Source organism: Chelon labrosus (genome assembly GCF_963514085.1).
Source record: "Chelon labrosus genome assembly, chromosome: 22".
In the NCBI taxonomy this organism is placed as follows: Eukaryota; Metazoa; Chordata; class Actinopteri; order Mugiliformes; family Mugilidae; genus Chelon; species Chelon labrosus.
In genome coordinates, this window is record NC_140355.1 from 14,906,781 (window position 1) to 15,023,275 (window position 116,495).

At 43.2% G+C, this 116,495-nt stretch overlaps 5 protein-coding genes across 7 annotated transcripts; 4 read left to right on the plus strand and 1 right to left on the minus strand.

Moving 5' to 3' along the window:
• Positions 1-20,250: 20,250 nt before the first annotated feature.
• tmem250 (transmembrane protein 250) lies at positions 20,251-22,646 on the plus strand. Its single transcript, XM_084571985.1, has 2 exons — positions 20,251-20,441; positions 20,678-22,646. Exon 2 carries the CDS (start codon positions 20,872-20,874, stop codon positions 21,289-21,291), a length of 420 nt encoding a protein of 139 aa, XP_084428111.1. The 5' UTR covers positions 20,251-20,441; positions 20,678-20,871; the 3' UTR covers positions 21,292-22,646.
• A 3,920-nt stretch (positions 22,647-26,566) lies between these two features.
• Positions 26,567-57,122, plus strand: nacc2 (NACC family member 2). Its single transcript, XM_084572045.1, has 7 exons — positions 26,567-26,786; positions 45,995-46,170; positions 46,260-47,024; positions 48,434-48,610; positions 50,742-50,847; positions 51,074-51,171; positions 51,258-57,122. Exons 2-7 carry the CDS (start codon positions 46,059-46,061, stop codon positions 51,785-51,787), a joined length of 1,788 nt encoding a protein of 595 aa, XP_084428171.1. The 5' UTR covers positions 26,567-26,786; positions 45,995-46,058; the 3' UTR covers positions 51,788-57,122.
• Positions 57,123-57,540: 418 nt separating this feature from the next.
• On the plus strand, positions 57,541-85,146 carry nup214 (nucleoporin 214). Of its 2 annotated transcripts, none has more exons than XM_084572093.1 (36): positions 57,541-57,775; positions 58,452-58,647; positions 58,756-58,910; positions 59,390-59,588; positions 59,677-59,747; positions 59,836-59,899; positions 60,171-60,274; positions 60,801-60,907; positions 61,049-61,115; positions 61,556-61,679; positions 65,132-65,290; positions 65,633-66,173; positions 66,265-66,386; positions 66,488-66,576; positions 66,979-67,062; positions 67,501-67,650; positions 67,912-68,070; positions 68,161-68,264; positions 68,349-68,528; positions 68,625-68,713; positions 68,811-68,897; positions 69,077-69,385; positions 70,243-70,410; positions 70,745-70,856; positions 71,981-72,044; positions 72,613-72,679; positions 72,831-72,909; positions 73,363-73,415; positions 73,527-75,173; positions 75,637-75,704; positions 75,810-75,993; positions 76,088-76,240; positions 79,396-79,567; positions 81,152-81,297; positions 81,840-81,873; positions 84,492-85,146. In XM_084572093.1, the coding sequence occupies exons 1-36, from the start codon at positions 57,734-57,736 to the stop codon at positions 84,526-84,528; spliced, it is 6,186 nt and encodes a 2,061-aa protein (XP_084428219.1). In that variant the 5' UTR covers positions 57,541-57,733; the 3' UTR covers positions 84,529-85,146. The 2 variants fall into 2 exon arrangements, with proteins under 2 accessions (XP_084428219.1, XP_084428220.1); XM_084572094.1 differs by having other exon boundaries at positions 68,814-68,897.
• An 8,154-nt stretch (positions 85,147-93,300) lies between these two features.
• Positions 93,301-105,383, minus strand: fam78ab (family with sequence similarity 78 member Ab). Of its 2 annotated transcripts, XM_084572097.1 has the most exons (3): positions 104,468-105,383; positions 103,402-103,705; positions 93,302-99,472 (listed from the first exon to the last, which is right to left on the minus strand). In XM_084572097.1, the coding sequence occupies exons 2-3, from the start codon at positions 103,662-103,664 to the stop codon at positions 98,947-98,949; spliced, it is 789 nt and encodes a 262-aa protein (XP_084428223.1). In that variant the 5' UTR covers positions 103,665-103,705; positions 104,468-105,383; the 3' UTR covers positions 93,302-98,946. The 2 variants fall into 2 exon arrangements, with proteins under 2 accessions (XP_084428222.1, XP_084428223.1); XM_084572096.1 differs by having other exon boundaries at positions 93,301-99,472; positions 103,402-105,383.
• Positions 105,384-106,006: 623 nt separating this feature from the next.
• On the plus strand, positions 106,007-113,817 carry LOC311507665 (inactive phospholipid phosphatase 7-like). Its single transcript, XM_084572098.1, has 2 exons — positions 106,007-106,853; positions 112,278-113,817. The coding sequence occupies exons 1-2, from the start codon at positions 106,352-106,354 to the stop codon at positions 112,664-112,666; spliced, it is 891 nt and encodes a 296-aa protein (XP_084428224.1). The 5' UTR covers positions 106,007-106,351; the 3' UTR covers positions 112,667-113,817.
• Positions 113,818-116,495: the final 2,678 nt, after the last annotated feature.

A 116,495-nucleotide genomic window follows, 5' to 3' on the forward strand; every position in this document is an offset into this window, starting at 1 on the left:
TTTTACGTAATGAAATTACATAGAGTCATATGTTACATCGTAGACGAGAGTTATGGGTACGTTTTACATAAAATTCACATCGGGGGCTTTGTCCGGGATGCATGTGTGCATACGGATTTACATTTTAGAGGGTATTAAATAAATGAGCGGGGTGCAGTAAAATAGGAAGGGGGGAAGAAAAAAAAAATGAAAAAGCGGCCCAATTTCCTGTTCTATCATCTCAAATCCAGGCAGCCATAAATAACACAAACACTCACACACACACACTTTCTGTCACTTAAGTAAACACACACACATAAATGTACACCTGTGCAGAAAACAAAATATATATTTTGTTGATTTATTGCACTATTTCCCCCCTAATTTAATCCCATCAACGTGAGTTCGTGACTGCAGAACTAGTTTCCTAACCGAACCTGCTCCTTTCGCCACTATCCTCATCCATCCCGAGCTGCGATCACCGGGGGGCACAGAGCTGCCGCCTCCGGGCCAGGCTAGGCCACTCTTAATCCAACATGGCTCGCCCAGATTCCAACAAGTAAATCTCATATTTCTAAACACTGGATTATGCTTTTCTTTTATTACTGCTGGAGCTGAAGGAGAGTCGCTGGGGCGGGGGGTAAGGCCGAACTGATGGGATTACCAGAAAAGCCTGCGGACTTAAATATAAAGGGAGGAATAATAAAAATAATGATGGAAAAAAAAAGCTACATGTATGTGTTCATTAAGATGATGGCTGGATGGAAAACCTGAGTAAAAGTAGGTCCAAAAATACTGATAAAAGTTAAAAGTAGGTCCTGACATGATAATAATCCTGAGATAAGCTGAAAAGCAGTTGAACGGCGACACAGAAGACTCAAACACAATTGATTGCAGGGTGCAGAACTTGCACACACCGCGCCGTGTAGGCTCTCCAACAAAGAAATGTGCATGTCGGCTGGACATGCAAAGCAGAAATAAGAGGCCTACACGCCGACGGTCCAGTCAGATGTGGCGCAGATTCTATGATACCACAGATAACCTTGTCAGTGTGCGGCCCTTTGCGTCTCCTACATGTGTATATTTTCCCTGCGTTCACACCTTTATGAGTATAATAACACTATCACGCCTCACTGCGCAGAGGAGCTGAGAGGGACGGCGGGGTGGACCGCAACGTGCACGGCTGCAGGGACAGGCGGATACGGGGTGAAAATGACCTTGCAGGGAATAACAACAGCAACCCTTAATGTGTTGCATTACAAGATATGTGATAAAACACTTTTATGAGGAGGGCTGTAAACGCCGCGGTCTCATCACACGCGGTTGCCCATTCAGCGGCCCATTTTGTGTATGTGTGTGGGATCGGGGAGGGGTTGGTGTCCAGTGTCCAGATCCTGTGATCCCAAGTACGGGGGGAGGGAGGGAGGGAGGGTCAGCCGCGCTGACTAATTGTCTTTGTTGCAACCTTGATCCTGGCTGACTCTAAATACAAACACGTGTGCACCGTACGCATCGCGCGGTCTCCTGTTGAGACGTTTTATCATACTGAGGGATTTTTCTTTTCCAAGTTGGCTTGAGGAGATCTCTGTCTTGTTTCTCTTGTCAGTGCTGTGCATACTGGGCTGATAGAGGAAACGCATATTGTAAAATGATTTAAACTCCGCACTGCCCCCTAATGGAAAAGTCGTGGTACAACAGCACCCTGACCTCAGGTAAGACAGGTATGGCGTCACAAAAATTCAGAAGAATCTGAAGAATATTGTGATTATTTTATAACATGGATCAACAAAAATCTAGCAATTTAAATCAATGCCAAATTTAAATTGAAAAAAAAATAATAATAAAAAGAACCACTTCAGCCCATAATGTTCTGTCCTCTCTGTGCCAAGAAATAGTAAAAAGTATAATACTAAGTACAATATATTTTTTTCCCATTTTTTAAATAACTTAAAGATTAATTGGTTATCAAAAACTTGCAAGTTATATTTTTTATTATTATTTCATCTCTAATCTAAAATGCAGCATTATATATTTAGTGTGTTAAATATAAACTCTTGTAAACTCTTGTATTTCTTTGATATCTTGATCACTGAGTTTGATGAATAAGAGGATTTGAGGTGTATAAAGATTGACAGGCATTTAACGTCTCTTACTTAAGTTTAATTTGCTTTATCCTAATCAGACTGATCCCTTTTGAGGGCAATGTTACTGGTTTGTTATCATCTTGACTTGAATTAACAGCTGGATCACCTTCTAATATCTGGTTTCTTATAGACGACAAACAATTGCACCCGCATTAAGCTCCATTGAGAACTTTCCATCCTATTTATTTCCCCTTTATGCAACATGTTGTGGCTTGTCATTTCCTTTATATTTCCAATCGCCCGAAACGTCCACACTGCTCTTTCTGCGCTCTCTTTGTCCGTCTCCCTCCATCAGTCTTTGTATTTTTGTCACCCGCCTTTCTTTTTCAGCATTCAACTTCTTTCCCGCTTGTGGACCCTGACACTCCTTCCGGCCCTCGTATCCAGGCAGTGTAGATGTTAGGCCAGGACTTATCGATCAGGCTATAAATTATCCATGCATCACCTCTCCTCTCCTCTCCTCTCCTCGTCGCGTGTCTCGCGAGCCGTCTGAGACCTTATAGAGAGAAGAAGAGAGGGGTGGGAATGGGGGAGTAGGAGCGGGGAGGGAGAGAGAGTCTCCAGCAAATTGTTAATTAAATACGAATCAATCCTCTGCCATTTATCAGGCCGCGCGTCCACCTCACCTTTAAGAGGGGGGAGTTGAGGAAAGTGGAGGGAGAGGGGGACGGGGAAAATCAATAAGGCGGACTGAGGGGAGGGATAAGTGTTTAATCCACCAATCAAACTATATCACGGCCATTATAGGGAGACAACTGGACATTATGGGGTGAACAAGGTGGGTTCACAATGTTGTAGCATGTTTTTATTCAGCATTGTTTCAACCGAAAGGAAGTCATTCTGATTTCAGTTAAAACAAATAAAATTATCTGATAAGATATACACCGATCAGGCATAACATTATGACCACTCTCTTCAATATTGTGTAAGTCTCCCTTGTGCCTCCAAAACAGTTGTGACTCATCAGATAATGGACATGGGCCTTCTGAAGTAGTCCTGTGGTGTCTGATAACGGAATGTTGGGGGGGGGGGGGGGGGGGGGTTCTTTGGGTCCCATGGGTTGAGGGGAGGGCCTCTGTGAATCAGGCTTGTGCCAGTGCATCCCACAGATACTTGATCAGTTTGGGATCTAGGGGATTTGGAGGCCAGGCCAACACCTTGTGCTGTTCTTCATGTTTTTTTGAGTTGTTCCTAAACCGTTTTTGTGTGTGTGCCTTCGTCAGGCTGCATCCTGCTGGGGATGGCTGCTGCCATCAAGGAGTGTCATTGATATGGGGCGGGGGTGCCTGGTCTGGCCTAGGTGGATGCTACATGTCTTAGTAACATCCACACCAATGCCAGGTCCAGACGTTTCCCAGCAGAACACTGAGGGTCAATGTTATTTACTCAGTGGTTTTAATGTTGTGGCTGATCGGTGTAGATACCTTTTCTGAATGGCTCCAAAGGTTGCAGCACCACTAAGCAAGAGGCACCACTAACCAAACAATACCATGAAGACCAAGGTGTTCTCCAAACAAGTCAAGGACAAAGTTGTTGAGAAGTATAAACCAGGGATGGGTTCGCCGTCAAATCCATCACCATCAAAACCATGGAAAGAACATGGTACCACCTGTCAATAAAGGGCTGCCCACCAAAACTCACGGACCAGGCCAGGAGGGCATTAATCAGAGAAGCAGCACAGAGACAAAAGGTAATCCTGAAGGAGCAGCAGATTTCTGTCCATTGGACCACAATAAGCCCTACAAGTGTGCTAAAAGCATATGGGAGACTCCCCAAATGTATGGAGGATGGTGCTCTGGTCAGACGAGACTGAAATTGAACTTTTCAGCCACCAAGGAAAAGCTATGTCTGGTGCAAACCAAACACATCATATCACCCCAAGACCACCATCCCCATAGTGAAACATGGTGGTGGCAGCATCATGCTGTGGGGATGTTTTTCAGCAGCAGGGACTGGGAAACTGGTCAGAATACAGGGATATTCTTAAGCTAAACCTGTTTAAGTCATTCGAGACTGGGGCAGAGGTTCACCTTCCAGCTGGACAATGACCCCCAAGCATACTGCTAAAACAACACTCAAGAGGTTTAAGGCGAAACATTTAAATATGTTGGAATGGCTTAGTCAAAGCTCAAACTTCAATCCAATTGAGAATCTGTGGTTGGTTAGACTTGAAGATTGCGGGTCCCATCCAACATGAAGGAGCTGGGGCAGTTTTGCCTTGAGGAATGGGTAAAAATCCCAGTGGCTAGACGTGGCAAGCTCATAGAGACCTATCCAAAGTGACTTGCAGCTATAATTGCAGCAAAAGGTGGCTCTACAATGTGCTGACTTTAGGGGGGTTGATAGCTATGCAGGTTGAAGTTTTCTGTTATTTTGTCCTATTTGTTGTTTGCGCAAGGCATTGTATAACCCCAAAACCAAACAGCCATGCAGGGGCACAATACTGAAACATCAGTCTTGCACCTCCAAAACCAAATTCATCAGACCACTTGCCGATGCAGTGCTCAATACAAACCCTTTGTCATACTTACTGCGTGACTGCTATTTTATAAAAACCACAGGCAGCTCTCACGTCTACTCTCCTAAGAACCCTGGGAGCTTAACAATCATCCAACATCTGTCTTGTTCCCAGAGAAAGGCAGAGGCCCAGATGTCAGAGGGATTGGTCTTATGGGAGTAGGCTTCTTGGCCCCTTTACTGGGCAGCCCAGTTAGTGAACTAGGATTAGAGTTAAGACATATTCAAGCCGGGGCTCCAACCTCAGATTTAGAGTTTGTAGCTGTAAGAAAACTCTGCTTTTCTTTAATTCTACATATCTTTGATTAAAAAAATAAGTGATACATCGCAGTAGAAAGGCACTTGGTTATGCTTTGACACCTTTTTACCCATTTGTTAATGATGCAGTCAGAGAATATGGTTCTAGAACAACATCCACACCTCACCTTTCTGCATAATATTTAAAAGTCAAACTTAATATAATCAAAATGTACCAGGTAAAGACCTGCCACGGTGAGAAATGACAAACAAAAGTGATTGTAGCTGCACAGATGTATTGGCTGTCCTTCAAATATTACTCTTGGCCTCTAGCCTCATTGGTGCTCATCCCAAAAATAAAAAATAAAGTCCACTTTTAATGTATATGCTTGTTAGTGTGGATATTTCTGTGTTTGTAATACTTTCCATTTTGTCCGTTTTTGCTCGTGTGTCTTCCTGGGTGGGCGGCAAAGCCCGTTCCAGGCAGCTGGATTGTCCTCTATTAGTGTTGCTTCTGTTTCGCAGCCGTAATCCTCTCCACTGGAGCCCTGCCTCACTCCTAATCTGAGGCACAATCTCTCCTGCAGATGGTTCTCTCCTTAAGCACTGCAAAAGAAGTGAGCTCATCCCAATCTCTCCTCTTATTCCCCTGTTATCTCTCGGCTCTCTCATCCCTTTCTCCCAGCATTACTCTCTCATTTCTCATTCCCGGACGCTTGGTCTTCCTCAGAACCGTAAAAGTTTAGAGACCCTTTCAAATATGCCACGTGACCGTGTGAGAGTGTCGGTGATGGACACATGAAATATAAGATTAATGCTTTCTTTTACTGCAAATTCAGTCCAATTTTTGTAGATTTTGCAATAATTTCATCTTGTTCCTAGTTGAGTCTACACTATACTCATAAGAGTAACCATGTTACCATGTTCCAAGATCATATACGCATAATACGTATTTGATGTTTATTGATGGTTTGCACAATCTGACCAATATTTATTGCTCCGTTTGTTCATTTCTTATTATAGGGAAAATTTGGTCAACCTGTAATTGTGGAAAAATACATCCAAAAATGTAAAACAGCATTAAATTTGCAAAATCAGGACTTAAACTTGAATAAATACCGGCATAAGCTTTTCAATCTTTTTTTTCTACTAGTTTACTTTTTCACAAATGTGTCGCATTTCAAATCCATGTGAAGCAACTGGCCAAAAAAAATGTTATTTTTGAAAAGCATACACGCGAGATATCTGTCCAGCATGGCCTTTTTAAACTGTACGGCTCTTTTACCAAACTTTCACATCATCCCACTTAATTAGAGTATCGGCCTCCCTCTCCCTGGAGGACTTTTACTTTTTTTCTTTCATTCCTCCCCCGAGCGGCTACAGTAATAGCCCACAATTGATAGTCCACTCTGATAGGTCGTTTTCTCTAAATGCTGTGCCAGGAAGGCCGAGGCAAAGGAAGGGATAAAGGATGAGGGGCGCAGAACAATAATCCGGGGCAGGTTTCTATGGCAACAAGGAAATGAAAGCCAGGTACACAATGCGAGCGGAAAGCCGGGAGGTCGGTGCCGTGATCAGGTGCTGTCAGAATAGCAGGGAGCGGGAAGTAAAGGTTTGGCTGTGGGGAAATGGATTGCAGGGCGTGATTCACTACTGCAGAGGGAGGGAGAAGCCCGAAGAGAGCCGAAAGAGGTGGGGGAGCGAGGAGGTGGGGGGGGGGGGGGGGGGGGGGGTGTAGTGTGTAGTGGAGATGAGAGTTGCGGCACCATTTTTCACAGGAGACAAAAACATTTGCTGGGATATCAATTTGGAGCCGCGAAGCAGTCTTCCCCTCCTGCCCCATCATCCATCATCTTTTCGCACTAACCACCACTTGGGCACTCCACCCCACCCCCCTCCTCCTCCTCCACCGCCACCACTCTGCAACCACCCACGCACATGCTCACTTAAACAGCTTTACCCTCCGTTTTCCCTCCCACGCTCATAGTCGCACACAGAGCACATGAGCACTTTCTGCAACTTCATGCAGGTCCACACATGCACACACACAGAGGACGCGATGCAAAGCCTATCTGAAAAAGGACATAAAGGCGTGACCCATAGGTGCGCCATGTGAAAAGAAAATGCAAAGCAGAGTTGAAACGCAGCACCTCGCGTGGCTGGGGTTGAGAAGGCGGGGCTGAGCGGCTGCCACAGCGGCCGTCTTTCCTAGTCTTCTCCCATTAGCACCAGTAGGGGAGACCCCACCCTCCGGCTGCCCCCTTATTGGCACCTTTGCCTGCACCCCATCACTCATCTCCCAGCCATCATCCATCACCCATCGCGATCAATAGGAGGCCACGCATTCATCAGTCCCTGGGTGCTGATGGGAAAGAGGAGGGTCGGAGGGTGGGGTGGGGGGCTGGGGGGTTGGCGGAGCAAGGGAGCACATAGTACAGAGGAGAGGCAAGAATATCTGAAAGTGAAAAAGGCTGAGTAAAAACACAGAAATGGAGGGGGAGGAGCCATGCAGGAGGAAATCTGAGAATAGGACCTGCACCGAGAAGGAAAGCGACAGAGGCTAGGGAGGCAAGATGACGGCAGAATTTGAACTGCTGGTGTCACCAGGAGGAAAAGTAATACGTTTTTAGGGACAAGATATGAAAATATATAGAGGTGCATTAAAATGTAATAAAAAATGGAGTCTTGGGGAAAGATGAAAGCCATTATTGTGGTAATGCAGGCTTGTCACATTCCCAGATGACAGTGATGAAGCCATTATAATGATAAGTGGTACTTATTCTGTGCATCTCTTCGCAACACGAAGAGTGGCATGAAAAGGATAAATCTTTAAGGGCAAAGAGAGAAATATAACGGAGGGAAAGTTTAATGCGCACAATTATGCACAACAAGCACGCAACGTAATGGTGCAATGTCACTGTCAGTCATTCAGCGGTTGTCAGTTTCCGGCAAGGCTCTGCACTTTGCGCTGACAGCCCATAAGTTGTGGCGGCGGCGCACATACACACAAACACACACACACACGTGTTGGCTCAGCCCTCCACTCCCACCTCGACCGAAGGTGGACCGGAATAGATCGCACTTTAAGATGATGGATGCTCCCTCTGCCCAGAAAGGTTAGGGACGGGGCGATAAGTTACTGAGCACCACATTCGGGCCGAATCGTAGAGATGGCCAACAAATATACAGTAATTGTGACTGCTTGACAGCCGGGACGTGAACCTCGGTGAAAACTGAACCGTAGCATGACGTACTTTGTTGGCCAATGTGCGAAAAACAAAAAAATATCAAACATCTGAACCAGATTCTTGGTAGAAGTCGGGACTCTCCCTTCGGGGCCAGGTAAGATTGTGTGTCTGATCCGACCGTTAACCACTCAGCGCCATTTAAGCATCGACAAGGGAACAGAGGAAGGGGGCAGAGAGAGCGGAGGGTTAGGTGACATGTCCAGAGGCCGCACCACCAACCACCTGAAGTCATCCCGTCCCCAGGTCCCCTTCTGTGCGTATGTGTCAGATGTCACTCTCAGGTTTCGAACCCCAGGTCCCCATCTGCCGGATGCTCTCATTGGATTATTCAGGAGAGGCTAAACGCTCTTTGTACCGAGCTGACGGAGACAAAACCCCACCTGGGCAGGATAAGCCACCACAAGCTCTGCAGCAAGTGTGCGCTTGTAGCATGAAAACATGGTTGCATGGTAGGAATTTTTAATGATCTTCATCAGTACGGAAGCGTGGATTCTTTTTATTTTTTTTAAAAAGAGAAAAATTGCAGCTTTTGACAACATTTTCCAGTGAAATCTGACGGTTTCTTCACCTTTAAACAGCCTTACTATTTAGTATTTTCCAGCAAAAGAACCAAATCTTTCTGACATGACATTTATTAGAATAGGTGTCCGAAAACTTGACTCCAATTGATTGCTGATTTTCCCTAACTGTTGAATGAGCACAATGGTTTGCTAACAAGTTTAGCGTTAAAATGTAAAAGATCAAGTCCCGTCAGTGGCTACATTTATGCGGACAATGTTTCTTCAGTCCAACTGAAATCATTCCGATTGGAAAAACCATAACCGTTTCCATGGACTCTAATTGAAATGACCTGTTATGGTAGACTGGTTCACTTGTCCAAAAACATTAATCAGCATTGAACGTCTTCAGCAAAGTGGAGCGTCGGATCTGCCACAAATATAACATAAGGAAGTTAACTTTTTTTGGCAACACTCAATAAAAGAACATGACAGAGACAGGCCCACGTTTTAAATGGTGCAGTTCACATTCATTCTGGCTTTGTTCGTCTAGTTCATCAAGACTAGCTTGAATTTTGCTTCCTTCATGGTTTTGTCCCTCCTGGAAACTCGTCCCTTCGTCTGACGTTTACCCCATGAGGCAAACATGCACTGAAAGACTCGCAGAAATCGGATCAAGCATTTACTTGTTTACAGGCAACAATACTTTTCGATCGAACTGAATAGCAAAAGGTTTACACCTCCCCTATCAATCCAACGGAGTGGGATTGGGCTATTATTCTGACTATTAGTGGAGTAGTAGTGTCCATGTAAACGTTGCCGGGGCTATGTTCACAACTGGGTTCAGCTGCCCTCAAGTGGACAAAAAAATGTTATTCCAGGATACACGTAAGTCTAAATCTATAGCCATTGTGGTCCAAAAGAGAAGGAAACAGTCTGTTAGATATAGCCAGGAAAACCATTTTTGTTCAAACACAAAGTTTAATGTTACCTGCCCCTCCCTCCCTCTCTCTCAGTGGTGTGACCTCCAACACCTTACAGGCTATGTGCTGCTCTGCCTTAAATATTTCATCATGAGCCCATCCATTGTCTTCAGTTCACACACATGCACGTGCGCACACAACCGACGAGGACCAATGCGCGCAGATATAAATACTCGGCCGCGCGTGTGCGTCTCTGCATGTGTCCTTGTGTAAATGGAGACCTGCTGCATATAATAGATGTCTGTGTTTAATATTGGAGGAGTTTGAGGTAACCGCAAACCTGGGGTCACCGTGTGTGAAGCTGGACACCTGATCTGCGGCGCCACTGAACACAGCTATTGTTAAAAAAATAAAATAAAATAAAAAATGCAGCCTTGAGGATTGATATCCTTAACCTGATTTTTGTTTCATTGATACCGTTTATGTATGTTTTTCTATTTACAGCAAGCAGCCACAGCTCTTTAAGGGAGACATACCAGTGGGGAAAAAGCAAAAAGGAGAACTACGCAAAGGAATGAAACGCAAACGCATTTTTTCCAATAAGAGACAGGCTGTGACGTAGATTTGCGGGCATCCCATAAACACTAACCGACACTGGTAATCTCCCGTCAGCGAGGAAAGAAATATGAGGGGAAACGGCGGTCAATCAGATGCTTAGAGCCCCCTGCTGACATCTGGAGTAGAAGGTGGAGAGGAGCAACGTAGGGGAAATGTGTGGACAGCTAAGAAGAAAGCAAGCACTTGCAGGCAGGTGTAGGGATTTGTTAAGTACGGAGAGCTTAAGTCCCGACCTCCCACTGGCGTCGGTGTAGATGAGCAGCTACTAAACGTTGAAAGCTGAGAACTTAAAGCTGCTATGATCAATACTAACTTGTTAATTAATAAGAATCACAATAATATAAAAATATCCATAAATATATCCATTGATATACATACATACATACATATATATATATATATATTTTTTTTTTAAGTATAGTTTAAATCTCAATGTCCACGGCATTAGGCCTTTTCTACTTTACTGCTATTAAGTTGTCAAAATCACCGTTTTTTACAACCTGGACCTTATTTCTGGCATAAAATACTTTCATTTACTCACCCATATAACTCTGGTGTCATTTGGACAGACCCCGGATGATGATAACAGGTAACTCTGGACTCAACGGGGAATAGCACTAGCGTATCATAACAAAATATTGGTGAAATGAACAAGTTTTGCGGCAGATAATGCGTTATTTAGAGGCTGCCTTTCGGTGCCCCATTCACTCCCACTATATGAATATAAGCGGCACTCCGCTGGATCGAAATATCTTCCGAACGACTCCAAATGACACCAAAGTTATATGGGTGAGTAAATGATTGTATGTTATGCCAGAAATAAGGTTCACATTGTAAAAAACGGTAATTCCCCTTTAAAGTACCTGTGGACATGCCAGCTTGTTTAGCTCACTTCAGCTAAATCTAGGACTTGTAGGAAGTGTTAAAGGGTAATTTCCTACGGGCCTACTCCCAAAAGACTAACCGCACAACAGCTTTTTCAATAGCCCAGGTCAGTCCGCATTGACTGCCCACTGGTGCACTAACCCGCAATGACATGCAGTTCATCATGAAGTAATTTTTTTTTTTGTATCTTCTGCCTCAATTTCCTTTTATTGAACGCTTTCAAACATATCACTGCTCTGTTAAGTTGCTGCCTAGATCTAAATTCTTTGTGCGGACAAATCAGCTGTTTTTGTGAAGAAGGCCGCTAGAGACATGTGTGTTTATTCCGTAGTTAGCAGAGCTTAGCAATTCAATTCAATTCAATTCAATTAGCAAAGTTAACTGCCTTCGTAGTGTAGCTCAGGGTGAGGAATATCCACAGCGAGAAAATGTGCATGAGAAAAACAAGTGCATTATTTCTCTCCTTTATTATTATTTCACAACTGCCTTGGTTGTAACAATGGACCAAGGTGAGGTCACTTGCTTTCCTTACCCTTAACTCTTTGACCCTGGCGTCATGTCACAAGGAAAAGGTAGAGGCATTTCTTCCTAGTGGCTCAAGCGGATCTGGATCTGGCAGGTTAAAGGAAGAGTGGTATCCGAGCTGGGGTACTTTTGTACTTGCTGTATCATTAATGGGGCACGGATAAAGATACGCAGATCTCCTGGCACTTTGCTACAGATTAGACGACAGGCCTGGAAAACCGATGCGTTTATCTTGTGTTTTCTATCTAGGCCACGTTTGGGTTCAACTCACATCTAGGTCTGGCTTTTTTAATTCTTGTAAGCGATACCAGAGTGAGTGACGAGATACAGTATGCTGCTTTTAAAAAAAAAAGAGAGAGAAGGGAAATAGTTTTAAGAAAGGAATCTTGCAACGGTTTGACGAATCCAACACAAACACAGTTCAGATGTCACCTCCCATGCCCTCATAATTTACCACTGTGGAACAATTTGCCGCATAAATCTTCCTGCATTAAAATGTTCGCATGGGCTGGTCAAGAGGGTTGACAGGGCAGTGCAGCCCAAACGTAAATCAGCATAAGTGATCGGATAGATTTTTCTGCGTTAATGTATCGTATAACTCAGGCGGAGGGCGGGAGAGCAAGTGCGTCCAGCATCCAGGCCTCTGTTTGCCAAGCCAATGTGGTCAGGTCATCAAATCGACAATGTGATTGACCCATCAATTGACCCCTCCTGACCTTTCAGGCCAATCAGGCTAATGGTGGCTAGTGGCTGGAGCTTTACTCCACTAGTATGCTTTCAGTTGCACGGCTTATTTGTGACCCCGCGTACACAATCACACGTGCAAACGCGGACCGACATCCAGTCCAATCGCACACCCGAGGTTTCTAACCCATCTCAATTTGTCTGTATTGGCACGCCATTAAACGAAGCAGTCTCGTTAGCGTTGACCTTTCTCTCTTTGCGCGCTTGTTAAAATCAACAGGCCTCGGAGCACTTCACTTTATGATACAATAACACAAAAAGACTGCCAGACTCCAACCAATTTGGAATCAAGAGAAGTATTTTTGACAACTCCCAGGCTTGCGTAAAATGTGCACGCATTACACGTGGGACCACTTGATATAAATCATAAAAATGCAGAATCACCATATTCCATGCAAGCTACCTCCTGTGGATCGATAAGTCTCAGCAGGCTGCATCTCCATAAATCAATTATGTAGTAAAATTCTTGGAGTGTGTATATCTGTGGGTGTAGACTGGAAGTGGGGGCTGTATTGATCCTATCCAGTATGTGGTCACTATATCATGTTTCCAATTATTTGATGTAATGATAGTGTATGGATTCTTAATTGACAAGAGGGTTTACATCAAGGGTGTCATTCTAAACACTGTGTGGTGGACACTGAGATAAAAAATGGTGACAGTTCTTAGACCAGCCTGCAGCTGTAGATTGTTGGCCTGCACCAAGGTTGAATGCAACTGGATCTTCTTTGCCATGCCTTCTTATCGCATGCCTCTTTTAGTTTTGGACATTTTTTTATTTATTTTTTTTGCTGACCACTTTACTCTCAGCAGCATTTGAGGATGGTTGCCAGCAAACTGCAGTGCACACAAATCAAGTCACAGTGTCGCGTCATATAAACACGTCATGGGAAGAAGTGGTGGGCAAGGTGCAGTAGCAGAAATATGTCAATAATCAATTATGATTAAAACGGGCATGTTGATCAGAGGACCAATCACATATTGTTACCAGAAATTCCAGTATGTGGCAGTAGTAGCCAGACTGCATGTTTGACGTCTGTTTGAGTCATTAGAAAAGACGAGTAGGAATGTTTTGGAGTCCTTAAACAGACAAAATTTTGAGCATCATTCATTTGCCAAAAAAAGCACAATAAGCAAAGTTAAAGATGAATTTGACAGATACACCAATCAGCCACAACATTATAACCACCTTCCTAATATTGTGTAGGTCTCCCTTGTGCCTCCAAAACAGTTGTGACTCATCAGAGAATGGACATGGGCCTTCTGAGGGTGTCCTGTGGTGTCTGGCAACAGAATGTTGTTAGTGGGGGACCTTTGGGTCCTAAGGGTTGAGGGGAGGGGCCCTCTGTGGATCATCCCACTTGATCCCAAACTCATCCCCTAGTTTGGGATCTAGGGAATGTGGAGGCCAGGTCAACATCTTGTGCTGTTTTTCATGTTTTTTTTTAGTTGTTCCTAAACTGTTTTTGTGTGTGTGTCAGGATTTATCCTGCTGGGGATGGCTGCTGCCATCAAGGAGTGTCATTGCTATGGGGTGGGGGTGCCTGGTCTGGTCTCGGGAGGTGGTACTTGTCTAAGTAACATCCACACAAATGACACGTCCAAAGGTTCCCCAGCAGAACATTGAATTGTCACAAGATGGTCAATGTTATTCAATTATCCTGTCAGTGGTTTTAATGTTGTGGCTGATTGGTGTATTTTTCCATTTATAGGATGTAGAAGTCAACCAACATAAGTCAAAGTTCCATGCCCTAACTTCATAGTAAAAGGAAACAATGACTTTGCTAGAAGAGCAAGTAAAGATCCTATAGCAGTTAATTTGCGATCCTTTTCATAGATGTACAGTAAAAATGGCAATAAATAAGATTGTCTAAATGGTGGCACGTGTTGTTTGCCAACATCAAATGAGGCTTTTGTTTTATTTATTTGTAATGGATTGGTAGTATTTCGCATTTTTAGATGTATCATGGTGTGCATAACCCTCCACAGCATTTTGAAGTCCCTGTTAATTACATTTACAAGATATTTAGTCCCCTGGCTCCAGAATTGCTGACTATTGGAGGGAGAGTGGAGGCGAGACATTTGGGAAAATTTGTCGTGCCAACAGTTTTTATGTATAGTTATTTCCTCCATTGTACCTACACTTGTTGACTGTACGTTTTTGAGGGATCACAATACTGAGTTTTAATGCTGGCTATATCTACAGGTTTTCAACATATTTCTGTGAGATTCTGTGAGTTTTGACTGTCTATCCTTGTAACATGCAGGGGCGCGCTTGACAAAGGGTCAAAGTTGTGCCCCACTCGGTTATGCCATCCAGGAAAAGAACAGTAAATAAAATTCAAGTATTAAATCCCAATGATAGAATTTGCGAGTTGCGCGGCGCCGTTCTAGAAATCCTGCTCAAAACTAAAAAAAAAAGCTTGCGGCTTAACCTGCTGAACTGTACAACATGAAGTTCAAAACCTGCTGAACTGTACAACCAGAAGTTCAAACTACTCTATCTCCAGGGTAACCCCCCCCCCCCCCCAATCTCATCCTTGCATCGATTCATTCTCCCTCTCTGTATAATATGAGCCTGAAATAAATTGCACATCTTTTCCAAACAGAGCAATTTCTCTGCCATCTGTTCGCCAGTGTAAATCAGGGCTTGTTGATGCAAACCTCCTCCTTCCTCAAACTCCCCCCAGCGAGGACTGAAGCGAGCCTAATCCCAGAGTCTCCACTATCCTCTAAATCAGCCCTGCATATTAATGGCTCTATGCATCACCGCTAAACTAGAAATAGCTCTATATGCAAAACATGCAAAAACCGAGGCCTGGGTCCCATTGGCGGCTTGCGATGAGCAAGAAGAAAAACAGATTTTTAATTGATGTGTGTGCTGGGAAACTGGTGCTCAAATTGAAATACTTAGTAGTTAGAGCAGTGGCTGAGCAGCTAAAATGCTATGCTGTGCACAAACTCTTTTGCCAGTGCATGAGGGATTGCCGCATTCTGACTGTTGCAGTCTCTAACATCCTTTCTGATTTTGATATTAATATGTGTTCTAGGTTAAAGTCCGTCCAAGACACCCTTTCCTCCACTCCTCCAAGCTTCACAACCCTCCAGTTCGCCCATGCAGATGTTTCCACGTCAGTCGATAATCCAGCCTAGCCCCCTTATGCCAAGGATTAACACTAGCCGGGGCCCAATCCAGCCACATGTGGCTAGGGACTGGACAGACTAACAGACATGGACCCAGACCAGAGGGAAAGCTCAATCGCACCTAGGAGCAGGAACAGTAACTTGAACTTTTCCCCAAGCTTCTCAAGTAATATTCAAACCACTACTGACACAAATTTACAAAGTTTGGCCGAGCGTTTCAAATTTAGAGGTGGCACAAAACAACAAGGCTAACTTTGAGATACTTCAAAGGGACATCTGGCTGGTTAAATACTTGGAATATAGTGCAACAGGAGCAGGTTTTAATGACAACAGATGGCTTGACAGGATTACGAAACACTCGCGTGCCCTCAAAAAGGCGCATGCACAAGCGAAGATGAAACGGCAAGAAGAAGAGAAAAAAAAAAATCACTGGAGTGGACTGAAAGTGTTTGAACGGGCCCGAGGCCATTTCCTTAATAATTCATCTTTATATAGCAGCAGAGAAACTTGGAAGCAACCGACTGCCTGCATCATGTTTTATTTTAATTAGTATAATTGGGTACTTAATTTGATCTCCGACGCTTGGCATCCCCTGCGCCCCTAACCGTCCCCGAAAAATGGTTCGTGTGAGGCAATTTTCTCATGTTTTATTTTTATTTATTTGGCTTTTTTTTTTTCCCCCCCAAGAGTTGATTTCTCAACAGAAAAACAGAACCGACCAAAGGACATGCTCAAAAAAAAAAAAAAAAAAATTAAACAAAAGCACACACTCCTCAGAAGCCAATAAAAATTAGCAGAAACTCCTATTACTAAAAAATGAAATTAATATTATAAGAACACCGCACTGGGTGCATGTATACATTTTTTACAGTTTGTAGGAAAAAGTTTCACTTGACAGGCCTAATGGATCTTTCTATAGAAGATCCACCGAGGTGCTTCATAACACAGCACGGCGCAAACATGCTTTGATTAAACTTTCACTAATTAAAAGTCTCCCTCATCTTATTAGCCCGACTAATTGATTTAATTTGTCTTAGCCCGACTATTGGCTGTGACCTCTACTTAGTTAATGAATTAATTGATTTGGCCCAAGTGCATCTGAAGGAGTCAAAGAGGATTTTGACATGTTGCCCCTTTAATCTCGCTTACTCGAGACACTCTTTGGGTCATGGTGGCAGTGTATTGGATGAGGTTTTTTAGGGGGGTGGGAGCTGGAGGGCGGATAGCTTTAGCTCCAAAAGGCTGCAAAGTGCAAAGCAGGTTTGGCCTCCTGCAAACCGCAACTCTGCAGTTGCATTCAAACTTGGGAAAAAAAACATGCAGAATATATCATCCCTGACTAACCTGCGCCTTCGTGAAGACGAGGCAGCGCTCTAAAGGTCTTCCCGCTTTGGAAGAGAAAAATATGAGTCAATAATATTGCCATAATGCATGATTAGAACTAGTACACATCCTTTACAAGGGCGCTTGGATGCCTAAATCACTAGCAGCCACTTTATTGACATCGTTTTTCTTGGTAATGGTACGAGACAGAGGAGCCTCCTCAGCTCGGGTGCAGTTATTAACCAGATGCAGGCGAATGGCAACATCTAAACTTGGCACCATTTGGGGGTATTTGCAGCTGCAGTGGCGCTGAATGGGTCCATTTATCAAAGAAGGCAATAATATAGGAGTTGGATTTTGTTCAAAGGAGCCTACATAGGAGGAAAGAGAGATTGCACGGTGCCCTGTCCTTGAATGAGACATTCTTCACTGTGTTGAGCAGAGCTGGTTCATGCAGCGTTACCTGGGTAAACAGCTCCCTCCAGTGGTGGAAATCCAAAATGCTTTGCTCATTGTGTTGTCTCCAACCCAAATTATGGCACACAAATGCTTAATTTCTCATCAATAAATGAGAATAGCAACCAATGAGAAAGCAAGAAAAACGCTCACAGAAGCAGATATTTATATTGTATCACATCTTTGATAATTTGGAACTTTGCGTCGCAGCTAAACTCAAACATTACTTTGTTCGGTTTGATCAGTGAGCCTTGCAAATGGGTCAGCTCATGTGATTAAGCCTAATTAAAAAGAAACGGCTGATGTGCGTCGAACAACAGTCCGTGGAGGAAGCGAACTGTGACTACTTTAAAGTACAGAAAGCTTTCATGCTCAGACAATCAAAGCGTAACCAAATTAACCGCAACTTTTAACATTTCTTCTTACCTCGTGTACGTTTCTACAAGTCAGACCATTTTAGGGTTTCTACCAATTAAATACATTTAGATTTTTTTTTATATATATTTTAACCCAGTTTTGTAGCCCATTTGTCTTATCCTCACTCCCTGCCCTTTATCTTTGATCCTCTTGTGTCCTGTCCCACTGTGCCAGCATTATTTATCCCTGCAGAGGGAATCCGTTTCTTCGCCACCTGACAAGCAAGGATAACCTTCAAGACATTTTTTTCCAAATGGCCGCCATTAATCTTCAAGCCAGAAAACACCGCAACACATTCTAAGTTCACGTCTCAAGGGGGGTTACGGAGGAAGACACGCAGGAAAGTTTCTTGCCAAGTGGAAATCGGCTCAGCTGGAACAAGCAGTACAACAACCTGTGCCGCGGGGTTTCGGGGCCCAAAGATGATGAAAAATTCAATTCAGAGCAGGGGTAGGAATATAGCAGACAGGATGAAGCGTCTGAATCGGGTTAGCGGTGAAACGGGGGCGACGGCTGAGTGATTCAGAGTTCTCGGTTACGTTTTGTGTGAAATTGTACTTTCAAAACAGTTTTACCCTACTTACCTTTGTGTGCACTTGTACACTAACAATAGTTGAATGCACTTTGACAGAAACGAAGCAGAGATGGATTTTCAGGCTCCACATTAAACTGAATAATATATGGATAAGGCCTTGGAGTCCGTTAGCAAATTTCATGTAACTTTAGTTAATTGAAAATGAAAACGAAGACTTTTTATTTTACCCTGGTTTAAGGTTTTCTTTTTTGTCAATAGGATTACATCAGCAAATGATGATAAAATGCTGCATTAAAAGCAGCTCTTCCAGTACATTCTGTGTGACCCTGGGCTTCTGCAGACTCTTTAACAGAAATCCTTGATAAAAGATACCTAAGACAATGACGCTATTCAAAATAAATAGAATTTTCGATAATGCTGTACGCTGAATATAGACGGCTGCTGGTGCTGGGGAGCGGATTTAAAGGCTCCGGCTGCAGCCAGCACGTACGTTTTTACCTACAATGCTGCAAACATTTTGCTGGCATGATGATTTGATTATTTGCGAGCATGTGCCAATATAAAGGGAGTGCCCACTAAAGCACCCTGGAGGTATCGAGGGCCGTTTGTGTATTTATGAAACGATTCTGGACAAATTTAAGAAAATTAGGAGTGCCCTAATGCGTGGGGGGTGTCAGTTTTTGAAGGGAAAAGTGTTTAGTTAAGTACAGAACCACTACTCGTAATGAAAAGTCACTTGAAGTCATGCAGTGAGAACTCTGTGGACGGCAGAAAATAAAATTTTAATAATTACGGCCATTTAATTTGTATGGCCAGAGCTGACTTCAGACTTTGGCCACCACTCAAATTATTATGCTATGGATTTCATTACTAAACTCAATCATAACATGAAAGCAGAGTACACTGATTAATATATCCAGCCCCTCCCAGTGACAGCTTTATGTTTGTTTGATTAAACATTATAAGGTTTGTTTTTCTAATTTTGCATAATACACCTTTAAATTCTCTGCAAAGTGACCCAGCACGCTATTAACAGCTGTAGTAAACTCCCTTCAAAAAATGCCTGCGTCTATTATGACTTATGGTCACCTGCTGCCATCTGGCCCGCTGACAGATAGCTGAGATGTAATCCTTCGGCCAGCGTATAAATCTGCCCACTGAAGGTTACGTGATATGAGGAGCTTTATGTGGCTCACGCACTTATGAGGACGTGCACACTGCGCGGCCTTGTGTTGCAGACACATGAATACAGATGCACGCATGCCCTTTGAAATGTCTTCATGCCCAAACGGCTGTGGGTGCAGCAGAAGTCAGAGGAGGTAACAGCCACCTACAAGTCTATTAGTCACACCTGTATAACTAATTCTTTCCATTGAAACAATCCTGCACTAAGCAAAGCTTCCACTGCATTGTTGTCTTAGTTATTTTGTCATTTGTATGATTGAGCATTTGCAAAAACAAAACAAAACAAAAAAAAAAAAAACAGTAAAAATCCCAGTATACTGCAGTAGTATACTGCAGCACCACAAATAGCATCCTCTCCAACAAAAAACAGATATTTTTGTCTAAATGTTTACAAAATCTGGGAATAACATATTGTTTTGTGGTCACATTTCTCTCTCACTGCAATGAATAGACATGCACAAATCTTGTGACACACAGAAAGGATGTTATCAGGCATTACGTGTTGTCTTTTTAAATTCCATTAGTGCTGTTGAAATGTAGCTTAAAGGGCAGATGGTTGGGAAATTGACCTTACCTTCAGTTTCCTTGTTTCCAAGTGCAGGTTTGGGCCTAGAAGTAGGCCTCAACTCAAACTATTGGTTTTATTACTCGGTGTACTGTAGCATCTTTATAGCCACTTATACGGTTTATAATTCGGCGCTATCCCCGCATGATATTTAATGGTTATGTGGTTGTTAAAAGAGTTATTAGGCAACTTGGGAGCTAGCTTACCCGCTGGAGGCGCGCTGCCCCTTTAACTCGGCGGCTGTCGTCACGACGGCGGCACGGTGACTCGTATATTTTGCGACATGACGTAAAGCGCGCCGGCTCGCCGCTGCATCTCCGCTGGCTAAATAAGCTAGTCCATCGAAGGGGGGAGAAAAAAGAAAACAAATTGTGTTTGGGAATGTTGCAGCCGGTTTGTAATTAATGATGTGATGCAATAACGACCCTGACGTTTGAGTGTCAAGCACCGGTCCTCTTTTTTTTTTTTCTAGGAGGAGGAGGACGTCTTAGTGTTGCATGTAAGATTTTGCACCATCATTTAGTTTTTAAAGCACAATGTGGATGAAAGGCTCTTTTTGGTTGAAAATATCCCGTTATTTAGGATTTAATCATTCAGAAATTATCATTAGCGTTATGTTAATACGTCTAAAAGTGTGTGTGTGGCTGTTGCTTGCATAGGGATGCTTTCCTTGTAGTGTGTGCATTTTTTTTAATATATTACAAAAGACATAATCACAGTGTTATTTGTTTGCAGAACCTGCATTTCAAGCTCACTGATTGGAAATGCCAGCAGCCACGTCTCACTCCCGGCTTCCTCCCGTAGGACCCTGTCTGGGTCCTACAACCAAATGAAGCTTCCTGCCTCCCCAGAACAGAAGCAGCTCTCCCAGAGGACCCCACCTGACTCGAGGACTCCTGTGCACTGTGCTGGGCTCCTGTAGCCCACCCATGCCTGTGATCCCCATCCCACGACGGGTGCGCAGCTTCCATGGCCCCCACACCACCTGCATGCACTCGGCCTGTGGGTCGACGCACACGTCCAAGCTAGTGCGCACCAAGTACAACAACTTTGACCTGTACCTGCGCTCGCGCTGCATGTACAGCTTCCTCCGCTTCCTCCTCTACTTCGGCTGCAGCCTGCTGACCTCTCTGCTCTGGGTGTCGCTCTCTGCCCTCTTCTTCCTGCAGTACGTCAGCGTGCGCGTGCTCCTGCGGCTGCAGTACAAGCTCTCGGTCATCCTGCTTTTGTTAGGGCACCGCCGCCTGGACTTTGGCGTGCTCAATGACCTGATCATCTACAGCATGCAGATCACCATGTTTCTGGTGGGGGGGCTCGGCTGGTGCTTTATGGTGTTCGTGGACATGTAGCTGTGCTACGATGAGCGGCGCGATGAATGTATGATGTGGATGCTTCACACTTTAACACTGTGTGGAGTTACAGGAACTCACACACCTTCTGTCAAAAATGACATGAACTCCTAAAGTCTTATTGGTTTAGTTTCTAATAAGAATCCATGTGACATCTAGTTCTTTAAAAATATTAGTCCTGTATAACTCTGAACGACATGCTTGCTGCATATTAAAAATGTTTCATGGAGTCGGTCTGAACTTATGACTTAAGTTCAGTCATCAAGGGACCAATAAGATTAATGTCTTATTATATTTTTATTGTACTTCATGCCGTTTGTAAACTGTTTTCACAAAGTTTAAAAGGCATCTTGTCTAGAAACTAATTCTCTTTCTATAATGGAAAAACTGTAAATGTCAAAAGTGCACGGAAAAAAGTAACATAACATATGACTGTTGTGCATCACGTCTGTGTGATGCAAGACAGTCATCTGTGCCAAACAGCTGGGCTCCGAAGGCGCCCCGTGACACCGCAGTTAATTGTTCAGATTATGTTCTGTTTAAATGTCATATAAATATACAAAAGAAAATGAATATGATATGCAGAAGTTATGGTGGATTAAGTGACCAAAACAAGCGTGTGTGTGTTTGTAAAGTTCTGTGGAAAGGGCGCTGTAAAGCCAGAGTAACATTTTTTTTGTAAAACTGTTTAATAAAAATGTTTGGCTCATGAAGGGTTTTGTGCTTTAAAATGCAAGTGAATGTGTTTACTGTGTAGTCTAACACCCATGATGGCACGCCTCGAGCTGTGTCATAAGAGTGTGTGACAGTTCAAATTGAGAACAGCTTTGGGTCAAGTGTTCCATCAGTCGCTCTTCACATGGTTTCAGAGCTGCTCTGACAGACTTCTCTGTTTGGCTTCCTCCAACACACAAACACCAACCACAGCTAGGCCCTGCTCTTTCTGCCAAGCATAACAATGGGAATGGCTGTGTCCCAATCACCTTATATAGCCTCATTTTCACATGGCATGAAATATGCTTACAGGAACTAATGAGGGCATGGCGGGTCGAATCAGTGAATGAGGGCTTTTAACACTGATATGATTTTAAAGGCACACGCTGTTGCGTGTAACCGCCACCTTAGTTTTTGTATGTCCCACATGTTCTCACATGTTTCAGTCACTATGTGACTTGAATTAACAGGATGACTGTGTTCTGTTTCTTTACTTGCGCTACTTATGTTTAAGGAGATAATTAGAGAATGAATAGCTCATTCCATCCTTGCCCTTGTAGCATCCACTGTGCTGACTGCTGGCTCGCATGGGAAACAAAGCAAAAGAGGCTGGAAAGTTACCAGAATGCAACATTTCAGATATGAACTTTCAGCAAAGAGGCTGGTGGGCTGACTGAGACATGCTTGAGACCGGTATGGCCTCAGGCTATAAATGGATAATCGGTGTAACAATAAGCTTTTGTTCCGAGGCTCAAGACATCATATGCCTAATGTTCTGAGCAGGGCCGATCTGACAGCCAAGTTACACCACAGCAGAACAAGAGAACATGAATTGTCTTGTGATGACAATACAGCAAAAAATCAGTCATTGACGGCCCATTTTCATTTCTGCTTTTGGCGTAAAAAGCCGAAGTAGTTTGCTTAATCTGAGTGACTTGCCAGTTTCATTAATACACATTTGCATTCACTTTGCTTGCTGTGAACTTTAACCCAATACAAAGTGACGTAAATCAAGTTAAAACAAAGTTTGTCATAGCATGCCTGCTTCATTTATCGCACAGTTGCTGCTGCTGCAGTTTTACGAGGCCGCAGTTTACCGGAGTGAATACCATCCACTGTCATTTCATAGGGCTACAGTTACAGCTTCCAAGGGTTCATCTAAGCCGTCAGCAACAATAAAAAAATCCTTGTTAACATTAATGAGAATATAATTGTACTAATGGCATGGGCCTAAACACTGTAAGATCATCATAAACCCACTGTTGAGCACCACAGATAGAAACATGATAAGCCTTATAGGAATAATATAGCGCTACAATACACTCTTTTTAAAGGCACTCTAAATGCCATCAACCCATAAACAAAAGTAATTAAGTGATTTATCACCGCGAAACAGATTAAATTGGAATATTCACTGAGGAAAATGGCTATAAAACGGAAAAATATGTACACATTGAGATGTTAGGCATTAAAAAAATCAGAAAGAATATAACATAATAAGAGGACTAAAGATGCCATTAAGAAGTGAAGATAACAAGCAGTGATAATAATAAGCAGCTGTTTAAATCTGAGATCCGGCCTATGTGGATAAACACATTCAGACATACACCGATCAGTCTTAACATTATGACCACTTGCCTAATATTGTGTAGGTCTCCCTTGTGCCTCCAAAACAGTTGTGACTCATCAGAGAATGGACATGGGCCTTCTGAGGGTGTCCTGTGGTGTCTGGCAACAGGATGTTGTTAGTGGGGGCCTTTGGACCCTATGGGTTGAGGGGAGGGGGTCTTAGTGGATCAGGCTTGTTCCAGTGCATCCCACAGATACTTGATCAGTTTGGGATCTTGACTTGATCATTTAAATCAGTTTAATTACCTGCAAAATTCTGCTCCATAAAATTATTGCATTGCCTATATTTGCTTTTCATTTGTTACATTATGGATTTGACCTCCAAGAGCCTCTAAAATAATTATATTAATCATCCAACCATAAGGAAAAAAAGAATAAAATTGCTCATTAAGCTCACAACCACTTGCATACAATGTTAAAATACAAGAAATGTAGTGTTTTGCATGTTAGTTATATTCAAAAACATTTAAAAACTTTCAAAGGTATCTTTACTTGACATAATGCCCGTTTGTATGGAGAAGCACAGGTGTATCAGCGATAAGTTCCATTTATTGGTATTGACAACCTCGTAATTGGACATTTTTGGCAAAGTCAGAGTTCACAAGTTGTGAAAGGCCTCATCTTTTCATTATGCCATTGTACTTCCCATATTAAGTTACAGGACCATTAGCTTGCCACACTGTAAGCCCATCTCATAAGCATAGTTAACGTACATTTTAACCAGATGATGACAAAACGTCAAGAACCGTTTCAGCAATACCCTAAAGCCTCCAGTGTCCAACAGTTTCATCCTTTCATTATGAAGTTACCCGGCTGTTAGCACTGCCTCTGTGGCTTCTAGGAGCCAACAATTGCCTATCATCTTCCCATGCTTTATATTGCCTTCAAATAGAATGAGCCTGTGGTCACAACACGAGAAGTGGTGTACATAAAATGCCCGGCATTCAGCACCAGCTGTATGCATTAACACTACGAACGACAAATGTGATACAAGCGTGGCCAGCTACATTGTTGGCAAGTCGCAGTTAAACTGAAGGTCAAGAGGTCATTGTCGTTGTTCATGATGTTATCCGTATAAAAGTTAACTGTTGAAGTGAACACATCTGATTGGTTGATGTATTGCGCCGTGTCGGGAAAGAGTACCATACCTGACAGGTATTTAGCATTGGCTGTTGGTTCGACGCTCCATATCACCAGCTTCCATTTAAAATTAATTGTAGCTTGTTGCCCAAACCACGCTAGTCTGAATGTAAGATAAGTCCTGAGAAAACTGCTGCTAGGCAACTGTTGCCGTCTAGAACTCACCATGGCTAACAGTTTAGCAAGCTAACCGCTCTGTAATTTCGTGTTGAAAATGCAATGATATAATGAAATATTTTACATAGACATACTAGAAATTACATCACGAACATTACAAAAAATTTCGTGATGTCATCCGTTTAAAAGTTAACCCCTGAAACAAACACATTTGATTATGTATCACCGCAGAAGAAAGCTGAAACTTGCTCAACTCTGCTATGTAGCCTCTCGTGCCTGCCACATTGCAAGCACTTGGCCGTCAGTTTGACGCTTCATATCACCAGCTTCCATTAAAAAATTAATTGTAGCTCCATCTTCGCTAGTCTGAATGTAAGATGAGTCATGCGAACACTGCTGCGAGGCAACTGTTGCCGTCTAGGCCCCACCACTGCTAACAGTTTACCAAGCTAACCGCTGTGTAATTTTGCTTGAAAATGCAGTGGTATAATGAAATATTTTACAAAGACATACTAAAAACAGTATAAAAATGAAAAAATAAAACATTGTACATCTAAGGGAAATGTTGATATTACAAACAGCCTCATCTTTTTCAGACTTTAAGTGTCCTAGTTGCTAGTTTGCTAACTGTTAGCCTTAGTTTTCTGATAGCGGTGTTTCCAGACTTAAGCTGATGTTACAACCGAAGCACTAAGCATTTCCATAACCACAAGTTACATTTGAAGGCATCAATTAGCACATGTGCTTTCCCTGATACGCTAAATCAAGTTGTCTGCCATGAAATAAGTCGTTAGAGCACCATTAGAGAAAAAGTCCCTCCTTAACAACGGGTAAGTATGTGGCCGTTAACAGACAGAAGTCTCTGATGGGCTACACTATGTTCCTTTTTAAACCTAAATTCTAGTCCTTTAGAGTGGCGAAACACTTAAATACAATTAAATACAATACAATGAACTGGATGACTGAGAACCTTCCCAGATATGGGCCTACACAATGAAATAAGTGTAAGGAGTTTGTAGGATCTTTACATGCATGTGAGTTTTATGTATTTATTTAACATAAACACATAATATGAGACACAAATGAATCGTGATTTATTCGAGATGCAGAATAGAGCCTCCTGCAGTGATTTTGGGAGCCGTGATACATGGCTGCAGTAAAGAAAAGTTGACTTGAGGTCACACCACCACCGCCAGCAGTTGGCGCCGCTTATAGCAGAGCGGCACACATGCGCACCCTTGTGCTGTCATCCCATCAGGACATGTGAGGTAACCACACATGTAAATGTTATTTAGGAAACCCGACCAATGCTGCCCCTGCCCTACTTCATCGCTCCATATAAAATCCCGCATGTTTAACACGTTAGACGCAGCGGCAAAAGCGCGACTCGCCGCGAAAAGTACATGCGCAGCAGTCCTACACCTTTAAGCCCGCAGAGTGCACCGAGTTCATGTGTCCGTAAAGGCGCACGATATGACCGGACCGCCGCTGACAGTCCATTTGCCGCGTAGACTACAGTAGGACAGTGCACCTACAGTAACCTGACAGGTTCAAAATGTCTGCGTCTTTAAAAGAGAACTCTTTGCCGAGTGGTGCATGATGTCAGGCTGCTCGCAGTCAGTCTACTGTTCATGTGAGCCGCGTTTACTTCCTGCAAAGGGACAGAAGCGGGCAGAGAAAGAGAGAGTGGGATAGAGAGAGAGAGAGAGATGGGGGACGAGCGGCCAAGATAGGACTGAAGTGATAGAGTGAGCAAGCGGACGAGAGGAAACCGGGGCCTCTGTTTCTCCTTTTCCCCCCCAACACCCCGCAAACTTTATAGGTTAATCCGAAGAGAAAGCCTGCCACATCTGCGCCAGCTGACAGCCGCATTATATGGAATAGCGACGCATCGGGTAAATATATCCCCCTCCGCTTTGGCTTGATATGTACACTGCCTGATTTGTATGACGCATAGGTTTTACCATGCTTTTACTCCCTCGCTTCTCTCTTATTTGCCAGCGATATACACACGCAGCCGCGTGACACAGCAGCAAACTACTAGTTTGCCTCGAAACTACCGCATAAACTAAGTTAGGCACTTAAACTTTACGGAGTCATCATCTTTAAATGTGGAGATTTTACGCTGGGGACGGTGTGCAGTCCCCCCCGAAGTGAGCCGCTCGAGCCACAGGGAGAATCTCACACAACTGATAGTATTTGTAGTTTTCTGTGCTCGTCCAAATTCGCAAGCCCCTTTGATAATGTTGGGCAGCGCTTTAACCACAGGAAATAGTGTTGTCATTAGTTTCAACTGTATGTGTGGTGAAAGTGGAATGGTATTATCGGTGTTGCGTCACAATGAAGTAAAAAAAAAAAAAAAAAAGAAAGAAAATCTCCACCCATAATGCATCTATTGTAATGCCATATGTTGCATGGTTGCAGCACACGATTAAATGGGGACATTATTGCAAAAGGATGCAATGATTTCTCAGATATGAGCATTTCATTGTCAGCACTGTCAGTTCAAGATCATTGTTTTTTTGCCTTCTCTTAAGGCACATAAATTGTCTGTAATGGCTATTTACAATAATATAATCTAGACTGTACAATGCCTCGGGCTCTGATTGAAGTGTTTACATGCATTAGGTTGAAGGAAAGACGGGATAATTGCAGTATCTGGGTTGAATTTTAAAAATAATAATAATCATTTATCTCAGTCGGGGCTCTGTTTACCTTACCTGAACCCCACAAGGAGCCACCCGGCCCAAACAACATACAGTAACCACCACCCCCTTTCTTCTGTGTGTACACGAGTGCAGTGTGCGGCTAGCCGGCAAGTAACTTGTGGCAGTTTTCTTCATTTCCTGTCACTTTTCTTCCCCCACTGCACACTCTCACTATTTGTCACTGCGCTGTCACTTTTATTGTCTGGTCCACCACTGTTGCGTTGTTTGTTCTCAAAGATGATTGTGTAAAAAAAAAAAAAAAGAAAAATCAAGTAGTTGCATGTCTTTTTATGGTCCGTATCTTATCTCTGCCATCTGATAACAGCCCAGGGATAAGTGTTGAACTTAAAGAATATCTGGCATCTGGGTCTGGACAGGTGTTGCACAGGTGGGGTATTAAAACTACGGCCTTCCTTAGTCATATGAATCATATAAGCAGTGTGAAGTTCACATTCTACAGATTTGAATCCAGCATTTTGACGTCCATCTGTTTCTGCTTCTCCTACGCGAAAACATCACGGCGGACAACAAGATGTATTTTACTTTACTTTTAAGCCGCTCTTTTAAATCAATATGCACCCATAGATGTACCTGCCTGCCCTAAGGCAACACAAAGACAGCTTTTATCAGGGTAGTTTATGGTACCCACCCTCCACTATAAGGAAATCGGTTCGTGCGTTTGCGCTGCCAAGTTTCTATCTTCAATGTTTAACACAACGTACATGGAAAATGTGGGACTTTTTTTTTTTTTTTCCGCGTTCGCTCTAAACGGAGGCCTTCCAACACCACTCGTCTTTGACTTGGACGCCTACCAAAGGGTTGTGATGGCTCTCAACAGCTGTATTTGTCTGTGTGTGCATTCGCGTGTGTCAGTGAGTGTGTTAGCCTGTCTCTGTGTGTGTACGTGTGTGCGTACGTGTGTGCTCTGCCTGTGTCCCGGGATGCCCTTCCTCCATAGGCCTCTCACTATACAGCATTCCACAAGGGGGCCCGGGGGCTGTGTGCAAGCGGGGAGTGTCAAGGAGAGAGAACGACAGCATAGACTCAATAAATATAACTGATGCGGCAAACACAAAGAGTGTGAGATTCCTGCTTGATTGAGGGTCTTGTCTCATCTCTTCTTAGAACCATAAATGAACAAGAGGGATGTTGTCTGAAGAGATGAAAAGATACTCTGTAAAAGAAAGCACAGTCAGGTACTGGTATATCCAGACAGTTGGAGAAAACCGACTTAAGGTGATTTCCACCACTTCACCGTATATAGCAAAATTCTGAGGAGTGCTAATCCTAGATGCAATTTACAAAAACACGTCGGCATTAAAAATCAACTTAACCACAGATTTGGGCCGTTGCTTCATTAAAAAGTCCTTTACTGATTCAAACTAAACAGTTTCTGTCCCTTGTGTGTCTCATTTGCTGTGCGCGTGTGTGGGCCCTCATGCTCGGTGCACTTTTCTCTGTATATGCGTGTATACTTGTGCGGGGAGTGTGTTTATGTGTCTATGATTTTCCTTTCCTGAGACAGTGATGAGTCACTGCTGATGGTATGCGATACAGGGCACCAGTCATACATCATATTCTCATACATTAGTCCTGCACTTTCTTGGTAGCACAGGCAGAGCCTGTTTGAATTAAAGCTTGATGGATAAAAGCCTGCTGCTGCTGGTATGTTCGGGCTTGTTGGTTGGCTCTTCAAGGAAATGAAATTCAAACAGTTGAGGGTAGCTGCGGAGAAATACCTTTCTTCTGAAAGTGAGGTCCAAGAAATCCAAGAAAGACACATGTCAGGAGATCACATAATGTCCCCCTGTGTTAGAAGGAACCCTTTATTGGTTGAGGAACCGGATATGGTAACTTCATTGACATTGATTTTCTACATGAAAATCCAAAGTTTTGAAAAATTTCACTAAAGTAAAAAAAGTCCTCTTATGCCCTACAATAAGTCTAGGGTTGAAGTATTTAATTTCCTAATATTTCAGTGAGTGCCCTATAAAGGGTTAAGTGTGCTATCTGAAGCTAATACATATCTGCATTTCCTGGATAAATCTGTTACTGTTTTATTGTTCATTGAAGTAGGAACAAATTAAACTGATTCATGTTTTTCCCCTTTTACAGCTACTTATTATAACTTGAGGTAATTCCTTACAGTAACAAATTATCTAACGAATCAGTGAGTAAAAGCAAATTAAGATAATTTGGTTGTCTTTTGTGGTGAAACAGCTGAAACTTGGCATTATTAGATTTCTGCTGCCAGGGCAGGAGTTCACTATAAAAGCCATAACTCTTGAATTACCACAAATCTGAGATGACTTTGGTGTCCACCCACCAAAAATGTTTAAAAGATGCCAAGTCCGTGCACGGGTTTATGGAGGTGTAAATTCTAAATTCGTGAAAAGCGGATGAAGAGTAAACAAAACTGGAGGCGCTACTGACCTTGCCTTGGCCACATATTTCCTTATCAAAGCCAGAATTAAGTTGGGAGTCACATTAAATCAGATTGACTGCCAGATGAGGAAATATGGCAGAACTGCTGAATGAGAAATTTACTTAAATAAACCAAATTACGTCCAAATTACCAATGTTGCACTGGCCTGCCTGCTAACTAGCATAGTAGCTACCTGGTAGGCCACCAGCTGTAGGAACGTTTGGAAAACTTTCCAAAACGAGACGCTGGCTGCGCAGCTGTGAAGTTGTTTTTATGTCTAAGACTTTGTTGCACCAGTCGTCACAAGAAGATCCTCATCTATTATATTCATTAGCTCGCAGCTAGACTGTTTGCGTGCAACAATGCCGGATAAAAAGGGATTGCCTAACCCACAAAACAAGGCCGGGCAGTTTCTTCGAATCCCTCGCAACAGTTGTAGGTAATGGGGCGGATACATTTTTCTTGGAATACACCCGTAGCTTTCGAGCAACCTTTTTGTTTGCACACTCGAAGAACAGGTCTGAAGATGAAGTCAAGCGAGGCATGCGAATCTTTAGGTGCCCTTCGAAGTAAATGTATTCCTTGTTACTGCAGGTGGTTTGACGTGCACATAGAGCGTTAGTAAGTAAACATTTGTTTTTTAGACTTGTTGTCACCAGCACATAGTTTTTCTATATATATACATATATATGTGTGTGTATATATATATATATATATATACATACAGGCTGAAATACAGAAAAGTGGAAAAATAAGAAAGGGAGTAAGTGAGAAAAAGAGAGGATCAGCTGAAGCTATTAGGAATCTAGAAATGTTACTGATTTGCGCTGCCTTGGCTCACTACCTGCTTTTCAGGAAGCCTTCCAAGAATTTAGACAATGAACAGTAAACATGGCATGTTCCTTAGAACAATTCCACATTAGATCTCAGAGATCACGTGTCTCTCTCTTTTTTTTTTCTTTCTCAGAACTGACTGCCCCCACACCACACTACACTACATTGCAGATAACTGTAACGGCTAAATCTCATGTTCCCTGTGTATGTACTGTACTTACACTTCACAAGGAGCTCTCGCAAACTGACAAATGTGCAGAAATTCTCTCTCCCTGTCTGCCTGTCTGTCTGCCTGTCTGTCTGTCTGTCCGTCCGTCCTGCTCTCTCACTCTGTCTCAGAGATTTCTGGTAAGTGACATGTTTGGCCGTTGGCACAATGCCTAGCAAGATCACATGGCATGAATGTCGTGTCTGTGTTGCGCGAAGGGAGTGTGTGCGCGCGTATGCGTGTGTGTGCGTCTGTGCATTTGCGCTTGAGTAGAAAAAAAAAAGGAAAGGGAGCATGTGCACATTTGATTGTTCCAAGTATTTTCAGCATGAATAGAAGCACGTAGCCATAGCAGAGAATTACAGAGTGCTGAGAAGTATGACGAGGATGTGTTTCTGAAACAGTCATGAGATCGCATTCTCTAACAGGATGGAAAATCAGATTTTGCACTTAATGGTACATCACAGTTAACGCTATTTTGCTTCATTTGATGCTATTTGGGGCAAAAGACCATTAAAAATTCATTAAAGTCATATATCCTTATAGAGAGTTGCACTTTTTTTTTGTAAGAATAATTCTTAAAAGTTGAAAAAAACTCCTGTCTTTGTATATTTCATTTAGAGCATGTCACCTCAGAGGCAAAGGCTTGATAGTAAATGAAGACAATAGCCCAAATTAGAGCAATTTCTTTCAGATCTTTAGACTTTCCGTTAAGGAACATTAACATACTGTGAAAGTCAGACCTATAATTTGGGCGCTGACGCTCACAGACATGTGCAAACACACACACACATTTACCAACACATAAATAAACCCAACAGAATCATGCAGCTACGCAGGGGTAGACAGACCGAGCGAGAGAGAGAGAGCACCGTGGATGGCATTTATCCTCGCAGCCCACCTCAATTTTCCATGCTCTTTTGCTGTGAGCTGAACATAATTAAATTGCTGCAAACTTCAAGCCTCTCTCAAGACTGCTGCCGGTAAACAAAGCTTGCTAATTAGTACATAAGGTAATAAGTGAGGAAAGCACATAAGCTGACCCCTCCTCCGAGGCAGCGACCTGTCCTGCATGAGCTCGTCATGTCTTCACAGCATGGCAGAATGTTAGCAGGGACCAGTGGAAAAAGACAGGCATCCGAGGCGGGTAGTTTTCACTTCGCTGCCGACCCTCCCTCCCTCCCATTTTGAAAGCTAACATGTGTTAGCAATTAGTGCTAAATCACAGCGCTATTTACCTCTGCAAAAGGTGAACGCCACTTTGATTTGCAAATTTCTTTTGACTTTTTTTTGGCTTTTTCATGTTTTAGTGCTATCAAATTCAATTGGGTTTGTGGTTATTCTTACCACAATAATTCGTTTTATCAATCAGTGGATTTGGTCTTTTTTTTTTCTAAACATAGGGGAAAAGGGCTGATTAGCTTATTCTTAGAGCTTATTCTTCAGAGTTGTACAAAAGATGTGAATCGTCTCGTCACCTTTTGTCGTCTCTCCATTTGGTATAAAGTGACACTTAGCAGCTGCTTGATTTAGCTTAGCATTCACGGGGGAAAACAAACGGAAAGAAATAACCTGGTGAGTTTGCGAGGTGGCTGGATTCTTGCTGGAGTCCTTTGAGGAACTAGTGGCGACTACAGGCGTGTTTCACAAGAGTGCCTTAGATGGCAAGAATTGTCCGTCGACATGCTACCTACCTAGCTCGCTACACCGTCTGCTTGCTAGCTCCACATGGCGCGTTCAGACTAAAACACAACTCGGCCGATGTAGCCGATGTGAAGCTGCAAACTGACACCTGACCTTGTTGTTGACTGATAGCGCTCATCGCGCTGGCCCCAGCTTTCGCAAAATCTTGCGACTTTCATTTGAAGGCGGCATAAGTAGCGTAGACAGCATAACACGGCAGCCGCAACATTGACATGATTTAGTTAACAGTCTGGTGCAGCAGGTGACTAGCTTGCATCTGTTCAAGGGTCAAGGGTTCAAAAAATCCAGTTGCCAGCGTCTTATTATTTAATTAATTTGTTAATTCAGTCGTTTCATCCACATAAAACATGACATTGTCAAGAAACAAAGAATTCACTGTGCTCTACTAAGAAATATGCTCCAGGGGCTACTGTAATCTCTCTTTTTTTGCCTTTTCTCTTCGCTTTTTGCACAGATTAAACAATCTGTGACAAACGTGTCACATGTTAATAAGCGAGCTTTAGACGTGTCGGGAGATTTCTTTTTCAAAGTAGGCTACCGACAGAGCCTGGCTAGCCGTTTCTCCATCTCCAGCGCTCTCTGTGGTTTCAACACATGTGCGTGGTAGCGCTTAGCAGAAATGCTAATACTATATGCTAATACTCTAAGCATATTTAATGAAACATGCAATTTGTTTGACAAAACAAAGTAGAAAGATCATATTTTCTCAATCAAATTCTATTAATTTAAAATTTATTTGCAGATATTTACAGAAAAGTAATTCGAAATATTCCAAATTTGATCTATCTTTTCTGAGAATCATGTCGCTTTAAGCCTTTAAAGTCATGTAAATCAGGCTTAAATCAGTTTCTGGAAGCGCTGCTGTACAGAAACATGTGATGAAAGCACACCTTTCTTTTACCACTCTGTGTATGTGTTGCTACAAGCTCACTTTGCGGAGCAACCACAAATTTTAGCAATCACAATTTACTCATCCTCAGCCGGGTGACCCACTTCTATACCTCTATGCATATTGTGAAAGCTCCCAGGGATTTTTTTGCCGTGGGAGGGCGCCGCCTATTTCAAGGTTGTTTACTCAATCCTGACTTGAGACAGATATAAACTAGCTGTGTTCACGTAGGTCAGCCACAGCCCATTTCAGCATGTTACCAGCGTGACGAGGTTATCCAAGGTGACATGTTATTTGAGCACACGTATGCCTGCTTGGTGTGGCACTGACTGGAAGCTTCTTGGGTCACCGTAAAGTGCATGCGGGTGGGTGAGGGGTCGGCTGTGGGTTGTGGGTATGCACTCAAAATAAATGCGTACATATTGCTGTTCACTCGAACAGGCCGTCTTCTATGATACGTTTCAACACTAGAAAACATTGTGATTTTAATCATGAGAAATCGCTGCCGCGTGTCATGAGATATTCTTTTGATTCACCTTCCCTAATCATGATATCAAACGGCATTTCATTCCCTTTTTCTCTTTTTTCTTTTCCCTCATGCAGTCGAATGAATTAAAGCATTCTGTGCTCTGATTGAAAAATGTACATGGGGCGCTCAGCCGTCGTGGGCACGACTCTCTCTGTGTATGTCTTTGTCTGTGTGGGTGTGTGTGTGTGTGCGTTTGTGTATTCCTGTCTGTAGACAGTGGGGCACTGATGCTGAAAGATGTGTCCTCATTTTTGCATCGCACCGGGCTCCTCTGGCAGCCATGTTGGGCTGCTCTGATGTCACACATGTGTCACTGTTGAACATTCGTCTCAGGAACAACAGCGCGGGGCGATCAAAATGGCATGTTTATTCTCTCTCTCTCTCTCTCTCTTTCTATGTTTGTGTCACTCTCTTCCTGTCACTCACTCTTTTACTCGCTCTTGCTGCTGCTGCTGCTGCTGCTGCTGCTGCTGCTATACGCACTGGAAACTTTAACATGCAATTTGTCATTTAGGTATTTGAAAAGCTCATCGCTAGATTTCAAAATGTATTTTTATATTTATATATATATATATGTGTAGGCAGGAAAAAAAAAACCTTGTAGGTGGTAAAAAGCAGCCATTTCACTGGACAGGAATTGAAAACTGATTTTACACTTGAACATGTGACCCAATCAGAGGCATAATCTTACACGGCTGTTAAACTTCTCTCACTTCTCATGGCCCGGCTTGATTGACACTCTTGCTGGAGGTGTTATTTTTTTGAATACGTGTAGACCTTTTCACTGAAATTGCCGTATGCAATATTTTATGTGTTTCCAACAAGTAAAACTCCATCTGCATGTAACCCCATATGTATTAATATGTTTGAAATCCTGAAGTAGATCCATGTTAAAGACAGCTATGAGGATAAGAATTCAACACGACCCCCGCCTTACTTTTCATTTATTTTTGCATCTTTGCATTTGAGAAAATCTAGATCAGTGGTTATAAACTAATTAGCCTCATTGTTTTTCTCGTCACAGTCGCTGGATAGTCATTTTGAAACGGCATTTCAAACAAATGTGTTTGTTTTCTGGTACTGTCATAAAACTCCCCCTGTGTTTGACGCTCTAAACCCACGGGAACTCCCCAACAGTCAGTTGAGCCGAAGAGGCTCCTTGGATGAGTCTAAAACGGCAAATCCCACTTGTGTTAGAGAACATTTGCCGGCCTTGCTGACTAAGACTCTTCGCAGACAAAGATCACAACGCTGATGCGGATTTATTCGCGAAGTGCCATTAAGAGGGGCCTCTGCGCAACAGTTAAACACTTAAAGATTAAATATGGACTCATGGAGAAGAGTCACCACGTGGGACAACCAAATGATGAAGTTTAACAGAAATACAATATGCAATACTAGTCCTTTAAGTCAGTTAAGGAGGACTAGCCAGCCTTTTCAATAGCAATCAAATTATATGAGGAAGAGCACTAAATAGGCATAGTTGTAAATTGTAAATGGATGAGGCAGACCTGTAGCATATAAAATTGTTCCCATCAGTCTAACAATGCACGTCACGGCTGGGAGTGGCACGCTCAGTATACTGCAATATTGCTCACCGCCGGTTGTGCTTTCATTTCATGCCGGTTTATTCTATTTTCTCCACATTTCGCCGTCTAATGCCCCATGAAAATGCGATCCTGTTTGGAACAAATGCATAGGGCCGACACACATACACTGGCAAACATACAGGGCTTCCTGTGAAATGTAACCTAATTGTGGTGCTTGTGTGACAGCCAGTGACACTCAGCAGGCCCATCTCATGGTCCCCGTGTCCCCAGATGAAGGTCATGTTAAAGAGGATATGCAAGGCTGAATTTCCAAGTGGGTGAAGTGCGGAAAAGTGGGATTCAGTCTTGAAATCTAACTTTAAGACCTTAAGTCTTTTAGAAAAACTAAAAGAATTAAGGTCATTTCATTTAGACAGGGCATTAAGGAAGATTTATTTTATTTTATTCTGTGCGTCAAGTAATTTGGCAGAGGTAGGCAAATATTCGCATTTGCAAACACGGAATGAGAGAATTTAGGCTCTTAGTACATAAAAATACTTAATCAGTCATGAAAACTGCTGCCATGCCATCTTTAGAGTACTTGTAGGTTTCTTGCTGCTTGAGGAAATCCTAAATTGCGTTTAATGGGCGTCTATAGACATTTTAGCGATTGTTTTCCAGTGCACTCGTCTCGTGCCTCGTAGCCGAGAGCTCGAGCGCAGCAACAGTGACACACCTTCTTTGTAACTGTACTTGCGAGAATAAATTAGCAAGGTGCTCTAAATGGAGGCATCAGCTACCGCCAATTAGCTCCTTCTTGATCCAGTACACTCCCTGCCATGGCACAATCACAGTTTGGAAACGAGCACATTCGAGATGCCACGAAAGCTTTTCCCCGGAGTGAGCTGATGTCCTTGTCAAAGCGGAGTCACAAGGCAGGGCTACAACATCCCCAACTGCGTGGCCAAGGGCAAATCACGTCTCTTTTAAGCTGAGTTCACTTTCGTGTAGCTATCTGTTCACATACACCTAGCTTTGCACCCTGCAAAAGTGTAATTATTTTCTCGGCTTGATGGATAAAGCCGTTGTTTTAGGAATGGCGAGCTAAAAGCAGTTGTGCATTACTGACTTTCAGACCTCAGCGGACCTCGGCGTAGCAACTGTCCAGCAATAAATCCTACCTGCGCGGAGGTTATAAAGTTCACTTTTCGTTTAAATTGTTTTAGAAAAGTGTCAACTTTATGGGCCCTTCTGGGGGCTGTAGTTTGTAATGAATATAAATCGCAGCCCCCCCAAAAAAAGTCCTTCTCCTTTCAGTCGAAAGGAAAAGCAGCTTTTTTTTTTGAGCAGCACTTTTTCCACTGTCCTCAGTGCACTAGTCAAACTGCAATTAAAGATGTTTTTGCACACTATAAAAGACACCAGTGTTAATTTGTTCTTCATACGTTTTTTTTTTTTTTTTTATCATTGCAGTCCATGAAATTACCAAACAGGCAAAGGTAGGAAAAAAAATCTGCCTGAGCCCATTAAAGCTGATACTTTGCTGGCAGGAGATCAGTGCGTGCCAGCATGAAATTAGAACCCTCAGGCTCATAGAAAATATACAGTTATGTGTCTCAAAGTCACATGGCAGCTGCAAGCCGGTGCCAACGTAAAGAATCTATTAGTTATGAACGGTCCCAAAAAAAGAAATATCACATGGCAGTCATTGCACAGTATACTGTGTCCGTGTATACGCTTCTGTGTACACACGCAAATGTCGGTGCTCAACGGTCATTCTACTGATGCCTCCTGACTCATTTCTTGTGTTCTCTGGTTCTCTCTTCCCTTCTTTTCTTCCTGCTTGCGTAGCTTCTTTGTAACTTGGAAATTGGGGAAATTTTTTGGTCTTGTGTCAGTGTTTGTTCAAAATATCACAGTCTTGCGTGAGTCCCAGGCCCCCGAGTTTCCCTGCCGCTCTAACGTCACGCTCGTGTGTTTCTGCAAACCGGAACGACCAGCGGGCCGCCGCCGCCGCCGCCGCAGCGGTTCTGCGCTGTGAGGTGGATGTCGCCAAAAAATCTAACTTGCCCGTTGTTCTCGTGCCGTATTATGTTTCCTCACTTTCCCTGTGGAGTAGCAGGGTTTCCCATCCCAGAAAATGGCGGCCTGGGATGTTTTTTTTTGTCAGCTTTGTCCGCTGCCCCGCCTAGAGAAGCGAGCACCTGTTTGAAATGCAAACAGTGACCGCCGTTTTGCTCGCGGTTTGTATAGGAGTGTGATTAGTTCAGCCCATCCGGTATACTTAGCATTTTAATATTTCATTAAATGTATTTTTCAAGTCTACGTAGCCCTCGTAGATTTACATTTCTTTGCCACTCCTCCTCATTCCCCTGTTCTTCCCTAACTCCCTGTGACTGTGCTTTGTCAACTTCTCTCTTGTTCTTTTCTATTTGCATCTTTCTCTCTCACACACACCTCTCTTTACTCTCTCCTTTTTATTCGGATATCTTCTCACTTCTCCCAATTTAGCTCTCATTGTTGTACGTACCTCTCAGTCTCCTCCTTCTCTATCGTTTTAACTCTTCTTCGCGTGCCCGTAAGCCGTCACGCATGTTCCAGTTTATATAAGCTGACATGTTTGTGTGCGTGTGTGTGTGTGTGTGTGTATGGCGTGCGCAGCCTTTCTAGCGTCTTAGTCACCAGAGTTTGGTGTGATGTAGTAGCCACTGCTACTGTTTGTTTGTTTACCTCCCACAACCACTTGGAGTCCATTAGCAATGCCTTTGCCTCAGGAGGATCACTCACACACACTCACAGACTCACCCGCACACTGTACGCACGCCGCCACACACACTTCCTCTGTCTTTCCTTCTGTCTGGTTTTCACTGCGTCTACAGGCTAAACTGACAGGTAGCCCACGGTTACAGGAGATTTTCTGTCACAACTTTTTTTGCCTCGGAACACAGAGAGATGTCAGACGTTGGCTGAAATGAAAGGTGGTAGTTGTTAACCCACAACTACTGCGCGTCGAATTGACACGCACATTCTTGTGTCGGCCTGTTTGTGGTTATCATATTATCAGTTTTATACAATTTATCATTTCGCTGTTTGAGTTTACGGGGAAATAAACCATGGGGGCTAAATATAGTAGCTGCAGACGAGACAGTACGGGCAACAAGGCCGTGCGGTAAACTGAATTGATTAAATTAGCAATATAATGATTCTCTCCCTCATACAAATGAACACAAATAGGACGGTCAGTTTTCTAAACAGAAATAAAAAAAAGCTGGTGAGAATTATGACCTGTATCCTACTGTACTTACAGTCTAGAATTTACATTGTTCAGTCCTGTTGCGGCGCATTAACCATCTCCCTACACGGCTAGGTGTTAGCATGCATTTCTTTATTTAGACATGCAGGAAATTCAAGTAACAGCAGCAGTTATTTGAAGTTGTAAATAAGGGCATGCTGCATATACAAATGAATATAGTCTCTTCTTTTTCCTCCGTTTTTGGTCTCCACCATCAAAAACATATATACATGTATATTATTAGGCGCTACTGCCACGAGAGCAGCAGTTATTTGAAGTTGTGCATCTGGGAATGTAGCAAATTTAAGTAGACGTTGTGCCTTCTTTTAACTCCGCTTTTGGTCTCCACCTCAAAAACTACTATATAATTAGCTGCCACTATGTCTAAGTTGTATGCTCAGAGTGTGACAAATAAATATCGGCCCTTGTTTTTGCTCTGTTTTTGGTCTCCACCATCAAAAATATATATATATATTATTATTAGGCGCTACTGCCACAATAGCAGCAGTTATTTGAAGTGTATATCTGGAAATGTAGCAAATTTAAGTAGACGTTGTGCCTTCTTTTAACTCCATTTTTGGTCACCACCTCAAAAACTACTATATAATTAGCTGCCACTATGTCTAAGTTGTATGTCTTAGAGTGCGGCAAATAAATATCCGTCCCTTCTTTTTGCTCTGTTTTTGGTCTCCACCATCAAAAAAATAAATAAAATATCCGTAGCTGCTGATTTAGTTTGGCAAATTGGTGACAAAAAAAAATTGTTCTCTCAATCTGCTTGGGCCAAAACAATTATTTAAGTGGTGAGAGCAAACCAAAAGAATCACAAAATCCCAAATCTGTACAAATTAACATTCTGATTAATAGCAGTTGGGTTTTGAAATATTATATCATTATATCATTCTCAAAATTTAATCATATTATATTTTAAACTGAATAAAATGCCGTATTCATTTTAACAAAAATGTAGAGCTTTTGCTTTAAATGTATGTTTATTTATTTAAAACCAGGCTATATCCAGATTAACGTTACCATGCCATGTGATCAAGTGTGAGTCTCTAAATAGAGAATAATGTGTTTGGGTGGACAGCGGGACGGACGGATGATCCATGTTTGCGTGTGGACCGGCGGGGTGACATCAGAGTCGAGCCGCACGTCATTACAGAATGCTGAGAGTAGCTGTAAAGCTCTAAAAAGCCGAGGGGAACTGCAGAGGTTTTATTTATTTTATTATCATGAGTGACCCATTTCACTTGACACAGTTATTTAATCCATTATGTTTATACCTGCAGTTCAACAAATCAGTCGGTCAAAAAGTGCCAAAACCTGTCAGGAAAAGGACAAAATCACACGTAAGCAAGCTGAACGTTTTAGAAATGTATTTCATGTACATGTAGTTTTATGACGATGCAGGTTTTAGTTCACGTCGTCCCGCCCTGGTGCGCGCTCCCCCACGTGACTTTACTCTCACATAGTTGTCTTTGTGCTGCCTCAGACGGCATTGTTGCATCGCCGATAAAAATTTTTTATTTTCAATTTTTTTTTTCCCTTGTCAGACCGCGAGTTACATTATTGGTGCATATTGAGTGAATACAAGTGGAAAGATACCAGACAATATTCAGCCCACAACAAATCATTTCATAGCTGTCTCTTTGTTACATAACTGCATGAATCATAGGGAGAAATTTTTTTTTTTATTTTTTTGAGAAAAGATGATTTTTGATCCCGACTATGTGCAGACAACTTCACCCAGCGGGGTCTATACACGGAGAATGATGTTGCATTATAAGCAGTGATAAGCAGCCTCTCTCTTTCTCTCTCTCTCTCTCTCTCTCTCTCTCTCGACATCCCATAATGATACTCAGACAGACTCAGGCAGACACCCGCTTGTTCCCGATTGGTAGAACTGTTGCCAGGGAGCGTTGCCGTCTCAACGTGGATAGAATCTGTTGTCTGGTACACTTTAGACATGAGAACAACTGCAGGATCTGAATATTTATAACGACGGCACTGTTCATATTGAGATTGTATAGAGGCAACATAAGCAACAGAGGAGGGATGCGCTCCTGTCGGGCTCCCTTCAAAAATTTTCATTCATTTTTTTCCTCTCCCCCCAACCCCCCCCATGCGTCGCTGTACTTTAACTTTCAAGCTATCAAACAATGTCGTTAGTTTTCTTTGTCCTGATGAGACGCCTTAGCTATGTTTGTTGTAATCTGCGTCATCTGACGCCCAACTTGAACTTGCTCCAACTTTTCCACAAAGTACTAAACCCATGAATCACAACTGACTTCTATGGTGTTATCTTTGAATGTTAAGGTATTGTCATTTGTCGGGGGGGGCTACAGTATAACCGGTAATTAAAATTTGTGTGTATGTCTGTGCGCGTGCTTGTGTGTGTGTGTATGTGTTTGTTTGCCATCTGGCGAATCGTCTCATTTCTTCGTATTATTCAAATATGCCCGGACCTGCTGCTACAGTTAATAACACTGTGCGTAGGTATGAATCCTTGATTAAAATGGATGTAACGGTCTCCGACAAAAGCAGACAGCGGCACCCAGAACGGGATCCGGTTCCCCCCCCAGTCCAAACTCCCAAACTCCGTCCGAACGCTCTGGCCGTCAAGCGCCAAAAGTCACGTCCCCCGGTATATAATGATGATTATAAAAACACGCCTTGGTATGTGGGAAACTTTGACATGGAAATGCAAACACACGGAGAAGGAATTGAGGACACAAGGTGCAGCGAGGCATGCACGCACACACGCATCTAATCCCTCGTTAGGAAAACAAGTTCAGGGAGTTCATGCCATATATTTTTTTTATCAGGGATGTGCAAAGTCTATATTTAATGCAGGCGGCGGGGCTGGAATTTGCATGTGCATGTTCGTGTTTATGTGCGCACCTTTGCACTTGTTCTCCTAGTGCACATGCTTCCTCGCTCCGTATTCATTCGTGCATACCTTCAAGTGGGGCTGTGTATATGTGCAATGTGGCACACTAGCGTCCTGTCTGCCTGACTCAACATATTCTCCGTTCCCTCTCCTTTGCTCTTTCTCTCTGTCTCTCTCTCTCTCTCTCACCCCCTCCCTCTTCCTCTTCTCCCTCCCTCCCTCCCTCCCTCCCCCCTTCCCCTCCACCTCCCTCCTCTCCCTCTCGCTCTGCCTGGCTGGCACGTACATGCATGTCTGTAGACTCTGTACTGTGCTTGCTGCCGTGGCACGCGCCAACCTCACTGCAATGCAGCCCTGTGTGCATTAATTGGCAGAGAGACAGTGGGTACGTGGTATGCAGGGCGGGAAGGATAGAGAGAAGGGAGAGGGGAGAGGCAGGAGGAGATGTAAGGACACAATAGTCACAATAACGGATGGACGGACCAATGTACAAGCGGTCTGGCAGGGTTCACAGCGGGACAGACAGACAAACAAACAGAATGTGTATTGCTGAGTGTGCACAGGGAGATTACCTGACAGTGTGTTGGCTTGTGTGTAAGGGAGCCAGGGAGTGTGTTTATGCCTGTTTGTGTGTTTGCAGATTTGTTTCTACGGCGCTTTTTTTTTTTTTTTGTGTGCGCTCACTCATGTGTGCCTATATGTGCCGTGCAGATATCACACTGCCGGGGCAGAGCTCCCAAAACCAGAGTCTGACTCACTGTATTCAGCGCTTTGTGATATCCTCCCTTTCATATTTCCGCTGCTGTGACTGAAGAGTAAAAGTTTGCTCAGTTTAGCACAACTTTCTCCTCGACTTGAGGTTTCTTTGGCAAAGAATGAAGCGCGGCGTGTCTCGATACTTTCTGGGGGCGCGCTCAGCTTTTTTTTTCCCCAAAAAAAGGCTCTGCATCAGCTTTATGTGTTTTCAACAGATTTGCGAGGTGAAAAGACGGAATGAGATTTTTTTTTTGTTTTAATCTTTACCGTCTTTGTCTCATCACCTAAAGCGCAGCGCCGCGTTCAGTGGGCTCCCTCGACGACATGCGAGAATTACACAACGACGTGTACGCGGATGTTTATGTGTGCACACGTACTGTAAAAATTCTCTTACTCATCCGTCACAGCAGTTTTGCATTTATAGCCTCCCACACGCATCTTTCTGGAACTCATTCTCTCTGGTAGCTGTTGTGTTTCTTTTAGCTGTTGTCCTGTCACAGGCTGCGACATCTGGCTCCTGTCCTCCCTTGTCCACATCAAGCGGCCGTTTAGGGAGGCCTCCTGCGCGCGCGCCACGCCGGCCAAGAGACTGACAACGGGAATCGCCGAAATGTCACTTGAATAAGCCGAGCTAGCGAACGCAGAGGCGTAAATTAATCATTTAATTTATCAATTCATGTCGAAGTACAAAATAGTCTTGCGTGAAGACAGTGCTTCTCTCTGTTTATGTGTAGGTGTTTGGCAGAGATGTCCTTGCATGATTCAGAGAAAACACACAACACTTGCTCAAAAGGAGTCAAACCTCTCTTCTTCTTCTTCTTCTTCTTCTTTTTTTTTTTTAACTATTGTCTAAAAGACTGCAAGACAATGGGAATTACCTCGACATGGCGGATTGTTTTTTTTTTTTCATGTGCGTGTGTGATGAACATTTTCAGTTCTACATTTGAACGGATTAGAGGATTGCTGCATTGTGTATATTAAAGCTTCCAGTTTAGTAAAGCTTTTCTTCACCGAGATGTGACGCACTCCCCCCAGACTTGCGTCAAACTGGGATTTTAGAAGTTTCACCGCTCAACGTCCAATTAATTAACGGCGGCCGTGACCTTTCGTGAGCTTTGTCTCATTCCTCTTTTGTCTTTGGCTCCTCTTTCTGCTCGGCCATATAGACGTCCGTGTCCAGGGGCGAGTGGCAGAAGTTGCTTCAACCTAATTGTCTTTCTCTACTCGTACTGTCCTCAAATGACTTTCTCTCTGTCTCAACCCTCCCTCCCCCGATTCTCTCTAGCTCTGCCCAGTCTCTGTCTCCGTCTGTAACTGTAGCCTGTGTTTTTCTCTCCCTCCCACTCCCTGCGACGTATAGATACTGCATTGATCAGACACACGCGCACAGACACATGCACACACACACACACGCGCGGGCGCGCACGCACACACACACACACACACACACACACACACACACACACACACACACACACACCGAGCCTCCCACTCCTTTCATCATTGATTCGCTCTGCTCTGCTCTGCTCTGCTCCGCTCAGCTCTCTCTCTCCTTGTCTCCCCCCCTATTCTCTTTCTGCCTCTCTCTCACACTCCCTTTCTCTTTCTCTCTCTCTCTCTCTCTCTCTACAGCGGCACTTGTTGAATTCAACCCTTGGAGAATAGAGAGAGGGGAGAGAAACAGAGAGAGAGATAATGACAAGGAGGCAGAGGGAGGCTTTGAGACAGTGCTTGAGCAGACAGTGAGCAGAGAGAATGGGGCTTTGGAGGATATACAGATAGGGGATAGGCTGGGGACGACAGACAGACAGACAGACAGACAAAAAGTCAGCCAGACCGCAGGGAGAATCGTCTTTGAGACAGCGGGAATGACACTTTAAGTGAAAGAAACAGTCGACCAGACAGAGTACATCAGAGTGCTCTCCTTCCATCTCTTAACTACTCCTCTCCTGTCCCGGTCCCGACTCCTGCCGCCGCCGGTACCGCTGCTGCCGCTGCTGCTGCTGCTGGTGGTGTGTTTGTGTGTGTCGAAGCTCCATGGTGTGCTTCAACCAGAGGACTGGCTTACACAGGTCAGAACCGTCTGGGATAACAGTGAGCGCTCTTTGTGTGAATTTGTGCATGTGTAAGAGGCTGTTAGCAGAGGAGAGTCACGTGCAGGTTCCTCCAGGTGAGTGCTCGGATGCCAAGTAAACAGTAATTTTCCTGTGCAAGCCTGTACTGCGTGTGCTGTATGCGTGCGTACTTGGGCATGCACACTTTTTATGTAAGTAAGCCAGGGAGTGCATGTGCGTCTGTATGGAGCACATGAAGTGGGAGAGAGAGAGAGAGAGAGAGAGAGAGAGAGAGAGAGAGTGTGTGTGAGAGAGAGAAAGAGAGGCGGTGACATTTTTTTCAGTTTGTATTCCTGGAAACTGCTCTGCAGCATTGCTCAATAATGAAACTAGTGCGTATATGTATGTGTGTGTGTGCGTGTGGGTTGGTGGGGAGACAAAAACAATGATTCAAGGTTCAGGGAAAGGAAGAAGGTGCAGATACGCCAGGAGAACGCTACCGAGGAGGGGTTAAGGGAACTATCAAAGTTAATATGATATTGGGTGCAGCGTTGGATTGTTTTGGAGCCAGAGCTTAGGATGAGGACACAAGAAAAAAAAAAATAGATGGACTCAGCACTGCTGAGAACTGTGACATGAAAAAGCGATTGTGCTCAGTGTTGTTCTTGTTGCTGAGAAAAGTTGTTGTCAAGGCCGACTTATAGGTCATCCGAGTCCATGCTGCGGGAGAGCTGTTGTTGATGCGTTGAGAGCAGTGCATGGAATGATTGCAGGGTTCTTGGAATTTAAGTCATGTAAAAAAAAAAGCCAACAACATAGCCTTTAAGGTATTTCACAACGTCCTATGTACAATAGGCGCGCCATTATAATCTTTTTTTTTTTCCTTGTTCCTGTGGACTGACTCCTCCTCTCTCTCTCTCTCTCTCTCTCTCTCTCTCTCTGCCTCTCCTGCCTGTGCTCTCTCACCCACTATCTCCGCATATCCATCCTTCTTTCACACACCTCTCACTTCTCCCTCAACTCTATTTGTTTTCTCACTTCATCTCAACTCTATTTTCCTCCTTGCTCTTTGCTTCCTCGAAGATTTTCTCAATTTTCTCTTCTCGCCCCTCTGCCTCCCCCCCTCCACCTCCCTCTCCCTCCCTCCCTCCCCCCCTCTGGCATGTCTTTTCATCTTTCACACATTTCCTATCCGCTCATTATTTGTGGCAGTATTTCTCTTCTCTAAAAAACGTTTCCCATACCTTTTCTTTTTTCTTTTTTTTTTTTTTTTAATTTACAGATGCCTCTCTCAGCGGCGGAGTCTGCAGTGAATATCTGAAACACCATCTTCCTCTGTGGCCACCATGTCCCAGCTGCTCCATGTGGAGATCCCGAACTTTGGGGCCACAGTTCTGGGCTCCCTCAACGAGCAGCGCCTGCTGGGACACTACTGTGATGTATGCATCTTGGTCAAAGGTTAGTCATCGGGAAATCTTGATCTGTTTTCTGTTATTTACCGAACTTTCAAGCGATTTCCTTTTGCTAATATTCTTTTTCTCACCCAGGTCAGGCATTCAAAGCCCACCGGGCTGTTTTGGCTGCCAGCAGCCTCTACTTTCGTGACCTCTTCAGCAGCTCCACCAAGTCCCAGTTTGAGTTGCCTTCCTCAGTCACACCTGCTTGCTTTGAGCAGATCCTCACTTTCTGCTACACAGGGAAGCTAACAATGGCAGCTAGTGAACAGCTGGTTGTCATGTACACAGCTGGCTACCTCCAAATTCAGCATATAGTCGAAAGAGGCATGGACCTAATGTTCAAGGCAAACTCACCTCACTGTGACTCGCAAACAGCAGGGTCCTTAGAAGAAACAGGATCTGAGCCGCAGAGCCCTTGCAACAACGGCAACGGCCTGGCGGTGGCCACCCTTTTGGGAACTCCGGGCTGGTCTCCGTCTCTACTCATGCCGAATCGTAAGATCAAACTAGAAGGGGGCGATCCGACGCCCCTGACGGTACCCTCGACGCAGAGCAAGATTTCGTCTTCGGAGCTGGGGAGTCGGCTGGCGAGGGCGAGCTCGCTGTTCTACACGACCGCCGGAGGGACGGCCATCCCTGGCATGCCCCCTTTCCACCTCCACGGGACCGGCGGCAGTGGAGCGGCAGGCGGCGCAGGCGTGGAAAGGTCCAGCCCTGGAGCGTCCAGCCTGCCGACCACCGACAGTCCCACGTCCTACCAGAACGAGGATGAGGAGTTTGAGGAAGAGCCCTATGACGGGATCACTGAAGAGGCCTACAGTCAACTCTATGGACGCTCAGCTAACCCATATGGGAGTGAGTATCATGTTACATTGATGCTTTGTGAAGTCTTACAGTGGTTAGGTAAATATCGAACAGCAAATTTGTATCTGGAAACAGTTACTAGGGTTTTGTTCTTGAGTATTTTGTCATTGAAAACTTCTAAAATACCATGTGTTCTCAGTTAACTTATAGCATGTCATTATAGCATTTACCTCTTCAAGTGCAGAACTCTAGGGCAGTCTCTGTAGAAACCCCGTATCAGTTTATCTAGTCATGTAAGATCTGACTAAGTGCATTACTTTCTCAACTGCCCTAGGCTCAGATGGGGGAAATTCACTCGATATCAGGCCAATCTAAAAGTAAAACTTGGCGTGACTTGCAGAAAATATAACCATAAATGTAGGGTTTGTCCAAACCTGTTATGTGTTGTGCAAAAGAACTGATGCACATTCATTTCATCCCAGCTACATTATTTAATCTTTCATAAATCATGTATCCTGCGCATCTTAGCGAAGCAGGATGTTGTGCCTCCAGTGTGTGTGTGGGTTCGCTCAGCATAAAGATAGCTTTATGGAGTTATGATTGGAGTGCATCGTGACCAACAACACTCTCCTTATCACAGCTACAACAGCTGGCCTGTGCTGCTTTTTGTTATGGTTTTCTAACTCCGTACCGGCGCAGATTCGGCTGCACGTTCGGGCATAGGCGGCGCGGCCGTTTGCGTTTGCGTGCGCACCTGGCACTCGCGCATGCGAAACTCGCGCTTCGTCATTCTTTGTATTCTGCAGCTCGAAAGGCGTCACACAGGTTTGTCAAATTCTAGAGTTTCAGATATTTATGAAATCCGCTCTATCTGCAATCAGTCAGAGCACCCCAGGGTGACATTGTAGGATATTTGAGAACCATGCACATCTTTGCTCCTTGTGTGTGTGTGTGTGTGTGTGTGGTAAGTGTCTATACACGTGCAAAGGGTTTAATCCACACTCTTCAGCTTGTGCGTGTGTGGCAATTAATGCATTTATTTCTCCTGTTCTGTGCACGTGCGTGTGTGTTTATGCGCCCACACAACGGGTGTGCATGTGCACGGACTCACAAGTCATCTTAGAGGTTAGGTGGAAAACATTTTCTGAGTAAAAAAACAACACCCAGCTTCGGATAAGTCCCCCTCCAAAGCTAAAAGTTGCTGATGCAGCACCATGACTTATCTAGGATACATCTGCAATGCTCTGAAACATTTATGAAACACAACAAACTTGTATGAGATTACCCCCAACCTGCTTCACTAATTATTTTGATGCAGAGGGTAGGTATGACCGTATAATATTGCTTCTTGAAGTTAATCCAAAAAATTGAGACCCGCATATAAACATTTCTCCGCTGTTTAACGCGAAACCATATCGGCTCCTTGCTGAAACCTTTCTGCTCTCCCTTGTTTTTATTAGTCCAGGACAAGCCAGAGATGGCGGCGGTGCCCTTGGCCTTGGAGAACCGCAACTGCGTGCTGATCCGCAGGGACCTGGTGGCGCTGCCTGCAAGCCTCATAAGCCAGATAGGCTACCGCTGCCACCCTAAGCTCTACACTGAGGGGGACCCTGGGGAGAAGCTGGAACTGGTGGCTGGTAGGCGCACACATAACCATCCACGCTCACGTTCCACCATGCGCAAATTTCCACAGATTCACTCATATCATGCAGTGGGTTGGGAAAGTACTCCTACTCTAGCTTCAGATCAAATGTGATAACTTTAACTGATTGAATAAATTAAAACCAAGACATTTCATATCATTGCAACGTAGCCAAGAGTTGAAATAAAGATAAACTGCATATGTATGTATTCACTATATCAGTATATCTATATCAGACTTCTTTCCCACTTATCCATTCATGCTAGCGCCGTAACTGACGCGCACCTCCCCAGAAATGTAGCTTACGCGCAAGAGTTGTAATTGGTCCGCTTGGCAGTAGCGTGTTTCCGCTTTAGTATTTCCGGCAGCTTCTCCATCTCCGCAATTTTCGAATGGATTGTTTTGGATCAATAAAGATGGAACACATCGGGGGAAAGGTTAACTGAGGAGGTTCTGAAGATACGAACATTTGTACGGCTCGTGTTCGGCGAAACGTTTCAGTCAACATTGTTGAAAGTGAAGCAGGAAGTGGAAACGAAAATTAACCCGACTGGCAAAAAAAGACACAGCGCCGACTAGCGTTTGGGTGGCGCTGGTACAGAGCGAGCTCACACCAGCGTAGGTTACGTACGTATGTTACGGTGTCTAGGTCCTGCAGTACTCTAAAAGAGCCTTAAAGTAAATAATTAAGCCATTTTGGTTCAGTTATGTTTGATTCTTATGCCTAATTAAAAGGCTCTTCATCAGACCACTTTCTGACCCGTGTTCAACCCACGCCGGGGGTGGGGGGTCATGAACCCAAGGCTCGGTTTATACTCCCGCAAGGTATCCGCGCTGACACCGTGCCACTGCAGCTACACTGGTGTAAGCGTTTACACTCGGTGCCCCTGCGCGCCTCAAACAGTGGCGGTCGGAACTGAGCGGCTCGTGTAGGTGTTGAAGTTAACAACGTTGGACAATAACTTTACTGAAATGACTGCGGCACGGTAAAGAGAGAGGCCGCGTCTGAGTGGATGGTGTGTAGGAAGCGCGACAGGACAGGAGAAGGGAGAGTTTTTTTGTGCTTGCCTGGACGAGGATTTCATTTGGATCGCAGTTGGTGTGGCCTGCGACACCGCGATGTGTCATTACATTCCTGGGGAGGTGCACATCAGGCTATGGGGTAGTGTATAGAGTTACGGCATACCTACGGTGTAGATCTTACACGGAACCATATATCTGGCTTAAGCCGTACATTGCACATTGAGTTATTCAGATTGACGTCTATACTGGGGTTGACCAGCGTCAGTTGGACTTAAAGGGATAAAACCAAACTGCAGGGTATCTTTGGAGAGATTTAAGACATTGAGAGAAGGACAACTATCTCTGCAGTTATCATCAATCAGGCCTTTATAGAAGACTGACAAGACACGAGTCGCTCTGGAGTAAAAAGGATACGACTGCCTGGCAGGAGTTTGCCAAATGGCCCTTACCCTTAGCTCAGAGGGTATGAGGAAAACAATTTTTTGGATATGATGAGAACTCTTTTTCTGACTGCTAGATATTGCTCTCGGCAATCAGACTTTTGAAGAGAACAGGTACCACTCAACGCGTAGGTAATATCGCTCCTGCAACGGAGCATGGCAAGAGAAAAAAAATAAAAAATAAAATAGTTGAATCAATTTACTTTTGAATCTTCCCAGACGGAAGAATGGAGTCCGAATATAGACGCAGCGGAACACAATGTGAGAAGTTGTGGTCCGTAAAAGAAACATACTAGTGCAAAAAGTTTCCAGATGGTCAGATTCAATCAAACCATAATGTGATTTAATTGAAAACAGAAAGGAGCTCAGTGAAAATGTGTAATGCGGTGCCGTTTTTGAGATGCTGAGTACGAAGCCCGAATGGGAAAAAGATGGTGTTTTGAACAGAAAGTAAAACAGATAGTAAGTAATTTCATCGTGTGCTATTTTTATGACCTGCTGCAATTTGTGAAACGGGTTTGGGCAGCTGAATGTTTGTTTAACTACATTGCAGATATCATTGAATGTAGACTTGTGGGCCAAGAGATCTTCAAAGACAAAGACTCTGGTTGTGTTGTAAGGTTTTTTTTTTTCTGTCTAATTTTTTGTTTCCGTGCCACGCAGGTACGCAGGTGTTCATGACTCGAGGTCAGCTGATGAACTGTCACCTGTGTGCCGGGATCAAACACAAAGTCTTGCTCCGCCGCCTCTTAGCCACGTTCTTCGATAGGTGAGTGGACGCACTGATCAGCGGTCCGGCCGTTCGTATCAGTCCCCTTTGATTCGAGTTCTGTGTAGGACTCTTTAACACTACTGCTGTTGTCACAAACCAACTTTCACACTCCATCTGTGGCCATGTTGTGCAATGCGGTTAGATGTGTGTGTTCTCATGTTTATCTACTGTTATGTGCCTGTTGCTGACTCTGCCCCCTGGTGTCGACTCTGTGTCCCTGCAGAAACACTTTAGCCAATAGCTGTGGGACAGGTATCCGTTCTTCTACTAGTGACCCAAGTAGGAAACCTCTGGACAGCAGGGTCCTCAACGCTGTCAAACGTAGGTTCATCGTCCAAATCATGTGAAATGTGTGATGCAGTTTGCTAATACAGTAATTTCTCTACATGGCTTTCTCTCTTTTACAGTCTACTGTCAAAATTTCAACCCTAACTTCAAGGAGAGTGAAATGAATGTGATTGCTGCTGACATGTGCACAAATGCCAGGCGTGTCCGCAAGCGATGGCTGCCCAAGATCAAGTCCATGCTGCCCGATGGCATGGAGGTGTACCGCGCAGGAATGGGCATGGGTGCTGCTGTAGGTCTCGGCCTGGCGCTAGGTGCCCCCCAGTCGGGGGTTTCCCTATCTTTCGAGCCTGACTTCAAGACCCTAGAGCAAAGGCTGTATCCGGACCGCAAGGAACCTCTCAGGACTCACCCACCGCTGACAGAAGGCAGCCCCGGATCTGGGGCGGCCGGAGCCGAGGCTGAAGGTGAAGGAGTAGCCCAAGAGGAGCAGGAGGAAGATGAGGATGAAGCCGGGTTAGAGAGTGTGGACGGATCACTGGGGGCGCCAACTTTGATCCCGGGAGCTGAGACGGGGAGCTGCTCGGGCGACACGCCGCCCGAGCAGGACGTGGAAAGATTTGGACAGGGTGTGAGGGTGAACGGACAGTGAATGTCCCTTTGGGCTGCCTCTCATATTGTGAAACCTGTTTATCCGCATTTTCTTTTGCTTGCTCTCAAACATCTCGTCCCACTCTCTTTCTCCTCCTCCTCCTCCTCCGGGCTTCCTCGACGGGAAAATCTTCGAGCTGCACTCATCGCTCTTACTATACAGAAATGTATCACACATGCATGTGCACACGTGTGCTTGCGCACTCGCATACTTACTGATAGTGGAGATAGAACACTGATAGTACAAGCAGACACAGGCATTAGCACTCGTGGAAAAGCCACCCTTTCCGCGTAACCACTCTCTCAGTATAGTCAGTATTTTGGGACCCAGAAATATTGCAAAGTCCTACTGGAAGAGCAAATGGCTATAATGATTCATCATTTCAGTGCAATACAAAAGCAACAACTGCTTTGCTGGCAGTTTAGGGAGTGTCGTATAAAGGTTTGTAAAGTGACTCCTTTTTCTTGGAAAGCTGCGTCTGAAAATAACCTGTGTAACCTTGGGAGAAACAGATCACAGAAACACAGCTCCCCGAAAAGAGCAGCGGCTGCAGTGTTTGACCACTTTACATTACATTATTGTATAATAAATATGTATGAATATATAGCAAAGGTTGTATTACATTTAAAGGTCATTTACCGCATTAGCACCGAGGCAAGACTAAACTCCCCCCCGTTAAATCCGAATGTTTCCCGATACTTCCAGAAAGATCACACGGAGTTCCCTTTTTCACGCGTATTTGCCAGTGACACATCGGATCAGATCGTCAGTGCGATGCCTGTGTCTGCTCCAGACCACACCCAGCCCCCGAAACCACACGTACATACAAGCGCACACACATTTTCCACTCTATGATACTAGCCTTTAATATCTGCACCAATGTATTTAAAAATACACTGTCCGGGGTAAAAAAAAAAATAAAAAAAATAATGCTTTTTAACTTTGAAAAAAAAACAAAAAACTTTTCAGTCACACCTCGAAGATACAGAGAGAGACATGAACAAGAACACGGACTAAAATCCAAGCTTGCATGCGTTGATCCGAACGACGGATACCAAGAATTATTGAGAACAACAAAGCCACAAGCCTGCGTCTGAATAAGATAACAAGCTACTGTTTTTGCCTCGAGATATGCCATAAATGCGCAAAAAGGACCTCGTCCGCCGCCGCTCGCCGGGCTCTGACCTCAGTCTGACACGTTAGAACTGACCTGGGTGTGACCCGGGATCGACTGTGTTCAACACAGGATCAATTTCTGTTTTTTTTTTTTGTTTTTTTGTTTTTTTGTTTTTTTTTTAAAGTACAGAGTGTGCTGTCGCCACGAGTAGAGGGGGCTGAATATACGGAGTAGTACGGAGAAGTGCACTACACTGAGTGGTAGAAGAAGAAGAAGAAGAAAAAAGAGAGAAGCACTGCTCCGCCTTGATGTGGTGCTCTGATTTGCACCAAGACTACAAAGTTCTGCTTCCATCCTGTTTTCTTTTTTTTTTTTTTTTGTCAGTGGGTAAAGGGGTAAATTATTGAATAAAATTTATAAGAGCAATTTATGCTGGCTTATTGCATTTGCACTCAAGAAGGTTAAAGGGTGGGACACTGAGGAGTGTAGACATTACTAAAGACTGCAAATTCCCGCCACGTCGCCCCGATCGTTTATTAGATCAGAGGGGTCGCGGGCGCGGAAAGAAACAACAGGTCTTTCCGACGATGACTGTTTCTACATTTTGGAAAAGGGGGAGGGGGGGTGAGGTAAAGTCGAGCAGGGACTTAAACCTGCATTTGTCATTTTTGTTCTTTTGATATCCGCTTTTCGCCACGCAGTCCAAACTGCCTTTCTCTTTTCGTTTCATGCATTGATTTTAAAAGATGCACTGTTGTATGTTCCCTTTGTTTTTCTGTTGAGTTTTTTTTTTTTTTGTATTTCCTGATCAGCAGCGGAAGCACATTTAATCACAAAAGCAGAATTTGAGAAACCGAAAGTTTCAAGCCACCGACATTTTGAAAACTCAGCTAATCCTGTTGCAAAATAGAATTTATCTTTTTTTTTTTCTCTCTCTCTGATAAAATGCCATAAAAGGGGGAACGTGCAGTAGCTGTGCACGCCCCTGATCTATTTGAGCTGTTTGTCTCTGCTTCAGCGTCGTGCCACTTCAAAGGTTGGGCCGGATTATTATCTGTCTGCGCTCGTTTCGGGTTCTTTAGGGGAAGCTCTAAGATGGTCCTGCACAAGAAACACAGGGTTATAATTGCACTAGGTATTAATGATGACGTTTACAGTATCGTTTTTTGTTTTTCTTCTTTTCTTTTGGAAGAAATGTGATCTGCCATAGATAAAACGAGGGCTGTGATAAGATGGCTGAGATGATGGATGAATGTAAACTGTAGCACTGCTTTCGCGTGGGTCCAAGCCTAGACTGAAAACAGTTAAAAAAATTAAAAATAAATTTTACTTTTTATGTGCAACTCATAATGAGCTACATTATATAAAATGAATCTGACTGTGAGACTTGGTGGCGTTCTCAAGCTTTAGTGATGTAAATCATTTAAAACGGATGTGAACAGGTCTTCCCTTTGCATGTGTGCAAAACTGAGCATGGTTCAAGTACAGGTGTTTTTTCATTTTTAATTTTAATTTTTGATTTTATCTTTATCCCGACACTTATGTACGCCTCTAGTGTTGAAATGACAAGAATTAGCAAATCATATCTTTATGTATTATTTAATTTATTCAGCTTCAGCTTTTGTTCGGAACAAACGTTTTTAATTACTGATTCAATTTTAATTACTGATGATTTCTGATTTTTTTTTTATTATCTATTTAAAAGTTACTACTCCAGATTGTCATGTTCGCCCAACAATTTGAAACCTGTTAAACCGGGCAGCGAGCCTGTCAAACATTTAATCACCATCTCTGTTTGTGTGCTTTTGTGCATCAGATAATTCATTGTTTTTTTCTTAGATCTCTGTAAACAGACGAGGCTATGTAATGCCACTAAATATAAGGAATTTGAGATCAACTCCGGTTAAAATAAAGCAGTGAGTAAGATGGGGCGGGGGGAAACATTTCTATACTCCACTGTAGTGACAGAGGGTTGTGGAGCAGTGCCTTAGACTGTGAATGTGTGGGTGTGAGTGCGTGCCATGACTTTATGTTCGGAGAGGAGCAACACCAAGGACATGCTGTATAGAATACAGACTTATTAAAATGATCCAAATTGTAAAATTGGACTCCAAAACTTGAATTTATTCACCTATGTGCTGACTTTCAGTTTACCATCATGTCATTCGTTAAGGAGAAAGTGTGTCAGATCGCCGGCCCTGTTGAACAGAACTCATGAGAGATTCATTGCCGTTGTCTGTGAGATTGATAGCCCACCCGCAAAAGTCCCAATAAAATCTGGTAAATAATATTTATTGTGGTGAGAATCTCCACTTGATTACATTTTGGGGTGAGGCATGACCCTCATTAAAACATCAGCTTCAAGCAGCTTGTTCACATTTCCTGCTAAACTGTAAAAAATATGCGGCTCATAGCCAACAAGAAATACAAGTTTTATGTTCTATGTTGCTTTTTTTTTCTTTCTTTTTTTTTTTTTTTCTTGTGCAGGGTAAATTGAATTATGTTGCACTATAAACTGAGATATTCTCAGAGATTGTCGTGGCTAACCCCCTGGGAGGATAAGCTCTGTTTGAGGTGGCTGAAAGAGAAAAGTCCTAGAATGTATGTAAAGTTCTGTATTTTTTGTTTTGTTTTACTTTTGATTGAAACCAATCGCAGCCGACTCCCTCACATGGATGATCACTGAAAGTGACGAAATGAGAAATATTAGGAGTTGTTGGTTAAAAATTTTTTATTTTTTTTGCTGCAAATAAATTCTCATATACTTTAAAATAAAAACCTTACATTGCGCTCTGTTCATCCCCCATCACTGTAAGACCAACGGGAACAGCAGTTTTTGTTCTATTGAATGGTTCATCCTGAAAAACAACACATTTATATGCAAAGAGACAGTTGTATAATAAAAATGCATGCCATTCAGACATTCACCCTAACCCAATCAAACCTCTGATCTTTATGCACCATGTATTTTATGCTGAATAACTGTTGTCACTGTTAGCAAACAAAGACCGCGGAGCCTTGCAGTGAGCAGGGCTGTGTTTTACTTTGAATGTTTGCATAAAGTTTAATCTCTTGTAATAATGACAGCAAAAAAAAAAAAAAAAAAAAAAGTGATAAAGAGTGGAATATGTAGACAAACCACCGGGTTGAGTGTGCATTTTGAACCTTCAGCAGACGAGAAAAAAAAAAAAAATGCACTAAGAGTTTGTATGTGTGCGTACGTGTCCTTGAACATAATGCCAGCACTTTAGAACTACTTTCGGGTAAACGAAAGAGAAAAACATCAAGAGCGACCAAGGGTTAGGCAATGAGGGGCGAATGCAACTTTTAAAGCCATGTGTTCAGAGCGCTGACAATCAGAAAAGGGAGGAGACCCAAAGTGCACTATGGGAGATACGACAGGACTTGCTGTGCTCTTGCTATCTGCTTTGTCTTTCTCCGGCTTGCTTTGGTCTGTGCTAGCTTACTTTCCAGAGTGAAGGGACGTGGTGGTGTTAACCTCAGCCTTCTTGGTTATAAGTGTGTGTCTTTGCAACAAGGACTGACTCATACCTTGGTGCTTCACGAACAGAGCTGTCCCACGTTGACACGGACCGTTCGCGCCACGGTCTTGTAAAGACGGGGCCGAACTTGGTCCTGAGTTCTGGTAACCTCTTGATGGACAACAATATAAATGGTAAAAGGGGATCTTACCATGCAACCCTACACTTCAATCATGGTAATGTTCCTCACTATCAACAGGGCTTGGACCAGGCAAACTGGGATGGGACAATTTCAGTGTTGATACCGCTTTATGTTTCAAATGGAAAATGTTAAAAATGTTTATGCGCCTTCTGACTCAAGCATCAATAATATATACAGCAGAAATGCAAGTTGCCACTTTTGATGTTGCATAAGAATCTACCTTTCATTCCCATCATGGTATTTGCCATCACCAGTTTTAAGTTGTACGTCCAGGAGTACCTGATTTCTTTAAATGCAATACAGGAAAAAAAAATCTGCTTTCTAATAAAAGTCCTTACTTCACCATATACTGCCCACCTCTTTCTTTTTGTCTCAGTCTGTGTGTGTTTACAGCTGAATGCTGACTCCAAAAACCTGCCAGAGGATCCCATTAGAAGGTTTTTTGCAAGTTGCGGCGTACGCATAAATGCAAACACAAGGAGTTGCCAACCGAAGGAGAACAAAATAGTCATTCTCACCGTATGCGCCACTGTATATGAAAATGCTTATTTGCAACAATTCTCTCTGAGGAATGAGATTCTTTGGGAAGTGCATGGGAAATGGAGATTTCTAACTTGATTTCAAATTATTGTGATGAGAATGAATGTGAGTGCAGGCAACAAAAGGATGAACACTGAGCAAAAGTTGCTCAGACAGACATGATAAACCAAAATATTTATACCAGGCATACAAATGTGCTGCAGCTGGACTGAAAACCATCATCAAACCACTTATTATTTAAAATCTTTAAAATGAATTAGTTTAAATGTGCAATCGGGGAAGCAATTATACATAAACTTTCTAATTTCCTCAATAATTCGATTTTTTTTTAATTTAATTTTATTGTATTTTAATGTAACCATAAATTATTCGAAAAACTACAAGATATTTTCCCGATTGGTGCATGAGCTCAGTGTTTTGATCTCAGGGAGCTCTGGCATCTATTAGTCGTCCTCGTTTCTTCTTCTGCAGAAATTTGCGCGGCGTGAGTTTCGTTTTCCTGATGCGTCTCACCAAAACTTTGCCACAGATACAAAACGACTAAGGAATAAACTAATAGAAAAAAAAAGGAGCTTTTGGAAGAGCAGCAGCGTCTGTCCTTCAAAATGAGCGACGACACGGACAACCCTCCCGAGAGGGAGATGAGGGTATGCTCGGTTATCCACAGGTTATGTTGACAGGTTAGCTAGCATGTGTGTAGAGTACTGCGCCAATTCATTTTTAACGGTTTTGCTAGCTTAGCTCCCATGCTAGCGTGGCCATGTGTAGGTTTTCTGCTCAGTAAACCCACCAAACTGTTTACCGAACCATCCCAACAACGTGAAGAACAAGTTAAAGACTTGAGCAACAGTGTGAAATTATTACAAGAAAAAAACAGCTGCGTCAATTTAAATCTACACTGTTAGCAGCTACTCGTGCTAGCATGGTAGCTATTAGCGTGTTTATGTGCGCTCGAGAGTTGTTTAGACTGATGCTAGGTGAACTGACAACCGTGATTTTGTGAAATAAAGTCACCTGATATGTGTTTGTCTTTTTGTTTTTGCCTTAACATTACGTAAAGTCTTAGCATCTTTAGTCAACGCGACGTAACGTGACGCGTGTTGGATATAGTAGCTGCTTGTGATATTGCAAAGTTTAAAGGAGCCATATATGTTTTACAGTAAATGGGTTATATTGCCATTTTATATTTGTATGAGATAAGTAGCTGTGGGATTATGTTGTTAAGCACATCTACCCTTTATTGTCATTGCAGATCTGCAGCCACATAACTGTTTACCGCCCATAACTAGCAATAAAACAATAATGCTTGTTTTTCACTTTTAGGATTTTCAGTTTCGCCAGATGAAGAAAACAAGAGTCTTTGAGTCTGCTGAAGATTTGCCAAAAGACAGATCCAGTCTGCTCACCATCTCGAACAAATTTGGTTTAACTTTCGTGGGACTTGACAGAACATTCAAAGTTTACTTCACTCAACATGTCATGGGTGCCGATAAAGCTGATGGCAACCCCAATGAAATAGGTACGAAAGCAGCCTTTTTATTATTTATCCTTCCAGTGTTCCACTACATTGTCATACAATTGGCCGCTAATAATAAATTAAATCTTTCTCTTAATTTTCACTTCTTAGTCGAAGGGATACCTGCACTGGCTGAAGTGACTGTGGACCTGGCTCTGCACCACTTGGCTCTCAGCTGTGATGAACTTACTTTGTCAGTATGTGGCACGTCTGCGGATGCGACTTTGTCCCTCACGTTCTATGACGTCCGCACCTTCATGAACAAGGTAACTATTTTCGGTCCGCCTTTTCGCGTTCTGCCAGGGTCACTGCAAAGCATACAACTTAAATTTAATAGTTCTGCTGCAGCGTGATCGTGGTCTGTCTCTGGATCGCCACAGTCATCCAGTAAATAATTGGATGCATATTTCTGGTCTTTCTGGTTTTACTTCTGAGCAGCGTCCACAGGGAAATTACTGATCTGTTCTCATGACACAGCTCGTTCGGAACACGAAATTGCTGACAGAAACAAATCTTGGAGTGGAATAATTTGTACTCATTTGTGTAAACCTAATTTGACTTTAAATTTTGACATTTATAAACAAGTTAAACTATCAGAATGTAAAACATTTTTCAGAGATTAAAGCGAGATTCCAAGATTCCCAATTTCAACTGACTGCTTCGTTCTGTATCTCAAATGTCCTTGTATTTGCCAGTTTAAGTGATTATCCTTTGACTATTGTTTTGCGTCCTTTTGCTTTTCCAGACAAGACCACAGAAGCTCCCTTTCGCGTCCCTGCAGCCGCCTGTACCCCCCGGCACTTCAGTGCAGGACCTGAAGTGGAACCCTGTTATTGCGCCCATGTTGGCCGCCTGTTTGTCCGACGGCCGTATGATGATTTTGGATGTTGCAGATGGCGTCAAAGTGCAAGCCCAGCTGCCTCCTTCGAGCGGCATCACGTGCAGTGAGTGAGACTCTTGACGTCCTTGCATGCCTGCACTTCGCGTCTCTTATGAGTCTCAGTTGTATTTAATGAACTTTGTTTCACGCAGTTGGCTGGAGTCCGAAAGGAAAGCAAGTCGCTGCGGGAAAAATGAATGCCACAGTCAGCCAGTATACACCAGTAAGTGAACCTAATGCACTATATAATTAAAAATAAAATGCTTAGTCGTCTTTGAAAGCTGCAGTGAAATATTTTCTCTTGTTAAAAGGCTCTAGAAGAAAAGAAAGTTATCTCATGTCCACACTTCTACACTTCTGACGAGCCTGTCAAAGGTAAGACAGCAGCTTCTGTATTTATAAAAATGCGCATTCTGCAGTACTGTATATCCACAAAGCTAAAGCTAAAACAAAGGCAACTGCACATTTTTGTCACTCATCCAAGTATCCTCTTCTTAGAAAAACCAATAAAACCCAACAAGTCCGGTCTCCTTTGCTTTAGCTTTGTTATTGAATGTAATAACCTTGATTACTGAGAGTCTTTATAGGCATATTCTACCGTCAAAACTGTTCACATTTCATCTCTGCCTCTCCTTTCCTCTCACAGCTCTGGATGTGCTGTGGCTGAAAACGTTAGTGTTCGCAGTTGTATATGCAGCTGCAGACGGGTCTCTTGAGACCCCTCCCGAGTTGGTGCTGATCTCCCTTCCCGTGAGTACCACAAACATCAGCAGTCTGCTTAATTCACCTAATCACATGTGGATTTTTATCAGGTTGCACTCATTCTGTCTTCTACAGCAAATGATGAAACGGCGTGCACTAGATGCTCTGCCAGGTTGCGTGCTCTAGCTTTGAAGACCAAATTATGTCTGCGCAGTTACACAGAGGCTCTGACTGCACCTGTTGTGCACCTGGTTTTTGAACCTGATGCTTTGTGTAAATGACCATCAAACCGTTTAAAGCTTTTGTTGGTTGTGCCGTGGAGGTACTTTGTTCACGATTTATCGTATAGACAAACATTTTTGTCACAGGGCTTCACAGTCTTTATCTTTGGAACACAAACTCATATAAGGAAGACATCCCCTTAAAAGTCATTTTAACAAGAAAAAGAAGTGCAGAGTATAAAATGTTAAGGCGCACTGGGATGTCAGAGGTTATATGTATACAATATTGTATTATAACTAGGGGCGTTCTTTTTCTAGTGAAATAATAAACAATGTGCATTTTATTTTTATAGAAAAAGGATGAGAAAGTGGAGACAAAGTATCTGAACTTTGGTGACGTTGTGTATGGCAGCTGCACTGAGCGACAGCACCACTTCTTCCTTAGTCACGTCGACGACTGGTAAGAATGATAACAACTTATAGACACATATGCTACCACACACGCCTAAAAGCTGTATTTTTTTATTGTTTAGATAAATGTTTTTATCTCATGTTAAATTGGTGTAAAGATTTGCTTCGCCTCTCTGGTTGTTTCGTCCAGGGACCTTGTGTTTGCGGCATCAGCAGCTTCCATCGAGGTCAGCGTCATTTCCAGACAAGACGACAAGGTATCTGATTAAGTAAAAAGGAAGATGTTGTGTGTGAAGATGTCTGAGTGTACGCTTCAAATGGGACAGTGCTTTGAATAGTTAACTAAAGCAGAGTGCTCCTGATGGGCTTAAATTTAAACGCTATTTCTTTACGTCTAAAGAGTCTACCAAGTAAAAGCACAACATGATGAATGTTTGAGCTGCTCAAAAGGACCAAGGATGGTTACATAACTGTTCTACAAAGTGCTTCTCATGCAAAAAACGGTGCTTTTCAATCATTTAGGTTAGAAAACGTGTCCCTCGTCTATCGTCTGCAAGACTTTCTTAATGACGGTTAGGACAGTTTGTAGAAGCGTTAAAGTTTTAGTGTTTTAGACTCGATTGGATTAAATCTAAAACTGATTGTATGAGGTGTTGAGACTGTGAGGATCATGTCTGATTGTTCCCCCTTTTTTTAGTTGTGGGAACTTTGGATCCTGGAAGACGCAAGTAGGGCAGAGCTTCCAGTGACTGAGACGAATGAAGACACTTTACCTCTTGGCTTGGCTATAGACTTCACCAGCCAGCAGGAGATCTACATCAGTAAGTGCATTTGACTTTACGTGTACTCCCACTCTTCACCTGTGCAAAAGTTAATTTTCCTTTAGCGAAGCCAGATCTGGAGGCGGGTTTCCAGTTAACCCAGTTTTGGAGCCCAGAATAGCTCGTCGTGGCATTTCGACCGCAAAAAGGAATTTTTTAGAGAGGAAACTATTTTTAAGCGTTGAGCAAAGGTCAGACACCTTTTGTCACACTTTAGTCAAAACTTTGTCTTGTGGGGAATTTTTACTGATGTAAACTTTGCTGGAACGCCACTAAATGCAGTTGGCTTTCTGCTACAACCTTGGTGTACGGACACACTGGTGCAGCTCAGTTTATTTAAATTAAAGTCGAGAGAATTTTGTGGTACCATTCGGTGAGGAGGACTGCTTCATGGCAGTATTATAGAATCTGTGTGTCATTAAAGTCAAGTACTTTAAACCAAACAATAGACATGTGCTATACAGTATTAAGTTGCTAATGACGTCAAATCTCAATACAAGGTTCACATAGACATATTGCACGCCCCGTTTGCAGCAGAGTTTGTATGAAATTTGTATTATCTCAGCCTGTAAACGTTTTGCAAATATATAAACTCGCCAAACTGACATCATGAGTGAAAGGAAATAAGACATAACTTGTCCAGGAAACCGGAAGACTTGCTATTATCTGGGAGGCCAGGAATCTAGGAAGAGCTATACAAAAGTCGTGCAGAGTTGGCCTTTGAATTTTCCAGTCTGACTGATCTCTCCTACCAAGTATTTCCGGCACAGATTAAACACGCCAAATAGGCTAAAAAGCTGGCATCAAGGGCCCGACTGGTGCCGACAGTACAAGACACACCACAGAAAGTAGGGCCGTCAGTCTGGTCCGTGAACGGCCCTTCCTTTTCAAATATATTCTAATGACCGCAGATTGGCAGGCCCCTCTGACACTTCATTGTCAAGGCAGACATCTATTCTACATACGCAGTGATGCATTCAAGTTGTGGATTGTGAGGGGGAAAAAATATGCAGCATTCGGAACATGAGAGAGACAGTGCTGCGTAAGAATTCACTATTTGTTTTTAATCTTGTTTATGCTGTCAAGCTGATGTTCAGTGGAAGTAATTAGTTGCCTTCTAACTTGTGATTCAGAAGAAACAATGTGCGATGCACGGAGACGCTCGTATTGATTTTAATGGGAACTTTGCATGTTAAGAGCGGGAACAAATCAGCAAAAACCGCAGAGGCACATGTGAGACTTGAGTGAGCCGCCCTGATCAGCCTCCAGCAGATGTGGACACAATGCATTTGACTGCCTGAAGTGGGCTCTGATAGCTGCCCTATCATCGCCGCAGAGGCACATTGTAATTCTCTTTTGTTCTTTGTGTGCTAAGATGTGCAAAACTTTTGCTATACTGCACCTCTGACTCCTCATAAAACTTAATTTCGGTTTCTATATTTTGTATTCGAGTTTTGTCCTTCACACTGTTTTCTTTGTTTCAGCTCCTAAACAGTTTGCCTTGAATACTCCCTCAGTGATTAGATGAAGTTGAAATCCGTCAGGTTTCTCTGTGCGTGCAGCTTTCCACTGCAGTGCTGTATTGCAGCATGTGTAAAGAATAGTGATAAGCTGCCGTCTCCGTACGCTGCTTTATCTTAACTGGCCGAGTCAGCCAGACATTCACGTAGAGCTGCTGTTGCTGTCTAGTCACATCTCTCGCCCGTTCACTCTAAGAACTCCCTCCCCGTCAGGAGAAAAAAAACCTGCAATTTGGGCAGCATTATGACATGACTGGGGTCTGATCAGAACCTTGATTCGAAGTGAGACATTAGGTAAGCAAAGCAAAGGGAGAGTAACGAGAGAGTTATCTTTGGAGAAAAATGCACTCATTAAAATGGCTCAGACAAGCTAGAGGACCATAACAAACAACAAAGCCCAGACGATCCTGTTGCAGAATGCTGATGAGGTTCACCGCGTGCCTCTCCCGTCTGTTCGCTCTCTCTTTCAACCTCTGTCTCCTTGCTTCTCGAATACCTTTCAAACTTTACCTTTATAACAGAAAAACATTAGTCGCTGCTTTTATTTTCTGCTTCTTTTGTGGTAAACCTCAGGGCTTGCCGCTTGATGGAGTGCATTGCTTGGGCTTTTCTGTGTCGGCTTGAAGCCATATTCGTGTATATATATATATATGTATGCACACTGGATATGTGTACACATTTTTCAGTGTGGGCGTATTGTTGGTTTGAAATTCTGCAGGCTGCACACAGTTCGTTGGCGTACCGTTCCAAGCGTATGTAGAAATGTGATGCAAAATCCAGGATAATGTCTTGTGGTAATTAATTAAACACGCTGAAAGAGAGCTGTTGTCTTCTCCTGGTGACGGCGTCTGTGTTCGATCGGACAATATTTCCGATTGTAATGATGCAGATTCGTTAATCCTCTCAAGCACTTGTTTGAACAACTTGTTGTTTTGCTGCCTCCATGTTCCTGTCCCTCCTGGAAACTTGTCACATCTCATTTTGGAAACATGCGCAAAAAGAAAGTGTTAATGTCACCCAGCGATAAACAATTGATTGACGTTTTGACATGGTTATTATGTGCTAAAGCTCTCCTAGTCAACAGATTATCAAAGGTTTACAAATTTCCTTTCTATTGAGCCAGTCTGTTCTGAACAAGGTTAGGTATTTTGTTCTGAATCGGCTCGTCCTGAATATTAGCGTGGTACTGGCGTCCATGTAAACGTCGCCGCATAGTTTTCAACATGAGACACACCTGCAGAGAGAACAAAGAGGAAGTCTTAAGAGTATTTTTCTGAAATGGCTAATATCCACACTGAATAAAACAACTTTTAATTTCGACGGAAAGTGGGCGTGAGGAGCTGGAAAAGGTTTCAGGCTTTGGCAAGGAGAGGATGGCAGCGGACTGTTTAACAAGTCAGGCATTTCAGGATAGTTGTCATTGTGCGTGACAACAGAGTGGCTTTTTGAGCCGAACACTGGGAACTTATGTTAACCACTGGAGGGCGGACGGAGCCAAGGTCACGGGGATAAATGGCGTGCCGACGCCGAGTCTTTGTGCTCAAATGCTCTCAACTCTTTCACGGTTAGAGTGTCAAACGGCGTTTTGTCATTGCAAACAGACCAAGCGTAGTGTGCAGTTGCTCTTCTTTTCCCTTGGGTAGCTGTAGTTGAAAGCTTAGAGCTGAGCCAGATCATTTCTCTCCGTTACTGTCCATTGTAGATTTGGTCTTAATTAACAGACTCTTTGCAGAGTTGTTTTGTTTTTAACAATAGAGCTAAAAAGATTCCCCCTGACCCCCTGAAGTTGGAAAATTAGAAGTGAAATGTTTGTTTGTGCACAAGTTTATCTTCCGTGCACATTATACTGCACATACATGATTGTATTCTACTGTACAGTGTGTGGATATTCTCTCAATTTGCTTCGTATTTGTTCTTTCCTCCTTGGTAAAGCTGATGAGAAGACTTTGCCCCCAGCGCCCATAATGCTAATGCTGTCAACTGAGGGATTACTCTGTCCGTTTGCTCTGCTCAACCTCAATCCCGGGGCTAAGCAATTGGTCTCGCCTCCAACTACTCTGACCTTAGAAGGGGAGCGGCTGCCCAAGCCAGGTAAGAAACCCAGCGAGCTGGACAGGTGTTGGAGAGGACTGATTCATATTCAAATTTATTGCATTTTACATCCAATCATTCCTTTATCCTTTTTTTTTTGCTGAATTACAGTGAAAAGTTTATTGAATGTTTTCAGTTGTTTTGGCCCCACGCAGGGAACTTTGACTAGACTCAGAGAGAGGCTCGACAACATTTGTGCAAACTGCTAAACAAAATGTGTCTGTGAGCATCTAACCGAGAACAAATTGTTGTAATCCAGTAGCTTCGATAATTAGCCACCTTTGCTCGTAAACAAAACTTGTTCAGGGTGTGATGTTGTTCAAATGTGTTTCCTGTTCACAGGTTCTTTGGCATTCCAGACACCCAAAACTGCCGCCTCCACCCCATCTATGCCAGCAACGTTCCCAAACCTTGGTCTTACTTCGTCAGCTGCTTCCAAACCTCTAGTCCCTGCTGCCTCTTCCTCCCCTGCCCCGTTCAGCTTTGTACCTACAGCACCTGCGTCATCATCCTCATCAGATTTCTCCTTCTCACTCCCGACTACTTGCGCGACCTCTGCTCCTCCGGCGTTTTCCCTGGGTGGACCCACACCTTTTGGCTCAGGATCCACAACTTTCTCTTTTGCCAAACCTCCCACGGACACTCCCTCTGCACTTTCAGCATTTTCTTTCAACTCCATGTCCATCAAACCGGCAGCAGTGGCAGCTCCAACTTCAGTTCCAGCTCCAGCTCCAGCTCCAGCTCCAACTCAAGCTCAAGCTCAAATTCAAGCTCCAGCTCCAGTTCAAGTTCAGGCTCCAGCTCAAGCTCCAGCTCCAGTTCCAACAGCTCAGAGCATTGCTGCTGCTACGCCATCTGCAGTAAAACTAAATCTAACTGACAGGTACTGAACCATTATATGTTAACGATTCTCAGTTAGATGTTGAAGTTTCCATACATTCAGATATATACAAATCTGTCTCCTCTTTCATAAGGTTTTCAGCCGTGGAGACTCCACCACCAGCTTACTCCTTTAATTCCCCCAAAGCAGTCGTCTCCAGTTCCACTAGTTTGGCCACCCCGCCACTCTCAGCTGCCAAGCCATCCGCTGTATTAAGTAAGAAAGATTATTATACCTTTTGGAAGCGATTATTATTACTTTATACTTTAATTGCTAATGGAGGGACTTATTCTAATAATGTATTTTTTTTGTCTCAGCCCCAGTGCGTCCAGTTCAAACCAGCACGCCTCCCACAGCTGTCCAGAAACCTGCGCCTGCAGCCCAGAGCCGTGTGCAAGCTCCACAGGTCCTGTCTGTTTGTTGTAAAGAAATTTCACCCATCATAAATTAACTAGGTTTCCTTCAAGGTTGAATATGTCTGTCATGTTAGACTAAAAGTATTAGTTAACAAGAACAATAGTGTCAATAAATCCAAAATGCAATGCACCACATTAGCTGATTAGCTTCCAAAATCTCAATTAGCCACTTATTTTTAAGTAAAACATTTATATAAGGAGTATAAAATAAAACCGATCACATCTACAGAACCCTGCTGTCCGTGGTTGCTACTAGCAACAGTGTTAATCTGAAATCAACTGCTAGTGACAAAAGAAAATATTTTTTTTTGATAATATTTCAGTTCACACTTCTGTATTTTTATTTTTTATTTTTTTGCCAACTATGAATAAATGTCCGTTTCTTAACACAGGCAACTGTTAGCGTGAAGGCCCTGGAGAAGCAGCTGCAGCAAAAGAAAGACTCAGATCCCATAATGGCTGGTATACTGGAGGAGGTGAGACATGGACTAACATGTGGCGGGGACCACTTTTAATTAGTGAGAGTGTGTTGTGGCCTGAACCATCAAATCAGCCGTTCTAAATTCAAAACTTTACCTAATTTAGACGGATGACATAGTTACCTAAATATATCTACATCCAGTAACTGAGAGAAAGTGTCTTTAGCTTGCTAATAGCACCTCTTTAGACTGAAGAGTAAAAGATGTGATAAAATAGAAGTTAGAATAATATATACCGAGCAGACTATAAAATGCAGCACCAGCTTTAACGGTGAATTAAATGAATAAATGACTAGTTTGACACTAGCTGCTGCAGTATTTACAATTTCTTGCCGAACTCCACACAGATAGCATTTCATGCACACCCAGTGTTGCAATTAATCTGGAAATATGTTCCCCAAGTTGATTAATAATTAAACGCGTCTTTGCCGTCAGATTGCTCACTTCCAGAAGGAGCTGGATGACCTCAAGGCTCGAAGTGCTAAAGCTGATTTTAAGGTTGGCACCAGTGAAGAGATGAAGGGGCTGAGGAAAGAGTCGGAGGACTTCCACATTTTCACCCTGGAGATAAAGGAAACTACCGAGGTGAGACCGTGGATGAAGAATTCAAAAAGTGCTTGGGCTGACCTAAAGATTCCAACCATCACATCTTCATTTAGAAGTCTTGGTCATTAATTTGGACTAGTCTAAATACTGTATTAATGAAAACATATGTCCTTGAGTCATTTTTCCAACTTTTCTTTTGGTGAAGGATCTCCAATAATCATTAGTGTTTTTTGCTTGAATGAGTTTACAACCAAAGGGCTGACAAATGCTTTCAAACACTTCTTCATCCGTGATTTACAGTCTCTACACGGGGACATTGGCACACTGAAGACCACGTTACTGGAGGGCTTTGCTGGGGCAGAAGAGGCCAGGACCCAAAGTGAGCTGAGCAAAGACCGGAATTACAGACAGCTGCTGTACAAAAAACCCCTGGATCCACGCAGCGAGGAACAGCTCAAGGTGAGGGAGAGAAACATGCTTGGCTCAAACAATGTTTGCACGAGTGGGTGACACACGTATGACATCCATATTATTTTTTCCTTTATTTAGGAGATTCGCAGACTGTACCAGTATGTGATGTTTGCCGTGGAGGATGTCAACGATGTCTTGGATGTGGAATGGGAGAAACACCTGGAGAAGAAGAAAAAGCAGAGGTGGGTGTTAAATACGATCCATAACTTCACCAGCAATATGAGAGCAAGGAAAAACATTTTGATGAACTAATTTCTCCTTCACAGACACATGGTGGTGCCTGGGCGTGAGGGTCTGTTCACGACACTGGCCAACAACCTGTACATCATCAACCAGCAGAAGAATAGACTGGACCAGATTATTAAGGAGCTCACTGCACTGCGCCTCTACAGCAAATCAGACCGACCTACTATAAACCAAAGTACTGCTTCGGCAGCACCATCTGGGTAGGAAGAAATCAAAGTATATGGAAATGTACATATATAAAAATAAATGTGTGAATGGGCAAAAATAAAATGCAAGATTTCTTTGTTTCTTATTAGAATGGAGAGTGAGCTTGAGAGTTTAAGGAGCGCACTCCTGAAAGCCAGGCTGGACAGTTCCCCACCTAAGACCAAACCCAAATCTCCAGGTAGCAATCTTTATATGTGTATTTTTTTATGTAAGAAAAATAGTAATGGATTTCATGTTTGCCCGTTACAACTTTCTAATTCTTGATGTATTTCCAGCAGTCAAGATATCGCCAGTGAAACAGTCCCAGCTGCGCAACTTCCTCTCAAAGAAACAGATGCCTCCTGTGCGCTCTACTGCACCAGGTATTCAGCAAATACAGCAGGTTTACAAGTCAAGAGTTAATTAAACAAGCCCTCGGCGTAATTCATTTTCGTACCGAGTTTCTGGTGATTTTATCTTAAACTGCAAATTCCTGCTCAGAATTCAACATTTGCATGCGAGATCCATATTGAAATCTTTAGTTTCATCCGTTCTCTTCCAGCCAACCTGTCTCGTTCCGCCTTCCTTTCACCTAAATACTACGAGGACTTGGATGATGTGAGCTCGACCTCCTCCCTGTCCCAGTCCCTGGATCCTCATCCTCCTCACTTGGAGCTGGAAGAGGAGGAACTGCAGCCGCTTTCTCTACCCATGTCTGCCATGCCCTCATCGCTGGCCACCCCTCGTCACCCCACGGTCGTGAGGACCCCCTCTATCCAACCAGGCTTCGGAGCCATCCAGTCCACCCCTTTGGCCAAGCTTCTCCCGGGACAGGGTATAGGATTTGGTCTCAGCCCTATTCCCAGCCCTGGTAAGTAAATCACAAGAGCTATTGCTATCAGAGATGTGAAGAAACATACAGTTGTTTGGCCTTCAAAGTCAATAAACTACACTGGGTGGGGAAAATTTGAGCCCCATGAATCCCGGCATTGTCATCTTGGAATATGCCCGTATCATCAGGGAAGAAAAAAATCCATTGATGGAATAACCTGGTCATTCAGTATATTCAGGTAGTCAGCTGACCTCATTCTGTGGGCAACAAAATGTTGCTGAACCTAGACCTGAGCAACTGCAGCAACCCCAGATCATAGCACTGCCCCCACAGACTTGTACAGTAGACACTAGGCATAATGGGTGCATCACTTCATCTGCCTCTCTTCTTACCCTGATGCCCCCATCACTCTGGAACAGGGTAAATCTGGACTCATCAGACCACATGACCTTCTTCCATTGCTCCAGAGTCCAATCTTTATGCTCCCTAGCAAATTGAAGCCTTTTTTTCCGGTTAGCCTCACTGATTAGTGGTTTTCTTAAGGCTACACAGCTGTTCAGTCCCAATCCCTTGAGTTCCCTTCACATTGTACGTGTGGAAATGCTCTTACTTTCGCCGATCACAATCAATCAGGATTTTTTTGTCTGACCACATTTCTTCCTCGAAGACAATGGTTCCCCAATATCCTTCCAGTTTTCATCAGTTGGGGTTAAATAACTTGTTGCCAGCTGAAAGATAATCCCCAATGCAGTAATTATCCAATTGGAGGCTCGTACCTATTTGCTTTGTTAAATCCAGGTTACTGCTTTTATTTTGGCCATGCAGTGTATATAACCATTTAAGTGCCTCTTCTAAACACTGCTGGACAGGCTTTAACATTTGCATTAACATTTCAGTTCCAACCAACAAGATCAATCTCAGTGGAGCCGAAAGCACAGCTCTTGCCACGAAGACAGTAAAGCATGGCGCTCCACCATCTGAGAGGACCATACCTGTCACCATCCCCGCCCAGCAGGCTGCAGCCACTGCCGCTCTACGCAGACAGATGGCCAATCAGAAGCCGGGTAGGAGGAACATGCCACAGTCAAATATTTATATATGTATATATTTTTTTTATCAGTCATGAAAATGTGCCCTCATATTTAGCTCGACATACGATGGAAGAAACCCTTTTAGTTATAATATGGTGTTGCCATACACCCTGTAGTTCACCAGGGGGAGACACAGACTCACAGACACAATAATATGGAAGTGACTGCTTTACTCAGTGTCAGCTAAGTCCTCCATCACATATGAGAATGATTTAAATTAATTTAAACTATGCTTTAATTACAATGAAGATCAATTTAATGTGATTACACCTGTCTTAAATTTTCTTTTATGTTGTTTGTGTTCCAGCCGGGGTCAGTACTTCGTTGACAGAATCCACCTTGAAGACAGTTCCTCAGGTGGTTAATGTCCAGGAGCTCAGAGACAAAGGGTCTCCTATGCCAGGTCCTTCCATCATGAGGTAAAACTAAAAAAATAACATCAACTAGATACGACCAGGAATTTTCTTCCATTAAGTGACTCTCCCGATATGAGCGAGTATCACTGGATGGATGTAAATTTACAAATTTACATTTAAATCTGGTTCAAGACACATGTAATGAGGCAGACATGGAAAGATCCAATATGAAGATGTTTAATTAATAAATACATTAGTTTATCTGCTTTCTATTACGCCCCATTACATGTGATGGACATTTTTTTTTAAGTTTCAGACATTGATTGTTATTAATTTTCATAATTTAGTTGTCGTATACGTTCAGTTTTTGGTACAGGTAAAAATATCTTCTTCATTTGTCTGTCTTATTCATCTTATTTATTTCCTGTCTAATATGAAACATCTCATGTTTCACATTGCTAAGGGTTAAATCATGTCTGTATTTTCTTGGCTCTATTTATGATGCAGTGTGTAGACAGTCTGTCACTATGAGTCCTCGAGGGTCTAGTGTTACTTTCATGCGTCTCTCCTCGGCATAGATTTATCAGGCCGTTGACTCCAGCTAATGTAAGCTAATGCATCCGACTGTCAGAAGCCAGCAGTATTTCAGAGCCCAGCTTCTCCCGAGCACTGCATCACATATTTTCTTCACTCATTATCATTGTTATTATTCATTATTGTATTAATTTCTCTTATTTCGCCCCTTTCATTTGGCTCTTCATTCACACTCTCTTGTTTTCCTTCTTGATGTCTCCTGCACCTTATTCTTTCTGCTTCACTGGCCTGTGCTCCAATTTTGTGCCTGATATTTCAGTCGGCCAGTCCCCCCTCTGGGCTTTTTACCAAATAAAGCGTGCTCACGATAAAAAAAAATTAGCAAGGGGAGGCATTGTGAGAGTAAGATGATTGTAAAAAAACAAGTGCATGCTCTTTCTCAGACAGACGGTAACAGTTCAAGCAATAGAGTAATCTCCTCCCAAAAAGTTCAGATTCTGTGTATGTAGGTATGCCTGCCTTCCAGAAATGCAAAACATGGTTGCAGCTGCCTAATTTTTGTTTTCCATACAGGTTTATTTTGCAATTTAGCTAAGTGCTTGTTTCATTTGTCCCATGTGAACAGTCTCTCTCTCATCTCTTGTCTTCCCCAGCTCCTCTGCAGCAGATCCAACAGCTCAGGTCTTTGCAACTCTTTCTTCCAACCAGGCCAAACGAGTGAGTATTATCTATCCGTCGCTCACCAAGCCGTCATTCAACTGTGCATGTATGAACGTATTTTCACACATTAAACATTTAAATTGTCCTGCTTTTACAGAATTAAGTAGTATGTTCATTTGCTTTTAAATACTCAAAACCAAACATGTTCCTTGTCACTATATGCCTCTTCTCATGACTTTAAAAAAACACTCACCATGTGAAAATGCACAGATTGCTGACAGTTCTGCGTTTGAAAACAGACCATAAAGAACAAGAGTGTGAAATATCCCAGGTCCCTCCCACGCTGGTGTTACAAATTGCACATGGGTGAGAGGGGAACTCCTCACACAATTCTAGCTCTTGTACAGCCCCGAGTTGAGCTTGAAGGAATGACCAAAACATAAAAACATATTGATCTCCGACCTAGTGTGTTCATACACCCTTGTTCTTTTTTGTTTTTTTTAAACATCCTTTCTTAAGATAACAGTTCACTGCATGTGAGCTGTAACCTGTAGCGAAACAGCACAATGCATATCATGCCATTTCATATAGATTTTGTGCTCTTCTGTAAAACTTTTCACTGCAGAATCCCACCCAAGGTGTCCCGAAGATTTCCGCTGAAAGTACGTCCATGCGGCCAAACTTTGTACTTGGTAAGTCGTGTCATATATGTAATATACGTGCATGTGCAAGACCTGGTCATGCATGAACAAAATTACAGTCTGGAATATTCCTGATGACCCTATATGATACGATGTGACTGTTTATTTTTTTTACTCGCGTGTTAAATTTTTCGTCCCTCAGGTCAGCAGTCCAAAACAGATCTGCCTCTGGGAAGCTCAGTGGAGCAAAACGTCAGCAAGGGATTCTCCTTCTCTTCAGGGTGAGTTAACTTACAGAAATAAGTCAAGAAGCTTTCTGAGATAAACTTCACCATGAAGACACATTGTAATAAAAAAAAAAACAACATTTGTCTTTACCTAAGTTCCTTTTAAATCTTAAATCTTGATGAATCCTATCAAGTGGAACTTGGGGCAGCTTGCAGCCTTCCGTCATCATAAATCTTTGCTTGACTGCGTGTCACACTGGAGCAGTGGTTGGTTCTTTACTGAAAGAGTGTGGCTGATTTTTAGTTCAGCCCGCACCTCTTAATCTGATTGCGCAGGTGGAGAAAGTGTGGTCGTAGGGGAGTAATTATCTACTGCTGTGGTTCAACAGATACTTTAGCAATTTGAACAAATCACTCTCAAAATGATAACCTAAGTCTCTCTCTAAAACATTACTAGAAGCTGGAGATGTCCTCACAGCATCCTAACTAAAATGGTTGCTTTTGCAGGTCGCCAGGTTTCAGTTTTACTTCAGTTCCACAAGGAGCGGGAATATCGCAAGGTAAAAACAATACAGCCTATTTGACTTGAAGATAGTTGTAGAATAATGTCAAATGAACATGCACTCATTATTTCTGTTTTTTTTTTTTTTTCTGGTGTGTGTCACACACAGTGAAAGATAAATTCTCCTTTGGTGGAAATGGCAAGATGGTGTTTGGCCAGACTGCAGAGGAACCATTCTCCCTCGCCCCAAAGTCTGGCTCCCCTGGTCTTGGCACTGGGTCTCCCACATTGGCTCTAAACACATCAGGTGAAGCAGCCAAACACACCTCCACCCCAAGTGCTCTGAAGACGGAGTCTCAGCCACCAAAGACGATCGGAGGAGAGACTCTGGGATGTTTTTCTGGACTGCGTGTGGGGCAAGGAGAAGAAGCTAAAGATTCCTCCACCAAACCCGCATTTACCTTTGGGGACGCTGGACTTGGCATTGGCAAAGGAGCATCTCAGTTTAGCTTCGGTGCAGGTCTTCAAAAGTCTGCAGATGATACGGCTGCAGACTTGTCCAAAGGGGCAGCGTCAGGCAGTTTGTTCAAGCCTCCTGAATCGAATACCAAGCCAGCCTTCTCTGTCCCCCAGTCTGGCCCAGCTGCCTCAGCTTTGCCTACGTCTTTCAGCAGTCTTCTTACAGCTTCTTCAGATTCATCCGAGGAGCCAAAAGTTCCATCACAACCTTCAGAACCCACACCGCCACCTGAAAAAGAAACTACCACTGACCCTGCACTTGGGAGCACCAGTCATCCTTTACCTGTACCTGCATCTCAGCCTGGAACAGAGTCGGTCACCACAGAAATCACAGCAACGACACCAACACCCGCTGCCCCAGCACCTGCACTTCCTTTGACCACAACTGCCCCAGCCTCAGACCCTACTTCAACCTTTCCCGCACCAACTGAAGCAACCCCACCACCACCACCCAGTGCCACATCCACAATAGAAACTAACCCAGACCCATCTACCGGTGTTCCTGTGCCCACTTCAGCTGCTGCCACCACAGCGATGGGTTTCCAGGTAGCTCCGGCTGCATTCCAGGCGCACAATTCTGACAAACCAGGCTCCATTTTTACTTCTCCTGCAACAACAGACAGCAGTTCTCTTTTTATCACGCCAGTTATCAACACAGCTGCTCCAGCAGCCACCACTCCCACCCCGACTACTGTTAACAGTGCCCCGACTGCTGCCAACACTGTCTTTGGGCAACCTGCTGCCCCTCCAGCTTCCTCTGCCCCTCCAGCTTCCTCTGCCCCTCCAGCTTCCTCGGCCCCTCCAGCCTCCTCCGCCCCTCCAGCCTCCTCCGCCCCTCCAGCCTCCTCTGCCCCTCCAGCTTCCTCAGCCCCTCCAGCTTCCACTGCCCCTCCAGGTTCCTCAGCCCCGGCTTCCACTGGATTTGGCTCGACTGGGTTTGGCACAACACCTGGAACAGGTTTTGGCAAATCTGTGTTTGGCCAGGTGAGCGGATTTGGCCAGCCTGCCAGCAACACTGGAACATCTGGTGGCTTTTCTTTTGGCCAGTCTGCGTTTGGAGCAAGCTCTAGTAGTTCGACTACTGGTGGTCTTTTTGGTGCTCCCACTGCGAGCAACGCAAGTTCCTTCTCTTTTGGCCCGAGCCCCGCTAATACAGCCAGCAGCACTGGCTCAGGTCTATTTGGACAGAGTACTACCCCGGCATTTGGCCAGAGCTCTGGATTTGGGCAAGGATCTTTGTTCGGGAGTAACACCACCACGTCCTCGTCTTCAGGATTCGGCTTTGGACAGCCCTCAGGTGAGTTTCTCTATCTTGGATATATGATCAGAATCTAAATATTTACTTTGCAAAATGTTCTTTTTGTCAAATATTATAAAATATTATAAAAATAACAAGATATACAAAGTGATGTGATAATCACTACTCACACCTACATTGTGAAATCCTCATCTAATGTGGCTGACCTGTACACGTTCTGGTGGTCGAAACCAAACATGGCAATTCTGTTTGGTTGGAGGGAGTTGTCCCCTTCCCAGAGATTCTCTAAATTCCCAAAGCAGTATGGGAATACCGGCGGTGCTGTGGACAGCTGATGTCAGTGAATGAGCTCAGCAGTTAGTCACAGCTTGTCATTCCTGTCTGCAGACTTTATGGAGAGTCCCAAGTTTCTAGAGTTGGCCTGCTTTGTTTTATGACATTGGAGAAAGATGTGAAGAGATATAGTGTTGTGGAATTATTTTGCTTGTTGTTATTATCACAGGTTTTGGATGCTCCTCTGCCACCCCTGTGTTTGGCCAACAGTCTAACAGTGGGAGTGTGTTCGGACAGGTATCATCCACTCTTTGATTCATAATGCATCCTAACGATGGTATTACTTTAAAACTCAAAAATGTTCTTTATAGGGCAAATGATAAAATTAACTTTTCCTCTCAGCAGCAGCAGCAGTCGTCATCCGGTGGAAGTCTGTTTGGTTCAAGTTCAGCCAATACAGCAGGCCAGACCTCTGGTGGAGGTTTCTTCAGCGGCCTTGGAGGCAAGCCAAGCGAGGACGCTGCCAACAAGAACCCATTCGGTGCCGCCGGCTCAACTGGAGGTTTTGGGCAGCCTGCTCAGCCAGGTAGGCTAACACAGTCTATACATGCGAGAGAAAAATGCAGATCAATTAGCTCAGTTTGACTAAAGTTGAATGTGTCTGTGTATTTCTTCTCTAGTTACCAACAGCCTCTTTGGGAATAGTGGTGCCAAGGCCTTTGGTTTTGGGCAGTCCTCGTTTGGGGAGCAAAAACCAAGTGGCACCTTCAGCACTGGTGGAGGGAGTGTAGCATCCCAGGGCTTTGGCTCCTTCTCTACGCCTGCGAAACAAGGTACAGCTTGGTTTTTGTTCTTTAATCCTTAACATCTCCTTCCTGATGTGCTTTTACCCACTACGAACGTGTGTAATTGCATGCATACATTGTCCTGATGGTGCTTGTATTAGTGACTTTGATCATCTCTGTTCTGTCATATTTTTCCAGGGCTGGTTTAAGGGCTCTGGCTTAGTGGTGTGTGATGCTCAGTGATAGTAGGACAGCTGTGATAGAAACCCTGTGCACCCATACATAATCCCATTTCCCTCAGCGCCCGACTCTTGACATTGCTCTCTCCTTTATCACTGAAACTACAGCAGATTCCCTTATCTTCTTGCCCCAGCAGAGCAGAACGTGGCATAGTCAGATGCTCCATCATTACCTGCCAAAATATTGCTGATGCAATGCTTCTATGCTTCTTCTCAACTTTACTCAGTACAGTCTACAACGACTGTAAGATTTGTCAAATTTCTTCTGATAAAAGAGATGTTTTATATACAGGTTATCGTTTCTGTTTCTCAGTAGATTGAAATGATGAGCCAAAACATTGTGAACACTCCAGTGAAGCAAATACTCATTAGCAGCTCATCTCTGAATACAGTCACGCACTGGTTTGTCCTTATTGATTCGTTATTCAGTGTTTGTGAACAGGAGTCACTGTTTGTCGGTAAACATCACCCAATCATCCATGTGCGTTGGTGTCAAGCCATGTTGTTGGATTTGTTAGGATTGTGCTGCCTTAAAATTGCTTTGCTTTGCCGAGAATAGGACTGATTGACATGTTTGGCATTGAGTTTATATTTATGTCAGTGAGACGGTCATAAGATGTGTCAGGCATGCTTTTAATCTTACATAATTATCCCAGCAAACTGGGGCACTATAGAGGAAGGAAAGGGTTATAGTGGAAAAGGCAGAAGGATTGCTTAGAGCTTGATAGCCTGCATGAACTTCCACCACCCACAAATTATTATGGAGGAAGTCACTTTGTTGGGAGTTTATTATGCTCCAGGCCAATCAAATCGTTGGGGCAGGCTTTATGCGGAGATAGACAGAAGAGTAACATCAGCATAGTCATACATGTAGTCTAAGTGCCGTTGAGTTGGTTTTGTTTACAACACAGTGGATCTGATTGGTTTAAGGACTGTCTCGGAATGTGGTTGAAACACAGCCCATAATGAAATCCAAATGGCATATTACCAGACGTACATTGTACTGCACTGTGTTGCTGAAAAGTGTTAAACATTGACCATCTTGTGATAATGCAATGTTCTGCTGGGACACCTTTGGACCTGGCATTCATGTGGATGTTACTTAGACATGTAGCACCCACCTAGACCAGACTAGGCACCCCCGCCCCATAGCAATGACACTCCTTGATGGCAGCAGCCACCCCCAGCAGGATGCAACCTAACACACACACAAAAATGGTTTAGGAACAACTCAAAAAACATAAAAAACAGCACAAGGTGTTGACTTGGCATCCAAATTCACTAGATCCCAAACTGATCAAGTATTTGTAGGATGATACACAGAGGCCACTCCCCTCAACCCAGAGGACCCAAAGGCCCCCACCAGAGGTTGCGCTAGACTTTTTCGTTGTCTGTCATTTTGACTGACAGGGTCATAAAAATCCCGTCATAATGTATTTTTACCCGTCACTTTAATTTTTTTTTAAATGATAATAATGCAATTCAGTAGCATTTAATTGAAATTTCATTAACTTTAAATAGTCTTTCAGTATTGACAGTATTGACTTTAGGGAGAAAAAAAAAAAGTTTGGGCTGCCGACACGTCTTGTCCGTACTCAGACCGGGACTGCTAGCGCTAACAGCTCTTAGATGGCACCGTGGGGTTGAAGTGCTTTGGTGGTGTGCAAACTCTTTTATTTTGCACAATTTGCGTAAAAACTCATCAGTCCTAGCAACGTGCTTTCATTCGATTCCTCCATTTTGGTAGCCGTTAGCCACATAGACATAGATATATATTCATCTATGGTTAGCCGAGCTCTGACGTGTGCATCGTGTGTAATCGGTGTACAAGGAAATCATGCACTGATAAAAAAAAGTTCCGCGATGTTTGGAATGCAAACTGCAATTAGAGACAAGAGCCAATTAATAAGCTCACACGCCACCAAGTGGTCAGGGGTGTGAATTCCGTCATAGAACAAAAACGGTCAATGACGGAAAATATTCGGTGAACGCAACCCTGGCCCCCACTAACAACATTCTGTTACCAGACACCACAGGACACTCTCAGAAGGCCCATGTCCATTCTCTGATGAGTCACAACTGTTTTTTAGGCACAAGGGAGACCTGCACAGTATTAGGAAGGTGGTTATAATGTTCTGCCTGATCGGTGTGCATCAACCTATTGTAGATTCATTGTACAGTATGTCAGGTATGGTCTGGTGCAAGTTCTATTCAGGGTAAATGTAAGGACCAAGAACCCATTAACACCGTTAATGGATGCATTGATTTTAAGATAGAATTTGAGTCCCTTTCTCTGCATATTTTGCCATTTTCTGTTGTTAATTCGCAGCTGCAGCTGCCATCCAAGCAATTCCTCAGCTCTGCTGGGATATTGGTACCGCTCAGCACACTAATGCCCTATCACTGCCCTATGTAAGGGGAATGTAATCTTGTTACATTAGCTCAATCAATTATTTACTGGGGCGTGCTGCTAGCCAGGCTGTAATTTCAGCACGCCCTTTCTCTCCCCTGCCGATCTGAGGCTTTGAATTGGTGTGAAGTATTCACCCTGCCTGTAAGCTGTCACATTGTGCCGTGCCAAAGAAGTAATGTGCTGGACACGACAAGACATGCACCCAAGTGATAGGCGGGTATTTACTTGTGAGATAAAACATGGTGTTTATTGAAATTTAGTTACAAATACAAATTATTTTGCTTGGGTAGTGTTATCCTTGACTAAGACTACATGTAGAAGGTGTATACGGTGAAATTAGGTACTTTTCTCTGTTTGCCATAAAAGCATTTCCTGAGAAAAATACCATCCAGTATGCAAATATGTGAATGCCACAGAAACAGCATTATGACTCACTTTTTGTCTCTTCTTTAAAAACATTTCCACGTAAATTAACTCCCTGCTTATGTTCCACTGTGTTTCGTTGCAAATATTTTTGTTTTTTTTTATATATATATTTTATTTTCCTTCAGGTGGTTTTGGCAGTGCTCCAGCGTTCGGGAGTCCCCCTTCTTTTGGTAGTTCCCCGGCATTTGGTGCAGCAGCATCGTTTGGCTCGAGCCCTTCTTTCAGCAACCCCATGGGCTCCTCAGCCGGGAAGGTGTTTGGAGAGGGGACGGCGGCTGCCAGCATGGGAGGATTTGGGTAAGAAGCTTTATGAGTTGTGCAAAAAATACAAAAATATTTTGCACAATAATTGAGTAATCAATTAATGGTTGTTTTATAGTAGCTTACAGGAAGCCAGTATTCTTCTTTTTCTTCTTAATTGTAGTTGTTTGTCTTGATAACAGTGGTAACTGGGTTATAGACTAATACATCTGGACTCTCTTGGCAATAAATCTTTTTTTAAATCTGTTATTTAATGGTTTCAGTCAAAGCCTTCTGCAAATATTTTACGTGGCATGACCTCTCGATTAACAGCGTAACACATTAGACCATTAGACTTTATGTTTTTTGGTCATCACAGTGTTGCAGATAGAATTTGAAAATGTCACCGTCACCAGGCTATTTGTGCAATAGAGAGGGGGCGGGGGGGGCGGGCAGCAGGATTTTTGCCTGCAGCATGGAGCGGCTTTTTTGGAAATCGGAACATCTGTGTGCTCACAAGCATAACACATGAAGCAAGTGAAGTACTTTCCGTACCGTTAAACACGCTGTTAATATTATATTTTTGAGATGAAATAGGCTATGTCTGTGAAGGTTCTCAGTCATCCAGGTCATGGTATATCCAAAAAGCGTTTTAAAAAAGGCAACTGGCAACTTGTAGAGTTTTTGAGAAGACGTACCACCACTCATCCGAGTAGCTTCTTCAGTTCTACGGGACTGGTGGGAGGTTTGAGGTTTAAATAGGAACATCTGTGGGTATAACCCATCAGAAACTTGCTTGACTTGTTTCTGGCCACGCAGCTAATTTCCACTGACAGCTAGATACTTACCTGTCGTTGAGGGGAGGACTGTCTTCTCAAAAAGTTGCGTTTTTTAAATCGCTTTTTGGATATGAAATAGACTAGTGTTGAGACCTTGCATATAGAGTTAAATGAGGCGAGATTGGAGTCTGTCATCCTAGATGCACATTTGAACCTTCTAATAATATGAGATTCCCTCAGTTTTGATGTAATTAGTTGCAGCTCCACTGACATTTTACCTCTAAATGTAACAGAAAAGAACTGAATAGAACATTTATCCTCCTCCTTGTCACTTCCGCTCTTGTGATTTTGTCAGCTTGATTAATCTTTTGTGTGGCCCACCGTGCGCATGTTTTCCAATACCAATGAGAATGGCTACGAGCCCAAAACTATGGCTCTGTGTGTGTGTGTGTGTGTGTGTGTGCAGGGCTAGATTATTATTCCCCTCAGATAATCTGACTCTGGGGTCATGGTGCCTGCAGATTAAACTGGCATGCTCTCTCTGTCACTTTCTCTCTCTCCCTGTTTTGCTTGTAGTCTCTTTTCTCTCTCTTGTGAGTCAGTGGGCATGGGTCCTCTCGAAGGGATTAAGACTTAAATCCCAGTCTCTCGCACAAAAAAACAACAACACACACATACCTACGTCTTCTGCCTTGCTTGCATTTTAACTTGGAACGATACATAAATTGGCCGCATACGTCTGTTGTTGTATGTCTCTTTTTTTCTTTTTGTCATTTTTATCTAAAGCTTTTTCATTATTTCACACGTTTTCACGTTTTTGGTTTTGCCATGTCACAGCCTCTGTATCTGCCTCCGTTTCCAGATTTGCCTCACCCCCCAGTGCCCCGTCCTTTGGCGCTCTAGCCAATCAGAGCGCGCCATCATTCGGGAATCTAGCCCAGCAGGGCCCTGGATTTGGAAGTCAGCCCAGCAGCTTCTCTGGCTTTGGACAACAGCCACAGACAGGAGGTGAGACTACTACTTTACTGTTGTTGTTTTTTTTTTTGCCCTCAGCGTCTTCAGTCACCCTCTAGCCTACTAACATTTAGTTAAATGTTGGCAGCACAGACAGTGGAGTGGAGGGAGTTAACTGTTAATTCAGCCGGCATCGGTACATCTTCTGCTGTATGTTTTTTGACGTTTATAAGTGGTGATCTTTGAAAGCTTAAAAATAGGCAGAGGCAGATTCAGAAAACTTTATATGGGTGCATAAATGATGCCATAAATGTATTTTGTGCATTGCGATCAATATAAATGAAATAAAAATTCACAAAAACAATAGCCAAATTATCTCCTACCAACTTTTTAATTTCTCTGATTGTGCTTGTCAGTATAGAAACAAATGACGTCAGTTCCAAGTTAGGAGTTGGAACAAAACAGTGTAGAGACAGCGATCATCCCTATCAGATGGCACCAGAAACAAGGCCTTGTTATTAGCTAGTGGCAAATGTTCACTCTTAAGGTTTTGTTGGTCCAGTCACCCAGCTTAATACTTTGTTCCACTTTTCTAGGGTTCTCCGGAGGCACTTTTGGGTCGACAAATCAGTAAGTGTGTTCTTTTTCGCATTTTGGCTGTGAATGAACTGATGAGATGACAGACCTCATCTTACCTAATTTATTACCTCCTCTTCATATTTTCTCATCTCTTGCTTCAGTCGCCTTTTTGCTTTATTACAGTAAATATTATTTGTTTGCCCTTCAAATGTGCGTTGGTATCGTTCATCCTTCTCACCTCTGATGGGAAGTTGCGATCCCTCAAATGGATGGCACATGATTTTAATGTTTGAGTAGCACTTTCTTACTATTTACTCTCATACAGGGACTGTGTATGTCCCTTTCTGTCTGTCGCCCTTCTCTCTATTTCCTACGCTGCTTTTCCCTTCATTTGCTGCTGCGTGTCACATGGGAGCCAGTGTTCCCCGGGGTGTGTTCCACTGGAATGCACTCTGAAGTGTGCAGGAGTGTGTGGAGACGAGGCTTAGCCCACTGGACACATCCACATTCTGTTAATAATCCTTCTCTCTCATTATTATTTTTTTGCTTTTCTTGTGTGTCTCCCTTTGCTTTTTTTTTTATGAATTTGGTGCCACAACATATTGCTTATTTGCTCACATACGTACAAAACAAGCATTAAACACCACAAGTATACGTGGGGAGAAATTCCAGAAACAGAAGGTGCTATTTTGCTTAGTTGAATTCTACTAAAACGTATGAAACTCACAGAATACGTTTTTAAAAAAAGCTCAGTTTCACTCAATAAAAGTCCCCACTTCGATACAGTGTCATGCATTTAGGGCTGCAACGACCCGTCAACAGACTCGATCACGTCGGTATACTTGGAAAGCGTTGAGGCGTCGCAGTTATACCAGCTCCCACTACCGGGCATGGTAATTTAAAAAAAAAAAAAAAAAAAAAAGACTATCAAATAAAGTAGAATCGTCAAAAATGTGGGAACTCTTTAAACAGAGACCCAATAAAGCGGACGCTTGAAATGTACAAATGAAATGGCCTAACACGGTAGCACAACAGCATCTCGACAAAGAACATCCCCGACTTTCCAACCACAAAAGAACGAGACGGCAGCGTAAGTATTTGGACCAGTACAGTGAGTTTTATCTGATTCTTAGAAGGTGTGCCTGGGAGTCACCGTTGTGTCCTGATCTGTTGTGTTTCAGACTATAACTCAACGAATACTCCCCGAGAGCTAATGACTACCATGGCAACGCTGCCCTCCAGCGAACTTGCAATTTTGTTTATGCACATATAGACTTATAAAACCATACAACGAGGATTTGCATTACACTCTGAGTGGGTGTAAGCAACCTTTTGCAGATGCATAATAATACAGGTGCGTTTTCACCTACAGTCTGCACAAGCTATTGAATTAAAATCATGTCTATAATAGCGGAATAACGCAAACAACACGTTTCCTAATTAAAGGGGAACTACTGTTTTTTACAACCTGGACCTTATTTCTGGCATAAAATACAATCGTTTACTCACCTATATAACGTTTGTGTAATTCGTATTCCTTCGGGAGATAATTAGATCAGCATATATCCATGTAGTGGGAGTGACTGGGGCACCGAAACGCAGCCTCTAAATAACACATTATCTGCTGCGGAACTCATTCATTTCACCAATATTTTGTTATCGTACGCTAGTGCAATTCCCCGTTGAGTCTGGAGTTACCTGTTATCATCATCCGGGGTCTGTAGATTGACCTGCAGACCCCGGATGATGTCGTCTTTGAGCACCGCGCGCACCCGCGACGGTCGGCTTGTTTACCTGTAATTTGCTACTGCTACATCATCCAGGTCAGAAGACATCATCTGGGGTGATAATAGCTAACTCCGAACTCAACGGGGAATAGCACCAGCGTACGATAACAAAATATTGGTGAAATGAACGAGTTTCGCGGCAGATAATGTGTTATATAGGGGCTGCGTTTCGGTGCCCCAGTCACTCCCACTATATGGATATACAATGATCTAATAATCTCCCAAAGGAATACGAATTACACAAAAGTTATGGGTGAGTAAACGACCGTATTTTGTGCCAGAAATAAGGTCCAGGTTGTACAAAAACAGTAGTTCCCCTTTAAGTAATTAACACCAAATAAATCTGAACTTGTGTCATGGATAATATCGTGAAGTTTTGAAATGTTTCGTTGATTTATGGATGGATCATCTTAAAATATGCTATTATAAGAAAATGTTTGAATACTTTATTATCTGAGTTGATAGAATACAGGAAAAATGTTTGTTGGAGCCCTAAATGCATATCCCGACTGCAGTGTGTCTACAGAATATGTCAACAGTTCATCATACACACTTTCTTGTCATAAGCACCTGCAATACAACAAAGCCATATTGATGCTATATGTCTAAAAATTGTAGATAAAAAATGTCCATGGAATAATTCCTCCACAAGGATTTATAGTTCAGTAGGATATTTGTTCAGATGGTAATAGGTTTTCATTAATGACTCTGTCCCGTATGTATAATGGCACCGTGTGTGTGTGTGTGAGGGGGGCTTAGCATCTTTAATGGAATTTCTCTGCACACATTTAAGATTTTATTCTAATGATACTACTAATGCTGTGTTTTCAAGCGTTAAACCTCTTTCTCACTCTTTTCTTTTTGCTTTTTTTCTTCTTACAGATCAAGTCCTCAGACATTTGCCAGCTGGAGAAGCTAGTTTCATTAAACCTACAGTAGACGCCACTACTACAGTACAACCTTCAGTCAAGCATGTGCCACGCAGTGACCTCTGACATGCATTTTCTTTACAAAAACTTGGTGTAAATTACAACTTGGAGCAGCTTGTGGAGTTTACAGTGTCGCATTTACAACATTTATGTCAATTCATGTGATCTTACCATCTGCTTAGGACGCAGTGCTTCTAGTAGCAAGTGATGACATTGATAGAAGCTGCAAAAACACTAGTGGTGTGTCCAGACTCAGTTTTGTGTTACATTTTTTGTCAAAATATACACACTCGTGGGAAATGTTATTTTGAAAGTTAATTTTTACAAACATGTGCAAAACCTTACAGGTTTTAGTTTTGAGTGTTTCATTTGTTTGTTGACATTATGTGTAAGATTGGGTTCCCAGCGTCGCTCTCTAATATACTTCAGCACTGTTTTACTTTCAGTACAGCTTTTGAAGGATAAAAAAGAAATGTAGAATGTATGGAAATTAAAATAAAATAATAGTCTTTGAAGTGGGAACGAAAAATGTAAAGTTTTTTGCAATAGCTCTGCCCCATAATGTGTATTTTTACATGGAAAAATGAAAATAAATGAAACTTCTCAAACTTTTGGCTTACTCTAAATTTGTAAGATTTTGTGCTTAATGTAGCTGTGTTCAATCTTAGTTTCAGTGTGTGAGATGTAACTGCACATTTATTCTTTTCTGAGCATAATGTGACCTATTCACTAAGCAGTATTGTATTCACAGAAGCTAAATTAGGCACAAACAGATTAGTCTTGTCTAAACCAAGTGGTGAAAAAAAGAAACCCAACTTTACAGGAGAACCAAACATGGTTTTACAACACTGGACAAAAAAAAGTGTGGGGGTGACATTTTAGACATCTTAAAGTGAAGCATAACAAAGGACACGGGTACTCTGAGTGATAGATTGGCCTAAGCTCCTCTCACTATCCACATCTTTGACCATTTTGAGTTTGAGCTTCAAGACCGCTAGTGAGGAATCCTATGGGTGCTATCACAAAGTACCCTTTATCACACCTTATCCCACGGGATAAATAAAGTATCTATCCATTACAACATTGGAACATAACATTACAGCTGAAAACTCCTCTTGGTAAAGACTTCGTGAAGAAAAGTTACTGTTCTTAGAAGAGTAATTGCATTGATGGTTTCCCACTGCAGAAAACGTTCTCTTGCCTGGTTAGAAATTCCTAAAATGACATCTTTGCATCTTCTCTCACTGAAAAATCCCCAATGTATTTTTGTGATGTGACGTATGGTAAAGGTATCTTGTCCGTGGTTGTCTTTTGGACCAGGATTGGCTTCCAAAGGACTGACCAGCGCACATTTTTTGAGAGAAAAGAGGAAAATAAAATTTGAATATTATCCATATAAAACTGCAATGTAATGTACGATGGCATAAGGCCCAGCATGCCCAAGGCCGTGTTTAGATGGTGCAGTGGTTAATGCAAAACCCTCCTTGATATGCAGCTCATTCCTCCATCCTCACCAAGGAATCCATCCGCTTGCATACAGAGCTAAAGTGGGCTGTGGGAGAATGCTGATTTGGGCGGGGGGGGTTAATGGCTTCTATCAGAGCCTTGGTGTTGAGGCATGTGGCCACCTGCAACAGAAACACATTCTCCGCTTAAGGCTGTGGAGCATGTCACTGTCGCTCTGTCAGCCCTTATCTCGCGCCTCTTGGATGGCAGAGGTCCCGGTCCCTCTGAAGTGGCATGGGAATGTCAGGGTCGTGACATGTGACCTGCAGTAGGCACCTGCTAAAATAGTAAAATTCCCCAAGAGTCTTCAATAGATGTAAAAAAGTAGACTGGAGCCTTCGGCTTTGGTGTCCACGTGGAGAATATTTGGTATAAAGATATTGCATTTGTTGATTTTTGATTTGCATGAATGATCACATTGATGAGTGATCGATGTCGGATCCGTTTGATGTCTTGGGTAAAGAATTACAGTTGGACACATTGACAGATTACAGAGCCACACAGGCAGTTACGGAGCCCAGAGTCTGTAATGCTTTCAGCTAAAGCGGATAAGCTTATGAGATTTTCAGCACCCACTCAAACAACTGGCCTCAATGGAAGCATTAAAAGGAGACAGGGTTTTTTTTGTTATTACTTTTTTTTTTTATCACAATTGTAAATAGTAGTGATTGCTTGTCTCTACTGTCATTGTTCCTCCTGATTAAAAAAAATGCAGGGAGGTCTCAGACACTCGGGAGGATGGCAGCTGTCTTCGTGGCATCCGGATAAAAATAGCTTAGTCCAAACCAAATACCCCCGACCCCACCCTCAATCTCTCGCTGCCCCACCCCCATTGAGTGATGATTAGCAGCTCTGAGCATGTCCTCCCTGGTTTCGCTGATACATTCATCACCTCTTCATGTACCACTGCACTCCATAGCGCGTGGACATTTTACTTCCTCAGGCATTTCTATGAACAGTGTCCCACTTCCGCTGTGAGTGCAACTGATTCCGGTCACTCGTATTGTATCTGCCAAGCTGTTCAGGTCACGCTTCTGTACAAGGTGTTATCCACAGCGTTTGTGAGCGCCATCTCCCCTGAAAAGAGAATGCACAATTTGCACTAATGGGTAATATTGTCTGCACAGATAATCCAAATCCAATAATCCACTAACAGACCGGGGAGACCTCGCTTCCTATTTCTCTTGAGTCTGCATTCTGTGCTGACTCTGTGGTGAACAGTAGATTTTGGCCTCCCTGTGCGGCCAGTGATCATGTCGTTAAAGAAAATCATAAAGATAACAAGGAAGACATGTAACATTAAAATAAAACAACGACCGATGTTTACAACTCGTATACTAATGCTACAATGAATTATCATCAGTAAAATTAATGGTTAAACTCTCAGTTTTTGCCAATGGTGGCAGCAAAGTATCCCACTGTCAATTTCACCAGTCCAGTGACATATCTTAACACGTATTTGAGGGATTTCCTTGAAGTTTGGTGCATGAAAGACGAATTCCAATTACTTCTAGTGATTTCTTGATTTTCCTTCTAGCCCTACCGTGCAGGTTCAAATTCTTACGTCCTGTGGAAGTCTTCCGCAGAAAGAAATTCTTGATGAATTTGTGTCAAATTATTTACATTTGTATGGCATTAATGTTTCCTTTGCGGATAGATTTCGCAAATTGTTGTTTCCTTCTGGATTAATTCTAAGAATCTGGTGAAACCGTAAACTTAGTGCTTTCTTTTACCTTGGTTTGCGGCTAAAATACCAGTAAAACTAAGGACTTTCCCGACGGCTGTATTTCGTCTAGTTTTTGGAAATCTTGCACTCCAAAGCAAGATTGTGAACGCGCTAACTATGCTAAAATGCTTAGCATCAGCTTTTTAGCATTGCCACTGGAGCAGGTTAGCATCCCGATGTCAACATTTAGCATGTTTACCATATTGATTAATTACTACCATAGATGTAGACTTGTGGTCTGGTTTACCAAATGTTTTTGTGGAAAGCTGAAAATCGTGTAATTCTACAAATCCATATCCATAACAAAGTCATGTTTTGGCAATTAATAGTCTTGCCAAATACATAAATAGGCATGACACAGTTTCAAAAGCAACATACTACTACAAATCCAAAATAAGTCACAAGGTTTGCTTCATATTTTCCCATTAAAACTCTGCTCCCCTTCCCTAGAAAGCCCAATTTGTTCTGAGCAGGCATCATCCATGTATGATTTGATTGTGGAGCAAGAAAGCATTTCATTGGATTAATAAAAATGTACACGCCCCCATGTGCAGGATGAGTCATCAACAATTAAAACGTCTAAAATACCATTAAGAACGACTTTTTGTAAATGTCTGGTCAGATAATTTTATTAATAGGAGACATGTAGTTCACAAAATATCAAATAAAAAGACTTTGAATTTGGGGACTTTAATTGCTGCCCCATAGTCCTACAATTACTGCTAACACTGAGCTGCTGCATGTAAGTACTTATTCGTCCATAACTGCTAAGAACACCTTTGGGCAACGTAACAGCTCAGACCTGAACAGAATGAAAGATAAATAACATCTGAACCACTAAGTCCATCCCAACCTCGCAACTTTTAATCACCCACCTGCCTCAGCCTCTCCTCTTCTCTGTCTTTAAATCACTCACGAGGATTATGCAGGTCAGTGCCATTACTTATCTTGATACTTAAAAGGAGCTTAATGATGAAAGTTTTAATTTCTGCCAGTAACTACACACAGAGCGTTCAGAGAAATAATAATAAGAAGGAGTCACTTGCAAGTAACCCAACATAAACAGGTGCACTCGGCAGCAGTTTCAACACTTACTTTGCATGTGAATGGATTACAGAGAATGGACTTAGAGTCTTATCTAATCGACATGATCATGGATGCCGGGCATTACAGAGAGAGGGATTTGAAAATCACCAAAACTGTACAGAGTGGCTGAGGATTGTTAAAAGCTAAAAGGCTTGTTGTGAAAACTTCAGACACAGCTACTCTCAGGTGTCCCCATATTCGATATTGTTCAATCCCAAGGAAATTACTTTTTTAATAATATCCATTTGAGTGACTCCCTCAGTTGCTGAATCTAGGACTTTCCCCTTTTCACTAAGCAAGCATCTTGTATGTAAATGCTTATCAGACACTGCTGGTGTCAGCAGATGTGTTGCAGTCCCTGAATTCTGGGTCCATAAATTAACTAAATCCATATCTGCCTAAATGGAGCTTCTTTTTTTTTTTTTTTTTGCCGCACTTACGTCTTTGATGAGTGACTGGAAGTGATTCAGCTCTTACAGTAAGAAAGAATGTGCACAAAACACAGTATCATATGCTGTATAGTGTGTTTATTTGTGTGTTCGCTGATCCAAACTTCAATGATAATGATACAAAATGATTGCTATTTCACAAATCGTGAACAAACTGTGTTGATTCTTAGCTTTTGACAGCAATGTATAGCCATAACAATAGAGGTCGTAAGCATTATAATAATGACGGTACATTATTTGTTATTAATAATTAACAGTGAATGCACTGTTACCTTACAGAATCAATAACACTACATTAACATGAGCATCTTTAGGGTTGCCAGTATAAGAGATATTCTTGTTATACGATTTGGCCACCTACCCTTCATTCTATATATAGACATATATAGAATGAATATATATCCATATATAGATCATTCACAATAATGAATGAATTGATTATTATTAATTAATTATAACTGACTGTCATTTACCACTTCAGATTTGATTTATTAGTTAGAATTAGAACTTTTCTAATACAAAAGGAATACACTTTGTATCAAACTGGCAACTTGCGTTACATTCTTGTGAATTACTTTTTACTAATTTATTAAGCATTGTTAAAGCTGTCTTGTAACTCTTGTAAAGTAAGTGCCTTAATGGGGAAAAATTAAAAATCCTTTCCAGTCTGTTGTGCGGTGGCTTGTGAGTTTTTGGGTGCAGCAGTCACTGATTTCCGTGTAGCTAGCAGATATCTGGGCCAAGACTTTCTGTTCCGGGTCTTACAGTCTTACGAGAGACTTGAGACAAGAGAATGGAGCTTAAAGACGTAATCTGTGACAGAACTGTGTCACAAGTAACCACTTTACACTCAAAGTTTTAGTTTATGGTATTTGTCCAAAAACGTTAAAGAAAGGCAACGGGACTTGTAGGGTTTCTTGAAGACGTAGCTTCTTCGGTTCTGAAAGACTGGTGGGAAGTTGCAAATGGAAAAAAGAAGGCTTCAGTGTCCAAAATCTTATCCCTTGGCTGCAGTTTTACAGATTCTGCATATTAATATTAAGATGTCTGTTTATGGCAATTGCAAGGAAATTCACTGCATTTCTGTTAAAGCTTATTGATATATGGAGGTTACACAACTGTGTGGAATGACAAGTCATGGCACTTCACACCTGCTGGCTTCAGACAAATGAGTCTGTAATGGGGTCACTTGAAATTATGCAGGGAAAGAAAATCGACGTGCCCTCATCCCGCTGGATTTCCCAACCTTCTGTAATCTCCTTTAAATTGTGGAACCGCGGAGAGAGAAATTTAAGTGATTATAAACCGAAAGGGGTCTAAATCTGGTGTTTTATTAATATGAATGAAGGTATTAATATTCATAGAAGTTAATTAGGAACCAGGCAGGCTCGGGTCACATGAGTTGTTCAGTTTAACATCTCGCAAAGTAGTTGAGCTCATAATTGCGTGAAGGGTCTTGATGCTCCCCCCTCCGGAGCTGCTGCTTGTGATGTCTGAGTTTATTACGAAAGCCTCGGCAGAGTGTGGGAGGAGTGGGATCCAACTGCATCACACGCTGTAATTACACTGATGGCTGTTAAAGGTTGCCTATAAGTACCCCTGTCCCAGCTTGTGGGATGTTCGGCGCTTAATGACTGTCATTAATTTAAATGGAAAATTGCATTCTATGCTAAGCAGTTATTGTCCTGTTTCGAGGATTAGCCCGGCAGCCCAGATGTACGTGTTGTTTAAACACATCAGTCATCGTTACATAACGGTAGGGGTTGCGAGCTTTGTTACAGCATTTCGTTGAAATGAAAGTTAGTTGCATCATATTTTCTGGACGGCTCTTGCAGGTGTCAAAGGTTTTTAAAATGACCCTGAATGACCCCTAGGCTGAACCTTGCAGAAGTTGTGCAAGTGTGTGACACTAAAAACAGGGATCTTAAACATTAGGAAGGAAGCTGTTGGACCAATTATTCCTCCCTTCACAAATTTGCCCCGTTTGTGCTTATTGAGATTCAGACTGGCTCGACAGGATGTTGCAAGCTTAAAAGCACACAGAGATCCGAACATCATTTTTCAGTAATACGTTATAAAATAACCAAATATTAATACATCGTTGTCCTCTACAGAGCAAAATTTAGGTTTTATCCTCAACTTTAAATGTGAGGGGGAACTCTAATCTTAGCACACTGTTTACCAAAGCCAGGGCCGTAGTGGGAATTGTACAGAGATTGAGGTCACATCCAAGTCCCCCCATTGTACCGTGATTAAATCTAAAAATACATTACAGAAAGTATGTTTCATATTACGTCTGAAAATATTGTAATCATCTTTTACAATTCCATCTGTTTTAATCTTTTTCAACTGGAAAGTTAAAGAGGTTACTAACCGCCACCCCAACCCCCAAATATCCCCCCCAAAAAAATCATGTCCACACTGCAAGCTTAACAAACATTAATCTCCTCCAGGATAAACTGAAATACACCTATTCTGAATATCTGCTCTATTAATTCATGACACAAAATTACTGAATCATTATATTTGCATGTTTTCTACTGCTGTAACCAAAGCTAAAGTGGGTGCAGTTGAGGCATATAGTGGAACCTATTGTTTGCCTCCAGACAACAAAGTCATAAACTGTAGAGGTCAGTCCTGGTAAAGATGAAAGTCCTGTCCAGCTGAAATAGCCAGGCTGGCTGGATCCTGCATATCGGCGGCTAATGAGCCTCGGTATTGTCTCGGAGATCACAAAGAATGACAGAGAGCTATTGCAACTTTCAGCACTGGCACCCTTGGGTGTATTAATAGCAGCGCCCGGTTCCAAAGATACAGCGGTGCAGTGATTATGTGGTATTACAAAGAGGGACAGGTGGACGTGTGCAGGGAGACACTGCGACATACTCGCAGACTCTGAGCCATGTAAATATAGCTGTGAATGTGCAGTTCAGGAATGTGAGCGGGATAGCAAAGACCATGGAGAGACTGTATATCTGGAACTAACTCAGCTGAACATATAGAGGCTTCTTACCCATGGCTTACTACTCATAAATGTGGCATTCATATAATCTCCCATGTAGCATTGTGCTTGGTATATAGCTATGTTTTATTGAGCCTACAGAAAGGGAACATATCTGCTTCCTAGTTTTGTGCCGATAAGGCTTAACATTATGACCACTGACAGAAGAAGTGAATAACATTGACCATCTTGTGGCAATACAGTGTTCTTCTGGGAAAACTTTGGACTTGGCATTCATGTTACTTAGACTTGTACCAACAACCTAGACCAGACCAGGCACCTCCACCCCATAGCAATGACACTCCTTGATCGCAGCACCCATCCCCAGGAACAGGAACAACTAAAAACAAAATGAAGAACAGCACGAGGTGTTGACCTTGCCTCCAAATTCCACCCTCAGAAGGCCCATGTCCATTCTCTGATGAGTCACAACTGTTTTGGAAGCACAGGGGAGACCTACACAATATTAGGAAGGTGGTTATAATGTTATGCCTGATCAGTGTATATCCTACAGCTGGGGATTATACATTCCCAGAAACATGAATGTAAAGATTTGGCCATCATAGACCTCTGTTCAGCTTCAGTGCAAAATCCCGTAGATAGAGGTACTTGCAACATTTGCATTTGTTAAATGTCTTTATTTAGTCAGATTAAATGTACATACTGCCTGCATATGGGAGTCTAAAGCGTGTGTACTCGAGTCCTTTCTTGTGACTGTATACAGCATGCCCCTTCTTTTCTGCGTCATCCCTTATTGCTTTTTGCCACTGCCATTAACAGAATGTGACCGATGCATAGCGAGGTAACATCCATAATCGTGCTATAGAGGTCCTTTGACTCGTAGTGGCGTACAGTGCATCATGTGCTCGGCTGTGTATGTGTAGCCTTGGGGACTTGTTTGTATGCATGCAGGCTTTCAAGATATATATTTTTTTTCCAATTCGGCACTTAAGACTGCATGTCTTTGTCCATGGCTCAGGGAATGTTTGGTTGGCTTGATGTGAGCAGACTGAAAGAGCACAGAGCCCAGCATGTTTGGAGAGAAAACCAGCCTGGAGTGGCACACGTGTGGATGATAGCTGTGACCTGTACATGCAGTATAATTAGTCACAGAAGGAATGTGTATGTGTATACCAGGCAGAAAAGGATTATCAGCAAAGTGAGCTCCCGATAAAAGCATTATAATTAGTAAATTAAGTAAATTAATCTGATTGTATTACTAGTATAGAAGGCTTTAAAGTCTCCATATAAAAGCTAGGTGCTACTTGCTTCGGCATAGTTACGTCTTTCCTGTAAATATACAGCTAGGGAGTCTGCATCCCGCCCAAAAAGCCCTGTATTGTCTGATTGGTTAGCTCCAATGCCCTGAGCAGGCACCGCCCATACATGTTTGGGTTGAAAGTCGAAGCCGGCGGTAAAGCTGGTGCACCAAGGGGGACGTAGGGACATGAATGTTTGTGTGCTGCATTGGATGCAGTAGTAGTACACACACCTAAGTGCAGGATGAGTCATCAGCGTTTTTTATATGGTTTCCCAGAAAATACATATCTACTCTGAAATACTATTTAGAAAATAACATTTAGATCATTGTTTGGTCAGATACTGGTGTGTTGATAACATATAGTGCATCACAAATCTGTTTTCACATGGACTTTAATCATAAATGTAGTTGAGGGTGCCAATGTTATTAACGCAGTGCCCTGTGTAGATAGGCTGGATGTCTGGGTGCACAAATCTGATCCGATTTGAAAAACAAATCAGATTGCCTTCGCTTTAATAGTCTTGTTCAAAGCCTCCCCCCAAAGTCCTAGCAAAGAGTTTATTTTGGTGTTTGTCCAAGGACGGTTGTTCTACATATTGTCCTCCACAGTGAACTTCAAGTAGCACCTTGGATTCAGCACATCACTTCTGTCGCTCTGGATTTTGTGTTGTTTCATTTTGGGTTATGTGTTTTTGCAAGGCGACTCACTGACTTAGAAAATATACGCTTATCAGGCGTAACATTATAACCACCTTCCTGATATTGTGTAGGTCTCCCTTGTGCCTCCAAAACGGTTGTGACTCATCAGAGAATGGACATGGGAGCTCTGATGGTGTCCTGTGGTGTCTAGCAACAGAATGTGGCCTTTGGGTGTGCCTGTGTCAGGCTGCATACTGCTGGGGATGACTACTGCCATCAAGGAGTGTCATTGCTATGGGGTCGGGGTGTTTGGTCTGGTCTCGGTCTGTGGTACAAGTAACATCCACACGAATCCCAGGTCCAGAAGTTTCCCAGCAGAACATTGTATTGTCACAAGGTGGTCAATGTTATTTACTGCTCCTGTCAGCGGTTTTAATGTTGTGGCTGATCGGTGTACATACTATAGTTCTAGTATAATCAACTGTCACTAAGGTATACCTCCGCATGTGAGCTTAAAGAAAAGCAAATACAACACGTAGTATTTGTACATTTTATTCATTCATGAAAAAGATCTATTTATTTCAGGGATGCTTTCCCCCAATGTTGTGCATTTTCACAGTTTTAAATATTTGCCAGAACTGACCCATTTTCAAGTATTGGTTTAGACGTAAAAGCTGAACAAAAAAAAAAAAAAAAAAAAGAACATTCTGCAATTTTCAGTGCTGTTTTTCCAGAAACCAAAACAAACATATGAGATACACACTTTGTCACTCACATTTTCTTTTGTGCTACATTTGGGGTTATATTCAAAACAATGAATTATATTTTCCGACGTACGGAGAGTAAGAGAAAAATGTACCGACGCTAACTTCAGATTTTCATGGGATCGAACCAAAAGTTAAAAAAAAAGCCAGGAAATGAAGGCCGGCCGTCCTGAGTGTGAACTTGGTTTGAACGAAGGGATGACGGTCCACTGGTGTCTCACGGGGACAAGCAACTGTATAAAGATGGGAAGCAAAGGCAGCAGCCCTCAGAGGAACTTTTAAAGGTGTGGGTTTAGGAGAGGAGTCGTCCATTCGCTTGGCACAGACCTAGAAGCGTGACTACATTTTGCATTTGTTCGGTTTCTCCAGGAAAGCAAATATGCAAAAGGTATTTAATTAAAAACAAGTGAAAACAGGCCTGTTAAGAAGTGCCAAGAGGTTTTTGTCCTACTGCATAGTTTTGGCTTTGTCCAATTTTGGCACTTTTGTTTTGCTGTGGCTAATTTAAGGAAGCATATAAAACCTTTTATGAAGTTTTTCTGCCCTTTACCTATAATATAACATGAAATGCTGCCTGTAGCTGACAGACCCATGTCCTAAGGAGATACAGGCTGTACATGACTTTCTGTTTATTAGCAAACAGGTGTGTTTGTGCATATGGCTTTGTAGCATGTGCATGTGTTCAGACGGGCCACGTGCGGGACTGATAAATGAGTTCACGCTGCCAATGTGACACTGCTGTGACAATCAGATACCACGGCAGGCCTGCTCCTTTCCCCTCGGGGTGTTTATGTGTGTTTGTGAGGGCAAGCCCAGCCCCTGCTTTATGACAAGGACACAACCTTCCCTGCGTTTGTGAGAGAAAGTGTCACGACTCGACGACGGGAGAAGCGCACCGAGTGAAACTCCTCATCCCGCCTAAATCCCATCAGCGGGATTTAAAACACACATTGAGAATGAGGGTGCGTGTCAAGGTTTAATTGCATTACGTACAGTCCAGCTTGAGCACCGGCCACAGTGTTCGTAGGTCATCGGAAGAGATGGCGCACGGAATAAAGCGCCACCATGCTATGCTATGCTAGGTTCCCAACATGAGCTTTCTCCGCCGCCTTTGATGCAAACCACAAATCGAAATAACTTGTGACCAACGTCCCCCTTTGAAAATGTCAACGTTATTTTAAGCCGGTATTAATGTCTAAATGGATTCAATTTGTTGTCACCTTTATATTCGTCCCCCCCACAGCCGTTTAAGTGCACGCTTTGCATTTTCGGAGCGCGACAGCTCTTCACGCACACCAAAAACTTTGCCCCGGACCTTTGCCATTTGACCTCCCTTAAACCGCAACCGTGACTCGAGCTAGCCCTTGGGATGCGTAGCGCGACTCTGCACAGTTCAGTTCAGTCCATGTAGGGCATCAAAGTGTGTCAGCGCGGATCTAATTATGACACCAATACTTCTCCTTCAACCTTTCACCACAATGTCTTGTGACTCCGCCTGGAGCAGGGGCTATCTCAGTTATCCACGGACTGACCCGACCGGAGTGTCGGGAGTCTAGACACGTATGCGCGTAGGGTGTAAAAGTAATCTACCTCATGGAATGAATGCATTTGATCTTTGTGCTTTGGTTCAGCTAAATATCATTTAAAGTTTAGTATCATACCTTAGTATAGAGCCTTCTCCAAAGAGTGGTGTAAGGTTCTTACACTTCTGTTTTTGTATGGCTTAAATAAATTAGATAAAATGTGACTTTCAGAGGTTGTAGTTATTAAATGTTTAGCCAGGCTAGCTGGCTAAGCTCCCCTTCTTCCAGACTTTATGCTATCCTAAGCTAAGTGCTCTCTGCTGCTTCTTATATAGCATAAAAATATGAGAGTCAATCTTATCTGATTCTCAAAGAGAGAGCTAATAAGTGCATTTCCCAAAAATTCTGAACCACCCAAGGAAATCAAACTTGAAAACATGAAAAGAAACGTGATCTGAACCAACTCCGATGGATGATTGCTGTATGCAGTCAGTAAGAAGAAGAGGCTCATACACTGAAACTGCAGCAGCAGCCTACAGAGCTTGTGAAATACATGAGCAGATCAGACTTGCATGCAAATTATTTCTTTGGTCGGAGCCGAATGGACACAGGGACCGGGCACGATGAACTTGGAAGATGCTTCTAGCATCCAAAAGCGAAACTGTACACAACCCTTCCTGTGACATAGAAGAAAAAACAAATCCAGCCTCCTTCTTTGGGCTTTTAAGAGCAGTTTCAGTTTGCAGCTGTGCCCCCTCTCAAAGATTAACGTTTACGCGGGCATCCTTTCATTGATATTTAGCTGTTTGTTTACGCCTGCGTGGATGCGTCTTGCATTCGCTGGCGGCGGAACAAAGGGGAGACAAGCCCCGCATTTCTGCAGCGAGAGCCGCAACCGGCGAGGCAGAGAAGTGGGTCATCTATATGCCAGCCGAGCAGTCGGCATCAAACTCGCATGCCTCCCGCTCTGCTTTTCAGCCCCGACGGCAGATAAAAAGTGAGAGACAGAAGAGGGGAAGGCAGGGGAGAGGAAGCGAGAAGTGGGAGGAGGAATACTGCTGTAGATAAGGATTAGAGGGGGAGGGACGAAAACAAAATACAGAAAAGACTGTTAACATAAGAGGAAGATGATTGGATTTAATTATACAGAGAGAAAACGGATACGGATTGTTTTAAAGGTAGGCATCAATAATACATACAGTACCCGTGAGATTCTCTTAAAAGTTGAGAAAAGATGGCGAGAAGCGGATTGCACGGAGCAGACAGACTACTGCTTTTATTCTCCAGTTATTAAAAGATACTGTGTTGATTGTTCAATGTGAGCAATGCGAACAGTTACTTGTCGTGGCGATAAGGCAAGACAGGACGGATGAAGAAAGGAGAAGGGGAAGGAAGAAAAAAATAGGGGGCCCTGAGATGGAGCGAACCACAGAAAGGAAAACGTATTTTCCGCCGTTTTAGTTCTGCGACAGACAGAATAAAGTGACTGAACTGAGGTCAGCTGCCGAGGGTTTCTGAGTAGCCGCTGTTATTGCATGTCCAGTTTTATTGTTCAGATTGCTATTGATGGCTTTTCCTCTCCGCATATCCGTGCACGCGGAGCATCTGTTGCATAATGCACTTGAAACTCAGCTCATCAACTCGGTTGAAATACTGTGACAGAACATAAAAGCCTAAGTTTGATTTTTTTGTTCCCCCCCTCCCCGTGCTATCATTCCTGTCCTAAACCCACACAACATGCCAGCACCAACGGTCAGGAAGGAACGGGACAAACGACTAAATACTGCATTGCACTTTGTTTAAGGCTAAAAAGTTTGGAAAGCAATGTAAACTTAAGGCAGCATGGATTGAATGTCTTGCATGTTGTTGTTGTTTTTTTTTTAAAAAAAGTACTAAAATAATCTATGTCAACCAATGCAGTTTGTCATGTACATAACACAACATCAAACACAATAAAATGCACTCCCTTCCAACCCATAAATAAAAACACAACTGGTATTCGTACACAAATTTTGTGCATATCCATGTGTGTAGCACGTGCGCCGACATGGTCGTGTAAAATACTTAAATGCACCCACACTCACAAACCCTACGTCGCTTGGCCCGAACAGCCAAAAATGTAAAATGATCATTTTTGCAATTTAGCACAGTGAGACCCGACCCAGTTTTTGAAGGTAGAATGGTTGCAGTTTGTTCACTCCAGTTTTAAAAGTATGCTCAAGCCCCCCCGCCCCACCTCACGACGACAGCTGGTCTTTTTGTCAGCGCTGGTTTCCTCTGTCAGTCTTTTTAAAACATGAGAGAAGAATATAGAGGCAAAAGAGGGGGGAGGGGGGGAAATAAATATCGAAGAAGGGTTGAAGCGGTGAGAGCTGGTGAGGAGCAAAAGAAAGAAAACAAATAAGAGATGATACTGTTAAGGTATCAAAGGCCAGTCTGGTCAGTGAAGCAGGTCAGTATTTGGGTGGGATGACCACCACGGGGTCACCACTCTTTGGCCGCCACATCAGCACCTGGGCATCATTGGCGTTGGGCTTGACCATGGCGTTGGGGGGGATGGGCTCGTTCTTGCCCAGGATCTGAGGCTGCTCCTGGGCCACGGGCTCTTTCAGGACGGCCCTGTGGCCCAGCGGCTTCTCTGGGTCCACTTGGATGTGGAGGCGCATCCTCCAGCGGATCGTCTGCAGGACGAGCGCCTCCGAGGTGGCCTGATTGATGGCCACCAGCCAGGTTGTAAAGCTCTGGTCGCGGTGGATGCTGCTAAGCTGAGGCACGTTGCTGTCGCTGACCGGCACTCCCCAGGTCACGCTGGGGTAGAAATTGTCATTCATACTAACAGTGAATTTGCTGTCCTTCTTGGTGGGGCCCACGACGGTGCAGGTCTCCGTGGTGTTGCCATACCACGGGTAGTTGACACCGTCTGAGTCGCTGATGGCCTGGATCTTTCCATCGCGCAGGTCCGGGAGCTCCCAACTGGACCTGGAAGTTGAAAGTAGGCATAGATGAGGATTTACCCACAAATGGAGTGTTTATCTTTTGAATACAGTTTTAGTGATTATTTCTTTGGGTTGTGAGAACCCTGTTTTGTAAGACGACTGCAGTGGTTTAGCTCTGGCACAGTAAACGCAACCAACAGATTCCTCCTTTCTATATAAATAGTATAAAATTAGCATCTTGACAGCATGACAAGTCTCCACCTTCATATCTCTGTATATCTAACAACGAGACAGAGGCAACACATTTACTCAAAGCCTCACAGCTGGTTGTTTCCAGCAATTTCCGTCCTACTGAGTTAAAATACAATGCCAAGATAAAAAAACAAACACTGTGATACTGAACGCCTCAAGTGATCTGGTACCTCTAGTCTGTCCACCCATTGATTTTCTGCCCACAGCAGGAAAAAGATTACCTTTATTCCCTGAAATCGAGGGTCGCCAGTACAGATAACAGTGTGATCACCAGCCACATGACTTACTGTCTGCCTGGCCTGGCTCCACATTGTGATTTATGAATTCACCCAGGGGGTGAGATTAGCATGTCAGGCATGATAATAGCTCGACCTTGTGTGTGTGTGTGTGTGTCAGTGTGCATGCGTGCTTTTGTGCTCGCATGTGTGCAATGTACATTTCTATTCTGAAAGATTGCATAATCCTCTTGACTCCCCCCCAAAAACAATTTGCAGCAATTCTCCCTTTTGTTGTGAACTCGGACGACACACAAAGCATCTGAGCGATGAATATCTGACTCGGATTTCTTTCGCTTTTACGCAAACCTGAAGCTTTTCCTTCGCCAGATGTGAGCGCACATCAAGCAGCGTAGACTGCACGCAGGTAAAACGTGGACTCTCTTCCACCCGCTGAAATACTTTGATCAAGTCTGCGTAAAGCGCTGCGGAGATACGGCTCACTTCCTGTTTGCGTCTTCACCGCCGGCTTTGTTGTAATCAAATGGTCTGCAGTAAGACATGCAGGCCCACTAAAAACGACTCGCCACTAGTAGAACAAATGTAAACCTGGCCAACTGTATGATGACAATACCCACCGTTGTGTACATGAAACGTATGTAACATAGAATTACATCAGTTCTGATGAACACATTTGCGACACGATGATGGGATGTCATTGAAGAAGGGCCATAAAAGGCTGGGAACTGCTGCTGTGCTGCGGCACATGGTTGCAGTTTCCTGTTACTGTGCCTATGCCTTTAAACTGCTGGTGACTTCAAGCACATCAAAAGTGAAAGCTCTCCGGCAAAAAGAAAAAGGTTTGTCTTAACTAACATCAGTTTAATGGACAAAAACCTCTGTGATGAGTTATTTAATTAGAACCTTGGGTTTTATAAAAGCACTTGGATCAGCAGACGTTACTTGCACTTGTTTGAGAATTTACGAGTGGCATCGAACACAAGCGGCCTGGAAATGACTTATTTCCTGTTTCTGCAACTTTTCTACCCAGTTTTGATTTACTTATTTTTTTGCACGTTTGGAGGAAAAAACGTCTGTTCATAAGCCATAATAAACACGTCCAAGAGACGCTTTTGTTCACAGATGGTATCAGCCTCATGGGGACACAAGTAAGGAAACAACCCGTTGGTTATGCCTCAACACCTGTGTCTCTCTATTGGCAGACCACCGCACTCTCCTTAGATTCGGGTTCTTGTTAAACAGGATTACATTTCATTTTAAGAAACTTGTTTTTTTTAGAAATATATCCATTTCCGTTTGTTTTTTTTTGTTTGTTTGTTTTTTTTTGTTTCACTTCAGTATGCTCTCATGCTGCCAAACCTACAAAACCATGTCTCGGTAAGGCCTCGGGGGCTGCACATGGGAGGGGAAGCGATGAATGTGTACAGAATCCTGAGCACACCATCCGAAGCCAACAGAGAAATCATCCACATTTACCGTCCTCAGCTGTTCTGCCCAATTATGGCACGGCGAGGCTTTATTAGCATCAAAGAAGCTACTTAGTATGAGAGCCTGAGCAGTCAGAGTGGACACGTCTCTTGCATCCTAAAGAGTGGCTTCAGCAATGAGCATGAAGAGGTGGGGTGGCATTTTCTTCATGTTCTGTCACTATTTGCCTTTTCTCTGAAAAGTTTAATGAGTTTAACGTTGGAGTACATGTTTGAGTACTTGAGCTGTGAGGATTTGCCTTTGTAAACACCGCCGCAAACACCCTATACACAGCGCTATAGCATATCTAGTACATTAGTGTTGGTTAGTTCCAACTTTTGATTACTGTTCTTCTTTTTTTTTGGTGTGGTACGTCTGCACTTACTGTACACCAGTGTGATTTTGAGAAGGTTATGAATGGTGTTAAGGGGCCGAGAAGCTGTGCAGTCTCATTGTTGGCGATCTTGGGGAAATCTTTTGGCGACTGGAAAAACATCAGACATTTTTGGATGTCTGTGTTGAGCAGACGGTTGTCAGCTGAAGCTCGGATAGATGAGAGAGAGTCAATATTCACAATGCAATAGTGGCGCTTTGATTAAAAAGGCGAACTGAGGCTATAGTCCTGACTGCAGTGGTGCAGGTTTGAGTCCAGCCTGTGCCCTTTAGAGCATGTCATCCCCCCTCTCGCGCTCTCACACTTTTGCTTCCTCTTTTTCTCTGCTCACATAAGAAAATAACGTGGAAGCAAAAGCAATTACCGGAAACATAAATGTAGCTTACATAAAACAATGATAAGGTTGAACTCTTAAAAGGAAATTGGGGTTCTCTCTCTTATACATAAACACAAACACCACACACATTCAGGGCCATACAGGGGTGGGGGAGTCGGGCAGGGGACTGCGCCCCTAATCTTGGTCGTGCAGGACTCAGACATCCTCTGCTGCAGTGTCGGCAGATAAAAGCATATTCCAGATGGACTCGGGGTAACGTGGTATGAGATAAAGACTACTTGAATAACACTCATGATGAGGAAAATAGGAAGGGAAATGGACAGAGAATATAACAGAGAGAGTTAACAGTCACTTTAAACCTGAGGTTTGTTTTTGTTAATGGCCAGTACTGCAAAATAACTGTATTGACAAGTAAAGGGAACCGAAAGGGCGTAGCAATTATCTTCCATCACACTGTCCCGGCCTCGAATATGTCAGGTTTTTAAAAGCACTCTGTTGTACGCCTACAGCTACCTCCAGACGAGCCAGTTTATTTTAATCAGCCATCATAATTAGCACTTTTTAAAAAAAAAAAAAAAAAAACACAAGTGTTTATTTGTAATGTCTTGATTGCGTGACACAAACTGGTGCTGTCGTTCAGCTGACGCAACCCAGTTTCACTACTGTGAATTATTTCTCCCAAAGAGTAATTTTAGCACTATTTGCAACACCAAGAAAAAGGAACTGTGGCAATTTCACAAGTCAACCCACAGTATTACTGAGAAATAAAGGTTCTCTTTTGCCGGTTGAGTCTGCTCTGTCAGTTTTAAGAGTTTGCTGATAAGTTAAGTTTTATTTCCTAACTTTCCAAACTGGTTGGACTTTGTATGTATATCAGCAGTTTTAAAATAATACATAACCACTCACTTAAAGAAGGAACGAGGAACTATTTTACTATTCAGTTTACCACATCTGACCTTTTTTCCATCAAGACACTGTGGGGGAAAAAAATGCAGTGAAGTTACACCTGCCTAAAGTTGTGAAATCAATTGACGCAAACAAATGTGCAGATCATTGAGTACTACGAATAAAAATGAAAGTGTAGTTTCAGTTTAGTATTTGAGTACAATCAATTTTAAACACAAAGTAACTGAACCAACCCTGACTTGAATTATATATAGTCTGAGTTGTGGTCAAAGTGTCAGTTGCAGCAGAGAAGAAACCTAAGATAGCTCAACGTGTTGAACCCCGAACACATTCTCATCATCTTAAACCAAAGCGACCAAAAAGAGCCCCACGGTACTCACATCCCTTTGTCGCCATATGTATTGTAGAACTCCATGTGGTTACACGCTTGAATCCAGCCGATGGTCCACGTCTCTTTAGCGGCTACCGGCGGCACCAGGACTCGGGCGTTAGCTCGGAAGTGCGGCGTCCGGTAGCGCAGGACCACGCTGGACGCCTCGTCGATGCTGGTGGGGTTGGAGTCGATGGAAGTGTTCAGCTCCAGGACGATGATACTCTCTCGGAAACTCTTGGGCTTACACCTGATACTCTGGATGCAGCCCATTGCATTAAATAGCAACACAATCCACAACAACGTCCAGTGGTCTGGAGGAGAAGAAAGACGCATGGAAACAGCAAGAAGAGAATCACCACAGATGGAGCCACATCATTTTTGTTTTTCCTCCAAAAGATTAAAAAAAAAAAAAAAAAAAAAGTTTATATATACATATATATATATATATTTATATAGCAGATTGCCTCATAAAAAAAGCCATGCGCCTGTGATCAAAAACTACTGTCAGAAAAGGAGACGAAGAAGAAGACTATTGAAAATATGTGTAGAGCACATGCTTTCCGGTGCGTAAACGAAACTTTTCTCATTCGCACACTGCTGTTTTCATGCTGTCATGTTGCAGCCTTATGAATGTGCCGAAAAATGTGGCCTTTTGGCAACATGCATCCATTGGAAAGGTGCGTGAGGGCTAAATAATTAACACACACACAAAAAAAAAACGACTAATGTTTCATCTGGGCGTCAAATTCTCCCTCGTATACTTCTTTTCTGTCACCAAAAGCTAAAGTGTGTGCCGAAGAATCGCCAACAAAAATGTTGCGCTGGACAGCGGACAGTTATGAAGCACTGATGGCAGCCCAGAGGTGACGCTCGCATTACGCGGAGCAGCCTAAATATCAGCCCAATCCGCAACAATTCCCCAGAATTAAAAGTGTCATTTAACGATTCGCTCGACGCTTTTGTACATTTACGGATTAAGGGCTCGTGCGGTGCAATTACATGGAGTGTGCCCTATTTTTAGCCGACCAAAAAACAAAAAAAAAATATAAAGACATGCACAAAAAGAAGTCTACCTATAAAACAATTCACTGGAACGTCTCCAGTGTCTTCAGCAGGGTGAAATCCAAGGTGCGGGGAGTGGGGAGAAGGGGGGGAAGCGGTTCAAGACTAAGCGGCGTCTCGCACAGTTCTTCGGTCAAAGAGGTAATTCCGTTATCTCCCCGTTATTTCTGCCGCAAATCATTCCCCCCGTCCCGCGGAGGGAGAGAGAGAGCGAGAGAGGGAGAGAAAGAGAGAGGTAGAATTTCCACTTGCGCCGAGATCTAGTCGAGTTTGAGCCGGAGCGCCGCAACATCCAGAGGACACCGCCGGGTCAACTTTTGTGCCCATTTCGCCGGATCCATTCTTCACATGAAACAAAAAAAAAAAAAAAATGAATAAATTTAAAAAAAAAAAAAAAAAAAACATAAAACACCAGTAACGTCTCCTCTGACGGGGAGAAATGCCAGCTGTCACATAGTTCGACCGAGCTTTCAGTTGCTGTCCTCTCAGAGGTGCGGATGCAGTTCAGCCTAAATTCCTGCACAAGCTGTCATTTCTCCGTGCTCGTCCCATCGCAGCCACGGCAGGTTCACCCCGCTACGCATTGGTCTATTGGAGCTGCCTGGGAAGCAGCTTTATAAGTATCGTCATGACGACACTTCCGCCCCGAGCTGAGGGGAACGCTGGGAAATGTAGGCGTAAGAGTCCCATATTGGGTGCGATCAGCTATTAGCAATTTTAAGAGCACTAATTGTTAAATTACTAAATAAATAGATGGATGCTGGTTTTGTAAAAGTCTAAAAGGGTAGTAGAAGGGTTTTGGGATCTGTTTATAATTTGATTTGGCCACTGCACCATAGGCTGAGACTCTCAGCTGAAGTTGAAGAGGACATTTTATAGCATTTTATTACTTTTACGCATTCAAATAGCAGAAAATAAAACATTTTTAAGTTGAGGGTAACACTCTCGTTGCAAGATTTTAGTCCAAACAGTTGGATGCGAAAGTGTTTGGAAGAATAATTCAGTAACTATATATAATCTAGATGGAAAGTATGAATCATTTGTTGTAGATTATTGACCACAAATCAACTTTATTCCGACGTTTTATTTTATTTTATTTTATTCGCTTGTATCCTCATTGTTTGAATTCGGTGCCCCTCAGTCCCGTCGCTGTCTGTTTAAGCACCTTGGAGAACTCCGCTCCACAGCGGAGCGCACCGCTGACGCTGAATCCCGACCGTGCGTAAACTACGTCGAATCCGTGTGGAAGAGGCAGATGCTGCACTGGCTTCTCCGCCTCTGCCTCCGTCTTTTGTTCATGGTCTTCCTTTACTGTCAACTTACTCCGGTCATCGCTGCAACGCTTTGCACCGGACGTCTTCGTCTCTTGATTTCTGGACTCCGGACGTGTGAAGGAGGCTGCGTTTTAGAGAAATGGCGTGTGCTTCGCGTCCACACTGCGCTTGGTAAGATGACAACAAAGCGTCTTGCGTATTTCTTGCACATTTTTATTTATTTATTTTTTCTTAGACGGAGCTTGTTTTTCTCCTTGGCGCACGGTAGCAGTTAAGCACCTGTTTTCTTGTGTTGTTGTGACATGCCGTGATCATACCGTGATCAAAACATGCTCGTGTTGTTATTTCATCTCCATGCTGTAGATTCGGTTTCACTGGATTGGCCGAAGCACATGCCATTCAATACACCCTTCCTGTCTGCATGGTGCAAACGGCATGGCCATCGCGCATTCCAGTGGGTCTAAATATATCTATTAAGGCCAGAGGAGGGGGGAGGACCGGCGAAGAGGGTCTATCCTGGGACATTTCACTGTCGTGGTGAACTCGCACCACTCGAATTATCTTCCGGAGATTGACAATCGGTTATTGTGCACACAGAGGAGAACTTGGCCCTTTCCAAACATGCCCTCGAGTTCTAACGTGAGATCCAGGGCGCGGGAGAGAAACAGCGTCCTGAGCAGACCCGAGTTCATATCCCTCAACCAGCCCCTCCGCGGCGGCAGCGGCGGCGGCGGCGGCGCCGGCCCCGGCCCCTCTGAGAGCCGAGGCAGCTCCAGGCGGCCGGGCCAAATCAAGAACCAAACAAGCCAGCAGAGTGAGGAACCTACCGACAGTGGCAGCAAGGACAGGAGAGAGTCCACCAAAATGCCAGAGGAAGACTGTATGCAGCTGAACCCTTCCTTCAAGGGAATAGCAATGAACTCCCTCCTCGCCATTGACATCTGCCTGTCCAAGCGCATGGGGGTGTGCGCCTACACGTCGTCCTCCTGGGGAGGCTGCCGCTCCATGGTCGCCCTGCTGGCGCTCACTGGGCACGGCATCACGTGGATCATTGGCACCATTGTGTGCCTCACGCGGAGTAACACTCTGGCAGGACAAGAGGTCCTAGTCAACCTGCTGCTCGGTAAATGCCACACCACATTCACTGACCTCTCCAAAACAATAACCTACGATACAGCAGGCATAAGAATGACCTACACCCACAAACTGATGCACATTTTGTCTTGATTGAATTTTTTTTTCACATTTTTCGTCTGGACTAGCTGTGCCAAACCTTTTTACCGTAATTATTCCTACTTCTTAGGCCATAAAGACACTTAAGTGAGCTTAGTTTAAACACCAAGGCTTTAATAAAGCTATAAATGAATTAGGACATCCAGGGAGTGTGGGTATCACTATATCTGACACATTATAATTTATAAGCAATTTGCAAGCTGTAAATTATTAACATCTCCTTCTCCTATATTATTGGTTTATAGCACAGGAGGTGATAGTTTGATCTTTAAACTGGTCTCTAGCATTAATACATTAAAACTCAGTCAGTAAAACTATTAGGTAAAGGCTTGCTAATGAATTAAAAGTGCATTGGAAATTGATGGATGATTGACAGATTATATAGTGACCATGGCAACGGTGAGGAAAACCTGCAAATGTAGAGATTTAAAAAGAGAAAACGTGCATTAAAAAGGTGTTTATACTGGATCAGGAATATTATTTAGACTCACTCAGTACGTTGAATCAAATCTTTTTATATTAGTTGATCAAAGGGGAAGTTATGAGGTGCACATGCCTGCATGTGATGTACCTACTATGCTCTAATAATGCCACACACAAATATGAGAGGTTGTGTTTTTTGCACTAAGTTACAGACTCTTACTTATTTATTAAATTGCACAATTTCTCAGAACCTAAAAAAACGTGCAAAAAAGTTTGTTAACAGTCTCTATTTCAGATTTTTTTTGTCCCTTGGGCTCATATATGACAAGAGTGTTGTTTCAGTCATTTAATATACATGTTCTTGCAGCAGAAAGCAGGCTACATGATTTTTCAGAATGAGCGTGAGACCTGCGTGTTGGTTTGTTTGTTTGTTCGTGCACTCAGTCAGCTGCACTCATACACAGATTATTGACCAGTGCAAATCTTCTGGCCGTAGCCACATTGAGCTCTGATTGGAGCCCGGTAAATCTCTGGATTTGGGACACAGTTGTATTGTGTTCGAGACATTGTTTCGGGCCGCAAACGCTCGTTCATTATTCCTCGGTTGAGGATCTGTCGAGGTCCGTCCGGAGAAAATCCACGTCCGTGTTTAACATTGGGCGAGGGAATTAACGTTTAATGCCGGCTGAAAGTGCGTTTTGTTTTCATCCATCGGGAAAGTAATCAGCCGTGACCGGTCTGTCAGGCTCGGTTTAATTCAGCCCACTGTTGCGACCACACGGGCCTGTGCGGCGTGGAAGTAGTTTCTGTGCAGGGTTTTAAAAAAAACGCACGGCTTAGTCGCACAACGGCTGGGACAATCTTAAAGACTTATGTCAAAAGCAGACACGGGGGATGCTTGACTGCAGTGGTGTTTTCTGGACTTAGTTTCTTAGCTTATCTTCAAAACAAGCTCAAGCAGGTGAAGAAGAAGAGAGAAAAACACCGGATGCAGATAGTGCTCAAACAACCTGGTTGTGTTTGCTCTAATTAATCAGGCTATCCAGAAGTAAGGCCTTAAAGGTGTAGTTTGGTTTCAGTGACGTGGGGTTGTATGATTCACCTATCCAACGTCAGCCTATATCCTACTGTAGATGCAGGGAAGCTAAGTCATCTGCAGAAATATTTGAACCTAAAACAAAGATGACCTAAAATAATCTGTCAAAGTATCATTACTGCTTTAATTTCCTCCTCAAAGTCATCAGACTCCACTGATCGATACGGTCATATCACCTTGCAGAACTTGCAGGACTTTATTCATCCACAAGGGAAATTGTTTGGTCGCAGTAGCTCAACTGCACCTAAAAAACACTCTTGAGGATGGAGAAAGATAAAATAAAATAAACATTTTGCATCTAAACAACTGTGCAAGAAATAGAGACAGAAGTAAATATATATTATATACACAGGAAGGATTAATAAAGTGCAATAACGTCAATAACATGGAGTTAGAACGTAGGAGATGTCGGTCTACCGCTGTGTTGTGTTTTAGCACATTTAATTCGGGTCTAATGTGTTAACGCGCCAAAGTTGCACAATAACACAAGCAAACTAATCGATCGACACAATCGCGGACGTGCAACTTCAGAATCTGAATGAGGTTCCCTCCCCAGTCTTCGTGCGGACGGCCGGCTCCAGGCAGATTTAAACAAGTGCCTCGCTCCTTCCATGTCTTAATGATGGATTTAGCTAGAGTCAGTGGGATGTCCAGTGAGTTGGAAATCTGTTTGCAGCCAGTCTCCACGCTCAGTGATCTTTCCTCTGAGTTGCTCGGAGCGTTTGTTTGTCTTCGTGCTGCGGCCGTAGCAGGAATACTGATGAGCCGGAGGCTGGACCTCCCAGACGCAGGTGTTTTTATGCTGCGGTCGCTTCACGCGCATCAGCTGCACTCGTGTGATCTCGATTTCACTAATTGTGACGCCGCTGGCATCAGCTAGCAGGACGTCTGTTGAGTTAGGTCAGTCACTTTAAAGGCGGTGAATATTTACGCTTATTTTACACTATATATTTTTTAATTAATTGACATCAGTTTGCAAAAATCTGTTTTCACTTTGACATGACAGAAGCTATTTTTGCAAATTATACTGACCATGATATAATGCATTAAAGCAACAGAAGGGGAAAACGTCCAAGGGGGATGAATGCTTTTTATTTAATATATTTATGGAAACAAAACATGCAAAGGATATAACGGGCTGCACAGCTACAGCAGCGTCCCAAATTGTCAATTATGCAGATGCGACTTCAATCCTCAGCTGTATAAGGATGAATGTGTTCGGTACGCTTTCAGTGCTCGTCTCTCTGCGCCGAGGCCGAGGCCTGCACGGGTGGCGACAGTAATAAACACACACATGCTTAGGCTATGCTCGCACAGCTGTCGTCTTCAATTAATTTTTCATTATGCTCCCTGGCACCGATAGTTGAGTGTCTGTGCCGTTGTCTTTCAAAGTGCTCGGTGTACCTGTGTGTTAGATGCAGACGGGCGTGCAGCATTTCAGTTTCAGGAAAATGTCTGTTCGGGGTTAAAAAGATCCAGAGTCGCTGGTCCTGACTGGAGAATTTCAAGTATTTTTTTAATTATCAGTCCTTTTGTGGAAGTAAATTAGAACGGCTGCTAAAGTAGCCTTCAGATAAATGACCCCAGCCGCAAGCATCATTGTGTTTGGGACTGATGCGAGTTGAGCTGAATTCATTTGTTCTGAAACATGATTTGCAGACTTCTTCTTGGATCTGCAACGTGAGGATCGAATACCTCGTTGGTCTTCCTCACAATACAAGTCAGGATGCGTGGCAGCCCGAGCTGTTGTCCGGTCACACCTGTTGCACTTCTGCACTTCTTGGAACCGGAGTTTCCATTCTCGATTTAGCAGGTTCCCCTCGAAGGGTAAATCCAAGTTCACCGCCCAGGATTTGACCGACCGATGGAGAGCGTTTGGCTGCTGAGAACCCGACCGTGTTTCAGTGCGATGGGTGACTTTGTGCCGCCTGATTGATAGCTTGCGCGGTATGTCTTCGTAAATTTTAACCATCAAAAACGTCTCTTTAGTGAGTCTACGGGGACGGTGCAGGCTGCAGCTGAAGGGCATCACCAACAAACTTGTGCTTACAGGTGATAATACGATGCGTCATGACTTGGCTCACCTTCTGCTTCTGTACTTTTGAGACTGCCAGAGAGCACCGTGGGGCCCCTGCAGTAAACCCCCCCAACCGTCCCCACATCTCCACATCCGTCTCTCCTGTAGCTCGTCCGTTGCTTCTTTTAGAAATCAGATTTTTCAGACCATGAAAGCGACACCGCCTCAGCAGCCCGCCTTTAAAGAACTGGAATAGAAGTTAAACTATCAACAGGGCAGAAAGTGGACTGAGAAGTAGGACGCCGTACCCAATATGTCACACAACGGACGGTTATTTAGCGCAGGCTTGGCCGAGTGTGTGAAGATGGCAAGCGAAGTTAAAGATGGTGGGGATATTTTTGGGTGGGGAGGGGTGTTATAAAAAGGCACCTACAAATGTCTGGTATGTGGAAGCAGAGCAAATGCTGCTCAGTATTGTATGGCTTGCTGGTTATTCCTGGTCACCGGGATATCTGTTTACATGGTTACTACAGTTGTCCTCTGATTTATGTGAAGAGTCGGGACATAAAAACGTCCAGATAAATCAGGTTGTTGCAGAAACGGACAATGCTTCATTTCAGGGAGTAAAAATATCTGACAGGAGATGCATCCCATCGGCCTGCAAAACAGAAAAGACACTAAAAATACAAAGAAGAGTTTACACCGATCAGGCATAACATTATGACCACCTTCCTAATATTGTGTAGGTCTCCTTTGTGCCTGCAAAACAGTTGTGACTCATCAGAGAATGGACATGGGTCTTCTGAGGGTGTCCTGTGGTGTCTGGCAACACAATGTTGTTAGTGGGTCAGTACGTGCATTGTGTCAACCGATCAGGCGTAACATTATGACCACCTACCTAATATTGTGTACGTCTCCCTTGTGCCTCTGACAACAGTTCTGACTTAGTGGGGGGTCCTTTGGGTTGAGGGGAGGGGCCTCTGCGGATCATCCCACAGATACTTGATCAGTTTGGGATCTAGGGAATTTGGAGGCCAGGTCAACACCTTGTCCTGTTTGTTTTAAATGTTTTTTTTTTTTTTAGTTGTTCCTAAACTGTGTGTGTCAATGTCAGGCACATCCTGCTGCCATCAAGGAGTGTCATTGCTATGGGGTGGGAGGTGCCTGGTCTGGTCTGGTCTAGGTGGGTGCTACATGTCTAAGTAACATCCACATGAATGAATGCCAAGTCCAAAAGTTTCCCAGCAGAACATTGTATCGTCACAAGACGGTCAATGTTATTTACTTCTCCTGTCAGTGGTCTTAATGTTGTGGCAGATCGGTGTATATTACAGTTAGGATAAACGTCTAATAAGATATCTTTCTGGGTTTGTCGAAGAATTTGCATAGGAAGTAGGATTGATTTAGATCCTTCCATGGAAATTCTGGGACTTACAAACTCAAAAAATAGTGAGTAACAGAATGTGGTAGCATTTTAAGGTCAGTCTCACTCAACTGGAGACAGAAACCTGCACCCACGCACTTAAACTGAAGAGATGAGGTGATGATACACTAGTATTTCACAATATGGTGAAGATTTGTGTCTAAACCTGTGACACATAATTGGAATTTCTTCTTCTTTTCTACCCTACTAACTCTATTAATCCTCTCATGACTCCTCAGGTGTATCTGAAGAGCATAGTCTTAATTTCTTTGCAAAGTGAATACTTTTATTTTGATACTATAACATGTAGTAGTGCTACAGGAGTACATGTTTAATCTTTCTATTCTTCTGACAGCCCTCATCCTTGATGTCATGACGGTTGCTGGGGTCCAGAGGCTGGTGAAGCGGAGGGGACCCTGGGAGATGACGCCGGGCTTCCTGGACTGCGTCGCCATGGACGTGTACTCCTTCCCCGCCGCCCACGCCAGCCGGGCGGCCATGGTCTCCAAGTTCCTGCTGTCCCACCTGGTCCTGGCCGTGCCGCTCCGCATCCTCCTGGTGCTGTGGGCCTTCCTGGTGGGCGTGTCCCGCGTCCTCCTGGGCAAGCACCACCTGACGGATATGGTGTGCGGCTTCGCCCTGGGCATGTTCCACTTCAGCCTGATGGAGACGGTGTGGCTCTCGTCGAGCACCTGTCAGACTATCATTTCCATAAGCACGTTCAGCTGGAGCCCCTCTTTCTGAGCTTTTCACGCGCAGGCTAGCACGCGAAGGCTTGTTTGATACTCTCACCTGGCAATGTCGAGGACTCGCGTAGGTCTTGCGAAGTTAGTTTTTGCAAGACGTTTTTAAACGCAGGCTGTGAACAGAGAAACATTTGCAGATGTAACTTGCATGTTAATACCAAGCAGGTCAGAAGACCTTCATGACTCTTCATGACTGAAAATCTAATGTCACACACGTTTACTGCTGCTTAAATTCAATACAGTACTAACGACAAAGAGGAAAATAGGAAAACTGACAAACTACTTGATGAAAGTGATCATGAAAGTTTCTTTTTCATTTAACCTTATATTCTAAACTGCTAGCTCCATGCTTCTTCCATGTATTTCTTCCTTCTATCTTTTCTTCCTTTTATTTTATCTTTAGATAGTGAAACGTTGAATCCAACACTGAATAGAGTTTGGTGGTAGGCTGTAGTACTGGATGTAACATATATATAAAGATATCACTGTGTGGTTCATCCACATCGTTCTCAATTGGCATGACTGATTATATATTTGTGTATTTCTGATGGAATTGTGTTTCTTTTTACTTACTTGTACGTTTTTCCCACACATGAGCTCACTTGCAAAGCAGCTAAATTTAGTGCACACGCAATGCCACACAATTTAATTTAATTTTTCTTTCCGCCAATGTGCCGTTTGTGATTTAATGAATCTTTTTTTTTTTTTTTTGTATCTTTTCATTAGAGTCTGCACATTAGCCTAACAGACGTTCATGGCTACGTCTGCGCCGTATGTCTATGCCCCACTAAACAACTGAAGCGTGTGCCGATGTAGGTTTGTGTGTGTGTGTGTGTGTGTGCACGTCAGCGCACTCAGCAAAAAAAATATCTGCCTTCTTTTTTTTTTTTTTTTTTTTTTTTGTAATGGCCTTTTGAATGAAATCTGCAGGATTTTTGTGGCGAGTATATTTCCGACGCACTGGTTTGATACAGTTGAATACAGTTTGGTGTACAGTAGTTAGCTTTGTCCTGTACAGGGAGCTGTATATGATGTTTTTACTTTGCTGCTCCGTCTCTGTAATAAACGAGGTGGACTGTCAGAATAATACGAATGCCTTTGTGTTTTATTATAAGGGTGTTGGACTTAGACTTTAGTGATCCACAAGGGAACTGCTTAGTTGCAGTAGCTCAGCTGCACATAAAAAATAAATAAAAAAAATTAATAAAAACACTGTTAAAAAAAAAAAAGGTGTTATACGAAAGTTATACGCAAAATAAATTAATAATAAAAATATTAAAATAAATAAAATACGCTAGTATAAGCAAAAATATACAAGATGTGCATACGTACAACTACAAAAAATAGAAATAAATATGTGTAAATATACACAAATACATACAGGTAGGATACATGATAATATGGATGGAGGAGCATCAGCAGCATCAACATGAAATAGAGTTACAAGTGGGTTGTTGCACAGCTGGACTGGGAACGGCATGAATTCACTGTGGGAGTGGAGCTGGATGAGTCTGCCCTGCTATATTCTGGTGAAGTGGGTGCAAGTATTGGACAGGTCACCAGTTGCTAACACAGAGAGACGGACAACCGTTGACACTCACATTCACACCTACGGCCAGTTTAGAATCACCAATGAACCTAAAGAGCATGTCTTTGGACGGTGGGAGGAAGCCGGAGTACCCGGAGAGAACCCACGCGGACGCAGAACATGGATTCGGACCCAGAACCTTCTTGCTGTGAGGCGTCAGCGCTAACCTCCACACCACTGTGCCGCCCTTGCGTTAAAATCAGCAAGTCAAAGCGGAATTACTTGACAAATTGTGTTTCCGAGTCAGCTGAATCCTAGAGGAGGTTAAGAGACGGCTGTTCACAACAGGTTGTTTTGATCGTATCAAACATCACGAGGCCTCAAAGGCACCACATGATGCACAACATGGTCAGCAAAAGAATAAAGAAGTGTGGTCTGTTGAAACCCTAAGTGATGAGCTCAGCCCAGACAGGGTCCTTACACTGCTTCGGGCGGCGTTAGGCTTGACGCGGAAAGTGTCGAGGCGTTAAAATGTGCCAGAACTAGTAAGCATCTACTTCAAGATAAAGGCTGCACATAGCACAGAAAATGTGTTGCTTAAAGATGCTCTGTGCTGTATGCAAAGCAGGACTCCACTTGACATGAAGCTCGAGTGGTCTGTCACCAGCAGACAGAGTCTCAGTCTGCCTTTTATATGCTTCCCTGCATTAATATCACTGTAGACCTACGTGACAGATCCAAGCAGTAAACGGGAGCGTCATCGTGCAGCTGTATTTGCCGACCACCTTTTAAAATCGTGTGTCCTCTCTCAGCTTTTCAGACTTGCTTTCCTGTCACGCTGGCCTCACCACAGAGAAATCTGACAGGAAGCAGCACCAGCCCCGACGGGGCGCGCTCAGAAACGGTTTAAATAGAAGGAACAGAAACTGGTTTAAAAATACTCCTGCTGCAGAATCGGCTACTCGGTTACGTGTGCGCTGTTCAAAATTAGTGAGGAGGTTAAAAAAAAAACCTCTTTGATCAAAGAGTCAAAGAGCAGAGGCTGAAATGGACCCCCAGTTGCAAACTGCGAACCCTTGCGTCAAGTGAAAAAAGGCCCAGGCTTGCAATGCTGTTTGTATCACTTCTGCATTGCGTCCATGACACTGCCCTCGACGTTCACGGGGCCCAGACGATGGCTCTTCATGCTCATTAGTGCCACAATCAGGAAAAGTAAATAGGATACAACTGGCTACTACGGATTAAGGGGGCTGCGAGGGGTTTTATTGTGAAATAACGACTGAACAACCAAAATATCTCAGTGGGTAAATGCTGTTAGTGGTCTCCTCCTGCGAGGTCCGTGCACCCTGACTCAACCCTTCCTCCTTCTGCGTCTTTAAGTTATTTGTGAGTTATATATAAAACAGAAAAAGATCACAATAGACGCCGCAGCTTTTTCCCAGTGACTTCTGTGTATTCTGTGGGTATGTGCATGTTATAAATTAATCTAATCTTGCAGTTGTTGGTAAGTAGATAAATAAAACTTGGACATGTTCCTTCAAAGGGGTAAAAAAAAAAAAAAAGCCTTTATTTTGGATCATTGGGAGATATTTGCAGCTTAATGGTTGGACAAGTGCTCCCCCTAGTGGAAGCTGTTGGATCACACACTGTGAACTCTGGGAAATAGTCCTGAGACAAAGTTTGACAGACACTGACAAAGTTAATTGGTGGTTTAAGGGGGGCAATATAAATTTAAATTCAGCAAACATAACAGACTGAGATAAGTCGTCTGAGATAAGTTGAAGCACGCTCACTACAGAGACAAGTGAACCAGGTGTAGTGCTGATAATAAAAAAAAAGTTTATATGTCCATTTCTTAGCTTCTGTGCGGCATGTGCAACAAGCACACGATGGATGGGGAAAGTAGAGGGACAAAGAAAGGACCGTCTTGTTCGAATTTTTTTTAGGTTTTAAGGTCAGGAGGATGATTAATTAATCCATCGTTAATTTAATGCTTCATAAATGAGGCATGGATATTTATTGGCACAATTACAGTACATCATCTGTAAACTCAGTTAAACTCATGACCAGAGATTAGGAGATTCGCATGATACAACTGGAGCTGTTGTTAAATTTTAACTGGTGAATTAGAATATTTATATTAAATAATACCAAAAGCAGGGTATAGTTAAGGCGGGGAAGTGATACGCCAAACAAAAGACATGTTTGTTATTTTAAATAAACACCTTTTCTAATTTTAATATGAATAACATTAGTCTGTGTGTCTCTAATTGACCTTTATTTGAAACTAAATTAAATT

Coding starts and splice junctions, on each gene's coding strand:
- nup214 (XM_084572093.1), top strand. CDS start 57,734: ATGAGCGACGACACGGACAACCCTCCCGAGAGGGAGATGAGG. Junction 59,748..59,835: donor CAGTCAGCCAGTATACACCA/GTAAGTGAACCT, acceptor TCTTGTTAAAAG/GCTCTAGAAGAAAAGAAAGT. Junction 59,900..60,170: donor TTCTGACGAGCCTGTCAAAG/GTAAGACAGCAG, acceptor TTCCTCTCACAG/CTCTGGATGTGCTGTGGCTG.
- tmem250 (XM_084571985.1), top strand. CDS start 20,872: ATGCCTGTGATCCCCATCCCACGACGGGTGCGCAGCTTCCATGGCCCC.
- LOC311507665 (XM_084572098.1), top strand. CDS start 106,352: ATGCCCTCGAGTTCTAACGTGAGATCCAGGGCGCGGGAGAGAAACAGC. Junction 106,854..112,277: donor CCTAGTCAACCTGCTGCTCG/GTAAATGCCACA, acceptor TTCTTCTGACAG/CCCTCATCCTTGATGTCATG.
- nacc2 (XM_084572045.1), top strand. CDS start 46,059: ATGTCCCAGCTGCTCCATGTGGAGATCCCGAACTTTGGGGCCACAGTT. Junction 46,171..46,259: donor TGTATGCATCTTGGTCAAAG/GTTAGTCATCGG, acceptor TTTCTCACCCAG/GTCAGGCATTCAAAGCCCAC. Junction 48,611..50,741: donor GAAGCTGGAACTGGTGGCTG/GTAGGCGCACAC, acceptor CGTGCCACGCAG/GTACGCAGGTGTTCATGACT.
- fam78ab (XM_084572096.1), bottom strand. CDS start 103,727: ATGCGTCTTTCTTCTCCTCCAGACCACTGGACGTTGTTGTGGATTGTG. Junction 99,473..103,401: donor ACATATGGCGACAAAGGGAT/GTGAGTACCGTG, acceptor TTCAACTTCCAG/GTCCAGTTGGGAGCTCCCGG.